This window comes from Dasypus novemcinctus, chromosome 24 (assembly GCF_030445035.2).
Source record: "Dasypus novemcinctus isolate mDasNov1 chromosome 24, mDasNov1.1.hap2, whole genome shotgun sequence".
Classification (NCBI taxonomy): domain Eukaryota; kingdom Metazoa; phylum Chordata; class Mammalia; order Cingulata; family Dasypodidae; genus Dasypus; species Dasypus novemcinctus.
The window spans coordinates 35420867-35563229 of record NC_080696.1 but is presented as its reverse complement, the minus strand read 5'-3'; the positions used below and the strand labels follow the sequence as shown (position 1 = coordinate 35563229).

General features: G+C 47.5%; 3 protein-coding genes across 4 annotated transcripts; all 3 read right to left on the bottom strand.

Annotated features, from left to right (window-relative positions):
• Positions 1-8846: 8846 nt before the first annotated feature.
• LOC101415418 (vomeromodulin-like) lies at positions 8847-25808 on the bottom strand. Its single transcript, XM_071211818.1, has 15 exons — positions 25772-25808; positions 23581-23872; positions 20214-21459; positions 19822-19923; positions 18025-18180; positions 17056-17137; positions 16651-16708; positions 15869-15939; positions 13971-14117; positions 13001-13120; positions 12600-12667; positions 12286-12316; positions 10598-10658; positions 10402-10478; positions 8847-9105 (listed from the first exon to the last, which is right to left on the bottom strand). Exons 2-15 carry the CDS (start codon positions 23855-23857, stop codon positions 9082-9084), a joined length of 2520 nt encoding a protein of 839 aa, XP_071067919.1. The 5' UTR covers positions 23858-23872; positions 25772-25808; the 3' UTR covers positions 8847-9081.
• Positions 25809-47170: 21362 nt separating this feature from the next.
• On the bottom strand, positions 47171-66570 carry LOC101441372 (BPI fold-containing family B member 4-like). The gene is made up of 15 exons (XM_058287346.1): positions 66462-66570; positions 65244-65460; positions 63753-63857; positions 62613-62744; positions 61339-61423; positions 61185-61248; positions 60726-60811; positions 59774-59956; positions 57761-57814; positions 56607-56759; positions 55490-55557; positions 53176-53221; positions 51229-51292; positions 48627-48706; positions 47171-47203 (listed from the first exon to the last, which is right to left on the bottom strand). Exons 1-15 carry the CDS (start codon positions 66568-66570, stop codon positions 47171-47173), a joined length of 1479 nt encoding a protein of 492 aa, XP_058143329.1.
• Positions 66571-71870: 5300 nt separating this feature from the next.
• BPIFB1 (BPI fold containing family B member 1) lies at positions 71871-96304 on the bottom strand. Of its 2 annotated transcripts, none has more exons than XM_071211835.1 (16): positions 96198-96304; positions 93604-93759; positions 91337-91478; positions 90416-90523; positions 89396-89545; positions 88715-88796; positions 85019-85082; positions 83167-83252; positions 81898-82077; positions 80929-80982; positions 80295-80453; positions 78000-78067; positions 77352-77397; positions 76496-76559; positions 75574-75650; positions 71871-72023 (listed from the first exon to the last, which is right to left on the bottom strand). In XM_071211835.1, the coding sequence occupies exons 2-16, from the start codon at positions 93716-93718 to the stop codon at positions 71991-71993; spliced, it is 1428 nt and encodes a 475-aa protein (XP_071067936.1). In that variant the 5' UTR covers positions 93719-93759; positions 96198-96304; the 3' UTR covers positions 71871-71990. The 2 variants fall into 2 exon arrangements, with proteins under 2 accessions (XP_071067936.1, XP_071067937.1); XM_071211836.1 differs by having other exon boundaries at positions 96093-96203.
• Between the last annotated feature and the right edge of the window lie 46059 nt (positions 96305-142363).

Here is a 142363-nt window from a genome sequence, read left to right as displayed (position 1 = left end):
TTTTACTTATTTGTAAAGGTAAAATAATATACATGAATAGCAATTCAAATGTACAATAGGTGTAAGAGAAAAATGGCTCTCACTGGGACGTGGAGACTGACATGATTGCAGGCAGGAAGTTTATTGGGAAGCTCTCCCCATGGAAGGGTTCTGAAGAATAGATTTTAGCCCCCCTGCCAGCATGGCGGGGGTCTGAAGAGAGAGACTTCAGTCCCCCTCTGACAGAGGCAGTCATGAATTTATACAGTACATCTTTAGGCGGGAACATGCTTAGTCAGTAGGAGTAGGTTGGTGCTTGGGTAAGACCCAACAGCCAATAGGGATGGCAAGGGGGTGGTGGGCTAGGGGTAGTGAATTCTAGGTATGCGGGAGGGGTTGGTGGTGTCATGTGGCTTCTTTGTCTATTCTTGTGAGGAACTTTATCTGGACACGTAGGCTCTAGATGGGGGCTGTTTTATGTCAAGGGATGTGGCTCCTTTGTCTATTCTTGTGAAGAAATGAATGGTGTCTAAACATGTAGGTTCTGAACGGGGAGCTCTTCTATGGCACAGGAATGCAAGTCACTGTTTGTTAATCATTGTAAACCTAGTGATCAGTTAATCATTATAAACCTTGCAAGGGAGAAACCTCTAACAATAGGTATCTGTGATCAGTCATTTTCCCTCTACCAGTTCCCCCTAATCTCTCAGTTCGTGTCTACTATTAGCAATTAGCAATTTCTGGTGTAGTTTTCCAGAGATATTCTTTTATATACAGGAGGGAGAGGAATAGAAATGATTGTACACAAAACATCAACACCTTAATTTTTCACTTAACCCATACATTATGGAGATTTTCCCACATCAACAGACATTGATTTATTATAATATTCTATTGTTTGGATCAAGCTGATTTATTTAACCAGTCCCCTACTGATGGACATTGAGGTTGTTTCAACTCCTGTGCTATATCATAAATAAATTTGACCATAAATGAGTAAATAAACATATGACGTATTTCTAGAAGTGAAATGGTCAAAAATCTTGAATATTATTAGACATTTTGATAAGCCTTCCTCATTAAAAGAACTGTACTCTTTTACCCTCCTGCCAACGGTGTTCTCTCTTGACCTCATCAGCACTGGTAGCATTCCTGGTTTTAAATCTTACGTGCAATGAAGCACCCTTTTGTTTGATGAAAATGCCTTCTAAGGAATGGAAGGTTATACTCTTAGTCTGTGTTTAAAAATTAGTGCAGTCAAATCTAAGGTGAGGGCAGGAGTAGGAGCCTCTGGATATACTGAGGATTTCCTTAGCCTTCATGTTACTGGTGTGGGTGGTGTCAATTCCTGTTGGCTGTCTAGGGGCCTTCCGGTAGTCAGGCTTGAGATTTTGCACTTCCAGAGGACCAATTAACTTGTCAGGTAGGATCTCTAATCAAATTTGATAACTTGTCCTACTGTTTTGGATGTGCACTAATAGAGATGGGTTTTTCATAACAAAATCTAGAGAGGGTTATCTCGGGACGGGGAAAGAAAATTTTTGCTTCATTTCAAGGCTTTTTCACTAGGGTCCAACAGAAACTTCTTGCTTTTCGGATTATACACAGGTCTTTTTCAGGCAACCTGAAAATTTGCGCACATGCTGGGAGAGGTGTTTAAACATACTAGTAGGCATCTTTTCCTTTAATTAAAACAGCTTTAATGAGGTTTAATTAGCATTCGTTAAAGTGCACATAATATGCAATTTGATGAATTTGATATACATATATGCTTGTAAAATTATCAACACAATCAAGACAAATAATAATCCTCCAAAATTTCTTTCTGCCTCTTTGTATCCCATGCTTCTTCCTCCCCTGTGCCCAGGCAACCATTGTTCTCCTTTCTGTCCCCATTGATTTGTTTGCATTCTCTAAAATGTTATTTTAACGGAGTTTTATTCTTTCGTTTGGCATCTTTCACTCTGTACGATTATTTTGAAATCATTTATGTTGTTTTGTGTATTCCGTTTAACTGCTGAGTATTATTTTATTATTTGGGTAGATCACAATTTATCCATTCACCTGTTGATAGACATTTGGCTTAATTTCTAGTTTTTGGCTATTTCAAATGAAGCTACTATGAATATTTGTGTACAGTCTTCATAAGGACATGTTGTCACATGTCCTTGTTTTGGATTAATACCTAGGTGTAGAATGACTGGTTTATATATGGTAGATATCTGTTTAACTTTTTAAAGAAAGTGCCAAACTGTTTTCTTAAGTGTTGTACCATTTACATTCTCAAAAACCTGGTATGAAAATTCCAATCACTCCACATCCTTCCCAACACTTGGTGATTGGGTCAGTCTTAATTTTAGCTATGCTAATTTATATGTAGTTTGTGGTTTTAATTTGCTAATGGCTAACGATGTTGAACATCTTTTCATGTGCCTATTTACCATCTGCACATCCATTTCTTGATGAAGTATCTGTTCATATATTTTTCCCGGCTTTACAAAAGTTAACTTATTAAAAATACTGTGGTTATATATATGAAATATGAAATTTTCCATTTTAACCATTTTTGTGTTTAAAATTCAGAAATATCAATTATATTCACAATGTTGTGCTACCATTACCATCATCCATTACCAAAACTTTTCCATCACCCCCAAGAGAAACTTTATCCATTAAATTATTAACTGCCCACTCTCCCCCTCCCCCACTCCTGGTAACCTGTAATCCTTCCTGTCTCTATGAATTTGCATATTCTAGGTATTTCATGTAAGGGGAATCATACAATATTTGCCCTTGTAGTGTCTGGCTTATTCATGCGAGATGATGCTTTCCAGGCTCATCCATGATGTGACATGTATTCAGAACTTCATTCCTTTTTTTAGCTGAATAATATTCCATTGATTATATATGGCACATTTTGTTTATTCATTTATCTGTTGATGGACACTTAGGTTGCCTCTACCTTTTGGCTGTTGTGAATAATGCTGCTATGAATATTGGTGTACAAATATCTGTTCGAGTTCCTACTTCCAGTTCTTTTGAGTATATAGTTAGAAATTGTTAGGTCATATGGTAATTCTATATTTAACTTTCTGAAGAACTTCCAAACTGCTTTCTACAGCAGCTGCACCATTTTTCATTCCCACCAACAATGTGCAAAGGGTTCTTATTCCTCTGCAACCTCATTAACACTTGTTTTCCTTTTTTTTTTTTTAAATTAATAACCATCCTAGTGGGTGTGAAGTGGTGTCTCATTGTGGTTTTGATTTGCATTCCTCTAGTGACTAATGATGGTGAACATCTTTTCGTGTCTATATTGACCATTTGTGTATCTTCTTTGGAGACTGTCTTTTCCAGTTTTTTAATAGCCTGTTGCCCTTTTGTTGTTCTCCCTCATTTTTTGAAGTTTTTTTTTGCCAGAAATACAACTGTTGGTTCTTCAGAATTATTGCAGATAGTAGAGAGAATTTCTGAATACTCCACATCCAGTTTTCTCTTATTAGCATCTTACATTAGTATGATACATTTGATCATAATTAATGAATCAAAATTGATACATTATTAGACTGAAACCCATACTTGATCCAGATCCTCAGTTTTCCCTTATTGCCTTTCTGTATAAGTTCTACACACGAGCCAACTGTACCACTGGAGCTCCCTCTATTACTTTTTCTGTTACAGAATCCCATGAGGACACCAGAGTACACTGAGTAGTCACATGCCCTAGACTCCTTTTGGTTGTGACTTTTCTCAATCTTTCCTTATTTTTGTTGATCTTGATCATTTTGAAGGGTACTGATCAGGTATTTGAATGAATGTCCTGTCTTGGGATTTGTCTGATTTGTCATGATTAGACAGGGATTATGTGTTTATGGGAGAAAGACCACAGAGGCTAAATGCCATTCTCATTAGATGATATGAGGAGTATCAATGTGACTTATCCGTGTTTGTAGAATTTTTTTTAACTTTCAACTTTCAACTTTGAATTACCATCGAACTCGAACAGAAACAAAAATAATATCAACCCCATTGTTTCTCTAGTTGCTCTTTTTTTTTTTTTAATTGTGGGAAAATATATACAACATATATATTCTCATCTCAGCCACTCCTAAGCATAACATTCAGTGGGATTAATCATGTTTACACTGTTATGGAACCCTCACCACCTTCCATTACTAAAACTTTCCCATCTCCCCAAACAGAAACCCTATACCCATTATATATTAACCCCCTGCTTGCCTTATCCTTTACCCCTGGCAGTCCATACTCTAATTGCTGTCTCTGTGAGCTTGCATATTTTCTGATATTTTCTTTGTAAGTTACCATGGAGCTTAAATTCATCATTGCAAACATTCTACAACACCACTGTTTGCTTAGATACCAACTTAACTTCAATAGTATACACAAACTATGTTCCTATACCCCTCTATCTCCTCACATTATGTAGTTCTTGTCACAAAATTGCAAGTTCATACATGCAAAACCACTAGTTTATCATTACATTTATGTATTTTCCTTTCAGATCCTGTAAAAGTTAAAAAGTGGATTTACAAAGCAAAAATACAGTATTACTGTCAGTTTATATTTACCCATGTCATTAATCTTACTGGAGATCTGTATTTCTTCATGTGGCTTCAATTTATTATCTAGTGTCCTTTCCTTTCAACCTGCAAAACTCTTTAGCATCTCTTGTAGGGCTGGTCTAGTGGTGAAAACTCCCTCAGGGTTTGTCTTTCTGTCTTAATCTCTCCCTCATTTTTGAAAGACAGTTTTGCCAGATACAGAATTCTTGGGAATTTTTGCTTTCAGCACTTTAAATATGTCACCTTACTGCCTTCTTGCCTCCATGATTTCTGATGAGAAATCAGCAATTAATCTTATTGAAGCCCCTTTGTATGAGACATATTGCTCCTCTCTTGCAGCTCTTAGAATCCTCTCTTTACCTTTGGCATCTGACAGTCTGATTATAATATGCTGTGGTTTGGGTCTCTTTGGTTTTGTCCTGTTTGGAGTTTGTTGAGAATCTTGGATGTGTATATTCATGTCTGTCCTTAAATTTGGGAAACTTTCAGCCATTATTTCTTTGAGTGTCTGTCTGCTCCTTTCTCTCTTTCTTTCCCTTCTGGTACTCCCATAATGAATATATTGGAATGCTTGATGGTGTTCCACAGGGTCCTCAGGCTCTGTTCACTTTTCTTCATTCTTTCTTCTTTCTGCTCTTCAGCCTGGTTGATTTCAATGGTCTTATCTTCATTTCACTTATCCTTCCACCAGCTCTAATCTGCTGTTGGACCCTGGTAGGGAATTTTTCATTTCTGTCACCATGGAATCTGCTCTCCTGGTTCCTTTTCATAATTTCTATCTCTCTCTTGATATTCTGTTTGTGTTCATCTGCCATTTTCCTGGTTTCCTTTAGTTCTTCTCTTTTTTGAGTTTTAAGCTTTATTTACATCTTCATGCAACATTGTGTTGTAATTTACTCTAATTGTGTATATATCCAGCCCTAAGGCAGGCCTATTTATAAATCTCAGATTGAAGTGTTCAAAGTGTATATTTTTTACCCTCATTTAACAGTTTAAGGAACCAAAGTTTAGATAGATAAATAGATTCAACTAAGGCCACAAAACTAGTTTGTATTTTAATAGTAACCTGCTTGATTTAAACATTCATTTAGTCCCATTCTATTCTATCCAAGGTGTACACTTTTAATTACCTGGGGAGCTTTTAAAAATGAAATTTATTAAATTAATGTTACTCAAAGAAATAAAATAATACCATTTGCCTGATAGTGAAATATAGCATTCCTCTGTTTTTTCCTACAAGCTCCAGATTTTCTTTCTCCAGACACATTTATCGTAACTATTTCATATTGTAGTTACCTCCATTTTTCTCAATATCATGTTTATAGTCCTTTTCTAATTATTAGATTTCAATTGACTCCCCTCAATTACACACACACCTCTCTGCTCTCGCATTGCCCAATGTTATATAGTAATTTCTTGTTAAATCAGTGTTCAATGTTTACAAAATAATGACTGACTTTAAATGACGAGTATTCACAGTTGCGGTCTGCAGTGTAGTTCCTTGACAACTTTTAACTTTTCCTGGGGTTCACAATCACCTCAGTTTTGTTTTCTTCATTTTTAAAAACCTATACCTCATTAACTCCAAACTCTTCAAAAAACTAAGAATCTCTTATTTGTAACTTCAAATACATCAAGTACTCTTAATTTTTCTTTTTGAGACATCACACCTGAACACTCTATTTTCAGGCATTTCCTGTTTACTTCATGCTATTCTCCCCTACTCTCCTCCTTTTAGTATAGTTATATATTACTTTAGACTTTGTGGCTACCCTTTAAATAATAAGCACATCTTTTTTTCTTCCAACAACACACAGTACCTCCTTTTTAAAAATATTTATTTTATTTACTTCTCCCCACCCCTTTGTTGTTTGCCTTTGCTGTGTCTGCTTGTTGTGTGCTGATCTTTTCAGGAGGCACGGGGAACTGAACCTGGGACCTCCAATGTGGGAGGGAGGCACCTAATCGCCTGAGCCACCTCTGCTTCCTGCTTTGTTGTGTCTCTCATTGCGTTTTCCTCTTGTTGTATCATCTTGTTGAATCATCTTGTTGCATCATCTTGCTGTCTTTCTCTTCTTTAGGAGGTATGGGACACCGAAACTGGGACCTCCAATGTGGTAGGCAGGAGCTCAATTGCTTGAGCCACATCTGCTTCCCCTGCACAGTACCTCTTCATTTCACACTTTATAAGGACACCACTTTCATTCCATTTACTTTTTTTTGCTTCCCCTTCCACTTGTCAATCCTACTTTTTAAAATTATCAAAGCTGATTAACATTTGCATTCTACTTTATAACCATAATTAAGTATTCCCTTAAAAGATGAAAAACAAACAATACTTAGATTTTTATGATTATTTAAATATGATTCATTGAGCAGCCAAGTTTTGTGCTATGACAGAATTTTCTTCTCCCTGGTTCCAAGGCCTTTAAACAAATATCCATAGGAAAGTGAAATAAAGTTCACTTTCTTACACTCCCACCTTTGTTGGAAATCCTGTATCATTTAACATTGTTTGGTATTTGGAGAATGCCTTTCCTGTACAGTTTTAATTATTTTTTCACCTGAAGTTTCAGATTGTTGATGTTTACTTTTGTGGGATGAAGAAATAATATGCCTACCACAACCTATCCTTAATATTTGTTTAATATACCCCAATTATTGTGTGTTTTAAAATTTTATTTTTTTAATTTTTAACACTTCCCTACTTATTGGTGCTATAAGCTACTCCAGGCTCATCTTTTATGTTTCTTGCCCCAATACTAGAACTAGCCAGTTCTCTGAGGAGCTCGGCTCTTTACTGAAGTATGCTATTAGAAACCAAGATCTGGTATCTAGGTGTCCTCCTTGATATAGGGGGCTGGGATGTTTTTAAGCAGAAAGGATATGTGTTTAAAAAGAGCAATCTGGGTGCCAGGTAGAGAATGGATCATAGATGGCAAGGGAGAAGCAGGGAAACCAGTTGCCCTATGAATGATGATGGTGATTTGAATGTGGGTAGTGATGGAGAGTAAGAGTCAGATGGGAGAGATGTTCTTATGGCCAAATCGGCAGGACTAGGTTTGCTGGTGAGAGGTGGGTAATTAATCAAGATTTCTGACTGTGAAACTGAGTGATCGAGCTTTTACTTACCATGGTGGTACAGAAATAGGAGAAACTGGCTCTAGGGAGAAATTAAGACTTTTGAGTATTAGAAAAAGGGCTCAAAGGAAATAGTGTGATGGCCTTCATTTTGTGCGGCACCTTCCTCTGGCCCTACCTCTCTGTGTGGTCTGTGCCTGTCCAGGGCAGGCACATTATGTAGACATGAGGTGAGAGCGAGAGTCTCTGCCTGGTCGTGTTTCCCATCATCCGTCTTGTAAACTTTTTTTTTTTTTGGTTCTTCTCTGCATTTACTGGTTTCCTGACCTCTCAGTCTGGATTTCCATTCATAGGCATTTGGCCCTACTCTTTAGTCTGTGACCTGGTTTTTGATCCTTTGGTTGTCCTGCTGATGGTTATTTCCAGGTTCTTAACCTGCTCTGTTCCACCCAGCTCTCAGCACTTGGTGCCTCTTAGTGCTTAACATCTGATGGTGTGGGGAAGTGGGTGTGGCTCAACTGACAGAGTGTCCACCTACCATATAAGAGGTCCAGGGTTTGGTACCCAGGGCCTCCTGCTCCATGTGATAAGCTGGCTGGCCCATGTGCAGTGCTGCTGCATGCAAGGAGTGCTGTGCCACACAGGGGGGCCCCTGCATAGGGATGCCCCCCACACAAGGAGCGCACCCTGCAAAGAGAGCCACCCCGTGAGAAAAATGCAGCCAGCCCAGGAGTGGCGCCGTACACATGGAGAGCTGACGCAGCAAGATGATGCAACAAGAGGCCCACTCCTGATGCTGCTTGACAAAATTCCAACTGGACACAGTAGGACACACAGCTAATGGACACAAAGAGCAGACAATGGGGGAAGAGGAGGGGAGAGAAAAAAAAATCTTTGAAAAAAAACAACAAAACATCTGATGATGTGGATGTAGGGGAAATTGGACACTAGCAACTATATGGCTTTGGTGTTTGGCCAATATGGAATATAAAAAATATGGACTTGTGGGGGAGGGACTGAGATATAGGAATAAAATTCCTAATTGTCATAATTGTCCCTATGCACGTTAGATAAGTAATAACTGGGTTTGGTTGCCTCAACATTCATATTAATTTTTTTTTTGTCTCAAAATGTGCTTTACCAGTTGTAAACATAGGAAGACATTCCTATATGTAGGAAATGAAGAAAGATGAGCCATTTTATTGCATGAAAATAGAGTATTTATTAAAGAGATTACAGAATGCAAAACTTTTTTTTTTTGCCTTTTTGCCCTTGTTAATTCAGTGAAATGTTGATTAAAATCTAAAGGATAGTTGACATGCAATTACTAACTTTACTTGGCTTTTAATCATAAGGATGTCCGTGGCTGAATGTGCCGAGAGTTTCACAAAGTGTTGCTTTCATTTTGGAATATTCCTTGGCTTCAGGTGTGCTGGCTTCAATTTGCTGCCTGGAGATCCTTCTGTAGGGAGATAAAAGAGAGCTATGTATGTATGTATTTATTTATTTTATTTTTTTTGTCTTTGTTTATTTAAGCTGGTTGCAGGCATGGGCTGAGACAGCCAGTGCATTCTCCCTGATCACATTGTTTTTCTTAAGGATGGGAATATGGTACAAGTCAGGCCAGTGGGTGCCACAAAGATTATTTTTGGGTGATTATTGTTTTGAGTTATCAGGAAAGGAAATATATGAGGGAGGGTAGGAAACTTCCATGCAGAGCCTGAAAATGGAGCCCACCCAGAAAAAGAAGAGGTAAGAGATGAAAATTCTGGTGTCACTGTTTGGGCCCTGAATCAAGCCACTGCTGAAGCTAGCACTATCCCTGATTTTTATAGCTGCTGTTTTTGTTTCACCCAGTTTTGGTTAGGCTTTTCTGTCACAAATTTAGCATCATCTGGTCCAATCCCTTGACTCAAGGCAGATTCAGGAGGTTATGTGATTTATCCAGAGTCACTCACAGAGAGTGTTAGAGCTGGAGGTAGAAGACTTAACACAGAGGTTTGTGCTGTCTTTTTTTTTTTTTTTTAAATACCACACTCTAGTAATTGATTTGGCCAGAGAGACAGGGTAATTTGGAGGTTGAACCCAAACCAGTAATAAATAATTTCTGGAGTTCTGAGTAAGTAAAAGAAGTTGAAATTTCCCGGGCCAGGTTTTTTCCTCACTAAGCAGGCTTGTCAGGATGAAACATGGAATGGTTATCAGGGTTCCTAAACTTATTTACTCTCTCACCTAACTTCCCCAGTTCCATCCTCATGATTAAATATTTCCCCAGTGACAAAGACTGAATATAAATGCCATTGTTTTGTTTAGCTTTTTTCAGGAAGCAGTTTTTCTTTCATATTTCCTCTGAGTTCGGCGTTAGATAGGAAGTAAATAAAATTGAGTCAGGGTGGCAGAGAATAAGAGACTAGCAGGGTCTCAGGTGACAAGGCAGGGTGAGGTCAGGGATATGTAGTGGGGATGCTTTTAAAGAAATAATTGACTAGTATTCAGGTAAGTGTGAGCGCCCTTATGGTGACAGTGGGACTGACTGATTATTTATGATCAAGATTGTCTCAGTGTTAGGATTTCCATGGTGACAGCAGGCAACAAATCTGATTAGGAAGAGAGAGGAGAGATTTGAAAGGAGTTAATTGAGCAGCCAGGAAAAGACTGCCTATTTGCCTTAGCAGAAAGAACCACTACCCCTAATTCATTCCTCTGAAGGCCCAACCCCAGTGCAAAAGGAAAATATTTGTGTTTCTCTCTCTCTTACCGAAACAGAATTAACCTTGGCATCAATGAGAGGATTTGAAGTTACTCCTGTTGGTACATTCATTTGTTTCATTGTCCCTGAAATAAAGAAGGTGTGTCTTTTGAGTTGAAAGAAAAAATAATCGGGATTCATACCATCATACCTTTCCTTATGCACACTGACTCTTCTAGATGTTCAGGATATTAATTCCACATACCACTAAAACAGGACCAGAATTTCTTCTGAACTTCATTTAGCACATTTTTCACATCACTTGCCTGCAAGAGATGGAAGGAGCATTTTCATAAATAGTTCTTGTAGCCCCCCGCTGAGTCTGTACAGTGAGGGAAGCTGTCTTGGGTCCACCTGTACATGTGTCAATTCCTTCTATTGGGAAGAAGTCTGTTACAGGACATGGCTATGTGGGGAGATGGATCTCAGGTGACACCTCAGACCCATAATTCCTGAAGTTTTCAAAGTCCCTTGAGCAGCTTTTGATGCCTTAGGCGGTTCTTTGAACAAAGGTTGTTTGGGTGCCTATTTTTTGCCGGGCCTGCTCTGCCACAGGGGTGCTGTGGTGAATGGGCAGGCAGCTCCCTGCCCTCAGGACAAACACCGAGTTCATTCATTAGCTGGAAGCTGGGTTGTTACTGAACACTGTGTCCTTTGCATCCTGTCTGAGGCCCTTCCTCACCTGGTCCTTCCCTGCCGGTGCTCTATCTCCTTTCAGCATGCCCCCGCCCCAACAGGCCTTAGAATTCATGCTGTCCACCCCGTGCACTCCTGTTCCCTCTCCCGGGTGGACCCTTTTGGTCTGTGTGGTAAATCCCTACTCCTTCAGGGCTGAGTTCAGGCTTCACCTTTTCAGTGAACCTGCCTGCCTGTGGAGGACACTCTCTTCACTCTGTTTTCTTCCTCCTCTAACATGAGTGCTCTGTTCACAGCTATCTGTGTAACTCCGTCTCCCCCGCCAGGTTCTGTGAGGTCAGGGATTGTGCCTTCTATTCCCTGCTCTGAGCCTGGAGCCTGGCACATCATGGCTGGTTGGTAAAGTTTAGATGGAGGGAACCTGGGCTCGTGTCGACTCTGAGTCTGCTGCTTCACCACCTCCACACTATCTCGGGGCAGACGTATGGGATCACGGCAGTAAACCCACACTCACCAGGTTGCTCACCTCTGGGTGCCTAACGTCTGGCTTCACCCAATGTGTTGCTATCTGACTTGGAATGATTTGGCTATTTATGTGTTTATCTGCCTCCCCTGTATACTAGAAAGTGAGCTCTTGGAGTCAGAGACCTTGTCATTACTTCATGCTCTCTTCACAGGACCTGGCACGTAGTAGCTGCTCATAAAACATTTGTTGAATGACAGAATGAACATGCTCATGATCCAGTGGCTTACACGTGGGGTTGGTTGGTGAACTCAATATTGGTTTCCCTCTGTGTGCCTGAAGCCTAACCCCTGGGCCCTGCCCTCACTCTCCTGACTCCCCTGCCTCCTACCACAAGCTTTTCTGGTGCCCCATATGCTTGTTCTGCAGGACACAGGTTGGGAACCACTGATGTGCAAACTGAGGCCAGGGGCAGCTGGGCTTGTTTCTGAAATGCTCCCAGGGGTGAGGCAGCGGATCCCAAGGCTAGCTGGTACATCAGTCACGCAGGACACTTGAAAAATACGATGCCAGGTCTTTAGGTCTTGGCTGAATGTGGATCTACAGGAGTGGGCTTGGCAGCTGTGTTTTAAGAGCTTCCCAAGACAGCCTTGGTTTGGAGTTGGCGGACCAGTCGTCATTTTGTCTGTAATCTAGTCTGCATGAACTTTTTCTTTCTCAGAGTGCCTGTGTCACTGTCAGGCATGAAAATAATTTCACATGTAGTAAATAAATAAACTGAAAAGTTAACTTACAGACGTAGGGGGTGTCACGTTGTGTTTAAGACTGTCAGGAAACAAAGTACAAGGAAAGATTAGTTTCATATAAAAAATACCACCCAATTCTAAGGTAAATTGTTAGCGAAGTAGCTTCTTAGAATCATTTATGCACTGGAAAATACTGTGCAGAAACACTAAATTTGAGTTTAAAACTCTCTCCTGACTTTCCTATCATTATCCAAGTGTTTTCCAAGGCCTTTTGATTTATCCTTCTCATGTGATTTGTATCAAGTTCCTGATATTGCTTCTCAAAATAAATGTTAGGATGATTATGCAGTGATAGACAGTACCTTGAAAGCGTCAAGCGTGGGTTCATTTTGCCTTCTGAAATCTTGGTGTCACATAAGATGACAAGAGTCTAAATTAATATAAAAGGAACATAATTAAAAAAAAAAAAGACCATGATCTGGCTGCTCAATAAACCTGTCACATCTTGAGATGACCCACAGGGTCCCGAGTCAGGACCAGGACACAGGCTGCCCAGCCTCATCCTTGTACTTTTTCAATCCTCACCTTGTACTAGGCGCCCCCGCTCAGCAGGTCTCCCAGACCTGGGGACACCAAGACATGTGGGCCTCCGGGCCTTGGCAGTAGTCCCACTGCCCCCCAAGAACACTCTTCTTTACTCCCAAACCTTGCTCCTTCTAGTACCTCCTCACAGCTCATCTTAATTTCTTTTCTCAGCACTTACCGTTTCTCCGTTGGCAACAACTGCACCATTCTTTTCCACAGTTACGGAATATGAGGCTTGGATGGCTTTTCCTGATTTGTATGAGTAGGTTACTGTAGTGATGGATCCAACCAGGTTTTTCTGTTATAAAGGAAGTAGCCATTTAGAGAGTGGAGGGGTAGGAGGACTTTAGAGTATTATGAGACATTTGTCCATCAGTCAATTCATTCTTTCAAATATTTCTGGATCCTCTCACATGAGTTAGGCTCCTAGCTGGGTGCTGATGAGTTGGATGGGACTACAACAGATAAGGTCTAATTCAAACATGGTCCTTTATCTTAATTCCTTTCTTGAAATGGGGTATAAAACTCATAAACTTTTTTTTTTTTCTATTCTGCCTCATACTTTCTGATGTTTCTTTCTTTCTATGCCTTTGTGGCAAGACAGTTTGGGCATTGATCATTTTGGGAGACTTGGCACCATAGAAAACAGTCAATTAACAGTAGTTTTATTAGTAGCGGATTTATTATTACTACTGCTACTATTCATTCTACCCACTTTTAGGGCCAAGAGCAAATAAATACCTCACATGTAGATAAACTCATTCATTTCTAGTGCTGTGACTGTGAGCAAGTTATCTCTCACTTTGCTCATCTATAAGGAAATATGTACATCCTAGTACTGTTATGAGGAAAAAATGAAATTAATTATGTAAAGACACCTGGCTGAGGACCTGGCCCAGAAACAGCCCTCAGTCAACACTACTTGCTCTGTGTCTCTGGCCTCTGCCCCCTGCTTTTCTCAGAGGGAACCAAGACCACTTACATGTTAATTGAGGAAAAATATGTATCCTGCAGCATCTCCCCATGTTTGTCTCTGGGACGACTTCCCAGATACCCATTGGCATGTTCAACTTCTCACTCTTAGAGGCTGACAGACTTGGTTTCAGCAAAAGGAAAGTGGCGTCAGGAGCCGGGTGGACAATGCTTACCGCCTCATATTTCGGCCGGGCACAGTGAGTGATGATTTCTCTGACCAGAGTGTGGCTCAGAGTTAGGGAAACGTTGGCATTTTTAGGATCTGGAGGCAGGCGACTTCCAGGCACAGGGCTTGATTTTCCTTTAAAGACCACATCGGCCTAGAGAGAGAACAGAAAGACCCCTCTCATCAGGTGTGACTAGCACCAATTTCAACATCCTCGGAGGCCCGGCCGTGATGCCAGAGTGGGGCGGGCGGGTGTACGCTGCGCCACAGAATGAGTGTGACCTCTGGCGGCTGACCTCCCCAGCCTGGGGTTGGGGAACTGGCGGGATCTGTGGTGACTGAGGAGCACGAGCCCTTTCCAATAGAGGACCACAGCTTGGCTCCAGTAGATTGTGGCCTCGAAGCAGTTGGCTCAGGGTACCCAGACCTTTGACTTTTCCAAGAGAAACCCAAGTCCTTATATTGCATGTGAATTCCGCCTTTTAAAAGCATTGCTGCCAGAAAGGTAGGTGTGTCTGCATGCCTGTACATACGTCCTGCTCCCCACCTTTCCTTCTGCTGCTCTCCCAGCCTGAAATGCCTTCCTTTCTTCCCTTTCTGCAAAATTACATTTCAAGCCATCTTTTTATGAAATCTTTTCCATGAGATTCCGGCCTCCATTCATTTATTTTCCTTTTATATGTATTTACTCTCTGCTTATAAAATGCAAACCCCATATAAAGGAAATTTGAAAAGTTCAGAGTAAACTCTGAACAGGGAGAAAAAAATTCCTGTGCAGTGAGGTTCATATTTCTGCAAGTCTTTATTGACACATCTCACTTAACTTTTATTTTGCTTTTTAAGGGAAGCAGATTTGGCTTAACTGATAGAGCATCTGCCTTCCACATGGGAGGTCCTGGGTTCAAACCTAGGGCCTCCTGACCCATGTGGTGAGCTGGCCCATGCTCAGTGCTGATGCGCGCAAGGAGTGCTGTGCCACACAGGGGTGTTTCCTGTGTAGAGGAGCCCCACATGCAAGGACTGTGCCCTATAAGGAGAGCTGCCCCGTGCGGAAAAAAAAAAAAAGCACAGCCTGACCAGTAGTGACGATGTACACATGGAGAGCTGACGCAGCAAGATGACGCAACAAAAAGAGACACAGATTCCTGGTTCCGCTGACAAGAGTACAAGCGGACACAGAAGAATGCACAGCGAGTAGACACAGAGCAGACAACTGGGAGGGCAGGGGGGAAGGGGAGAGAAATAAATAAAAAATCTTAAAAAAAAAAATTGGCATTACCTTCATAAGCATTTCTGCATACCTTAAGAACTTTGTAAACATTTCTAATGATCTCACACTTAGCTTAATTATTCTCTTTTTATTGGTTTCCAGTTCTCTTGTTTTGTTTTGTTCTCTTTTCCCACCTTTAATACCTGTGTGTCTTTGAGCTTAAATATATCTGTACTTAGAATGTTTGTTTTCAATTGATTCCCAGATGTTCTGCACACATGCTGGTAGATTCCAATTTAACTGTGTTAAAAAAATTGCCTTTGTTCAGTACTCCTCATTGTCTAGGTTCTGCCTCCCCTGCATGGTTGAGAATGGGTGGGTGGGGAGAGTCCACACTCTTTCTTTTCTTATGTCTTACTTTCTGAGTGCCTAAACCATTGCTGGGCATATCCTATGGGCTCAAGAAATAGTTGTTTTTGGATTGCTCTCAGAGCATTGCTACCTTGGACTGGGAATGGAAGAGAAAACATGGCTAACCCTGTGTTATGGGTGAAGCATGGGAGATTCAGCCTGTTAAAGGTCTGGGATCCCAGAAGTGATGAAGCCTGGTTTGTCATGTCATTTGAATATATGTCCTGACTTCTGGGATACCTGCAACCTTTGAAAGAACCGTCTTATGGAAAAATGTCACTTACACAATACGTGATTGAGAGACCATCTGTGGAAATCTTGGCGTCTTTAACTCGGTACTTGAACAGGCCAGTAGCTGCCGGCAAGAGGAAAGAGAGAGCATGTAGAGACCACTGACACCTGCAGACAGCTGCTGTGCCCTGGACTCGCTGCTGGACATGAAACAACGGGGATCCTCCTATTCCCCGTCCCAGGCCAGACAGCGGTACCCTTTCTGGCTTCTCCTCATATGTCTGGGTGCAGGCTGCATGGGGAGCCGACCCAGGACTTGACCATGTCCATGATCTGCCAAACCTCCAGGGGCTAGGGAAAGGCTTACTGGTCTGACCACATGTTTTATCTACTCTGGGGCTTGGGAAATGCACTGATTTCCTGCTTCGGTGTCTTTTCGGTGTCTTTCCCACCAGGTCTTGTCATCCCCATTTCTCTGGATAAACTTGAGGACACTGGAGGGATTTTCTGTTTCTCTCAGGGTTGAGGGGCTGGGACTGATCCTCACTATGCATCCATAAGCTTGAAGAGCATTCGGGGTTGGGGAGCTGCAGCAGAGACTCCAAGGGGCTCTTTGTTGAGTTCTGCTGCTGGAAACAAAGTGGTTCAGGAAAAGCAGGTAGGTTGTGACATGTTCTGCCCTACAGGCTGGAAGGAGTGTTGGGGAGCTTGGAGGTGCATCTCACAGCATCGTCCTTTCCTGTCTGTCACCCAGCATGACCCATAAGGAGCCTCAGCCATCTCCCTCTCCCCATTGTGCTAGGCAGCCTCAGCCTGATGGGGAGTTTGTACTCACAGTTCTTGCACTCGTTGAAATCACTGAAATCAATGTCATACGATTCTGATTCTTCGCTCTGTGAAAACACCACCTGTTAGCTTTGCAAACAGGCCTGGCTGCCTTCTTGCTTCCCTGCCTCTTCCTTCCCTCCCCTGCTTTTCTTCCCTTTTCCTGTCCTGTTTTCTTTGGCTTTTGGGAGGCAGCACTCATCCCCACCCTCCAGCCTGAGGCAGTCTTCGGAGTGAGAGGGTCTTTGGGCCAGAGGGGCACTGGTTCCTGAGTGTTGGGTCTTCTGGAGGCCTGGCGTCTTGTTTATGAGCCTCTCCCTGCATGAGGCCTTATCTGAGGGAAGGGCTTCTCCCTGTCCCTTCCTCCACAGGAGCTAGTCCTCCCAGCTGGTTTCTCCCTTATCCCAGGACTTACAGCTGCTTTCAGGTCTGCTGTCAGCAGTGTAGGAACCACGCTATCCAAGGGCACAGGCACAGGCAAAGGCAAAGAATCAAGGCTGAGAAAGAGACATGTAGAAAACCATGTGATGCTTGCATTTCTAGGTTTTGCCCAAACATTGAGTCAAACCCACCCCTTGATGACAAAGCTGCAATGATGTCCTACTGCTTAATATGTGCAGACTCCAGAGCCCTCTCACCTTCTGCTTCAGTCATTCAGACAGATGCAAGATTACTTAGCAAAAGTACCAAAGCACATGACATCTGTCCCTGCAATCCCAGTTCCAGGAATTCATCCTTCCAATTCCTGTGTACTTGTCCATGCCCTTATTCATTGGAGTTGGGGAAAAAAGCAACTATTTATTGATAAGGGACTGGTTAAATAAATTACAATGCATCTCCATCCTGAAGTACTAGGCAGCCATAGAAAATGAGGATGCTCTTTATATACTGATACAAGAGCATCTCCAAGCTATTTTTTAGGTAAAACAAAGTACAATAAGGTTTCTAGAGTATCTGTACCTGTGTTTGTATATATACACACACCAATATTTACTTGCATATGCAAATGGCTTCCTTGAGACAGAAGAAACTGGCTCTTTTAGTTGCCTTTAGGGAGAATAATTAGCTAGCTGGGACACAGGGGTAGAAGGGAGACTTTTCACTGTAAACCCTTTTGTAATTTTTGAATTTCCATCCAGGTGAATGTACTATTAGGCCAAAAATAGAATTAAAAACAAAAAGTAAACTTATTCAGTGGGAATGCCCAGAGAAGTGAGGGAAATCTATTCTCAAACACAGTGGGCTATCCCTCAGCAGAGACCCCTCACCAGTGGGTTGAATGAGCTCATATCTGAGGGTGTTACCAGTGGGGGACATTCAACACACATGCCAGTTGATTCGGAAAATGCCAAAACAGAAAACAAAACAAAACAGTCTTACGTACACGTTCAATATCTGAAGGCTCACTTTCTTGGCTACGATGTCTTTGCTCTGGACTTGAAGCTTGACACATTGGGTGTCGTTTGTGGCAATGCTAATTTCCAGAGCTATTTCCCCTTCCACTTGAAATCCCAGTATACCGATTACGGGTCCAAGTAGGCTGTGGAGAACAAGATGCAGGTGAAACCAGCCTAGCCCTAAGTGTGGCTTAGGCCAAGGGAAAGACATTTTAGACAACAGCCTCAAGCATCTTCCAGACTCTTCTAGGGAGGGAAAGTTCTTTCCAGTAAATATGCCTTAATGCTAGCTGTCTCCCTACACAAAGGAAAAAGGTTCAGAAACATGCTAATGAGACTTATCCCTTTCTCTCTTGGGAATGTTCTTTCTGGAACACTAGTGGCAATGTAGTGGTGGTGTTTATTTGACAGAAATTTGCTTCTGTCCTTCAAAATAAAGATTTTTACACAATATTTCCTTTCATTCCCCTTATCCCTGCCATGCAACCACAGTCTTTCTATTTACATCAACATCAGTGACAATCGGTGCCCAGCACAGTGCCAAGCTCACTGAAGGTGCTTCCTAAACAGGTGAGGAACAGTGAGGAAAGTGTCACGAGCCGGCTGATTTGAAGTCTCCTTGTGTCCTTTAGCATTTTGCACAGAGCCTGGCTCATCATAGACATCCAGTAAACATCTCAGGCTCATGTGAATACAAAAATCAGTTTGCTAACCAGCCGAAGGGAATTCTTCTTTTGTTGGGGGCCCAAGGCAGACTTGTAATGAGAAGGTTCACTATTAGGCCCGGCACCCCTGGCTGTCTGGTGTAGCGGATGGCAGCCTAAAAATAACCCACCCATTACCAGAGTCTGGTTTGATTCATGGTGGGACATTCTGGACAAAGCTCTTCCTGACACTGCATACTGTAATGGCCACATGTGGGGGCTTCAGAACCAGCAAGCCTGGGTTCAAATCCTGTTGCTGCCATTTTTTAGCTGTGTGACTTCGAACAAGTTACGTAACTGGTTTGGTCCAAGTTTCCTGGTCTAAGATAGGACTGCTTTCCTGATAATGTTGAGAGGCTAGATGAGTTCACAGGCATTGAGCTGGTGCTCACTGTGTGAGCTATTAGTGCGGTGTCCAAGCAGCCGTCTCCTTTCAGTGTGGTTGCCTTGCCCTGCTGATGTCTTTTGTGTGTCCCGAACTCTGTTGACATGACCCTCTTCCCTCTAGTTAAGGCTCATGAAGGATAGGGACAGTATCGAGTCCCCTCTTTTGGGCTCTGTGCAATGTCTGACCCAGAATGGTGGTGAGTGAATGAATGAATGCATGCATTCGTGCCTGTTTAATAGCTCCTTGACAACAATGAAGGCATTTTAGTCATCTTTGTTTCTCCCACAACTACCTCGGACTGTGCTTTGTGCAAAAGCAGACTAATTCTCCTTTGTGAGTCCAACTTATCTGGAAGGAACATTTTTTGCAATTCCAGCACAGACATCACAACAAGATATGTTCTCTGTGGTCTGTTTCTCTTGTCATGCTCTATACTTAAACTTGTGGAGACTTTGTGTGGACATCTGGATTTTGGCTTTGCTTACCCTGCTTGGAAGATGGGGCTCTGTGGTGTCATGTTTCTGCCTGGCACCTCTGGGCTGGGGGTCAGCGGAGGTGTCCCTGGGTGCCCAATTTGCCTAAACCTCATCCATCTTGATGTACTCAGTGTTGTTACCGCCTGGCCCTTGGACATTGGAACTTACTGCCCTTGACCAGTCAGACCCGGCTTAACGGGTAGGAAATCGGCTTACCCTTGTCCACCTAGGGAGACCGTAAAGCTGGCCCCGGCAGAGATCCCATTGTCATTTGTGCTCAACGTCAGGTTCTCCACAATCACTCCTTGAACTGTTAGTCTGAAAAGTGACAGAACTGAGAGTCAGTCCTGGCTCAAGAAATCAGACCCGACAGCAGGAGAAATGCCTTTGCAAGCCAGTTAACCACCCATCACCGCCATTCCCCCTGCCCCCGGCCAGTTCCTTAAACTAAAGAACTCTTGGTCATAATTCACGCGGAAAGGTAACAGTGTCAGCACAGAGCGATTATATCACTTTGTGAAAATATGATCTTCCCTTTAAAAAGGAATGTTGCATCCAAACAGCTGCTTTCTTGTGCCACAAATCTTTTGGATCAAGGAAGCACTTACGTGTTCAGGAGATCCTCCACCAGGCCTTTTGACAGCAGGCCGTCGAGTGCACCGTTGACGCCCGGCGGCACGACTCCGTTCAGCACGCCCTCGGCGGCCCCGCCCAGCACGCCCCCTGCGGCCCCGCTCAGCACGCCCCCTGCGGCCCCGCTCAGCACGCCCCCTGCCGCCCCGTTCAGCAGCCCGCCGGCGGCACGGTTCAGCAAGGCCCCGGGGGCCCCGCTCAGCACGCCCCTGGAAGCTCCGCTCAGCAAGCCCCCGGCGGCACCGCCCAGCAAGCCACTGGAACCACCGCCCAGCACGCCTCCGACCGCACCGCCCAGCGCGCCCCTGGAAGCACCGCCCAGCAAGCCACTGGAACCACCGCCCAGTACACCTCCGACCGCACCGCCCAGCGCGCCCCTGGAAGCACCGCCCAGCAAGCCACTGGAAGCACCGCCCAGCAAGCCACTGGAACCACCGCCCAACACGCCTCCGACCGCACCGCCCAGCGCGCCCCTGGAAGCACCGCCCAGCAAGCCACTGGAAGCACCGCCCAGCACGCCTCCGACAGCACCGTCAAGCGCGCCCCTGGAAGCACCGCCCAGCAAGCCACTGGAACCACCGCCCAGCACGCCTCCGACGGCACCGCCCAGCGCGCCCCTGGAAGCACCGCCCAGCAAGCCCCCGGCGGCACCGCCCAGCACGCCCCCGGCGGCTCCGCCCAGCACGCCCTCGGCGGCTCCGCCTAGCAAGCCACTGGAACCACCGCCCAGCACGCCCCCGGCGGCTCCGCCCAGGAAGCCCCTGGAAGCCCCGCCCAGCGCGCCCCCTGCGGCCCCTCTCAGCACAGCCCCGGGAGCATCGCTCAGCACGCTGTCGGCTGCAGCGCCGAGCACGCCTTCGGCCGTGTCTTTGAGCTGGTCAACTCTGTTCTCTACGCCGCCGGTTGGTTTGTTGCCCTGTGCTTCTTGGCCATTGGGAGGGTTAGCGGCTTTTGAGCCCCGTGGTTGATTTGGAGGATTGTCGCTGCTGCCCTGGCCCAAGATACCTCCAAGGCCGATACCTCCAAGGCCAATACCTCCAAGGCCGCCACCTCCAAGGCCAATACCTCCAAGGATATCGAGAGATGAAGTGACATCTAATAGAGACAGCAGGCCCTGGGGATCCGACACTGAACTCAACACGGTGCCGAGCATGCCACCCAGGTTAAACTTCTCAGAGAACATCAAGTTCTCAATATGCACGGGCAGGGAGGCGTTCAGATCTGAAAAGGGACAGGAGAGACCATTCTTTGAATTGAGGGATCAAATGGAAATTTCTCTCATGCCTCCTGGGTTTAGCAATCCCTGCTATCTGCCCACCCCTAAAGCAGCTTGTTGACTCCTGATAATACCCGTGTCCTTGTATTAACACCTACTTTGTGGACAGCCTGGTGTTAATCCTTTCCCTTTAGAGCGAGTTGGATGTGGAGGGTAAAGACCTAGTTTGGCTTTGGAGTACAGCAATCCAGGCTACAGTCTGGGCTCTATCCCTTGGAGGCTCCTCGATGGAGGCAGAAGGAAGGCGAGTTGAGGTAGACCAGTCAACTGGGAGAGCTGGTAAAGTCAAGACGGTCCTATGCTAAGGTGCTGCCCTGGATGGCCTGAGTAATCAGGTGGGTAAGAAGAACAATTAAATCTGAATGGTGGTCAACGTTGCTTGCTTTGGAGAATGAACTTAACTGAACTGCAAGACACCATTTCTCACCAGCAGAGTAGCAGGGGGAGGTCGCTGGCTAACAACAACAACTGTTGAGTTTGGGGGTTGTGGCTTTTGGAGACCTACAGCTGCTCCCCTTGCTCTCCAAATGGAGAGCAATTTGCCGGTGTGGAGTAATGTAGAAGCACTTCCATCCAGGTTTATACCTGAGAAAATCTCATACTTGTACCCTAGGAGAGCCATCCTGGAGTGTCCAGAGCAGCAGTTGCTTCAAGCAGCAAGATTGGAAAAAACTAAATTGAATAGATGAGAAAATTGTAGACAACATAGGTGAAAATGAATGGACAAGAGATTCTCATTTCAACATTGGATGAATCACCTCACAAAATTAAAGTTAAGTGTGAAAACGAGCATGGCACCGTTTCTATAAGGTTGATAACTTGCAATGCAATTTTGAATGTTGATAAAGAATATCCACATGGCCTAAAATCTCAAGAAATTGCAGGAGAAAACTAAATGTTGCATTCCAGTTGGAGGCTGCCTGTGGAGGAGAGGGAGGGGGCTGCAGCCTCGGAGAGGCCTGCCAGAGCCTTGAGCTGTCCTGTCCTGCTGCTTTAGTCCTTAATCTAGGGGGAGGGTGCACGGGTGTTGGTTTTTTGTCTCCTTTAACTTTTTTGTATTTCTGAAAGTGGCGATAACAGCCTCAGAATCACTGGATGATGGCTACACAACTGTCCTTTTTAAAAATCACTTTCTGAACTTCTCCATATATTTGAAATATTTTCTAATAAGAAAGGATACCTGGAAAAGTAGAAGCAAATGTTTTTCAAGAGGCAAAACAGTAGATGGTGGAGTTTTGGGACTGGGTGGTGTGGCCCATCAGCAGGGGCGGAGACCCCATCTGTCACACCTCTCTGGATCCTGGAAGTTTGTCTGAGGCGGTGGCTGCAGACAGCCAGTCCAGTGGAGCCCTGAGGACTCTCCTGCTGGCCTTCGCTTGCCAATGAGTTCTACCCCATCCCATCCGCCTAACTGGAGTCACTTCTTCCCTGTGACTTGGCATTCTGGAGCTCCTCTGCTCTTAGCCCCTGAGAGGTTCCTGGGGGGACAGAAGCCCCATCCCCCAGTGCAGGAAGCTGAGACTCAGGGAGGGAGTCAGAAAGGAGCTTGGAGGGAGCCTGGTCGTGGAGTTTGGTGGTAGATATTGGATTTTCCATTTCCTGGCTCTCGATAAACCAGGTTGATCTTTTCCACACCTGTGGGAATCTTGGTTGAGCACCGGGGCCTGGCAGTGAGAAATTGTGGGACCGTATGGCACAGCCTTCAGTCCTGATACTGATGATAAAAGGCAGGCAATAAGACCTGCAATGCAGATTGCTGGGCCCCAGTGCTCCCTTCCCCAGGATTGCTTAGGCCATTCCTACCCGCAGTGTGGGCTGTGGGCAAGCAGCAGCTGCAGTGGCCTGGAGGTTCCTAGAATTCTGGTTCTCAGGCCCACTGCTGTATGGTTGCAGCAGAATGCCTGGGAGTGGAGGCCAGGAATTCCTTTAATTAGGAAGATTCCGAGGTGATTCAGATGCCCCTTCATGTTTGCAGGTGTAACTAGCCCTTTGGGCTTAGTAATGAGGAAGCGTGTGTAGGAGTAGAAGGGGGTCAGCGGTATGTAGGAGAAATAATTCTTACTTACATTCTAAGAGTCTGCTTTCAGATAGGTGGTACTTGGCCACTACTGGACACGCGCCTTCTGCAGTCCCCGCTGGTTGTTTACTGGGTGGGTGGGCTTTTGGGATTGACGGTCGTAGGGGGCGTTGGGGGATCTCCATGGGTAACAGAGGAGTTATTCTACTGATGTCGGGCACAGAAGGGACCCTGGCAAGAAGGTTTTCAGTTGTAGGTACGTTTGGGTCAAGAAATGCTTCTGCCTGGACGGTCAGCATGACAGCCAGGGCCCAGAGGGTCAGCATCTTGGCAGCCGGTATCTGCAAAGGAGGACATCATCAAACATCACATTCCCGATGGGCTGTTGGGCTGTCTGGTAAGTCGCAGGCTGTGCATATACAAGGGTCCAGCCTCATCTGGGAGGGCACCTCTCACATCATAGGTATTCTAGTCTATATATTGTATTCATGTGACAGTTCCAGCACATGACAATCAATATTTGAGCAAGGGCTCCCTTTTCTACTTGTTTTTCATCTTTGTGTAGTGGCACTTTATGGGCTAGTGGCAGCCTTAGACTAAGAACCAAGCCTGACCAAGCAGCCTGGCTTCTAGCTAACATATCCTCCTGTTAGTTTTTCTGACTTCATCCTCCTTGAGGGGACTGAAAAATTCAAGAGTGTTGATTTCAAGAGCCCTGCCTGTTTCCAATCATCTAGTAAGCAGCACCGCCTGTTGCTGGTGCATTCTTATTGTAGGCCAGGCCCTATGTGGGTATCAGCTACTCTAAATATTGAGCACAACCATAAGAGGGGAGGCCTGTGTCCCCATTTTACAGATGGTAGAACTGGAGGCCCAGAGGGGGCAATGTATTTACCATAGCCCAAGTTCCAGCCCTTAGCTGGTGGGTGGTCTTGCCTGGTCAAGATTAAGCCACCCGGTGACTCAGTCCCAGGCTTGATATGCTCCATCCCTTTGATCATTGGACTGTCCTGGCATTTAAGCTCAGTGTTCAGAGGCCAGAGCCATCTCCGTGTGCAGACATTTCAGTCTTTTCAAAACCCATCCCCATTGTTCCCAGGAGGGGATGGGGCAGGGCCAGATGATGGGCATTCCCAGGCCTCACTATTGCATTTGTGGCTGGCACAGGTGGACGCCTGTTTGTTGATGGAAAGATCAGGTCAACCCATTCAACCATCCTTTCTCTGGCCAATCCTGTGTACAGGGCCCTGCGTGGTCCTGCTGACCACGGGGCATCTGGCATCTTCCTCTTAGCTGGGTTTGAGCAACCACACCTATAGGTGAGTGTGTGAAGCTCTGCTCCAGCTCTGGTTGCTGGGCAATGTTCTACACATCTGCTTCTGAGCCCTTAGTGTGTACTGGTCAGTGTGCTTGGCACTTTACCTGCAAAATCTCATATAACCCTCCTAGCAAATCCAGATGCTAGATATTATTATTTCCCCCATTTCTGGATGAGTAGGCAGCAGAGCTGGAATCCAAACCCAGTCTGAAACCCGCATTGGAGTCCAGATCTGTTTGCTGTGTGACTGTGGAAGACCTCCTTCCACCCTGACCCTCAGAGTCCTCTGATTCCAGAATTCGATCCATCTCTTCCTCTCTGATTAAGGTTCAGGGGTAGAGACATGGGTTGTAACCAGCCAAAATTTTATAATGAAATTGGGGTTGCTGACTTTTGCCCTTGCCTTCATCAGTATTAACAAAAGCAACCCAAGTACCATCTGCCGCAACCACAAAAGGAGCTGTTTTTGCAGAACTGTAGAGGACATAATCTGAAACCTTTACATTGACTAAATAAGGATTTATGAAAAAAAAACTTCACATTTTCATTATTTTTCACATTTTACCCATATGTGTGAGAAGTTAGAATGTTATGTCTTAGACAATATATAAATAACCTTTCAGGAAAAAATAAACAAACTTGTGCCTGTGTCGATGGCAATATTGTTAGACACTAACTTGTGCGGAACTTTGAGAATCCTACTAATAAATTCCCCACTCTCTTAAAAGCAGTTGCATCATAGGCAATTATTAAGCCCCTGCTGTGTGCCAGGCAGAGGGCTGTGCATTTCAGCAGGGAAGTTTATAAAAAGAATGGAAACGCATAACCCTAATTTTTGGTCCTTCCACAAGCTCTCCTATGCTTGCTCCTGACTCAGAATTCCAACCTTCTCTTTCAAGCATATGACGCAGCGAGTTCTTACCTTGCCCAGTGCTTGGAAGCTGCCTCTCCTCCTGCTCCTGCTTCTGACCTGTCAGTGGGAAAGATGCATCCCCCTTTTATAGCCCAAAGTCTCTTGGAGAAGTCATCAGGTGTGAAGGCATATATGCCAAGTGTGCTGATAAGGGGTGGCGTGATACAGGCTGTCTTCCAACGTCAACATCTACTAATTGTCGTGACATTTGTCAGTGACTTCCTGAAAGATGTCCACAGTGCTTGGAGCTATTTGGGAGTGGGCAACCAGGCCAGGAATCTGCCATCTTCCTTCTTGTAAACCTCGGTGGGCCAGCCATGAGGGTGCTGGGTAAATGACAGAGCAAAGGGGTCAGCAAGGCTGGCATGTGCTTACCAGGTCAGAGCCCTAGATGGGGCCAGGATGGTGCCCTGGGCATAGCCAGTGCTCAGCATGGGAGTGACTTGCCCCCATTTTCTGCCCGTGAATGGCTGAGCAGGGCAGATTTGGCTCTGAAATCAGATGTTCTGGGTTCAAATCCTGACTGGGCCACTTACCAGCCATGTGAGCTTGGGCTGCTACTTAACTTCTTTGAGCTTCCATTGTTCTCATTCATTTATTTCTTTTGACAAATGTGCCAGGCCCTGTGCCTGGTACTGTGCACACAGCAACTGGCAGTACCCAGTTCAGGCTCTGTTCCTGTGGAGCTCCAGTTTAATGAGGGTGACAGAAATTCAATGTGCATCATCTATTGATTGAGGGCCTCATAATGAAAGGATGGGCTCTGGAGGAAAGGAGCCCAGTTCTGCGAGAGAACAAGGGGGCTTTGGGATGTGTGAGCTGAGATCCAATACCTCTGAGGTGACAGGTGAACAGGCAGTGGAAGATCATGCCGGGTTGAGTGTTCACAGGTCCTGTGGTGGGGGCCGTGGTGAGTGTGAGGCACTCTCCTCACCTAGGAAGGCGGGCAAGGTGTTGGGAAGAGGTGAAGCACTGCTTAGTACAGAAGCTGGGCAAAGTAAATACCTAATCAAGGAGTCTGCGTAATGAAGCCAGTTCAGAGCTGCCTGAAGTAACTGGATATGATTCTGTTGCTCTAGAGAACACTGACTAATACAGCTCCTAGCAAGACCTGCACTGGGCTGGGCCCCTGTTCCCCACACCATTCTCGCCCTGTCCAATGCTTCATGGCAAAGGACTCTGGTCCCAGCTGAGCTCGGCAGAGGCAGCACAGAGAGCATTCCCCTGGAGATTCTGAGCACTCTTGAGAAGTCCTGGAGCAAAGGACCTGTTTAACCGTGTTCATTCCTTTCTTCCTGCAGATACAGATGGTGCCAGGCACTGTTCTTGGATGGGGGTACTGTGGTTCTCACCCTAGACGTGGTCCCAGCCCTTATGAAATGTCCATCCAATGGAAAAGACTCCCACTCTCCCACCTCTTCCCCCAGATGATCACTGCCATTGGGCGCTGAGGGAAGGGAAGCTGGTTCGGGGAGCTGCCCTAGTCAGGCTTGGTGGGGAGCATCCGGATGTCTTCCCTATGGGAGTTCTCATGGCAGTTGTAGGCTTGGCCCAGCCCTATACCCAGTATTTCCTAGTTCAGATGTCCCCGCAGAGACCTGGCCTCATCAGAATCACCTTGGTGGGGTTGGTAAGCATTTAATTTCCAGATACCTACCCCTCCCCCCACTTCACTTACGCCCTAAATGCTATTTTAGCAATAAGAGTTGATGTGCAGCAATTTGTGTTTTAGGGAACCTTTTCAGGGGGTCCTGACAATCAGCCCAAGTGGGAACCACTTGTGTAGTCCATTCCATACCCTCACTTTAAGATGAGAAGACTAAGTTCTAGATAGGAAGTAACTTGCCCAAAGCAACTGATTTAGGATTTGGGCTCAGGTCTTCTTATATGAAATAAAATTATCTCTCTAGAAGCCGCTTTTTGTTTTTGGAAAGAGCCTGGAGGGTAGGATCAACAATGAATTTTTTCCTGCAAGTGCAACGGCAAGGACCAATAAGGAAGGATGGTCCAATAATGAGCCCTTGATACTGATGACTATGCTTATGAGCCTGTGTGCCTGAAGTATGAACTAGGCCTAGAGCTGCAGGGTGCCTAAGAGTTACCTCCTGAGAGTCTCCAGGATCAAATGATCAAATGTGGCCACTCTCGAAGCCAAACTCAGCATGTAAATGTGTTACCTTCCCCCCAGCATGGGAAATGACTCCTGGGGATGAGCCTCCTAGCACCGAGGGATTACTACCAATGATTAACTGGTGATGCAACTAGAAAGAGACCATGAATAAAAGGGTCAACTCAGACCAGGAGAATATCTCAGCCTACATATTGGATCAAGTGTTAAAAACTGCTTTTTGGGGAAGCGAATTTGGCCCAACAGATAGGGTGTCCGCCTACTACATGGGAGGTCCAAGGCTCAAACCCAGGGCCTCTTGACCCATGTGATGAGCTGGCCTACATGCAGTGCTGATGTGCGCAAGGAGCGCCGTGCCAGGCAGGGGTGTCCCCTGCTTAGGGGAGCCCCACACGCAAGGAGTGTGCCCCGTAAGGAGAGCCACTAGTGCGAAAAAAGTGCAGCCTGCCAGGAATGGCACTGCACACATATGGATAGCTGACAACAAGATGATGCAACAAAAAGAGACAGATTCCCACAGAAGAACACACAGCGAATGGACACAGAGCAGATAACTGGGTTGGGGGCGGGGAGGAGAGAAATAAATAAATAAATAAAATGAATCTTTAAAAACAAAACAAAAACTGCTTTTTGACCTCGAATAAAAGGGGGAAATGGCAAAGACAAATGAGTTTATATGGCTAAGAGTCTTCCAAAAAGAGTTGGGAGGTCATCAAAGGGGTCATGCTTGCGCACACCTCAGCAGGACCCCAGAGAGAGCCAAAGTACAACCCTAGCTGCTGTTTCTCCTGAAGGCTATGGAGATCCACAGGGTATATGGTCATGGCAGATGGATTTAGAGTGCCACGTCAGAGGGCCCTACTTTGGAATTTGTGCTCCTGAGTGTGATGGAGCTGGACTCAGATGTGACCTTCCTACACATGCCTCTTCTGTCACTTCTGCGGAACCTGTGGTTGGTGCTAGGGGTAGTGCATACTCAGGGGACTTGAATCTCTGTACTGCCCCTGTGCCAGCTGGGCTCTGAGCCTCAGCAGAGTTGTGACTCCTACTCTCTGGTTCATTGGACTTATCCAGGTCAGCTAACAGGGAGGTGAAGATGGTCAAACACCACACCAGGGAATCAAGAGTGCCAACAACTGCAAGCAGAGGAATTGTATCCACCATCCATGTGGAATCTAAGCCCCCTCTTGATCTAGAGGTGGAGTGGACATCACCATCCCAGAGTCCACAGAATGGAGGAATAAAATATGGATTAGAGTGAACTTACTGATGTTCTCCTATAAAACTATTGTGACTAGTAATAGAAGAAATTGTAGTATTGAGGATGAGAAAGTGACCACAGTAGTTGCTGAGGGCAGGGAGAGGGAAGAAGTGATGTGGGGGCATTTTGGGGACTTTGAGTTGTCCTAAATGACATTGCAGGATCAGATGCTGGGCTTTATATATCCTGCCTTAATCTACTGAATGTACTGGGGTAGAGTGTGAACTACAGGGTAAACTCTTATCTATGTTGTGCAGCAGTGCTCCAAATGTGTTCACTGAGTGCGACGAGTGTGCCACAATGATGCAGGAGGTTGTTGGTGTGGGAGTGGGGTGGGGGGTGGGGGGTATATGGGAACCTCTTATATTTTTTAATGTAACTTTTTTTGTGTAATGCATATATCTTAAAAAATACGATTTAAAAAAATGATGGGGTGGGGGGGTGGGGAGTGGGGTATATGGGAACCTCATGTTTTTTATGTTTTTTTAACTTAACGTTCTTTGTGATCTATTAACTTTAATAAAAAAAAAGTGTAAAAAAAACAAACCAAAAAACACAAACAATGAATTCTTTCCTATGCATGAAAAGAAGTGTGAAGTTGTCAGGCCCTAGGCATGTTCGCACTCATTCAGCAAATATGTCTTGAGAACTGTCCCTGTGCCAGATGCTGTGGCGAGCTGCAGGGACTCAGCAATGGACAAGACAGACAAGGTCCTCATCATGGAGTTCACATCCTTAGTGGGAGATTTTACAAAAATCCATTTATTTATTTATTTATTTTTATTTTTTGAATTTATTTATTTTATTTATTTCTCTCCCTTCCTCTCCCCCCCACCCCGGTTGTCTGTTCTCTGTGTCCATTTTGCTGCGTGTTCTTTGTCCGCTTCTGTTGTTGTCAGCGGCATGGGAATCTGTGTCTCTTTTTGTTGCGTGATTTTGTTGTGTCAGCTCTCCGTGTGTGCGGCGCCATTCCTGGGCAGGCTGCACTTTCTTTTGTGCCGGGCGGCTCTCCTTACGGGGCGCACTCCTTGCGTGTGGGGCTCCCCTATGCTGGGACACCCCTGCGTGGCACGGCACTCCTTGCGTGCATCAGCACTACGCGTGGGCTAGCTGCACATGGGTCAAGGAGGCCCGGGGTTTGAACCGCGGACCTCCCATGTGGTAGACAGATGCCCTAACCACTGGGCCAAGTCTGTGTCCCACCATTTATTTTTAATTGTGGTAAAATATACATTACATAAAAATAATTTTAACCATTTTAAGTGAATAATTCTTTGACATGACATTAAGTACGCTGATAATACTGTGTAAATTTTACTGCTATTTGCAGACTTTTTTTTTTTTAAAGATTTATTTATCCCCTACCCCCCCTGTTGTCTGCTTTCTGTCCATTTGCTGTGTGTTCTTCTGTGTCTGCTTGTATTCTCATTAGGCGGCTTTGGGAATTGATGCTGGGACCCTCTGGAGTGGGAGGGAGGCAATCACTCTCTTGTGCCACCTCAGATCCCTAGTTCATTGCATCTCTTAATGTCTCTTCTCTACGTTTCTTTTTTTGGTTGTGGTGTCATCTTGCTGTGTCAGCTCTCCGTGTGGGTGGCTCCACTCTTGGGCAGGCTCTACTCCTGGGCAGCACTCCTTGCGTGTGGCAGCACTCTACGTGGGCCAGCTCACCACATGGGCCAGGAAGCCCTGGGTACTGAATCCTGGACCTCCCATATGGTAGGCAGAAGCCCAATTACTTGAGCCACATCCGTTTCCCTTACCAGACTATTTTTATCCTCCCAAACCAAAACTCACTCTCACTTAGTAATTACTCCCCATTTCCCCCTCCCTTCCCCTGATAACCACTATTCTGCTTTCTGTTTCTGTGAATTTGCTTATTTTAAGTATTTCATAGAGGGGAAATCATACAATATTTGTCCTTTTGTATCTGGCTTATTTCACTCAACATAATGTCATTCAGGCTCATCCATGTTAGAGCACGGACCAGCACTTCTCTTTTTATGGCTGAATAGTATTCTATCGAATGGCTGTACCACACTTTGTTTATTCATTCATTGTTGATAGGTACTTGGGTTGCTTTCACCTTCTGGCTTTGTGAATAATGCTGTGATGAACAGTGGTGTACAAACATCTGTCCAAGCCCCTGCTTTTAGTTCTCTTGGGTATATACCTGGAAGTGGAATTGCCAGGGTAATTCTATTTTTAACTCTCTGAGGCCTCACTAACTGTTTTCCATCACAGCTGTACCATTTTACATTCCCACCAACAATGAACAAAGTTCCTATTTCTCCATATCCTTGCCAATACTTGTTATTTTCATTAAAAAGAAAAAAGCCATCCTAGTGAGTGTGAAGTGGTAAATAGGACCGTTTTTTGATAGTGAAACGTAAAGAAAGAAAAAAGATGATGGAGAGAGAGGGTGGGATTAGTGGATGGCAGGAAGCTTGAAGGACCTAGCCAGGCAAAGGTCTGTGGGACAGTGATCAATGCTGATGGATTGTAAAAATTAAAAAAAAAGAAATTAATTCCACCCCCGAGAGGGCTCCCTCATCTGTTTGCTCATTATTTCCTCCCCTAGCCCAAGATGGCTCCCTGGTCTGTTTGCTCATTGTTTCCCCCACCCCACCCCACCCCACCCCATCCCAAGATGACCCTCTTGTCTGTTTTCTCACTGTTTTTGCTCATTGTCTGCTCATTTCTTCTTTTTAGGAGGCACTGGGTACTGAACTTGGGACCTCCCAATTGGGAAGCAGGTACCCAACTGCTTGAGCCACATCTGCTCCCTGCTCATTTTGTTTTTGCTCGCTGTCTGCTTGTTGTTTTTGCCCATTGTTTGCATGTTGTTTGTTCGTCTTCTTTAGGAGGCACCAGAACTGAATCTGGGGAGGCAGGCACCCAACAGTTTGAACCACATCTGCTCCCTGATCTGTTACCTGAGGCCAGATTCATCCTCAGTGATGCACTGTGGTGGCCAGTTTGGATTTTGTCTTCAGGATGAATGGAAGACTGGAGGGTTTTAACCAGAAAGTTATAGAATTTATTGAGCCTTTTTTTCTCTCCCTTCTAATTGTCAAGGAAAGAGTCTGAAAGGTGTTAGTAGTCTGCTGTCATTCTCATTGCAGTCAGGAGATTTCCAGTTCTAGTCCAGCCTCCTTCACCTATTATCTCATTTAATGGCTTCCAAAATTCTAGACTCTCTTCTCTGGGCCTCAGTTTTTACCTCTGTCTAATGAGATAACTCCCCCTATCATCTCTCAGGTCCTACCACTTGAGTGCTCTGTGATTCTGTCAGTACAGTCGTGCTGTTTGAGGTTGCACAGCTCTAAGGCAAGAGTCTGGGGGAGTGACGATTTCGACGAAGCCCCAGAATTGGGTCTGCCTTCTCCTTCAAGCAGGCCCAGCACAGTTGCTGCCTGGCCCCCAGCTGCAGGGGCCTTTCCACTCCCACTGGGTTCTCAGACTGACCACAAGGACAGACTCTCACGCAAAGGGACCCGTTCTAGGAATTGCTGAAATGTCAGATGCATAGAACAAATGACAGTTGACCTTTTCTCAGAGGGAAGACCTTAGAGTTTTACACACAATGATAAGTAGAAGACAAAACCCAACTGTCTTGGGTGTTATTTTCCTTGGACATTTGAGGGTAATTGAGCCATCTTTTTGGCGAAATTTGGTGGCGTGTCCCCTCAAATTTGGACTCAAAGTGTGGGCTGAACTCAACTCCAGAGGGTGGGCAGGGCACATCCGGGTGCCGCCTCTGATGGGCCTCGGGACCTCCTGGTTCTTTGTCTCTATCTGTCCTTCAGCCTCAGGAGGTGGGGCAGCCATTGAATTCTGCTAATCCAGGATCCACCTGGACTATGTCACACGGAGTGGGTTATCAGGCCCGGCACAAGGACCTGCTTGTTTCCAAGCCCTAAGTGATTTGACCTGCTGACTCTTTGAAGGGAAGACTCTTTCAAGGCTGGCCAAGTCTTGGCTGGAATTAAAACTGCCAGTGATAAGGCAGGAACCAGCCTTTCTTTCACAGCCGCTCTGTGAAGGTGTCAGGATAGGCCCGACTGAGCAGAGGATGTCCTGTTGACAAGTCATTGGGATTTTGACCTTTTCATGGATTTATCTTTAGTGACATGCACACCCTGTGTACACATCTATACTCTTATCTGTGTAAATGCTTGAGGATATCTATCTAGACATGACCTCAGAGGTCATATCTGACACTTCTGCCTCAGTTTCCTTCTCTGGCCCACACCTGTAATCAGTCTGAGATCTTTGGCAGTAGCAGAGTTTAAACTTTCTTCACTTGATTCTCCTGTGGTGTCCTTTGAAATTGTGTGTAAAATTTGTGTTAATTTTCACTTCTCGGGATATTCTTTCATAAGATTCTCAGTGGACTTTGTGATTTATAAAAGGTAAAGAAGCAGTGTTTTAGGAGAAGGCAGAGTTTCTGTGTATAGGCTTTGAGGCCAGGTACATCTGGGTATGAATCCTGGTTCAGCTGCCTGCTGTGTGACCTTGGGAAATTATCCAACCTTTTTGTGCCTTAGTCTCCTCATCCATAAAATGGGGAATAATGTTGTACTTGTCATAGGATTTCACGTGGATTAAATGAGATGAAATATATCATGCAAGGTTAATATCATGCCAGACATGTGGTTTCTATAATTTACTATCATCATCATCGTCATCATCATCATCATTCTCCATCCCTTGCCCTTTCCCTTTTGATATAGGACACCTAGATGTTGGCCAAGTTACAACTTGTTTGCAATAATTATAGGTTTTTTTTTTTTTTTTTTTTTTTTTAATGGATCCATTACTTTTTACTAAAATGAAGGCAGGTAGGAAGACATTTTAACCTTACCACGAATTTTTTATTTTCAGTGGGACAATAGGGCTTTATAGATACATCCTACTGCAACTACACATGTGAACACATTGCCACAAATGCATAAAAGGTTTCCAAAGACTAAAAATTTACTTCAAGACATGTTGACAGATGTTTTGGCTTTGATCCTTTTTCACCCAATTATTACAGAGATGCCAGCATCCAGTGTTAGGCCTGTAAGTCTCTGCTATGCAAGTCAAAGTTGAGTATGTGCCAAGAGGAACTTTTCATTCTCCGAGGGGCAAATGGCTGATGGGCACTTTGCTTTTGTTACTTCCCTGCTAAGCACCCTTTGCAACTTTGCTGATATCATCCTGTACCCATGTCTCTTCTGGAAGTGCGAAGAATTAGCTCTATACTGCTGCAAGTGTCCCTGGGGCAGCACTTGCCTGAAGACTCAGCTTGGATTTCACATGGGGGAGAACTAGCTGTGGGCCAGTGGAACGGAGGGGGTAGGTCATGGAATTGCACTGAAACTTGAGGCAGAAGGCTGCTGCTGCACCCAGTGCCCACCACCGAGCCCTGGGAAAATGCTTTACACCCTCCAACAAGCCATCCTTTTCATCAGTAGCAGCAGCAGCACCATCCTCGCCATCATCCTCACTTAGAGATGAAGGTTCTGCCGTACAGAAGTGGCAGAGGCAAGGTTCAAACCCAGATGTGCCTGAAACCAAAGCCTTAACCACAGATGTGCTCTTTGTCTTCTTGTTCCACTAGTCTGTACGAGTGTTGTCTTAGTCATCTTGTACACCTCTCCTTTCCCTACCCAGTGTGCAGTAAGTGCTGAATGAACAACTAAGCAAATGAGTGAACGAAGGGGCAAACGTTTCCGAGCCTCAGTGTTTCTGTCTGTCAAATAGGCCTACTTTTCTTAGATGGTCATTTGGGAATCAGACAGACAGAATGTGTCAAATGACAGCCAGACAAGAGGGAGGGAGCTGGTTCAGGGTGCAGCCCTCCTGCCTCTTGCCTCCCCCTCTCCTCACAAAGGCAGTGGGCAGAGTTCTGGGCTCTCTCAGGATGGTTGGTTTGGGCTGCCCTTTTCCCCCAAAACTCTGGGAGTCTGTGGCTTTGTAATTCTGGCTCAAGCCTTTTTCTCTTAAAAACATATGACATAGCTCAGACACATCACTCTCCTTAAGGTGGCTTACCACTGACACAGTAACACCCATGGTTTTTATGCTCTCTTGTGATGCCACTTATGGTTTGACCTCTGCCTGCCCTTTTAGCCTCATTCCCCCCTCTTGGTAATCATCCTCTAGCTCCACTGGCTTTCTTTGAGGTTCTCCACCACACTTAGCATGTTCCCACCTCAGGGCCTGGGCACATTTTGTTTCCATAGCCTTGAAACCCTTTCCTCCGTGTTTCCTGACTCACTCATCCTCCAGACCTCAGCTCAAATAGCGACTCTGAGCGGCCTTCCCTGACTCCCCTAACTCGGGCTGCCCCCTGACATTATTCTCTCTGCTCGCCTGGAGTTTTCTTTCTTGGCCCTCACTGGAATTTGTAGTCATGTGTCTCTTTGTTGAACGAGTTGTTTAATGCCATCTTTCTCAAGGGAAGAAGGGCAGAAACCATTTTTGCTTTATTTTGTTCACTAGGTTGATATGTAGTTAAGGCAGGAGCGAGAACATTGTTTTTCCCCTAATGATTAAAGTCAACTCTGTTTACCATAAATTTTTTTGGAAAAGATATTCAGAAGAAAATGAAAGTCACCTGCAGCCTTACCACTCAAGTCATCTGACAATCACAGGCAAATTTTGAGGCAATTTATATTTTATATATATTCAAAACTGGATCATATTCTAAATAGTTTTATATCTTGTTCTCTCACAAAACATTATATTGTGAGCATTTCTTATGATACCAAATACTCTTTAAAGGCATGATTTTAATGGCTGTACAATATTTCTTACTGAAAATTGATCATAAAATATAATTTTCAAACATCTCATTGTTTGCCATTTAGGTTGTTCCCTTTTTTTTTTTTTCGGCCATCAAAAAATTTTTGCATAAAACGTGGCAGCCAGTCTTGTCCTTAAATCTTTGTCTGCATTTCTGTTTCCTTAGGAAATTCCCAGAGGTGGGACTGTTTCATATTCATTTAATAGAACATGGATATTTTCAAGAATCTTGATCCATATGAGATCTGACTTGCCCTGGCTGCCTCAAGCGCTTGGATTTCTTGTGGGGGAAGGTGAGTGTCAATTAGTGGATAGTTCGAATTATAAATTTACTTTAGACTTGAAAGCAGTTTGACTCCAGGTAACATCACAGAGTAGGTTTTGTTTAAGGCATCATCTGGAAGAGCTCTTTAGGGCTTTGCTTTGAGATAAGAATTATTTCTCCTTGAATGTACTTGTATGCAAATGGAGCCGCTGAAGAACTTGGCCTTGCCTCACCCCTTGGTGCCAGCGGTGTTTATTCCTCAGGTATTTATTATGCATCGACTGTGTGCCAGGCCCCGGGAACACAGCAATGAGCCATGGTCTCTTCCCTCATGACTTGTAGCCAGGGAGACAGAGCGAGAACACAGATGGTTCAGTGAAATGACAAGCTCTGCTAAGGCAGTGGCGGGCCATTCAGAGGAGAGGATTTCTAAATTGTCTTAAAAGATGAGAAGGAACGTCCCACTCCAAGGGGTGAGGGGGAGAGCCAGCGGCTGGTTTGCGCATCCTCGTGGTGGGGGACGCTCTGGGTGTGTTTGAGCAACTGGGAGAAAGCCAGTGTGGCTGAGCGGAGTGGGTGAGCAAGAAGGGGAGGCGGCCGGAGGGGGGCGGGCCAGCCCCGGTCCCATAGCGCCTGAGGTGAAGACTGGATTTTCTCCAGAATTAGACGGAAAGCCATTGGGGGAAAGGGGCTTAGGCAGGAAGTGGCATGATGAAAACTCACTCTGCGGTGGTGTGGAGCGAGAGGGGAGGGCAGAGCCGGTGGGAGACTCCAGGTGAGGGATGGTGATGGCCTTGTTCAGCAGGTGTCGCTGGTGGATCTGAGAGCAGCTGAGACAGCAGGGCACGGGATCTTTCCTGGGCTAGGCGTGGGGACTCGAAGAGGCCTCCCGAGCCCCAGGGCTGAGCACCTGGGGCGAGATGAGGGTGATGGTGCCTGGTCCTGGGTGGCGAAGGCGGGCAGCCTTTCATGTTCTCACTTTAGCTGCCTCTCTTCCAAGGGACTTTTCTCCATTCTTTAAATTATTATCCCAGCCATCAAAACACATCCAACCTGTGGTCCCTTCCCTCAGGGAGAATCTGCTCATGGGTGTTTTGTTTTTAAATTTTTATTGTGGGTATATATATGTAACATAAAATTTCCCATTTTCATCATTTTTAAATTGGGTGGTATTAAATACGTTCACAATGTCATGCTAACATCATTACCACCATCCATTACCAAAGCTTTTCATCCCCACAAACAGAAACTTGGTGGTCATTAAGCAACAACTCTTCTTCCCTCCTTCCCCCACCCCTAGTAACCTCTTCCTACTTTCTGTCTCTGTAAATTTGCATATTCCAGATATTTCGTGTAAGTGGAATCATACATTATTTGTCTTTTTGTGTCTGGTTTATTTCACTCAAGTCTTCAAGTCTTCAAGGTTCTGCCACTTTTGTAGAATGTATCAGTTCATTTTTTTTAACAGCAGCCCCTCCCCCAGATGGTTCTCTGGTCTGTCTGCTCATTGTTTGCTTGCCTTCTCCAGGAGGCACAGGAACCAAACCCGGGACCTCCCACATGGGAGGCGAGTGCCCAACTGTCTAAGCCACATCCGTTCCCTGTGGGCTGCGGTGTTTGCTGGCTTGTGGTGTCTGCTCATTGCGATGGTATGTGCAGCATCTGCTTATCTTCTTTAGGAGGCACTGGACCTGAACCCAGGACCTCCCATGTGGTAGGCAGGTGCCCACCTGGTTGAGCCACATCCACTTCTTGCTCTGGTTTTTGATGGCTCACATATTGGGGCCTCTGGGTAACTCAATGCCTTAACTCCATGGGCACAGAGTTTCCTCAGAGGTGCCCACTTTGGAGGTTAAGGTAGGACCTGAGGGGCAGAGCTCCAGCCCCCAGCCTCATTCAAAGCAGAGCAGCTCTAGTCATCTGTTTTGTGTGTCAGGCTCCTTTGTCAAATTTTATTTGAAGGGATGGGTCATTAGCTTTGAAAACTTTGAAAACGTGAGAAACCCCTGCAGGAGAGGGGGAATCTGTTGACCATTAGAGCAGGTGAGTGGCAGGGGTGTTTGGGGTAGGGGTAGAGTGGCTGATGGGTCCCCAGCCTTGAGTTGCGTGTGGGGTAGAGGGGGGGGGTGGTCTTGAGATCAGCTGACCTGCATCCTGACTTCTGGCTGCAGGAGTGTGGGCTTCCCCACCTGGCACCTGGGCGTCATCACATTCCCTCTGGCCTGCCGCCCACTGCCAGGGAGAAGCTCCAATGGGATAACAGGCTTTACCTGTTAAAGTCCTGGGAGGGGAACTGGGGGCTCCCATGACTGGTGGGAGAGGCTCCCCATGCCTGGAGACGTGCTGAGAAGGGGACAGAGACCTGTCCAGCTTCCCTCGAGGTCCTGAAGCTGTCTCCTTTCAACCATTTTGTATTCAATATCAACCATGCCAGGCCCTGTGCTCACACATGGGTGGGAAAATTCTGGGCTTGGGTTTCCCCCAGAAAGCTGAGAGCTTCTCCTGCCTCCTGTCTATCTTAAATGTGTCTTATATGCACACCAAGGGCTGGAGGCTCCCTTATTGGCAAGGCCAAAGCACAGCACCATCCTGCACTCTAGCCCAGGGGTTCTTCAGCTTTTTTGTTCCACCGACCCCTTTACCAGGCAGGTGAAATGAATACCACTGTAATTTACTTATTGCGTACATTCATAAGTGAAGGAAATGCTAGATTTCAGTTAAAGGTCAGAGAAAAGAATAAATTGATTTTTTTCAATTCAAGCTCACGGACCCCTGAAATCCTTTCATAGACCCCTTGAGGGTCGTTGGACCCCTGGGTAAGAACCCCTACTCGAGCCCAAAGACCTTTCTGGGACTTTTTTTTCCCTTCAAGGTTGGGCTCCTGGTTTCTACTTGTAAAAACAGGTTGGGGAGGCAGGTAAGGAAGCCACAGTGCAGTCTGCTCTGGGCCCCAGGGCCCCTGCACCAGACCTGCGTCCTGGTGACCCATGAGGGTTCCTCCATGGTTTGGGCTGCAGAGTGGTGAATTGGCCTCCTGGCCCCACATCTCCCCATTTTCAGAGGCCAGCTGGGGTTCCTGGGGGACCCAAGTGCTTGTTTGCTCTTATGAAAGAGGCTGGTGTGAGCCTCCATCCTGCGCTGTGGGGACTTGATCCCAATCAGTCCCAAGTGTCTCCTCCCCTGCCTTTTTTCTGGACCAGGCTGGCTTCCTGCAGGGTTCTACGGGCACTTTGCTGTCTCCGCTCCACCCGAGCTGTCTGGATTGCTGGCTGCAGGGTCCTCTGGTGTGGATCCTTCTCTGCTCCCTGGCTTGCTTGCCCCTGCCGGGCACACGGGACTGCAGGAAGCTTGGGGCAGCTACCCCAGGCCCTTCCCCTGAGCTCCCAAAGTCCCTCTGTACCCACCACGCCTCAGGGCCGTCTCACACTCATCCTCCTGAATCTGGCTCCTGGTTTGGGGGATCCTCTGCCTCCCACAGCCCCTTCCCTCTGCACTCAGGACCTTCCAAATATTTCTGGGGCTCCTTTGGTTCTTCCTTTCTTAGGGACCATGGGAAACAAAGGCATGTTGTTTCCATAATAGCAAGTTACTTTCTGACCACTGGGTCATGCTGTCCCTAGAGATATAAGTGCAGGGAGATATACATCTCTCAGGGAGATGTAACATTCCGGGTGGAACCAGACATAACATTCTGGCAGTACCAGGACTTAAAAGAATGGAATAACCTGGGCAACAAGATTTATGAGTATATTTGTTTCAATAACATAATAGAACATCTTGAGCTTTGGTTACTATCTTATCCACTGTGCACTGTGTTTTCAAGAATGATGTAATGGGAATAGTTAGCTAGAATAGTTGCTGGTTCTCATGATTGCTTGGGGTGTATAAAGAAGCCCTTGAGATTAATAAACTTGTCTGATGAGATTGGGATCAGGGATCCCAATCTCTCTTTGTCTTTCATTCCCGATACCCTTCGGGTCTGTGACTCCAACATCTGGCGCCCAACATGGGGCCTGAAGCAGTGACTGCAGCAGAGATTCTTCCATGGCAGTATTGGGAACACGGAAACTGAAAACCTTCCTGAAAGGTTGAGGTGTCCGTCAAGAGGTGACCCAGGTCTGACATTGCGGTTGTAAGTATTTTCATTAATTTTGTTTCCGCTAGCATCAGGGTATGGGTAATCAACCAGGAGATCTGGAAGAATATTCACAGGTACTAAAAACTCTTTTAAATACTGTCAGAGTCTCAGTAAAAACTGCTGATTTACTTGAACTTTTTGCTCTAGTACAAAAACACTTTTATTGGTTTCAGCCACAAGGGAAAAATCATGTGAATCTGAAACAGTGGAAAAAGCTAACGAAAGCACTACGAAGAGTATATCAAAGAGGGGAATCCATTCCTTTATCTGTGTGGGCTTTGTGCCAGCAAATTGCTGCTGCCTTAGATCCTTTACAATCAGATGCTTTACTCTATATTAATAAGATAATTGTTCCCAACTCCATTCCTCAAACACCTTTAATGCCCTGTTTATTGCACAGATCTCAATGAGGGGATCCGGAGGCCATGCAATTATTATCAGCTTTTCTGGTTATATTACGACCAACTCCATCAGATGCCAATAATCCTCAGGGAGGTGTTGAGTTCCATCTTGAACCAATACCTTTTAAACTATTGAAAGATTTAAAACAGGCAAAAATACTAAATAAAGTCCTTGTTAATGAAATCAGGCTTGTAAGAAAACTCTATGTTAAAGTGTTAACTAAGATAAGGAAACTATTCTGGCAGCAACTCTGCAAACCACCTGCTCTCTACATGATAATGTAGCTGAGGGCTAGTAGGAGTTAATAAAATTAAGCCAAGGGAAAAGGAGAAAAACATTACAACATTGGTGTTCTGTTTTGTTTCCATGCTAATTCTGATTGGGCTTATTTTACCAAAATAATAAAATTAGTACAAAAATTTTTATCAAGGTGTTAAAGGGACTTTTGGTTTTAAATCAATAGTTTACTCCTGAATTTCAAGTCTCAGTATAGTCTTACAGAGTAATAATCCAAAAATGTGTGTTAACATTCTGTCTAAACTGCTAAATAAGATCTTAACTACATTTAGGCTGCTTAAGTAATCTTAACTGATTGCTGATAACTAATAAAAATGTTTCCAAGTACAAGCTTGCATGTTACAGGCAACACGGATTCCAGAAGAAATCTTAAAAAGTGATATCTAAGATGTGATATAATGGAGAACTTAAAAACAGCTATACCAAGAAAGTAAGAATTATGAGTTAATTGTAAACTTTATGTTTCTGTTCATGTGTTGTAATTGTTTTGTGTCTGCCTGTTTGTTCAATGTCAGTGTGTATTTTGATACCTCCAGATGGTAATATAAATTAATAAAAATTTTAAAAAAGAGCTCTATTCAAATGGCCAAAAATTAAATAAACACTTATATTAATACTTAAGTTTAAATATTAATGAAATCTCTACAATGATAAAAATTGTAAGCCTTAATTAACAAAATTACTATAAGTCTTTTTATAAAAACTTGTTCTTGCCTAGATTGAAATGAATAGTTTATTTTTCTTCACAGGATAAAATGAAGGATGTAAAACTTAAATGAATATTAAAGAAGGGTAAAAGTTTGTGAGAATGCTGACTGAAATTTAATAAGTTTTTTCTAAAAAGTGTGTTTTGTCCTAAAGTAGGATGGCTAATTTTCATAAACTTTTGGAACTTAAATGCATGTAGCAAGTTGTAGAAGGTATTGTGGTAACTTTAAGTAAGGAAATGTGTTTTGTAAAAGTAAAATTTGTCTTAAAATAATATAATTATAGTCTATATGGTTATAAATAATTATAAGAAATTTAATGAAGCATTGTTTAAATTAAAGTGTTTAAATGGCTAATTCCAAAAAGTCATTATTAAACACACCTGAATTAATAATAATAATAATAAAAGGTAATTTTATAACAGGAAAACTTGACAGTGGCCAGCCTCCCCTGACAACTTGCTTCTAGGAGACTGTTTCAGATATTGCATGCTACTAAGTATTTGAAGTAAATAAAAGTTCATTATTTTAACAAGCTTGTTTAGTGTTGATGGTAATTGTATGTTGTAAGAAGTTTGCTTGGAAACAGTTTCCAAAATTGTTTTGATAACTTATGTATGTAGAATGTATAAAATATTTTTTTATTATTAAGGAAACAGAAAATAATTTTGTCCTAAAATAAAATGATTGGTTATTAAAAAAGAGTAAAATGTGGGACAAACCTTAATAAATATAAAAAGTGCCAAAGGTTCATGGAAAAGGAATTTTTATGATTAAAGTTAAATAAGATTTGATGGGCCTATCTATAAAGTTTTAAAAAATTTAGTATCAAGTAGTATACTGATGCAAAGTTAAAATTTTGTTCTTAAAGTTTCTCAAGTCATTAGTCTATTTTAGTAAAAGTTTATAAAAAGTTTTTATCCTGAATAATCAATATACAAAGAAAGTCTGTTTTATCAAAATAGTTTCTTGTGCTTTAACTTTATCATATCCTCAGTGCTCAAAAAAGAAAAGGTCTTATCTCTTTTAAAGGAACATAATGTTCAAAACTGCTTTCTCAAAACCAAATCCTGAAAAATAACCTTTTATTCCAAACTAATTATAAGAGATTTGTTCTTTAACCTTGAAAGAAAAATTAAAGTAATAGTTAAGTTCATTTAATATGTTATAAATAGAATGGAAGGTGTTTAAGTGTTATAAAATTAACAGGTTTTTTTCTTTAACCCTCTGTTAATTAAAGCTGTATGAGTACAAGATTCCTATGAATGATTAAGAGTGTATAAAGTTACCAATATTTCAGCATAATATTAAAGAGAAGTATAATGTGTTTAATTATGGTTTTAGTTATTATAAAAGAGTATGTGTCACAAAAACAACCTCTTATCATAGATTAAAATAACAACACTGTAGTATGCAGCAATCCCAAACACTGCTAGTTTGTTGCAAGAAGTTAATGTCCAGCTGTGTTGCTATCACTTTGTTTTAAAACTTGCTAAGACTTTCTTTAGTGTCTTAAACAAGTCAAGCCAGCTGCATTCCTCTATCTGTGGAAAACCCAACAATGGACTTTTGCAGTGCCTTTCAGGGCTATGTGAATAGCCCAACCATCAATGCACAGAGCTTTCAGCCATCATTAAAGTTTTACAAACGTTTCAAGAGCCCTTGAATATTGTCTCTGATTCTGAATATGTGTGTTTAACTGTAGCTCATATTGAAACAGCTCATATTTTTTAACTGATGAATTATCTCAACTTTTTGCCGAACTTCAAGCTCTCATTTGGCAAAGAAGTCAGTCCATATATATTACTCATATCCGGTCTCATTTTTCCCTTCCTGGTCCTCTAGCTACCCAAAATGCAAGAGCCAATTTATTAGTAGGATGTTTGCAAGCTGCCAGTAAATACCATGCATTGACTCATATTAATATTAAGGGACTTAGACATAAATTTCCTCATTTAACAAAACATCGAGCTCAAGAAATTATTCATACCTGTCCCACCTGTGGACCCTTTTCAGGCTGGGACTAATCCCAAAGGCCTGGCTCCTAATCATCTATGGCAGATAAATATTACTCACATACCATCATTTGGTAAATTACCATATGTCCATTTCTATATTGATACTTACTCTCATTTTTTGTGGGCTACTGCACAAAGTGGTGAACGTTTTCATCATGTTCATTCCCATTTGTGGTCTGCCTTTGTGGTAATGGGATGCCCCTTGAAAATTAAAACTGATAATGGCCCTTCTTATACTAGTAAGTCTTTTACTTCCTTTTGTTCTATGTATGCTATTGCACATGTTACGAGCATTCCTTACAATCCTACAGGTCAAGCCATAGTTGAACGCAGCCATCATACCCTAAAAACTATGCTTTTAAAACAAAAAGGGGGAGATGATGGTATTATAACACCAAAAGATCAGTTGGTAAAAGCTTTATTTACTTTACATTTTCTTAATGTTTATAATTCATTGACACCTGCAGAATGTCACTTTGGAAAATGTCAAACATCTACAGTGGATGCAGGAAATGAAGATCAACCAATATTCTGGAAAGATATTTTAAGCAATGAATGGAAAAAAGGCAGGCTCAGAGTATGGGGGTGAGGCTATGCTCTTGTCATTTCAGAAAATGGAGAACAAATTTGGTTACCTGCAAAGAGGATTAAACCTCGGAATGAAGAGATGGGGTCTCCTACAACTTCTGATGATGGTGATGATAAGAAATGAGGAAGCTGCCGGTAATTACACTTTTTGGGCTTATATACCTAACCCCCATTACTTAGAGTGTTAACCTGGAAAGATCCATTCTTTCCTATATATCTGAATAAGACCCGTATATTCCCTGTACCAGTTGATGATTGGTTACCAATTAAACCCCATGAGGAAGGCCAAAGAATCTCTAATCTCATATTACCATTTGATTATCGACCCTTATGCATTGGTAACCATTCTTCCTGTATGTATGTTAAAAATCAGACCATGATTATCTTCAAAAATAATAATACTCAGTCTATTGTGATGTTATTTCCCTCTTACAATTTTAAATGACCGAAAATCCTACTTATGATTGTCCACAAAAAGACAGTAGGGATAAAGAAGGATGGCAAGAGTGCCATATAGGAAGAGGATCTGTCGTTTTTAATGATTCCTGTGGAATAGTGTGGGAAAGTGCCCCTATGGGGAGTCCCACTAAATATGGCAGATTTATTTGGTATGGTCTAAATAGTGAAGGAAAACAAATTAGTAATATGCAATATTGCTTTCATGAATCCCTTGATTTGGATGAAAAAATAATTTTTTACTAAAAATAATAGTGTTTGGAAATATAAAGGGAAATGGATCCCTTCTCCATGGTGTAACATTACATCTATACATAATCAGAAGAATTTATGGAAAGTTTTTCTAGGAATAGCTCCTACTATAGAATGGATTGGGAATAATAGTAAGAATGGTCAATATCTGCATTTAGATCAAACTCATCATTTTCAGTCGTGTGTAAGAGATCCTTATGTGTTTGTGGTCAGAAAATTAACTATAACCGAGAATGCTTTATTTTATAAAAGTGGGGCCTTGCATACCTGTTTGTCTGAGAATATTTTACAGAATGGAGATTTCATTACAATGGCTTGAAGGCAGCGGGGAGTGTGGATCCCAGTGCGACTGTACCGAATTTGGGAATCATCTCCTGAGAGTCAACTGCTGTTCCATATGGCTCAAGAAATCCTGAAACGCTCGAAATGATTTGTGGGACTGTTAATAGCTGGCATACTAGGACTGATTGGTGTCATTGCAGCTGCTGCCACAGCTACCATGGCCTTGCATGAGACTGTGCAAACTCAACAATACGTGCATGATTGGCATAAAAATGCTAGTGACTTATGGCATAGTCAAGAACATATTGATGAAAAATTAAACAGTAGAGTTAATGATTTAGAATCAGCAGTTTTGCATCTTAGAGATCAAAAGTATATAATTTAAATCTACTTAGAGGATTGAAATGTGATTGGAATGAAAGTAATTTTTGTATTACTCCACTTGCTTATAATAATTCTATGTTTGACTGGGAAAAGATTAAAAATCATTTGATAGGTCATAAAGGTAATATGTCATTAGAAATAGAAGAATTACAGAGAAAGATATTGGAAATGTCTCATAATCAGATTTATGTAGCTTAAGATAAAGATAATCTTTAATGATTTGATTTCTCATTTCAATAAGTTTAATCCAGTAAGTTGGTGGAAGTCTCAACATTTTTTATCAGCATTAGGAATAGGACTTTGTGTGTTAATCTTGTTGCTCATTGTTTGTTGCTTGCCTGGGACGAGAAGTATGCCGAAGACTGCACCATGTTGATGCGATGGGACAAGCTAATAATTTGGTACTTGCAAAAAACCTGATATAGTTCCCCATGGTCAGAGTGCTTGGCTGGTAGTCAATGATGGGTAAGACACTCAGAGGAGGGCAACCTAAGACAGGCACAGCCACCCTGACTAAAACCAAAAGGGGGAAGTGTGGGAAACAAAGGCATGTTGTTTCCATAATAGCAAGTTACTTTCTGACCACTGGGTCATGCTGTCCCTAGAGATATAAGTGCAGGGAGATATACATCTCTCAGGGAGATGTAACATTCCAGCGGAACCAGACATAACATTCTGGCAGTACCAGGACTTGAAAGAATGGAATAAACTGGGCAACAAGATTTATGAGTATATTTGTTTCAATAACATAATAGAACATCTTGAGCTTTGGTTACTATCTTATCCACTGTGCACTGTGTTTTCAAGAATGAGGTAATGGGAATAGTTAGCAAGAATAGTTGCTGGTTCTCATGATTGCTTGGGGTGTATAAAGAAGCCCTTGAGATTAATAAACTTGTCTGATGAGCTTGAGGCTTCAGTGCTCTCAGATCCCCTGATCCCAATCTCTCTTTGTCTTTCATTCCCGATACCCTTCAGGTCTGCGACTCCGACAAGAGACCCCAAAATTTCTCCTTTTTCCTGCTTCCCTCTTCTTCCTCCCTCTAGCACAGAGAACCTTTCCTGTACATGCAGATGCCGCCTGTGTCCCTTCTATGCATCCTCTGGGGGCCTGGGATTTTCACTTCAAAAGTCTTTCCTCCATTTTCTGCAGGCACCTCCCTTCCCTCAGGCAATGAATACACAGTTCAGAATAGTCTCTGAGGGGCCAAGGGCAAACAGAAATATCAGGGAGAAAAATCTTTCATTTAAATATCTCTAAAGAGAACCCCCACCTCACGGAACCCCTTGGCAAACTCAGAAACAAACTCCTCCTCAAGCAAGAATCATCTTTATTGTAGCTGTGATTTTCCATCATGGCTGTAGCCATTCTTGACTCCTAAGGGTCTGGAGCCCGTGGGGTGGAGAGTTGGGAATGGCCCTTGGTAAGAGCCAGCTACTGCTCCGGAATGGTCAGCAGCATGTAATCCTGTGGACAGAAGCAGAGAGAGGAGCCCCTTCTGTCCAGCCTCGTTGACCATAAAACCTGCTCTGCTGAGGCTGCTCCTTCCACCCTGAGGAAGGTCCTCTGTCTTACGGCCATGCCCCGCGCAGCCCAGGGCCAAGAAGGCAGTGTCTGGGCTACCGGACAGCGGGTGGGAGCGGTGAGGAGTGGGCACGGCAGAATACCAGTCTTTGGGGGCTCTTCCTGAAAGCCCCTGCCTTGAGGGCCTCTGCGTTCTGACACTCTGGGATTCGTCCTCCATGGTCGCCCTGAGGGCGCCCCTCACCCAGCTGCTACCTTCCACGTGCTCCCATCCTCAACGCACAAACCTCCGCTGGATCTGGCCGCTGGCCCCCGTCAGAGACCCTGAGGGGTGCAGGGACTGAGTCTGACTCTTCTCTCTGTCCCTGCATCACCCAGCACAGGGCCAGCTTGACATATACAGACTGAATGAGTGATAGCAAAGGAATGATGAATGAGCCATCAGGGCAGCCCTATGTGGCTAGGCAGGTTGCACTGCCCAACTCTGGGTGGCACCATTTATGTAAACTACAAAATGAGTGGTGCACCCCGGAGTTGTGCAATATAGAACCTGCACAGTAGTATGCAGCAGCCCTGCCAGTGAGTACGGGAGTGAGCGAGCGAGGCCACTCTCGCAGGCCCGATTGAGTGACAGCTGCCAGGGCTGGTTCAAGGCTCCCCTTCTGCCATCCTGGGCAGCACCCCACGCTGGGGGGCACACCTCGCCAGGATCCATGGTATCATTTCTGGAGCAGCCCCAGCACCTGGTTTACCTGTGGGGGCTCCTCCAGTCCCCACCTGAGTGTGTCTGAGCCTCCCCGCCCCACTAGGGCCCCCTTGGGCTGAATTTAGGGAAGGGGTCTACAAGAGTGGGGGTGGGGGAAATAGCACAGGCCAGAAGCTGGGGCTCTGGTGCACCAAACCACTGCTGCACCCTCCCACTGCCTCCTGCACAGCAACCCCTGGTTCTTGACAGCAGGTTTCTTGAATGTCCGAGAGCTGGGAGAGACCTGAGTTCAGATTTGCTCAGAAGCCGAGGGTGCTAAGCTCAAACATTTAAGTCTAGGAGCAGTGTCACTTTTTGTCATTTGGTGGTCATGATAGTTTCTTGCGTTCAAGGCATTAGCACACTCGGCCAGCACTGAGGCCCAGCCCTGCCCCTGAGGGAATCGTGCAGCCCCTGGAAGCCTCGGTGCCCTCACCTGTAAATGGAGACCTGTCCAGATGGCTGCAGGGAGGTGACCAGGAGGAGATGGCCTGGCGCACAGGGAGCCCCTCGGGCAGGCACCCCCGAGGGCAGGATGATGACAGGCGCCTCTGGGGCTTTGCATGCTGCTGGCCCTGCCCTCCCCCAGGGGCCTCAGGAAGTCCTTTCCCCAGCACTTACCTCGGAGTGGTCCATTCGGGCCTGGTCGAAGGAGATGCCTCTTATGTTGGGCAGCGGGAGAGTTTGTTCTCTGAGACGTTCTGGGAGGGGAGGGCAGGGAGCTCAGCGCCTGGCGGGCAGGGGTCCCTGGGTGCAGGCGGCTGAAGAGGGAAGCGCCTGGGCCCGACGCCCTCCCCTTCCTCAGCCAGGACCCTCCCCACCCCCACCACGCGGCCCCACGACAAGCAGCAGCCCCGGCCCAAAGCCAAGTCCAGACGGTGGTTTACTCGTGAACTAGGAACCTATTTTAAGGGAAATTCTTCCTGAATGTATTCAGTGACTCTGAATACGTTATTATAAATACATTCTTCCTATCGATATTTTGGGAATGTTCAATTTGTTGAAGCCTTCTTAGGACTATATTAGTGAATTTTATTCTTCTTCTTTAATTGAGGGAAACTGCTGAAAGGCCCCTAAAAATGCTAAAATGTTGGTAGAAACAGAAAATGTCTCAAAAAAGGATTAGAAAGAGGTCGACATAAACTGAAAAATTATCCTTCAAACATTGGAAATTTGGTTATATTAATAAGATAACATCCATTGACTATATATAAAGAAGAAAATATTCATGAATATACTCATGTTTATAAAATATATATGAAAAATATTAAAATGAGTTTTTGGTAAATTGATACATTTGATAAACTTGGAGAATTGGTCATTTGGCAAATTGAGTTTCAGTGAATGAGCCATTCAGCAGATTGTTTTTTGGTGAACTGAGTTTTGGAGATTTGACCTCAAAGACCTGGCCTGGGCCTCTCCTGTCCCTCCTCTGTGGTGACAGCCACCCCACCCCTCCGTCACCACTGGGCCAGGGGAGGATCTGACACCCGCTGGTTGGCCTGATGTGCGATTCTGGCCTGGGCAGTTAGGGGGTGGGATGGAGGAAGAGGGGCAGGTGCCTCAGGACCCCCCTTTCCTGGTCTGCAGAGGCCTCCTCTCCAGCCCTGTGCTGCCAGCGGACAGACGCTCTTCATTTCAGTCTCTCTGCTGAGCACACAGGCTTAAGCAAGCCTCTCCCCTGCCAGTGCTCCCACACCTGGCTGCCTCTTACAAGCCTTGCCCTTTCTCACCTTGGGATAGGTCCCAAGGCCTGCACAGTGGACTCCAGCGCCCCCTGCCACTGGGAGACCCTCTGCCCTGGGTTTTCAGACTGCAGGACTGTAGGAGCTGCCCAGCCCAGCCTCGCCTCTAGGTCATCTCTTGACCCTTGCTGTGTTACTCTACGGCCCGGGAACCAAGACACATTTGTTTAGTGAGCTGCCTGTGGTGGGCATTGGTGAGGGCAGAGCCCCTCCTTCCCGGCCCTTGGCCCTGTTCCAGGACTCTCTGGCCACCTCCCTGGACCTTCCATCGTCACCCTCCTCTGCCCCTCCGTCAGTCTCCCTTCTTGAACACAAATTTGCTCACTTCTTAAGCCTGTTCAGAACCTACCCTGGCTGCCATGCGCCTCCGGCAAGGCCAAACCCTTTGACCCAGCTGGCAGTTGTGCACCACCTGCTCCGCTAGCCTCACCCTGCAGACCCAACATGAGTCCTCAAGGTGGAGCCCAGGGAAAAGCCCCTGTGAGGGAAGCAAGAAGCCAGCGTGCTGGTCTCAGCTCTGCCAAAGACTTACTGGGTAGCCTTGGGCGAGGCACTTAACCTCTCTGGGCCTGGGATGGAGGGAGACCCATCTGAACCACTGGGAGGTTGGCCAGTGATTTCTAAGGTCTACGTTCTGAGCTATTTATCCTGAACGTATTTCCCAAGCACCTTCTGGATGCCAAGCACGGACAAGGTGCGGGGGCCACAGTGGGTGCAAAGACAGACTGTGTCCCTGTGCTGGGGCTGCTCACTGTCTGGTGGGGGACACAGGTACTGATCACACAACTACAGGGATGAGTGGGTGATTGTCATACAAACTGGTGAGTTCTTCAGGAGTTCAGAGTAGAGGAGCCTGGGGGAGTTTCCACACTCCCCTAAGATTCACTCCCCACTCCCCTCTTGCTTCCTGGGATCCCCTCCCAAAAGGCTGCGGGCACTCTGCTATCTCAGAGTCTGCTTCTGAGGGCACCCGGACTGAGGCAATGGTATTTTGGAGAAGTTTTGAATTTGCTGCTGACATCTAAAGATGAGGGCAATGACTCCAAAAGTTCATATTTCCAGCATCACTCAAAGGATTAAAAGTGTCTGTCCTGCTGGCAACATCTGACCGAGCTCTCAGATGCGTTAGTCACCCTGGTTTGCGGGCGCCGCACCTGGGCTGCTCCCCTTGGGTAGGTGACCTGCCAGGCGCTGCAGGCGTTGGAGTTGGGGGCCCCGGGCTCCCTCGCCCCACTTCTGAGCCTCCATCACGATTGGCACACACAGCCTGGGGCGAGAACAGGAGGGCACACAGCCCCTGCCCCAGCAGCCCCTGGGTCCCACCCTGCGTCCCTCTGTCTTTTCTGTGGCTGGTCTTAACCGACCCCGGGGACAAGGCAGAAGTGAGCTGTCAGCTGGCTGTGCAGGCCTCCAGCTCGGCCTGTGGCTGCCCGGCGATGGGATGCGGGGCACCAGGGAGAAACACGGATGGGGCTCACCGTTATGCAGGGGCACAAAAACCCTTTTCAGAAGCACCGAGACAGAGGCCTTCAGACGTTGTCCCTGCAACTGGCAGAGAGGGACAGGGAGGTCACTTCAGCTGGGTCAGCAGATTCTGACCGCAGGAATGCATAGGGATGCCCACGGCGGATCAGGAGATCCCGGGAACTGCCCTTCTTCTAGGACATCGGAGCCGGATGACCAGATTAGTGCGGGGACTAGGGAAGCTTGTGGGGCTCACAGAGACACCCTCACCCCGGGTGGCAATGACTGTTCCCACATCTCTGCGGCGCAGCCCTGGGGAAGGGGAACCCGGCTGCTGCGTGGGACCCCGTGACCAGAGCGTCATAGAGACTGACTTTGAGTCTGTCCAAGGAGGAGCTCGCCGATGCTGAGAGCTGCCTGGCCCTGGGATGGAATTGTCTCACTGAGCTAGTGAGCCTCCTGTCACCAGGGGTGTTCAAGGAGTCTTGGTCAGGGCTGCCCCAACCCATTTGGACAGATGAGCAAAAGAGTCCCTTTCTTCAAGATGCTCTTTCCCCATCAGTTGAGAAACTGTCATAAACACCTGCCTATTTCTATTGTATATGATGTGGGTGGTTGTCTAGTGCACGACCTGTCCAACCATACACAGCAGCCCTCGCCTGGATGACCGCCCTCAAAATAGTGTCACAAAAGAGACCCCTGACCCGGGCAGATGATCTTTAGGACCTCTCAACCCTGGGACACTAGGAACATGAGGGTGGAGCAAGGCCTGATGTCACAGGGGTGATATTTCTGAAGCGTCTCCCTGATGCTCTCCTTAGCCCTTTTCCCTCTTGCAACCTTTCCCAATGAGGCTAGAGCCTGAGGCTTACAGTCCTGTGGAAGTGGAGGGTGGTAGGAGGCCCCCAGTTTGGGGAAAAGGGGGAGTTACTGTACAGGACCTTCCCTCAGACTGGCAGGAGTCCTGGAACGCTCTTCCAGTGCAGAGCAGGAACCACCCCTGGCGGAAGAAGCACGTGGGCCCCCCATGGTGGACTCTCCAACGGTGGGGCTGGCAGCATCCCCGGGTAGGGAGGGCCCAGATCTGTCGCACTTTAGCAGAAGCCCACAGTGGGCACATTGTGGCTTAGGACACCGTGCTGGGTAGAGCCTGGTGGGGAAATTTGGAGGGGGGCACACAGCCCACCAGAGGCTGTTTTCAACCCATAGAGAAGCAGGTGCTCTTACAAATCCTGCTGTTAAAAACGTTAAAAGTTGGTGGAGCTGAGTGTCTGGGGGGAAGGTACGTTGGAGGTCTCTGTATGGGTTTTGTATTATTTTTACAACTGCCCTTAAATTTGAAATGATTTCAAAATAAAAAGTTACCAAAAAAAAAAAAAAATTCAAACAAACCATGAGTGTTAAAAAAAAATCCTGCTGCCATCCTGGACGCTGCTTCACTCCTTCCCCACATCCACCCCACTAGGAAATCCTGTCAGCTTTACCTTCCAAACCAGCCTGGACTTGACCGCTTCCTCCTCCTGCACCTGGCGCGAGCCCCATCATCCCGCACCTGGATTATTCTAGCAGCCTGGGGCTTCTGGTCCCCCTCCTCCCTAACCCCCCAGACCCCCCTCCCTGGTCTCTTTGGGGTCATTGCTGAAAGCTCCCCTTCTCAAAGAGGCCTGCCTTGACCACCCTACAGAATTTCACCCCCACCTCCCACTTTCCATGCCCAGACCCTCCTCTGTGCGTTCCTTTTTTGCATAGCATTACCGCCTTCCTTCATACTAAATCATTTACTTCATTATGTTTATTGTTTATTATCTGACCTTGCCCTGCTGGAACGTGAGCTCCTCAGGGCAGGGACCTTGGTTTTGTTCACTGGCTAGGCACACAGTAGGTGCTCAATCAATAATTTTTTCAAGCTTCTTGCAGCCTTCAGGACCCCAGGGGGGTGAAGGCTAAGGGAGGAGACTCACCAGCTTCTCGAGGTCAGCAGGGTAAGGGCCCAGGGTCACCACGGTGCTACCAGAGAAAAGAGATCCCCTTTCAGGCGACAGCAGCGGCTCCGGGTGCAGTGCTCCCTGGGCTGAGAGTTGCAACACTTGGCCTCTGATTCCTGTTCTGCCCCCCTGCCAGTGTGACCTCAGGCAAGTCTTGTCACCTTCGTTCTCTCATCTGAAGAATGGGCATAATTTTCTCCTGGATCTATTTGCTGGGCTTTGCGGTGAGGATCAAATGTGAGGGATGAAGCTCGAAAATGGTAACAGCAGCTAACGTGATTGTCACCACAGCCCTGTGCGTGTCATCCTATTTTCACTGCCCTGTGTCTGCTGTGTCCCCACCAGGTTTCTTCTTTGGAATCTTTTTAGAATCAGCCTCGTCCCAACATCACACCAGATTGTTTTGCTCTGAGAGAAGAAAACAATAGCCACCACCACTATGATAATAATAACTACTGGATATTGAGTGCTAAGCACTTTATATGTGGATGTTATTTTATCTTATTGAAACCCTCAGATTTCTTTCAGGTAGCTCTCTTCCACTGATGGAGAAATTGAGGCTCAGAGAAGCCTAAGTTACTTGCCAAAGGTCACACAGCTCTTATCCACTATACAAATTAAAGGCCCCCAGCTGGAAGAGGTCCCACAGTGAAGCTGGAACATGGAGCCTACCGCATGATGTTTTCCAGTTGAAAAACAGCCAATCAAACTTGCTTCTAGGATCTCAAGGGATAAAAGCTTGTCCCCAGGCATTTTCAAAATATTGTTGCATGGATAACCCCAAGCTGGCTGATCAGCCACCTGCCTGGCTTATGATTTGTATCCTGGAAGCACTGGACCCTCCTCTCCAACTTTAATCTGTCCTTGCACATAGCTCCCAGCCCAGGCCAACATTCTGCCAGCCTGGCTCTGGGTGAAGCAAGGGGACTCTGTTGCTGCTGAGTCATTCAGAGGAGGGAATTTAATCTTGGTTTTCTTCCCCTTCACTGCCCTTTTGGGGCAGAGATTAAAAAATACATTTCATTGAGTGCCTTGGATATGTTTGGTAGAGGCTGTGTTGGTAAGGATTCTGAGGCTGGACCCAGTGAGCCAGGGCGCTGGGATTCATCAGTGCTCTCTGTCTTGGGCACCTCTAGTGGGAAGAGCTGCCTTTGAGTTTCCTGTTTGCTAACCAGGGTTTAGGCCATGCAGCCTCCCTTCCTCCTTCCCCCTTCACACAGCCAGGTCCTCCTCTGGGTTACCCAGATTCCTCTTTGTAACAAAGACTTTTCCAACTCCAGTACTTGATAATCTTTCCCTGAGGCAGTATAAGAAGCTTTTGAATTAGACAGACATGAGTTTGAATCCAGCCTCTGCCACTTAACACCTGTAGCAAGACAAATTCCTGTTCTCTGAGCCTCAGTTTCCTCCTCTATCACATGGGACTAGTAATATCCACCCTCAGAAGTTCTGCGAGGATCAGATGAGGCCATGTATGTAAAATGATGGGCAAACAGTAGGTGTTTCATTGAGAGCGTGCTAGACCCCAAATGCTGTTGACTGTACCCTACACTCTGGTGGAAATAATAGTCTGATTTGGGTGCTATGGTTTTTTCCTCCTGTTAAACCAAGCACCTCATGAGGCAGAGCCTGCATCTGAGCTTGTGAGCTGAGCACCTAATGGGTGCTCAAGGAAGAACTGGCATCGACTGTTCAGAAAGAGCTGGCTCATGCTACACTTTAACACAGCCTTAGTGAGAACCTCCTGTCACCATGCCCTCAGGCTCAGGCCCACACTTTCCACTGGCATTTGGGGGTCAGTTGGGGGAACGTCATACAGTCTTTCTTTTGAACAGTGAGCTTCTGCCCTCGCCCTCCTCCCCTAGCTGCCGTTTGCTGAGTGCTGGGTACACCAGGTACCTGGTGGGCACACCAGGTATGTGAGTCCACGTACCTGAACTCACGGAGTCCTCGCAACAACGCTGAGGAGGCCGTCATCTAACTGTGCAGGTGAAGAGGCAGCGGCTCAGGAGAGCGGGGGACGGGCCGGGGGACGGGCCGGAGGCCCCCCCAGCGGGGAAGCGTTGGCTCCAAAGGCTTTGACCTTAACCGTGATGCTCCTCTCCCTTCCTCCTTCCATTAACCACACTCTTGCTCTTCCAAGCTGACAGCAGGCAGGAAAACTACACCCTTTAATCACATTTCCCCTTGCCCGATCTCTTTCTGTGTCAGCCGTCTTATTTTTCTGAACACTCAAAGCCAAAAAAAAAAAAAAAGAAAACAAAAAACAACAAAAAACAAAAAAAATCACCTGTCTGGATTGAACTGGATGTGTAATTTCTGATTTCTTGAGGAAAACACAGCTTCGGAATGGAGTATCTACAAGGAATTTGATGAGGTCAGAAGAGGAGGGGGACTGACCTTCTATCCAGAAGGATTCCCTTCACCCCCAGCCCCAATGGGCGCTTCTCCAGGGCTGCCCCCCTCCCCTCTTCCCCTTTCCCCCTGATGATTCCTTCTCTGGCTGTTGTTCCTGTGTGTCTGGTGTGGACACAGGAGAGGACGTTGGTAGGGGCTGGGTGCTCCGGGGAGCCGGGGCTGGGTGCGAGGGCGGGGGCTCAGCTCAGCGGCGGGAAACGCTTTTGCAGTGAGAGTCACTTGGCAGAAGAATCACAGTTGCCGGATGGCAGAGAACTTCTTGGTTTTGAGAGGGTCCTCTGTGGGCCCCATAATTTACAAGGTCACCTTGTAAGCCAGAAATAGGACTTTTCATCCCCTGCCAGAGATGCCTGGTTTCTTGGCCACACAATCATGCCAAGGTTCCCGGAGCTGGCTGTGCACGCAGGGTGCCTCTGGCCTTACCTATGGGGGGTGAGCCTGGGCCCTTATCTGAAGCACCTTCTCAATTTCAATGTCTGTGGAGTGGGCAGTGGGAACTCGAGGGGGCTCCAAAAACGGAATTTGAAACATTTTGGGGGGCTCTATTTCCCTGGAACTCCTAGGACGAGACCCCTTTGTCCCAGGGCCCAGCCTTCTGGGCTCTGCCTGCTTCTCCCCAGCCTGGGTGAGCATCTCCTGGGGAGCAGGGAAAGGTGGGCGCGCGCACCGCCTCCGTGAACCCCGTTCCTCTGAGCTCCCTCCCTGTTCTGGCCTTGACGGCTTTCAAAGCAGGCACGTCCAGGGGACTTAACAGCCCCCCGGTAAGAACGCTGGCCTCTTGCTGAGGAGGTCCTTGGGAGCACTGCAGCTCAGCTAGGGGGCGCAGGCAGCTTAACGTCTAAGCAACGTCCACAGCTGCCCCTATGTGGCCCGGCGGGTTATTAGCGGATCTCATGGGGGTGGGGTTGGCTGCGACCCCCCGCTTCCCTGCCCCAGGCTCTCAGCAGACCCGGCCCCTCTGGGAACACAGAACTCGAAGCACCACTCACCCAGGAGACCGAGATGGAGGAGGCGTTGCTGCTCCTCAGCAGCACCAGCGAGCCCAGCTGGGTGACCGTGGCCTTGTGGGCGTCCAGGCGGACGGTGGGAGGGTCAGGGGTGCTGATGGCCAGCCCCGTGCTCGCTCCGGACCAATATGAAGCCTGAATGAGGATAAGAAGAGGTGCAGGGAGGGACAGAAGATGGCTTTCCTCGGCCCCCAGCTTGGAGGAGTGAGAACAAGATCATCTTGGGGTCAGGGTGTCTGGTCTTCACTCTAGCCCTGCGGCAGCTTGCTGTGTGACCTTGGGGCGGTCACTTACTCAGCCCCAGCTTCTTTGAGGTGGACTTGTATCCTCTTTCTCTGGACCTGCATGGCAGGTAAGATTTTGGAGAGAGCTTCCCAGTGCCATTACAATCAAGCTGTGTGGCCTGAGGCAAGTTTCTTCATCTCTCTTTGTGCCTCAGTTTTCACATTTGTAAAATGGGGATAATAACCACGCCTATCCTATAAGGGTGTTGTGGGCATTCAATGAGTCAATTTACGCAAAGTGCTTAGAACAGAACCTGGCACATGGTAATGCTACAGGCGTGCCAGTGATTGCGGTTGTTTTTATCGTTTGTCCATCAGCGGCCCTGTTCTAGAAGAGTTTGGAGAGGGGGTATTGTCATACATGGAGCATGGATTTTGGAGTCAGAGGACTGGGTTCTAATTCTGGTTCTGCCACTTACTGAGCAATGTGAGCCTGGGCATGGGAACTCCCCTTGTCGCGCCGCGCCACGCCTCGGTTTCTCACCCATCAGAGGGAGATGAGCAAGCAGGGCTGCTGCAGGGGGCTGGCACGCAGTAGCCACTCACTCGGCCCGGCTGTGCATGTCCGGCTGCCTCCCCAGGTGGGCGGGGCAGGCCCAGGTCTGGTGCAGTGTGAACAGTGCTGCGCGGCCCTGAGCTAAGGGCTTTACTTGCATCGTCTCTTTTGATTGATCCTCACAACTCTCATGAAGCAGGTGATTACAGTGAATCCAGAGAAGGGAACATATCTGTGTGGCCTGACCCCACCCAGCCCCCTGCCCCAGTGTATTTCCCGAGACCCTGGCCTGGGTGCCGGGGGAGAAGCTGGGGGACATACCCACCATGGGGGAGAAGCTGGGGGGGCACACCCACCATGGGCTCCGGTTTCAGCTCTCCTGGTGACAGCAGCTGAATGAGGTCGGCAGCCTGGAAAGGGGCCAAGCATGGGTGGGACTTAGAACCCTGCAGTCTGCTCAGAGGCGTTCAGCAGGATGCCACCATGAGCAGGCCTGGCCCCTCCCCGACACCGCCGCAGCCTGCGAGGAGCCATGTCTGGGGTTGCTCAGTGATTTCTATGAAATGGTTGACTTGTTGTTGCTTTTGTGATTTTTTTTTTGATCATGAAAATTTCCATTATACAGCAAAGTTGAAAGAATTTTATAGAGAGCATTGTAGAATCGTCACCCGGATCCTTCTATCAGCACTTTCTATTCTTCCTCAATCACATTTCTATTCAGCTATCTACCCTTCCTCTGATTTTTGACAATCAGAAATCATTATAGAAAAAATGACAGAAATATATAAAGTGAGGTAAAAGGACCTCTTCCCCGTTCCCCTTGCATCCTCTTCTCAGGGTTAACCTCTCCATATTTTGGAGTATATTCTGACAGAATTTTCTATACACACGCAAGCATGCCTGATGGAAACATTCTAACCACATGGCCTTGTGCCTTGTTTGTTCTTCTCAATACCAGCACATAAAGAACATTTCCCTTCTTTTTAACTACTGTATAGTATTCCACACTGCCTGAACAAAAGCTAACTTATTTTACAGTTCCTTATAGGTGGACACTTAGGGTACCTTCATTTACCCCTGGTAGCAAGTGAAGCTGCAAATAACACCCTTGCACATATATCCTTGCCCACTGGTGGACATGGACTTCCAGGTTGGCTTCTGACTGTCTCAGAGCTGCCACACCTGCGTGGGATGGTCGGCCTAGCGTGGGGGGTGGGAGTCCTGCTCTTACCCGCTCATGACCTTGGCCAAATCACTTTCCCCACCTGGGCCTCAGTGTCCTCATTTGAGAAAAAGAGTAAGAACATTAGCTGTCTTCCATATAAGGATCTTAGGATGTCATTTATTCATCAAATCTTTGCTGAGCACCCGCTGGGTGCCCTTCACACATTACACAGTCCATAGTCCCTGCCCTCATAATGGGGGAGAAGATGAATGAGCAAAGTTACCTATGGGATTAGAATGTGATCAGTGCTGCGGTGAGTCAAAGGAAAAGAGCCAAGTGTGAGAGAGTGAGAGAGAGAGAGAGAGAGATGGAAGACTCGGGGCTCTCTGAGGAGACGACGTTTGCAGTGAGACTAACAGCAGACAGAAGAGTTCCAACCAGAGGGACTGGCATGTGCAAAGGCCCTGAGGTGGGAACATGCTTGCCTGGGTGGCTGCTGGGCAGTGGGCGAGGTGAGAGCAGGAGACGGGGCTGGAGGCATGGGCAGGGCTAGACCACACAGGGCGCCGGCAGCTGCAGAGAGGAGGTGGGCTTTTACTCAGAGTGTAATGAGGAGCCCCGGGGGCTTTGGGGCAGTGACGTATCTGGATGTCTCCCTCATTTGAGCCCCTAATTGACTCTGGGAACTTGCTCTTTCCATAGACCAGTGTGAGTGTGGCTCCTTGTCACCATGCAGGCACCTCCTCAGAGAGGTCTTCCCTGACGACAGTGGCCAGGGCAGCCCTCTCATCTCCACTGGGCACTTGCTACCCCATTGCCCTGCTCACTTCCAGTAAGAGCAGCTATTTCGCTTATCTGTTTCCTTGTTTGGTTTCTGTTCCCCCCTAGACCCAAGCTCCACAAGGTCAGGGACACTGTACACAGAGCTTGGCCCATGGTAGACCCTTCATAGAAATACGTGGATAAGTATTAGGAAGAGAAGGACAACAAAGGGGCCTGGGTATTGAGGGAAGTCTTCCCAGAGAAGGGGATGTCTATGCTGGGTTCTGAAGGCTGAGTAGGAGTTCTTCAAGTGAGATCCAGATAGGGGATTACTGAAGCCCACCAACAAGACGCTTTCACCATGTGGACCTCGGTTTCTTCGCATGAAAAATAGAGTAGTAGAGGGATGACCGCCGCCTGTGCCCCTCCCTCCAGCACGCACCGTGGAGTCCTGGGGGTCCACGCCGATCACGTCGCTGCTGTAGAGGCAGGCCAGGATGTCGTTGTAGACGTTCTGCCGAAAGGCCAGGTCTGCCACGCTGCCCGGGGCTAACTGTGGGAGGGGCTGGGGGACCAGGGGGTCAGGCCTTGGGGCTCTCCAGTCTGGGCCACAGGGTGTGATGAGCTTTAGAGAAACAAGGGAGGAAGGGGAAATTCAGTGGGAACAGCCTCCCCGTGCGTGGAGCACCCCGTGTGCGTGGCACCATGCTGACCACATATGTGCCCAGTCTCCATGAAGCTCCCCACAGCCCCACGAGATGGGAACTAGTATTGTCCCCATAGGACAGAAGAGGAAACTGATGCCCAGAGTGGTGACGTGGCTCACCCGAGAGCCCTTGCCTGGTCAGAGCTGGTGCTGGCGTTGAACCCCAGAGGCTTGTTTCCTTGCTGGTCCCTCATGGGACCCCATTCCTTTTTCTGCATCTCCCTGCCCACTCCACTCGCTCCCACTCCCCACCCTGTCATTCTGTAGGGATGGGGAAGGGGTGGTGGGCAGGGAGGTAGGCAGACACAGCCAGCCCCGCCCTTTCCTGGGCCTCGGTTTCCCCCACTGAGAGGTGGGCCACTGCGTGATCCGGCAGCTCCTGACCTGATGCAGCGACCTCTTGGTGGGCTCTGACCCTCGCTTCCTGGACAGCCAGCCCCACGGCCTCCCCTGCTCTCCCTGGGGTCAGCACAAGCTCCCCGAGGGCAGGGGCCCTGCGGGGTCTCCCCCTTTCCTTCCTGCTCCCTCCCTTCTCCCTCCTCCTTTGCCTGCCACCTCTTTTTCTTGCTCTGTCTCTTTCTTCTTTCTCCCCCTTTCTGCCTCCTTTCCAGAGAACCCCCACCTCACTTTCCTCTGTGCCCACCTCTGGGTGGCCCCCGGGGTCTGCCCCAGCCGGAGGCCGGCTCACCTGGACGTTCATCAGGATGGCCTCCTGCGTGAACTCCGTGGAGGTGACGTAGTACTGGAAGCCCTCCGTGCCCGCCATGTCCGGGGCTGTGACGTGGAAAAGAAACTGGGGCCAGCCTCCCCGGGGGAGGGAGGCAGCGACGTGGGGAGGTGGCCAAGCAGAGGGAAAATTATTCTCCCTCTCTGCTGAGCGTTAAGCTCCTGTGCCAGGTTATATGTATTATCATCGTCCTACTCCGTGGGCCTGTAAGGAATCCCATTTGACTGATGGGGAAACCGAGGCTCAGAGGGGCGAAATGGCTTACCACGGCCCCACGCTGCACTACCCACCCCCCATAGAAAGTAGGCTCCCTGTGGGCAGGGGTTGTCAGCCTCGTTCCTCATAGCCCCAGAGCAGGAGCGCTGCCCGGCATGCAGTGGGGGAAGCAGACAAGCCCCCGCCCTGGCAGGAGCAACATACGCAGAGCTGTGTTTAGCAGGCCTTCCAGCAGTGAGTTGAGCAGGGTCGTGGCCAGCGGGCATACCTGGAGGGAAGGCACGAGGGATCCTCCGCATTGGGGCCAGGCCACCGGGGCTGTCCCTTGGGCAGAGGCGGGGAAAGATGGGCCACTCACTATCTTCTGCAGGAGGAAGGGCAACGCCTCATCCAGGGCGCCGGTCACCAGCTCCAGGGCTGCTTTCACCAGGAGGGGGTTTATCCTAGGGGCAGGGGCAGCAGGTGGGGTTTGAGACACCATGGAGGGGACGACTGAGACCCTCTCCCTTCCCTCAACCGTGCCTGTGTAGCTTGGAGCTTCAGGGTGTCTCTCTCCCCTCCTCTCTCATCTCTTGCCTTCTTTTTTTTTAAAAAAAATTTATTTATTTATTTATTTATCTCCCCTTCTCCCCCCCACCCCAGTTGTCTGTTCTCTGTGTCTATTTGCTGCATGTTCTTCTTTGTCCACTTCTGTTGTTGTCAGCGGCACGGGAATCTGTGTTTCTTTTTGTTGCGTCATCTTGCTGCGTCAATTCTCTGTGTGTGCGGCACCATTCCTAGGCAGGCTGAACTTTCTTTCGCGCTGGGCGGCTCTCCTTACGGGGCACACTCCTTGCGTGTGGGGCTCCCCTACACGGGGACACCCCTGCGTGGCACGGTACTCCTTGCGCGCATCAGCACTGTGCGTGGGCCAGCTCCACAAGGGTCAAGGGTTTGAACTGCGGACCTCCCATGTGATAGATGGACGCCCTAACCACTGGGCCAAGTCTACTTCCCATCTCTTGCCTTCTTGCTGTCTCTCTTCCAACTCTCTCCTCCTCATTCTTTCTTCCTGATTGTCTCTCTCTGCCTCTGTCTCTTTATTTCTCTCTCTGATAAAGGTCTCTGGGCTCTTCAAGCAGGGAGGAAATCACACCTGGCAGTGGAGGTCCTGGGAGGCTTCCTGGAGGAGGTTGCTTTTGTGTGAGTAAATATGAGAATGATAGATAGTGGCCACCTAGCACGACAGGTTCTGCGCCAAGAGGGTCATCTGGGTTAGCTCATCTCCTCCCCACCACCATCCCATGCTGGCTGGGCAATGCGAAGGATCCCATTTCACTGATGAGGAAACTGAGGTTCCTAGAAGTCAAAGCTTTTGCCCAGGCCCCATAGCTAGGAAGAGGCCAAGCTGAGATTTGAACCTGGATGTGTCCCTACTCTTAGCCGTGACCTTTGGCATGGAGGCAGGAGAGGCTGACAGGTGGCATTTGCAGCCCGCGGCCACGGAGGTCAGCCTGTCCCTGGTCACTGCCACAACTAGGCTGGGGCGAGGCGGCCCCGCCCTGAGTATCGGTGAGGCCCGAGCAGCAGGGTCAGTGCAGGGAGGCTGGGGTCGCCCCGCCCGGGGGAGCGTGGGGCTGGGCAGGCACTCACTGCTTCAGGACCTCGATGCTCAGGTATCCTGGTGGGGTGTGGCACTCCTCAAAGGCCACCTGCGTCTTGTTTCCTGTCTGCTCCAGTCGTACCCCGATGCGGATGTTCTTGATGACTTTGAGCTTCAGGACCCTGTGGGAACAGCGAGGTCCAGGCCAGAGGTCACAAGGGGTGGCCTGCAGGTTGCTGGGAGGGTGCAAATTGAAAGGAAGAAATTTCATTAAAATATGGATTTTGCATGTCTTTGGAAAACTTGAAAGGTCTGACAACACTGGGCCTGTGCCCTCACGTGGCGATGTTCACCTGGGGCTGAGGGTGACCTTGAAATGGGGCACATGGTCTCCAGTTTGCCCCAGTCCCCACCTGACTGGGTGTCAAACTTGCATCGTTATTGCATTATCATTATAAGGGCAATGACATATTTATCTTATAACAGAGAACTACTTCTCTGTGCCCATGCCTCTAGCAAAGAAACATTCCTTTGTAATCCTGTCCCTTTTACAAAGGGAAGCTAGGCCAAGACAGCCTTATTTTACAAGAAAAACAGAAGTGGACAGAGCAGCGCGTAAGACTACTCCTGTTAAAGGTGCAACGCCACGCCCTCTGTTGGCTGTTGGCATTTGCAACCCCAGGTCTGCACAGTTGTCCACATTTTAGAATCTTGCACAAGCAAACACAACAGCCCAGTGCAGTAAAATGATTATACTCATTTTAGAGATGAAGAAGCTGAGGTCCAGGAAAGAGAAGCCCCTTGCTCGAGTTGCTGGATGCAAAGTGCAACCAGAGCCCAAGCGTGCCCGACTCCACAGTGAGCTTATACCAGACCCTCCTCAGCTCATCTTGGTTAAGCTACCCACCTGCCCATTTACCCTGATGGGGTGTGTGCCCCCTAACATGAGAGTGCAAACATTTTACCTCAGCCTCTGCCACTGATGCACTGTGTAATCTGGGACAGGTACCTCTCCTACTCTGCCTCAGCTTCCGCATCAGTAAAAATGGATTTGAAATGGGCCAAAGTGGAAAGGATTATTGCGACTCTCACGGTGACTTGAGGCAAGCGGCTTTTGTTAGCTCTGCACAGCTGCCCTTCGAGCCATGGTCCCCAAATGGGTGGGGACGAGGCCTCCACTCTGCACTCACCCCTGCAGCGAGACGTATAGTTTGCAGCGCAATGTGACCTGCAGCAGGCTGTCACTCAGGATTTGCAGGCTGACCTCAGGTCCTTTGGCCTCTTCTATGACCAACCTGTGAGACGTGTGGAGTCACTGGGGTGGGAGGTCATGCTGGGTTCCGGGCTGGGCTTTGCAGCTGGGCCTGGAGTCGCCCTGAGGAAGCCCCTGGCCAGCTACTAGGGTGCAATCCCTGTCTTTGGACCCATGGGTAAACTGAGGTCTTGAAGGGGCCCAGTGGAGGAGCTGCCTATGCACATGTGACTTATTGCAATCCAAGTGTGAGCATTGTGCAGAATAAAACTGAGCAGGCGAGAGCTGGGGAGCACAAGACGGCTGGGGGGTCTGCTGCTTGGGGACCCTCCGGGGGGAGGATGTGAGCCTTCTGCTCCATTCAACAGCCTCAGGTCCCAGCATTTCCCAGTGTTTTATGTACTTTTTGAACATTAATACAGGTGGTGCCCACTGGCTCGAGAAGCAGGAATTTTCAGTGCTGGAGGAGACGTGGCCAGGCCAGGCCTCCTGGAGGCTGGGGGTCTGCCTCCAGTCGAGAATCTTCCTGCAGAGTTTGCAGGAAGGACTCAGACCACACAGGCTTTCCCTTTGACACATGGCCCTCGGACTACGGTCCTCCCAAGCAGGTGCCACATGCCAGGGTGGGGGAGCAGAGGCAGTGAGATGCGCCGGCAGGGGTGAGTGGCGGCCAGTCCTGGTGGCATGGGCCGGGGCAGGGCTGGGCCCCGCAGCCTCCTCCCCAAGCTCTCTTGGCAGTGCCTCCCCACGCCCCAGCACCCTACCTTCTCCTTTCATTTCATCCCCATCAGACCATTTCTCTGGACTTCAATATCTCAGGACATGCCAGGCCCTCCCTGCTCTTGCTGGGGGTTGGATTCCCAGGCAAGCCTGCGGCTGCATAGACGGACTTAGCAGGAAGGGCCTCCCTCCCTCTAAATAAATAGCATTCATTTATCGGTATTTACAGGAGTCTCCAACTCTGGATTCTTCCAGGCCAGGCAGGTAATATAAGTGGAAGTGAGGGGAGGAGGTGGCTGGGAGAAACTTCAGCTACAGACCTTGCACGGACTACTGCCACGTGGGAGGTTGGGCCAGGTCTTTGATTTTCAGGAAGAACCAGGAAACCCAGATTTTGATTAAAACCCTCTTGATTGTTAGATGTTGACGATGAATTAAAGTATTAAAACCCGGATGGAGGATGAATGTGGCTCAGGGGTTACCAGGTTGAGATCCCTGATTTGTTCCTAGAAATATCTAAAGTGGCTTAGAGAGATTTAGATGTAATTAAAATATTCTTGCTTAGCGCCTCCCGTGCTGGAGAAAACCTCCCCGGGCCCTCGGGCGTCCTGCCTGCTTGCTGGTGACGTGGGCAGGTGAGAGTGGGCGGCCCAGGGGAGCAGCGCGGCCCCAGGGGGCGAGAACGCTGGGGGCAGCCTGGCCGACTCACCCGCCAGCCCCGATCAGCTCCCCCAGCTGCGGGAGGATCCTCCCGGAGAGCAGGTCGCCGACAAGAGACAGGTCAAGTCCACTGCTCTTCTTGGAGAGGCGTTTTCCCACGAAGGGCAGGTGGTCCAGGACCGTGACGCCGTCGCTGGTGGCCCCGGGCACCGGCAGCCTGGCCACGCGCTCCAGGACGTGGTGCTGGAAGAACAGGTCTGTAATGTCTGCAGACACAAGCCCTCCTTAGGGTGGACTCACCCTTCAGCCCCTGCCCAGGGCCCTGGAGGGCAGGAGTTCAGAAATCCAGCCCCGGGGGGCCTGTGAGGCACTTCCTCTCTTGGGCTCAGGGAACAGGGGTGGCTCCTGCCCCCGGGGAGTTTACCCTCTAGTGGGGGAGCAAGCAGATAAAGGAGCAAGTGATTTTCTAAAGTGCTAAGCGCTATGAAGACAGGAAAATGGGGAGCGAAGATGGAGCAAGAGCAGGGGCAGGTGGTCTTTAGATTGGGTGGTCAGGGAGGGCTTCTCTGAGGAGGAGGCGTCTGAGCTGAGACCTGAGTGAAGTGTGGGAATCCACGTTGAAGGGTCTGGGGGCAGAAAAAGGCGGGCGGCAGGGCCAGCAAGTGCAGAGGCCTTGAGGCGGGATGGAGCCTGGTGAGGCTTACGGGACAGCGGTCAGAGGCAGGAGTGTGGTGAACGGGGCAGGGGTGGATGGACACCGAGGAGCTCACAGTCAAATGAAGGCAGGCAGACAGACAGACTGACAGAGCAACAAGTACAAAGGCCAGAGAAGAGGCTGTGGGAGCCCGGAGGAAATCGGGAGGACTGCCCAGCAGAGAGGCCCTTAGAACTTTGCCTTAAAGGATGAGTCAGAATTCACTGGGCTAAGAAGGAGGGAAAGAACACTCCAGGTGGAAGGACGAGCACAAGCGAAGGCAGGGAGGCCGGGAAGTCTATGGGGTGCTGAGGGAAGGGGGGGAAGAGGCTGGAGGTGGCAGCAGGGCCTTGAATAACACGATGAGGAGCTTGGCATTTCTTGTGCGGGCACTGGGGAGCCACAGCCAGTGTTAGAGCAGGGGGTGGACAGGGTCATTCTTGGCTGAAGGAAGGTGGGTTCTGGGGCTGGTGAGGGAGAGTCCAGAGGAGGAGAGGCCGGGGGCAGGGAGGGGGTACCCTCTCCCCTCTGCCCTGCCCACCTGCCGCCAGCGACTCACACCCTAACATTTACTTGTTTCCAGTTGACGCTTGCTGATGCGTAGGGAGAGCAGGTGCTCGGCCTCCCCTCGGGCCTGGGGCAGCAGCCCCCAGCACAGCAGCGACCCCCAGAGCAGCAGCATGCTCTTGGCCAGGACCTGTGGACACAGAGCTGGGAATCCCGGGGGTACCTCAAGGTCCTTCCAGGAGCCTGGCGCCTCGCCTCTCCCCGCTCTCCCAGAACCACCGCTCCTGCTCCCCTGCACCCCAGCTCCAGATCCTCAAGTCCCTCAACACAGCGGCCCTTCCCCCTACCACACACCGCCTGGAGGGCCTTTGCCCACCATGGGGGCTGCCTCTAAATCCGGGCTCTGCCACCTGACCTCTCCATGCCTTGGTTTTCTAATCTGTAAAATGGGAACAATCGTAGGTTGTTGGGAGGAATATATTTAACAATACGTGCAAAGCACTTAGTGAGCAAATGGCTCCACGCGACTGGATGACGCTGTGCAATGTTAAACCTTAGAGGTTTCTGGACCTTGAGGAGGACTGGGGTGGGGGCCCCGGGGAGGTATTGCCGTGGCTGGAGCAGAGGGGGTGGGCACCCGGAGGGCTCCAGGTCACAGCGCTATGCCAACTAGTAGGGGAGTATTTCATTATTTCAACCAGCACCTTTATACCAGTTCCTACCAGCCTAACAGCCCAAGGGCCAAAAGGGCATGTCTGGGACCCCATGGCCTGCAGGCGGGGGCTCTCCGGGCAGACAAGGACACACCACCAGGAGGTGCAGCCTCCGGGATGGCGGGGGCGGGGGGCAGCCAGGGGTGCAGACACCTTCGTGACAGAAGCTGGGGTAAGCAGGGCCCTCTGCAGACCACCCCCATGCCACAGCCATGAAGAAGACCCCCGGAGTGCAAGCGCTGGCCCCGGGCGGGGAGGGGAGACCCCGCACTGCCTGAACCCAGCCTGCAGGATCTGAGAAAACCCTGGTGTGGCCTCAACCCGGCAACATCCAGTTTTGTGCCACTTGGTGGGTAGCAGCAAAGGAACCTTTTTTGTTGTTTGCCTGTGTAACTTTTAGGCTGTGGAATTTGTACTCGTGACATTAGCTGCTGTTGTTTTGCTGCCAGGCTGATCTTAAATTCATCCACCGTTTGTCCGAGTGGTGTTTATCAGTCCCTAAGGCCAAGCACGTTTCTCAGTCACTTACCCGACTCCGGTCTCGCCGCCCTCCCTGCCCTTGGCCCTTCACCCCTGTTTTCTAGCCCTTTCTACCTCTTGCCTCCAACCATTGATGTCAGCTCGACTTCTTGAGTCCTTACCGTACTGCCAGGCGCCACACTGAGAGCTTTACAAGCTTCGTATCGTCCCAGAGGCCTCATGGCAAGGGTCTGGGGTCACTGACAGCAGGCCCATTTCACAGACGATGAAACTGAGGCTCAGGGACCTGCCCAGATACTTCCGGTGCTAACAATCCAAGCACCACTCACCGTATTATTGTAGGTGCTCAAGAAGTGCCTGAGAAATGCCCCTGTTAGCATCCTTGCCCTTACCTCTTCAAGAACCGGTCTGTCTGGAACCTCTCCTGCTCCTGTCTCTAGCTTCCCAGAAAGCTGCGCTTTTATAAGCTGAGCCCTGGAGCCTGGGGTGGATGGGAGGCTTGGGCAGGGAGCCATGCACAGGAGCTTCCTGCGGAGAAGGATTCTCTTGGCATTGGGTGGCAAGGGGCTTCTGGCCCAAACTGAGGCCCCACGGCCAGGCTCTGGGCCCACAGACTCCAGGCAGGAAATGGGCGGGGCCCTGTGGTTTGGGGGTGGGCCCTTTGGAACAGCCTCAGAGCCCTGGGGGCCTGGGGATGAGCCTCCAGTTCTTGGGAGGGCGGGGGAGGTCCCTAATGCAGGACTGTCCATCACAGAGCCCAAAGGAGAGAGGGTGCAGGGGGGTAGGGTGGGGGTGAGGGCAGAGGCTGGGCTGGGGTGGGAGGGGCCAGGTGACCACCCTGTGGCCATTCCCACATATATCGCCTTACTTAATTTACTCCAGGCCGTTATTTCTGCTATGGTGTGGTTGTCAAGGGCATAGTCTCTGCAGCCTGACAGGTTCAAATCGCTGCCGTTACTCAGTAGCTGTGTGACTGTGGGCAAGTTACTTTCCCTGTCTGAGCCTCACTCCTCACATCTGTAAAGTGGGAATAATAACTCTACCTGTTTCTTTCAGGTTTTGTGAAGGTTCATTTGTGCAACTTGTGTAGATGTCTGCACAGGGCCTGGCACATAGAAAGGATTCCAAAAAAGCTACTGATTTTAATTGACATTTTATAGATGAGGAACCTGAGACAGAGAGTAAGTCACTTGCTCACGGTTACACAGCAGGTCCGTGATAAAGCTGGCATATAAAACCAGGGCCCAGCGAGGGGAATGACCACCCAGTGAGAGTCCCCGCTCCCCATCAAAATGCTGTGCAAGGGCCTCTTCCCCGGGAGGCCTTCTCTGCTGGGCGCACCACTGCTAAGACAGCTTAGGTCTCCTCGGTAACTGCTGTCCGGGGCAAGTGTCCCCACAGTGTGCGTCACTTGGGTCTGGATAGCTTCCTGATTTCCCACAGTGCTGCCCCACGGGTTAATTCCTTTCTTTTCACAGCTCAGGGCTGAGGCCAGGACAGAGCAGGGCGGCAGGATTGAAGGTGGAATGGCGGGTTCTGGAAGGCAGCGCTGCACGGGAGATACATGGTTCAAGCTAGCGAGTTCTGAAATTCTCCCTTCGGCTAGGGTTAATATGATTTGGTAGCACATGTTAGGTGCGATCGACTTATCCCAGAATCTCAGAGTCACCAACTCATGGATTTTCTGGGTTGCACGATGCTTTAGAAGTGGGCAGGTCCCCCTCATTTCTGTCTCCTTCTGCCTGGGCCGGAGAAAGGCCCTGGGATGGATTTCCTCATCCGAGCCCCTGGTGCGGGATGTTGGTGGAAGCACTGAGGTCTCCCTTCTCTTTGAAAACTGGCCTCTCTAATGGCATAGGAGGGAACAATTGGACTTGGAGGCCCGAGGGCTCCAGCTGTTTAGCTCGGTGACTAATTTCTGCTCAGAGATGGGAGGTTTGCTGGGGTCTCTTCCGGGGAAGGGAAGCCCTGGGAAGGACACAGAGAGGTGCGAGGCACCGTGGCTCCCTCTCTCTGCGCCTGGGTTTGTTGATGTGTGACATGGGGGTGTTAACCCCGCAGGTGGGGCTGGAGCACGTTGCCGGGCACTGAGCAAACGCTTGGGGAAAAGAGGCCCAGAACGGCTGCTGTTACTTTGAGGACTAAGCAGAGGTGGTCAATGTGCTGTGGTGGGTTCAGGTGGGAGGCACCTGAGCAAAGTGGGTGAGGCCTGGATTCACAGCAAGCCCCCGGTGTCCCGGGCTCCTTGCCCTCTCTCCTGTAAGATGAAGACAGTAATAACTCCAGGGAGGCAGGATCGTTCTGGAGATACTGCTTTGGTTTCTTCTTTGCTGCTGCGGCGGCTAAGATGCAGAGGGGAGCAGGGGAGTTTTCCCTCCCCCAGCCCAGGAAGATGGGGGAGCCTGGAGCTCCAGGTCTGGGGGCTCTTGTCTCAGGGGTTCACAGGTGGCAATTTATTTGAGGGCTCAATCAGGAGGCCAGAGACAGAGACAACCCTTCTCTTTCGGTTTGGGAGGTGGAGACCCAAGGAAGGGGGTGATGAAAGAGGAGAGAGCAGAGGGGAGGAGTGAGGGATAACGACTAAGGGCTGCTTGGTAGTTGTGCTGAGTTGCCGGAACCTCGGTTTCTTCATTTGTCCAGTGGCGTGAGAGCAGCAGCTGTGTCAGGGGTTGAGGGGAGGGCTGGGTGAGTGAACTTCCAGAAGACCCTTCGGACAGAACAGACGCTGAGCTGGGCTGGGGCTCCCCAGTGGCAGACACTGGGACAAGGATTAGAGGAAGCTGTTTTGGAAGGTGACCCCAGGAAACTGGTCGAGGAGTGGGGACAGGAGACAGGGAGGAGAGGGAGCCGTATGGATGGGTTATTAGCCAGTGAGCCCCCTGGGAAACTGGGGCTCAGTCCTGCTGGGGAGCTCTGGGAGCCAGTGGAGAACAAGGTCTCAGAATTGGGTTGAGGAACTGGGGTATTTATCCAGCAGCCCCCCCAAGAAGTTCCAGAGGATGAGGGGGGTTAGAAGTCTGGGAGCCACAGCCATGGCTGTTTTGGGCACTGGAGCTGCTCCCCTGTGACTCAGAGCCCTTCATCCAGACCGGTCGAAATGAGGACCAGACGCCCCATCCCATCCTTCTGGCCCCTTGGAAGCCCCTCTGAGAGATGCTGGTATGATCCTAGGGAGCTAGAAGGGACCATCCCCAACCAAAATGGAAATTGAGTTTCTCACCTCCCTAGTGAGTGGGGGCTCAAACCCAGATTTAATATGATTTAGAAAAATAAAGAAACATGATGTGTGTGGAACAAATTCATACCCACTTTGTAGACCAGAAAGTGTGACAGGAGTCTGGGGACGTGTGGGAAGGTTCAGGGAGGCCCTGGCCTTTAATAACTGCTTGGTAAGTTTTAGCTGATGCGGGGTAGGCACCTGCAAGCAGGCTCTGCGTCCTGGAGGTTTGGAATGGCCCATGTCTTGTACGTTGTCCAAGAAGCTCCTCCTTGGACCCCCTCTCCAGGCTGTGAGCCCTTATTATGCTTGGGCCAACGGGCCTTCAGTTTATGCCCTGAAGTTGAGAAATGCCTCTTCCTGCAACGCCCGCCCCATCCCCTTCCTGCAAGGCCCCTTGGGGCGGCTGAAGGGCTCTGTGTGCTCAGGTAGGGAGAACAGAGGCACCATTGTCTGTCTGGAACCTCCTGGCATCAGGGACACCAGCGAGACAATAGCACCATGTGCTGTCAGAAGAGGGCGGCCGTCATGATAAGGGCAGGAGGCAAGAGTAACAGTGAGCTCACCCACAGGCGACATGTTTGAGCACCTACCATGTGCCTAGAAATGGTCCTCTCTTGTTGACTCTGTTGATGAAGGGGAGTGCGATTCTCCCCAAGTTATGGAGAAGGAAATTGAGGCCCAGAGAGGGGCAGCCACATCCCAGGTCCTACAACCAGTGCAGGCCCAGGCCAGATCTCAAAGCCTCGTTCATCTGCTTCCAGAGCCACAGTGTTCAGACAGCCTTGATCTGCCACACTGCCAAGGTCAATGAAACCATCAGAGCGGCCGTCCCGCCATAGCTGGTCTTGAGGCTGACACGGAAGGCAGGAGAGGAGAACTGGCTTTCTTATCCTGAAGCCCAGGAAGGTGGCATTGTCCACACGTGGCCCAGACATAGCTTGGATATTGCCCAGACTGGCTCAGATATGCCCAAACATGACCCAGATGTGGCCCAGACCTCCAGCTCCTAAGCCTGCCAATGGCAAACTGTCTCCTCTGCTGGACAGAGACTCCACACTGCAGTAACCACAGGCAAGCATTTATTTTTGGCAGGGAGGGGCAGTCTACAGAGCTCAAGCATGGTCTGCCCCAGATGCCCACCATGCAAGTCTTCCCTGGGAGAGAGGAGAGCGGTCCAGGCTTCTAAGAGGAGGCCGGGGTGATCACGACAGCATCCTGGAATTGCAGAAGAAAAGTCAAACTGGGTTTTTACCTCCCGCTTGGTGTTTTATGCTGGTTTTGTCCTTGACAAGAGGACCACTGACATTGGTGGGGCCATGACCCTGAACTAACCCCCATAGAATTCTTGGAGGGGTCAGAGGAGAGGTCTGGCTTGTGAACAGTAATGCACAGGGGTCCAGAGAGCAGGGTAAGTCCCTGCACGTGGAGTGTGGGAGCACGCAGGACAGCTATTCTCAAACCCAGCTGGTCATCAAAACTACCAGAGATGTTTGTAAAATGCAGATTCCCAGGCTGTACCCATCAGATGGGTCTGGGGTAGGACAGGAGGTTGCATTTTTAATAAGGCTCTACCTTTATTTTTGGAAACTAAATGTTTTGGGAGGAACTTGCTTTAAGAGATTTCCCCTAATATTTTATTATGCTTCAAACATAAAGTAAAATTGAAAGAATTTTCCAATGAACACCTGCATACCCATCACCTAGATTCTACCATTCACTTTCTTCACCAGGCTTGCCTTATGTCATTCTTCTACTAGCTTTTTTTTTTTGTATTTTTTTCTCTTTATTTTTTTTCAAATGTTACATTAAAAAAATATGAGGTCCCCATATACCCCCCACCCCACTCCTCCAACATCAACACCTCTTTCATCATCATGGCACATTCATTGCATTTAGTGAATACTACCAGCTTTTAAAATAGAGTGTCTAACAAAAAATAAAACATATATTATAAAACTATTAAAAGGAAATCATTGTGCTATTAGCCCAAAACAAAGAAATAGAGCAAAACAGGAAATTTGGAAATAGAAATAGATCCAATGAAAGAAATGGTAGCTTTCCAAATCAAACTGTAAATATAGAGTACACAAGGCAAACTGATTTAAAAAAATTGGCAAGATGTGAAATGCCCCCAAATAAGAGTTATGTGAAATAAACTAAGTCATCCAATTTAGAGAACACCAGTTGTACATTAAACATGAGCCAAGTGCAGTGTTTTCCCTAGATAAATTGCCTACAGCACTACTGGCTCATCGCAGTACAGTCTCTAGAGCGTGAGTTGTGCATTCAGACACTGCCGGGCTTTACAGACAAGGAAGCCAGGGCTCAGAGAGGTCACAGAGCCTTGGCTTGGGGGAGGCAGAGCCAGGATTGGCCTGGCCATCTGGTCTCTGAGTCTGGGCTCTCAGCCTCTTTGCACGCCTATAGTATTATTCCCATCAGTCCCCAGCAAACCCGGCTGAAGGGAGGACACGGTTTTTGAGAGTGAGCAGCTGATAATAAAGCCATCATCACCTTGCCTTGGAAGACAGTTAACAAAGTTCCCAGCCCTCCCCACAGATGGGACCCCATTGGGGGACATTTTTTTAAAATAACAAATCAATTTTATTAATACATATTGATAAACATAGTTATCCAGAGTGCACAATCAGTGATATTTGCCATAATCACATTGTTGTGCATTCATCACTTCAATCATTATTAGAGCATTTTCATTTTCATTATTTCAAGAGTAATAATAAGCACAAAGCAGACAAACAAACAAGAAAATTCCTCACCTCTAAGCAACCTCTCTAGTCTTCCGCCAATGTACATAGCTGCTGTTTCTGGCTATTCTATCCAATGTGTACAATCAATGGCTTTTAGTGTACTCACAGTGTACATTCATAATCTCAAAAATTTTAGAACAATTTCATTACTCCAAAAAGAAAAGCTCCACCCCAGGGGGTATTTTTGAGACCTCCTCCTCTGTGGATTCCTCCGGAATTAAAAGGCTCAGGAGCCCAGGGGTACCAGTAATGGTTCGGAGCAAGGCAGGACTGATAAGACCTGAAGGTTTTGTCCCCAGCTTTCTGTCCCCAAGTTTCTGGTTATAGGTTGGGTGCCCCGGCCGTGGACAGGTGGGCAAGTTACCTGTGGATTTTCTCAACTGTTAAAAATTCTGCTCTTTGGGAAACGGACTTTGGCCCAGTGGTTAGGGCGTCCGTCTACCATATGGGAGGTCCTCGGTTCAAACCCCGGGCCTCCTTCACCCGTGTGGAGATGGCCATGCGCAGTGCTGATGCGCGCAAGGAGTGCCGCACCACGCAAGGGTGTCCCCCGCGTGGGGGAGCCCCACGCGCAAGGAGTGCGCCCGTGAGGAAAGCCGCCCAGCGTGAAAAGAAAGTGCAGCCTGCCCAGGAATGGCGCCGCCCACACTTCCCGTGCCGCTGACGACAACAGAAGCGGACAAAGAAACAAGACGCAGCAAATAGACACCAAGAACAGACAACCAGGGGAGGGGGGGAAATTAAATAAAAAAAAAAAAAAAAAAAAAAAATTCTGCTCTCAAGGTCTCCCCTACTCCTAGATTGGGGGTGGGGTCTCTGTTTTGTTTATTGTCATGATCAGTGCCTGGCACACAGTAGGTGCTCAGTCATGCCCCTGGCTGGCTGACTGGCTGACTGAGATGGATTCCCCTTTACAGTCTTTGGCTTGTGCAGAGGTTGGGGGTTGTCAGAGCAGGTGAGGAGGGCAAATCCCGAGTCTGCCACCTGCTGGGTGTGTGACTTGGGAAAGGAACTTGCCATCGTTGAGGCTCAGTTTGCCCATCTGCGAAATGGGGATGCTAGCAGGACCCACTGGAGAGGGTGGGTGTGGAGAATGAGCGAGATGCTGCCTCTTTCTTCCTCAGTGCCAGGCACAACACATGATATTTGTGCGCTGTTATTATTTTAATGATACTATTTGGTGATAGGGTGATGCAACTATGACTTCTTTCCCCAGCAGCTGCCAGGGAGAGTCGTTCATTCACTAAGGATTTGTTGCTGGGCCCTGGGGACAGAGGGATGGACAAGACAGATTTGGCCCTGACCCTTGTGGACCTCAGGCCCTCTGGCCACATGGTGAGGGGTGGGGCCTCTGGTCCACACGCTCTGGGTGCCTCCTCACCTCCTGCCCCCCACCTCCCACGTACATACGCTGACCGTGCTGCTCCTGAAACAGTGCTCCCTGCCTCAGGGCCTTAGCACTTGTCTCTTCTGACAGGAACACTCCTCCCGGCTACCCACACAGCTCACCCCTTCACTTCCCTCAGGTGTTGGCTCAAATGTCACCGCCTCAGAAGGGCCTTCCCTGACCACCCCATCTAAAATAGGTGCCCCACGTCCGCACTGTCACTCTGTCCCTCCTGACCCGCTTTTATTTTCCTTCTCGGCTCTGATCGAATTGATCTTACGCTAGGTAGTTATGGACTGCTACGTCTGTATTCCCCTCAGGACGACGGCTTTGTGAAGGTGAGATGTTCCCGTGTGTTCATTTCTGTGGCCTCAAGTGTTCAGAGGCAGACCTGACACATAGCAGGCCCTCGAAAAACTCAGAGAATCAACAAATGAGTGGAAGGATACGAGGCAGGGCGGGAAAAGCTGGAGGCGAGCTGGCCCCAGGCCCACCTGCCAGAATCCCCGCCCTCCTCACTTGAGGGGTGAGAGGTGAAGACGCTGAGGAGGGCTGGGGTCGGCAGCCCGGGGCTCTCCCGCCGCCTGGGCTTAGGCCCCGCTCCACTCACCTTGGTCAGAGATGTCGCGGCTGCCTCGAATCCCAAACCCTTTACCAACGACAGCGGGACCCCAGATCTTAATTTGCCTGAAATAACAAATGAGGTCAGAGCCTGGGGGGCCCGGAGTGGAGCCTGGCAGCCCGAACCCGAGTGTGTGTCTCCTCTGCCTCTGCTTGCCTGCCCTGGACCCTTGACCCCTAGGCTAGTCTTCCCACGCCTTGCCTCCAATGCTGGCTTCCGGCTGCTTACGAAACACACACTTTCGCCCTTGCACAGTCTGGCTCAAGAACCATCAGGGGCTCCCACCGACCACAGCAGAGGTTTTGATACCTGGAGACTCCCCACTCTAATAAAATAAAGAAATGAACAAGATGGGCCTGGCATAGGTTGCCAGCTCCCCCCACCCTGATGCCGGGAACTGAATTAGAGTAATTCCACCTTCTCTCGGCATCCTCCACTAATGACACGAATCACAGTGCTACCACAGACAAAGCTAGGAAATGTTGAGCACTGGCTGTGCCAGGCACTGCTCTTGGCCCCTTACTTCCAACGAAGGTGCTTTTACTTCCTCATCTTGGGATGGGGAAACTGAAGCTCAGGGGAATTAAACAGCTCTTGCAAGATCAGCCAGCAAGAGTGGGAGCCAGGATTCGAACCTAGGACCTCGAGTGTCTTTGCCTTCCTCTTGCTGTGACTCTGGGAGGCACTGCCTCGTTCACCTTTGTGTGCCCAGGCTCTGCCATTCATGAAAGACCTGGCCTGGGAGGTGAGAGATAGGACAGGGACTTTCCTGGAGGAGGTAGGATTTGAACTAGGCCCCAAAGGATGGATGGAAAAGGAATGAAAGGGGCCCCTCCTGGGCAGGAGAAGCACAGTGTCCCTTTCACGGCCGCACGCGTGAGGGGTGGGGGTGCATGGCCAAGGGACGCACCGTTCTCGTTGGGCAGCAGGACGGAGAGGAGGATTTCAGAGACGATGTCCTTCAGAAGGTCAGGCTGTGAACGAGAGGGCGCATCGTCACCCCGGCCCTGGGAGAACCCAAAGTGTCCCAGCCACTCCGAGGACAGACATGGCCAGCCCCACGGCCGGGGCAATTACAGGAGGTGGTGGTATTCCCAGTCCCCTGCAGGTCAGAGCTGCAAGGGCTCCTGGGGACCAGATAGGCTGGGAGAGGGGCACGAGCTCAGCCGCCCCTGGGGCCCAGCAGGGGGTGGGATTGGGGTGCAGCGGAGGGACAGCCAGTCCTCTGGAGGCTCTCTGGCTCTGTTCCAGCCAATTTGCCCTGATTTCTCAAGGAAAGCCAGAAGTCCTGATTTTCATGTGGAAAACTCCCTGTTTTAAAATATTAGCCAAACATTTAAACAAGACAAAACCTGAGGCTCAATGAACACATGGCAGAGGGCAGGACTCAGCCAGTTTGGGAGACTAATTCAGCCTGACTCGGATGGGGAAACTGAGGACCAGAGAGGGAAGGGGCTGTCCAGGGTCACTGAGGCGAGTCTTCACGAGCAAAATGAGATTGCTGATCAGGGGGATTTGTTTTCCAACTTAAAAACGTCACTGAAGGAGAGTGAGCGTGCGTGTGTGTTGGTGTGTAAGTGAGTGTGCGAGTTCTCAGCTGGGCCCGGTACTCAGCACACACCCGGGCCCGGAGCCTCGACTTGGTGGCTGGCAAGGTGGAGGCTAGCCAGCCCACGATGGGGACCTTGTTCGAGGCAAATCCTGTCTCTTTTCGGCACGGACTTTCCGGGCCATCCCGGGGCCTCCAGGTCAGTCTGAATACTCACGTTGAACAGGCCAATACCCGAGTTCATCAGGTGGATCCGATCAAAACTGCAACAGAAGATGCCCGTGAGAGTGATCCCTGGGCGCCCCATTCATTCAGTCAGCACGTGTTTATTGGGCACCTTCTGCGGACCAGGCACAGAGCAGGCTCTGCAGATAGAGCAGTGAACCGAACAAAATCCTTGCCCCTTAGAGCCTGTAGCCCAAAGGCCAGTGGCTTTGGTTTGTCCCAAGAGTCTCCAGTTTGCAAAGTGAACTATTCTCCGGGACGGTGCTCGGGAGCAGGGGTGGGATGGGGGAGAACAGGGTGGGGTGCAGGAGGTGGCTGGAGCCCAGCACCAAGGGGGGCATGGCATCTGGGCAAGACCTCACTGCCCAGTGAAGAAGTTTACGGTGCTGCCTTCAGTCTTGGCGGTGTCCAGAATGGGCCGCCCGAGGCCGAGGGTGCGGGTGAGAGTGGGGAGGGCCTGGGCAGGCCACTTCACTTTCCTTCCCTGCTTTCACTCAGTCCTCCACGGCTGCGGAGTCCAGGCTTGCACCTATGCTCACCCCTGGGAGGCTCAAAACACACGGTGGGGAAAGAAACCCACGGGTCCCGGAGTGTGACGTGGTCTCATCACTAGCATTTCCGCAGTCGTTTTAATGTTTACCTGATTTCATTCAGGTTGAGCATAAGTTGGTCCCCTTCGGTGTAAAACTGAGCATCCGAACTGGCCTCCTGCAACAACGAGAAGCCCACGCCCCACTTCCTTTAAGGGAACGCGTGCTGCATGGGGTGCGGGGTTTGAGCGAGGCTCAGGGATCAAGCTGACATGGTCTGAATCTCAGCCCCTGGCCCAGTGACCTTGAGAAAGGGTTTGACCTCTCTGTGCTCATCTCTTAAATGGTATAGCAGCTGTATCCCCTCTCCGCTTAACAGATTACAACAAAGGATTGCTGTGGGGAAGGAGGAGGGCGGCGATCAGCTAGGAGTCCTCACTGTATGCTGGCAAGATTTTAGGAGTTCTGTGTCATTATCCCCTTCACTCCTTATGGCCCTAGGAGGTGGGTCCTATTCTTACCCACTTGGAGAGGTGAGGAAACCAAGGGACAAAGAGGCTAAGCCAGCACCTGGTAAATGTTTGCCATGGTTAGGATTATTGTAAGGACAGAAGCTAAGCCAGGTCTCAAAGACTGGGAACAAAGATATGCATCAACTTGACCTCAAGGCTGGGGGGACCTTGAGGACAGTGGGGCAGCCTTCAGTTCCAGGTCAGTTGTACCCAGAGAACAAACTTCTTCTGTAGGCCTGGTCTTGGGTAGCCTTTGGAAAAGTGCCTGCCATTGACCATGGAGGGGCCAGGGTACCAGGGAGTGTCCTACTGCTGGTCAGGGTGGTGGGATCAATAGAGAAAGCCAGGGCTCTGTGATGAACAGCTGCAGGGGGCACCAGTCCTCCTGTAGTCTTTGTGAATGGCACCTCCTGGAATTGTGTGGTGGACAACCTGCACAACTGTATGCAGCCACCCTGTTTTAAGAATAACAACAACATCAGCTTCCTACAAACATCAGCTGCTGTCCAGACTCCTTGGCTAAGCATGGAAGGCCTCAATTATCCAATTCCCAACCTCCTGCTTCATCTCTCTCTTCTCCTTTGTCCCCTGTAGTGACTGCTTTTGGGGTGCCTCTCAGATCCCCTTTACAGGGTGCGGCATTCATCAGTCAGCTACTGTGAGTGTTGCCACTAACAGGTCACAGCTGTCCCCTTCTCTGGAGGATTGCTCTTGCTGGACTTGAGCTGCCTTGTGGGAGATTTTGTCCCTTCCTGCCCTGAGGGCCATTGGTGGCCAATGACTGACTGACAAGGAGGGTACAAAAGGCCAGCCCTCTTGGTTCAGCATGGGCTCCACTCCATGGTGCACTCCATGCTCCAGGGCTCCCGTGGGATTGGGCTGAAGCCACATTCCACTCAGCTCCTCCCCCTGCCCTGTCCTGCTCCTTTACAGGAGCTTTTCTGCTGAGAGCTCTCTCTCGCAACCAGTGGTTTTACAAGACTCCCTGTCTCAGGCTCTGCTTCTCGAAGTCTTATCTAAGATATACTCCTAGGAGAACTCCAAGGTAGGCCTGTCTTTGTGATGATCCCCACCCCTACACCTTCACCCACAGGTCGCCCCACATGGAAGCCCTGAGATATGACCTACTGGGGCTACTGAGAAAATCAGAGAGGAACTTCCTTGGAGATGATTTAGTTCTGCTCATAATTCAGAAAAGGAAAGAGAGGTCTAGGGTAGTGAACAGTAGGTGCCCACTCCCCTTCTTTTGTTCCCAGAGAAATCGTCTCCTCTGTCTGTGTGGTTTGGATGGAGTCAACCCCCAGCCGCCACCCCAGGGGTATGTGTGCCCTAGCTCAGAATTCACACATTCCATTTCCCTGGTCACTCGGCTTGGTTCAGGGAGGGGACGTGACTCAAACTCATCCATTGAGAATTAGCCCTGAGAATTTTGCAGGAACAAGTGGGAAAGAGAAGCTCTTCCTGCTGGGTTGCCAAGCTGGGATGTAAGCTCGTGCAGCCTGGGGTGCTCTCAGAAGGGGATTAACCTGCTGAGGATGAAGGTGGCACAGAGGAAAAGAAGGCTGGCAGGTGGAGAGAGAGGAGAAAAAAGGCAACACTGTCTGAGCGCCTGAGGCCAGCTACTCTTGACAAGATCCTCTGGACTTTTCATTTCTATGAGAAAATACAACTCCTTTTTGGGCATGTGAATTAAATCTCTGCCCAAAGTTCCCTGACTAGTGCAGCTGCAGGTTGGAGTTGGGCCCCTAGAGCTTCTGGCTCTTGGCTCAGAGCTCTTTCCCTTCCCTAGTCCTGGCTGGGTGACAAGAGCGGTGGATATGTTTAGCAAAAAAGGAGGGGTGAACAGGAACAATGAACACGTGGCCCACAAGTGTCACGGAAGCCAGAACTCACGATGCCCAGGGTGAAGAAGGGGCGGCGGGCCTCATTGGTGGCGAACACCTCCAGCACAATCAGCTGGGCCACTGTGGCACTGCCCTGGTCCAGAAGGAGCTCGGGGGTCTCCTGAGTTAGGATCTTCACGATCTGTGTGGGCCCCAGCTGCTCTGCAGCCTGGAAGGACATCAGACCCTCAGGGGCCTCCCAAGGGCCTTGCCGTGTCCCACAGCCCCCCTGTGGCCCCGTGTGGCTGGCTTCTGCCCATCGCCCCAGTCTCCCTCCTGTTTCCCTGTGCTCCAGTCACACTGTCCTTCTCTCAGATCCTTGAATGGACTGTTGTTCTTCCCAGCTCACAGCCTTTGATTTTGCTGTTCCCTTCTCCCTATCTTCCAGACAATATCAGGGACCCCAATAATGTTGTCAGGACCCCTAGAACCTGCCCGTTGTCAGTACTCATGCAACTTAAATTTTATCAGCATGATTGTTTGATTCAGGTCAGACCATCCCATTAGACAGTATTCTCAACAAGGCTGCTAAATTCACCACTGCTGGAAGGAAAGAGAGCCGCCCACATATGTTCCACTGCCCAGAGGCCCATGTACAGACCACAGCAAACCTCCATCGAGCTGCAGGTGGCAAACGGACCAACCTGTTCACTGATCACCTTGATACTTGATTTCAGCTGATGGGCCAGGTCAGGAAGCTGAGGGTGAGAGGAAGGCAGAGCAGATCAGCTGGAGGGGCAGGGAAGACAGCCCTCCTGTATCCCCACTGCTGGGATGGAAGTTTCCCAGAACCCAGAAGAGCTGGGCAGGCCATGTCCATCATTGTTGGGCAAAGAGCCCTCATGCCAGCTGTGGCATGGCACGGGGCCTCTGCTGGCCTGGACTCGTCCTGTGGGTTTGTAGTGGTTGTGGATATGTAGGCAGCTCTGTGCTCCCAGAGGACATAGGGAGGTGACCCCAATTTTTATCACAGTACAAATGGGGTCGCTGGTGACCACTCTCCATTTTCTTGCCATCTCAGCCCCTTACCCTGAGTTCTAATGCTCAAGAGCTTGGTTATCTCCTGTTAGCTGACTTGAATCCTTGCCATGTTCCCATGACTTTGGGCCAACCCTTTCCCCATGCTGGGCCTCAGTTTCCCTAGCAGCACCCCAGAGGAGGTGGCACACTCCGGATGACTGCTGGTGGTTGTCTACTGTGCTGTATTCATAAGGGTTCCAAGGCTGAATTGGCATCCAGGCTAATAGAAAGGAAGGCCCTGATTGATTAGTGATGTCTGCCAAGGGCCCCGTAGTGGATAGCAGTGGCAAAATTCCCATCCCTGGACCACTTAGTATTTAGGACTTTGGCTCAACAGGACATTTATTTGGTAGAGGAAGCAGATGTATCAGGTTTTTGGGGGTAGGACTAGGACCTGGACTGACCTTACAGGGAGGATTTTCACTTTAGAGCTATATGTCAGAGGTAGGGTAGTTAGGAGGGAGAGGGCTTTTGTTACTGGAGGGATTTAAACTGAGCCGAGGTGCCTAGGGGCCCCTGGGTCTCCTTTGATTCGGGAAATTCCCATGATGAAGCAGAGGCAGCCCCATGGTCTGCCCCATGCTGAGGCTTACCACGTAGTCCAACAGGACGGCGAGTTCTTCTGGAGGGAGCAAGGCAGCTACTGCAGCATTCACCACGTCCTGCTTCACAACGAGGCTGAAAGGGGTGTTGCCCAGGGCAGGCACAGTCAGGGACGCTGCAGAGTCATTGAACCAATTGATCACCTTTCCCTGCGAGTCCGACAACTTGGCCTGAGGAGACACAAAGTGTGGGGAGGGATTGGCTGAGAATTTCAACTCCACATTTTCCCCAATAACCACCTAGAAGGAAATGACAACATTCAGCCTGTTTCCCTTTTGGCAATTGCTGCCAGGAAGCTTAGTCTGGAATTCAGTGCTTTGGTGTAGGCAATAAGTTATCTCAGGTGCCTGGCAGCCTCTTCTCCACCTGCATCCCTCAGATAGTCTCTGATTTTTAATTTTTGTTTTTTATTTTTTTGAGGTACTGGGGCTGGGAACCAAACCCAGGACCTCCCATGTGGGAAGCAGGTGCCCAACTGCTTGAGCCACATCTGCTCCCCAGATTTTAATTTTTTTAACCTTGATGTGTTACTTTGCACTCTTTCAAAGTCTCTGATATTTCAAACCCTTTGGATGAAGGGGAAATTCAAAACTGCAACAAAAGAGATTGAAAAGTTTGATGTGATTTTCCAAGGGGTCTGTGAAGACTGCAGTCTGGGATCCATGCTGCTTGGGCTGGCCTGGGTCTTCAGAGCCCAGTCCCAGCATGGGTGTGTGGCTCCATGTTTTACAGACAGGATATTTCCTGTCTGTGGGACCCTGTGCAGCCTCATTGCACCCTCTCCTCAGTGACTATTATTACCTACTTTTTACAAATGAGGAAACTGAGGCTCAACGAGGTGAAGAAATTTGCTCAGAGTCACACAGCCAGAGTGTAGTGGAACTGGGAGAGAAACTTAGGTCTGTGAGAACTCTGATGATGTGTCTTGATCCTAGGGTCACTCACAGGCTCTTGTTTCAAGGTTGCCAGAGAGCTGGGGAAGGGTCGAGAGACCCAGTACACACAGCCCAGCCCCCGACCAGGGAAAGATCCCCAGGGGTCGAGGATCTGTGTGTGGTGGCCGCTAGGTTCCACCTGCAGGTTTTCCCCCCTCAAAATGGTTTGCAGGGGCTGTGCTGGCCTGTTGTGATTGTGCAAAATCAGCCTGTGTCGTGTTGTCAGCGTTTTCTTCCTTGAAACAGACCCTGGTGCCTGACCCTTGGTGGTCAGGGAAGGGTAGTGATGTCCCCACCTTACCCTCCAGGCCCTGTGACACTCACCCCTAAGCTGAGCTCGATGACATTGTCCTTGATGGCAGGAGACAGAAGGTCAAACTCCAGGCTGTGCGAGCCCAGGGAAACAGGCGCTGCTCAGGAACAAGAAGAAAGTTCTGTGAGGGGGGAGGGCGGTGTCGGATGGGCTGGTCTGGGGTCCTGCTTTTGGCTGGGGCCCAATCCTTGCACGGAGGTCAGGCTGGGTGGGAAGGAGCTGGAGTGAACAACATGATGTTGACAATGACAATGATGAACATGGTGGTGATGATGATGACTGATGTTTATTGACATATGCTAAGTGCCAGGACTGTGCTATACCTTGCATGTGTGCGCTCATTTAATCCTCACAATAACCTCAGGAGGCAGGTCCTATTATCACTCCCATTTTACAGATGGGGAGACCAAAGCTCAGAAAAGTGAAGAGACGTGCTCAAGGTCAGGAGAGAGGATTTGAACCCCAGTCTGCCCTATACCAAAGTCCCGCTTTGGAACGAAGCCGAGGTATTGCTGGAAACTCTCCGTCTTCCCCGCAGACTGTGACCCACACGCCCTCCACAGGCAGGGGCTGGGGCTGGCCCTCCGGCCACTGCAGGGTCCCTGCGGCGGCACCCATCGGTCGGATGGCGTTTGTTCGCCGCGGGATTCCCCAGTTAGCCACCAGGTGGCGGTGGCGTCTCATCTGCCTGGGGCTACTGGGCGGAAGCTTGGGGAGGATGACGCGGGCCGAGGGGCGGGCGAGAGTGGGTTTCTTTGCCGTTTCACCGGCGGGCGGTCCCTTGGCTCGCCCACGGGGACCCAGGGAAGTAGACAGACCTGGGTTGGGCCCTTGGCTCGGGACTTCGCGCCTCAGAGCTCAGGTTCCTCATCTTACAATGGGGTATGACAGTAATGCCGGCTTCCTAGGGCTACTGCCCTGGCCTCTCGTCAGGGCTTACTGCAGGCGGCTCAGATGTGAATCACTCCAGGCTGGGAGCTGGAAGGGTTGGGTTCAAGCCCTCCCCTAATTTCCTCTGTGAGCTTGGGCAAATGACAATGTCTCTGAGCCTCAGTTTCCTCATCTGCGAAGTGGGGTAATGATTGCTGCTTCAAGGGGTTGGCTGAGGAGTCAGAGAGACTGGGTACTATGCGGGTCCCAGGGCTTGGCATGCTAGGTGCTCTGTGGTGCTCAGTGCCCGTGAATTCTGTCCTCTTCCCACTTCTCTCTGCTCATCCTTTGAATGGGCCTCTTCAGACCCCAGGGTTTTCTTCCTTCTCGCGAATCCTCACTCTGCGTGGCTGGAGCATGGCAGGATTCTGAGGTGTCCTCTGCTACTCTTGGGGAAGGGTTAAAGACCTCCTTCCTGGTCCCACATCTCGTCTCTTCCCTGTTCATTCGTCCTCTGTAGCTATATCACTCATTCGTTTGTTCATTCACCCACTCAGCCCACATCTCTGTGCCAGGCAGAGCTTCTACTATGTGGCTGGAATTTTCCTGTAAACTTGTAATCCTCCCTAACAAACCTGTGAGGTAGGGATGTGTAACCCCCATTTTACCGGTGAGGAAGCTGAGGCCAAGGGAGGTGGAGAGATGTGCCCACAGCCCTGGAGCATGCCAACGGCAGGGCTAGGATTTGAATGTGACTTTATCTTGGGCTCCGGAGCTCAAGCCTTTCTTTCTGTACCTGCTGGCCTCACATAGAACCTTGCACATAGTAGGTGCTCATGAAGTCAGAGTGGTGGTGAAATCCTCTCTGCTCATCCTGAGCAGGGACTACCTGGCGCTTATCACATCTGCCACTCGGGCCTTCCCTGGGCAGAGCTGGGGCCTGGAGGCTGGCTCTCCTGTAAAGGAGAGGTGGAGAGGAAGCAGCGCACCTACCCTTCACCAGGCGCAGGAAGTCTGCATGCATGTCCTCGAAGACTGTCTTGATCATGGGACACAACTGCAACAGACAAACGTAGGGGCTCCATCAGCGAGGGGCCGGGAGCCCAGCCCCACAGTGATGTGTGCCCGGTGCCCCGCCCACCTGGCCTGGGCCAGCTGCTGTGCCCATGGCCTGCCAAGCTTTTTCTATGTCTCCCTCAGCCATCCGTGGCCCAGAGCCCCCCTGGGCCTCAGTGTCTCCTGTGGTCTTTTGCAGTGGGTTGTCCTTGCTCCGTGCCCAGGGTGCCAGCCACCCTCCTTCCCCTAGCAGACATCTTGGTCACAAGTCCTGTTTTCCATAACAGGGCAATGGGGAATTCTTTCCTCCATTCATGTATTTGTTCAGTGTGCCAGACTGGAACAGAGGTGAGCAGGGCAGACCCAGCCAGACTCCTAACAATCTAGTTGTGCCCTTGTGGGTTTCCAGACCCAACACATCCCTTGCCCACTGAGCCTCTCTACCCCCTGCGCCGCCACTGGTTCTCAACGGGGCAATTTCTGGAAATGTTTTAGTCGTCACAACTTTGGTGGGGAGGGACTGTGAGGTGCTACTGGCATCTAGTAAGTTGACAGAGGTCAGGGATGCTACGAAACATCCCACAATGCACAGGGCGGTTCTCCAAACAAGGGGTTATCTGGCCCAAGATGTCAATAGTGCCAATGCTGAGAAACCCTGGCCTAACCCAATCCTGGCCTCACCTGTTCTGCTTAATGAGGACATTAGACAGTTGACTCACCTGTCCCAAGGGAACCAAAGGCCTTGTTCTCTGCTCTGAGGCAGCCTGTTTTCCAGGACAGTGCTCTGAGATTGTTGAGGTCATTTTGCCTTAGGTTTAATTGCCCTAGTGGTAGAACCTTCTAATTGACTACTCCTTGCTATTCTTTTTTTTTTTTTAAGATTTATTTTTTATTTATTTCTCTCCCCTTCCCCCCCTACCCCCAGTTGTCTGCTCTCTGTGTCTACTCGCTGTGTGTTCTTCTGTGCCACTTCTATCCTTATCAGCAGCACCAGGAATCTGTGTTTCTTTTTGTTGTGTCATCTTGTTGTGTCAGCTCTCTGTGTGTGTGGCGCCATTCTTGGGCAGGCTGCACTTTCTTTTGCGCTGGGCAGCTCTCCTTACAGGGCACACTCCTTGTTCGTGGGGCTCCCCTACGCGGGGGACACCCCTGCGTGGCCCTATCCATTGGGCCAAGTCTGCTTCCCCTTCTTGCTATTCTTGAGGAATGACATTGCACTTTGAGAATTGCTAATTTTTTCTATGACCATCCAGTCCTTACTCCCAGCTGCTTTGCCAACTCAGAATCTGGAGAGGACAGAAGGAGTGAGCTCAGAGACTCCCAGCATGTGCTGCCAAGGGACTGACTGCTCCTTGTGGGACAGGTGTCCCTGGCAGCCTCTGCATCTTCTCCCGCGATTCACTTTCTTTCATTTCCTTCAGAGGGTTTTGACCCTGGCTGTATATGTTAGAATCCTTGGGGGAGCTTGAATCCTCTGGGATACTAGCCCTACTGCAGGCCATTTACATCAGAACCACCGGTGCAGGGTCCCAACATCAGTGCTTTTAAAGCCTTCCCATGGGAAGTGGATTTGGCTCAATGGATAGAAAGTCCGTCTACCACATGGGAGGTCCAGGGTTTAAGTCCAGGGCCTCCTGACCTGTGTGGTGAGCTGGCCCACACGCAGTGCTGATGCACACAAGGATGTCCCCCATATAGGGGAGCCCCATGTGCAAGGAGTACGCCCCATAAGGAGAGCCGGTGCACGTGAAAAAAGTGCAGCTTGCCCAGGAGTGGCGCCGCACACATGAAGAGCTGGCGGTGCAAGATGACGCAACAAAAAGATACACAGATTCCTGGTGCCGCTGACAAGAATATAAGCAGACGCAGAAGAACACACAGCGAGTGGACACAGAGAGCAGACAACTGGGGGTGGGAGGGAGAGAAATTTAAGAAAAAAAAAAAGCCTTCCCAGGAGGTTCTGAGGTGCAGCCAGGGTTGAGGCTCATGGATTTACACTGAAAAGGGCTTCAGTGTTTTAAAAATGCACTCCCGTCATATGCCCACACCTTAGACGTGCTGTGCCTTTTCCCTTCATGTCACATAAAATATGCATATGACATATCAAATCCAGTCGATCACAGTAGGCAATCATGATGACTGACAGAATGCTAGGTTTTCTTACACCTTTTGCGATATTTGTCTTTTCACCTTTAAAAACAGATACTATGCACAGAGCATTTTGTAATCCCAAATTCTTGCCATCTTTTCTAGTGGAAAATACCTTTTTAACTATGATGTCAGATAAAATATGATTTTTCTGGAGGCTGGGAAAAAATTACAGCTGAGTCCTACTTTAAGAAATTCCTACCTTTAAGTAGAAAAAAAGTTTTCTTAAAAGAAAAAACATCCTGTACAAGAAAAGCCACATTTTACAAAATTACTCTTTCAGATTCCTTTAAAGAGCCAACCTGGAATGGTTTAGTAAATTACTAAATATTATGCAATCTATTACAATAATTATGGATTTTATACAATGACATAGAAACATAAATATGATTTAAAGAATATTAAATAGTATTTTAAGGTAGTGCCGCCATGTCAAAAGGTGAGTGCATGCGGCTGGAGATTGGAAGGCAGTGCACCAAAGAGAAACTACCTACTGAGTTAAGATTGAGGAGTTATGGGTATTTTTTCCCAACATTGCTTTACACCAGCTTTTCAGTTTAAAAAGTTTTATTATAAAAACTTAGCTGTTCAACAAGGTGTTTTGTGCACCCCCTCCCTGAGGGAGATGACCCACTGCTGTGATCTTATCTTGGGATTTACAGTGGAAATCAATGGCTAAAGTGGATGAATCCACCTTAAAACGTTTTAATTTACCTGTGACATGTAAGGAGCACATAAAAGGAGATCGACTGTGTTGACTGACTCAGAAAAATAAATCCAACAGGTCTGGTGGGTGGTGGACCCCTGGAGACCACAGCCAGATTAGTGTGAGACAGTGACACGCTACGGCCAGTTGGGACAGCCTTGCGGGACCAGTAGCTAAATTTTCAGGAACTTTTGAGGCGGATGCTAGATCCAGCCATTATTAAAAATTAAATAAATTTCGTTAAAAACAAAGATACTAAAACCTCAGAACACATTACTTCCTAATTATTTGATTGACTACATTTTACTATTATTTATTGCTCTAGAGGTTATTTACGTCTATTGTATCTGTATGGCAGAAACTCTATGCAACTGGGTGCATAGAGCATCTTTTCCCAATCCTGGGTTCAGTGACATCAATTGGTAGCTTGAAATTGACCGTGGAAGGAGTATTTACATCACAGAAATCAGTAAATGCCACCAACCAGGGCTCCCTCTGCCCCCTCTGCCAGGAGGAACTGTTAAACATTTATCAGCACATCACTGCTCAGGCCTCCCAGCAGATACTTGGTAGTTCCATTACCTTGAGCTCAACAATCTGCCTGGATCAATGGCCCAATCCATTGCTCTTTGCTCAGTCACCACGCCTGACAGAATTATCCAGCCCCAGACGTTTTCCACCCAAGGAGACACCGGTCCCTCAGCGCGAGCTTGCGGTTCTGTCCCGGCCCCGCAGGGGGAGCAGTGCTCACAGGCTGGAGAGGCCCAGATTCCACTCACCTGGCTTTTCACCAATTTGGGCAGGGCTGGCACCAGGAGGCTCATGATCTTGTCTGCTAAGGAGTTGACCAGGAAGGAGAGCCTTCCCGAGAGGAGAGGGGGAGAGAGATTAGGAAGGGTCAGAGATGCTCACCCCACCCCTATTTTACGGAGAAGGAGACAGAGTCAAGGGAAACACCATGTTTTAGAGCACCTACTATGTGTCACCTACGGTTCTGAGTGTTATACGGCTGTTGGATCTAATTCTCTTACCGCTGCCTGGTAGGTATCAACACCTCCACTATATAGGTGAGGAAAGTGGGGTGCAGAGAGGTGAAGTGACATGCTTGTTGTCACACAGGCAGTAAATGGGGGAGATGTGATTGCCTGACTCCAGGGCCTTTGTTTTTAGCCTTGGCTCCATCCAAGTCCCCCTAGGAAAGAGACTCCTCTCTACCTTCAAATGTTTGCCCACCTCCTGGCATGATGCCTAAAATCCCACTTTGTTGCCTTGGCCCTTGGTGTCTTGAACTTTCCTTGGCATTACAGGTTCCCTGAAAGGAGCCCCAGGTTGAGTCAGGAGGGGTAAGCCCCTTCTTTCTCTGGGCCTCAGAGCTCTTCAGCTGTCACCTGGGCACAGGCCACCACCTGGCTTCCCTCCCAGGTGTGGCAGGAGCCCAGCGGCAAGGTGTTGGCACTCACCTATGCAGCAGGCTGATGCGCAGGCTCCCCTGGCTGTTGGAGCAGTCGCTGAGGACCAGGCGGGCCCGGCCCTGCTTGTCGGCCTCCACTTGGATGATGGCTTGGGCCTCGGTCTCCATTTGCATCTCCACAATGGTCTTGACCAGGGGCCTGGGTGGGCGCCCGATGCCGTGAGCCTACGGGCCTCTCCTTCTCAAGCTCCTTTGCTATTTTTTCCTCATCTCCCCAAGTTCTTTACCCCAGCATGTCCCGGATGCAGTTTTTGGATTCCTTTCTGGCTGAAGTCCCATCCGTACGCTGACTGCTTCCAAACTCATACCTCGCGCCCTACTCAGATGTCTTCCAGGTGTTTCAAATTTGTCAGGTACAACCGTGAACTCTGGATCGTCCCCCAAACTTGCTCTTCTCCCGGCTTTCCCCATCCTGATCGCTAGTCTCCCCACCGTCCCGGCTGCCTAGGCAAAGACCTTGGGGTCCGCCTTGACTCCACTTTCTCACCCCACGTTCAATCCATCAGGATATCTGTTGCCCCCACCTACCTTCAAAACATTCCCAGAATCGACCCACTTCTCACCACCTCCGCACTCCCAAACCCTGCTCCAAGACATCATCGTCTCCTGAGTGATTGTAGGAGCTTTTTGTTGGCTTCCCTGTGCCCAGTCTTGTCTCCACGGCGGCTGGAGGGATTCTTTAAAAATGTTAAGTCCCGTCAAGCCTCTCCCCTGCTCAGAACCCTCTGCGGCTCCAGCCTCAGTCAAAGTGAAGTAGGCACCTTGGCACACAGGACCCTACGTGACCTGGCCCTGGCTGCCTGCTGACCTGACCTATCACCACTCTCCCCCTTCTCTGCCCTCTCCTTGCCATTCTTTGAACAACTCTAGTGCACTCCTGCCTCAGGGCTTTTGCACTCGTTCTTCTCTCTGCTCAGAACTCTCTTTTTCAGATCTTGGCATGGAGGAAAAGGGGAAACAAGTGGATGAAGCTGTCAGGCCTGCTGTGCCTGACTGAGGGGACACTCACGTGTTGAATCCGGCCACCATATTCACGGGGATCTTGACCACCAGCTCCTGGCCGTTGGCTGAAGGTTGCACTTGCACCTGGAGGATGTTGGCTGAGGTGACCTTCAGCCTGGAAGGGACATAGGAAAGATGAGAATCATGCCTCTTGTTCAACTGAGCATGGCACCAAACCTGATCCCCCTTTATTTTTTCTGGGTGCCCAGCTCAAGCCCTGTCCGCTGACTTCCTCCTGCCTGACCTCATCTCTCTCTTTCCCTAAAGCTCTGCTCACAACACCATGATGGCTCCCCCTCACTTAGGAGATGAACCCAGTTCCTTGGGATGGCTTTTTAGGAGGTATGGGGGATTGAACCAGGACCTTGCACATGGAAAGCAGGCACTCAACCACCGAACTACATCTGCTCCCCAATGAGAATTTGTTTTTTTTTGTTTCATTTGTTTTGTTTTTAGGAGGTTCCGGGGATTGAACCCAGGACCTTGTACATGGGAAGCAGGTGCTCAGCCAATGAGCTGCATCTGCTCCCCTGGGCTGGCTTTTAAGACCCTCTGTGACCTGGCCTCACTCAGTTCCCACTCCTCACCTTGGGTTTGAGCTTTAGCCCTTCTAGCTGACTCCCACACCTCTAGGCTGGTCCGTCTGTCTGGGGTGCCATTTTCTTCTTATCTCTGGTGACCTCTGAGTCGTTGGCTCGAGTGTCACCTCATTCTCTCCCTCCCCAGGCGAACTCTGGGGGGCCCTGGTAGAGTTCCTGTGTCACTGTCTTATGGTTACTCTTAACTCCCTAGGGAGCTTCCTGAGGGATCGCTCTTCACGGATGGGCACAGAATCGATGCAAATCGATGTTCGTCAACTGAGCACGTACCGTGTGCCGCGGGCAGGGCTGTGGGGCAAGCGCTTGCCCCCCACTTCGGCTCCACTTACCAGACGATGTATTTCAGGATGGTGTTCACCAGACTGCCCAGCACGGGGGTGCCCCCGGCCGGCTCCTCCTGCATGGCCCTGAGCAGCGGCAGCTGCTGGAGGATGCGGATGGCGTCGTGCTCCTTTAGCTCCTGGGTCAGCCCTGGAGGCAGATCCGGGGGTTAGGGGCCAGGAGAGGCAAGACGGATGTCTTGGCGGGGGCTCCCGCCGCCGAGGGGCACCACCCAGGGCTCCTGGGCCCTGCCCTGGGGAGAGTGCGGACGGCTCCGGCCTGACCATTTCCACATGTGGATGTCGAGTCATCTTCAAGTGAAGGGTGAGGCTGGGCACAGGTGGGGCCGGTCCCACCCCTGAGCATTGCCGGGCCTTACTGGGAGCACCGGCAAGTCCAGCGGCCCACGGCCTGCATCCCTCCCACCAGCTGGCAGCAAACACTCCAGAGCCAAGAGGCAGGGAGCCCCCGGGGCCCTTCTGGGGATGTTCCACTGCGAAACTCCATTGCCAACAATTCTCTGCATCGACATCTTAAAGATCCAAAAAGTCTCAGGTGCTGAGGAGGAACCAGGGTCAGGGGCCAGGGAGCCAAGGCCCGGGGTTCTGGTTCTTGCCAGGCTTGCTGAGACCTGGGTCTCAGGGTGTCTGGCTGACGATGGGGGCTGACATGCTGGGCCACACCCGCACTGCTCTGCTCACAATGCCTTGACCTTCACAACACGCTGGAGGCTGCTCCCCTGAGCTCCCAAGTCTCTCTGCGTGAAGACTTTTTTCTGGCAGCCAGAGCCCATTTGTTCTGCTCAGAGTGGGCCGGAATTGCTGGAGCACCAATGCCCCGGAAACTCCCTCAGCCTCTGGGTGGGAGGACTCCTGTGTGTCCTCCACTGCCACCCAGAGCACCCCACGTCCATTATCAAGATATTGCCTCTCATGTGTTCGCTGAGTGCGATGAGTGTGCCACAATGATGGGGGAGGATGTAGGTGTGGGAGGGTGGGGTGGGGTGGGTGTGTGGTATACAGGGACCTCTTATGTTTATTTAATGTAACATTTTTTGTGATGTGTGTGTCTTCAAAAAAATACAATTTATAAAAATGATGGGGGTGGGGAGTGGGTAGTGGGTATATGGGAACCTCATGTTTTTTTAAGGCAACATTCTGTGTGATATATTGACTTTAATTAAAAAAAGTGTTAAAAAAAAAGATATTGTCTCTCAGCTCCAAAGCCACACTTGATTGCCCGCTCTGTGACAGTGGAGCTGGGCTCAGCACATGTCTCCCTTGTCAGCAGGTGCAGTGTTAAGTTCTTTAGTGGGGGCTCTGGAGGGACACTGGAGGAGGAAGGGGCTTGGCGTGGCCCCTTGCCAGGCTCCTGTGTGTCACTGCCAGTGGCTACCAGCTGCGAGGGCAGCTAGTGAGTGCTGAGCACACCCAGCTTATTTCCTGGTGGTTTCCCAGTGAGTCACCAGCAATGCCCCTTCCTGCAGGGGTGGGTCCCTGAGAACTGTGTAGATGTCCCTACATAGTTAGCCTCAGCCTGTTGATTGTGGATCAGCCCTGGCGGGGCGACCGGGCGAGCCTCTCTGCCATCCCGGGGGCTTCAGGCTGACCCCTTCCAATGAAGCCTGAGCCCCAGCCTTCCTCCAAATTTGTTCTGTCCTTAGCTTCCCTCCCCAATTTCTAGGGTATGCTCTCAGCTAATTTCCCATTATCCCAACCCCCTCATCTGCCTAAAGCTCAGTAGTTGCAGGTCTTGAAATCCAGCCCAGAGCTTATGCTCTGGTCAATTCCTGCCTTACTAGATGGTCCTACTACCCAGTGAGATAGGCCGGAGGAGGAAACCGAGGCTCAGGCACCTGGCTGGGGACACAGAGCTGGAGGCTGATAGAGGCTGCCAGGCTCCCAGGCAAGGGTCTTTGCTCTGGGGATGAGGAGGACAGTCAGTCTCACTTGAAGGAGGTTCCCTGGTGATGGGATTTCAGGCAAGGGCACTAGGAGAGGAGGCTGCAGCATCACATGCGTTGGCCACTCACCAGCGCTGCAGGCCATGGAACCTTAGAATAGTGGATCCTTGGCACCATGAGGTCATGGAATTGAATCATGGGATTTAAGAAGAAGGGGATCTTGGAATCATAGATCAAACCTTATAGTTCATCCACTCAAGTCTCACCCCAGAGCTGAGATCCCAGCCATGCCTTGCACACCCCCAGTGATGGGGAACTCCCTCCCTCTTCTGCTTGCCTTATGGTGGTGAGGTCTGGGCAGCCCAGACTTACTCTCTTTGATGACTTCTGGGCCGAGACTGAGAACTGCAGAGGGGTTGAGAGTGGCTCCTACCAAGGCGGCTGCCAGCAAACCACAGAGGAGGGTGAAGGTCCATGGACCAGCCATCTTCCTGGGGGTCGGTAGTAGCAGGTAGCAGGCGTCAGAACCTGGGGTTAGCACAGAGCTCCCTGTTAGCTGGGCGGGGAGGCTACAGGTGGGCCCACCATGCCTGGTGGCTGGGGCATGGGATCTGGGGAGGCCATTTCGAGCAGTGGTTAAGGGTGAGGACTCTGAAGCCCGGCTCCCTGGGGCTGTGCCCTGGCTCTGCTGCCAGATGCTAGTTGGGTGTTCTCAGACAAGGAATTTAACCTCTCCATGCCTCAGTTTTCTCATCTGGCAAATGGGAATAATAACACCTACTTTGTATAGCTGATGAGATTATATTAGTTAACATCCAGAAAGCATTTAGCACAGTGATGTTCACATGGTAAGTACTTGGAAAATAGTAGCTATTTTCTCACAGAAAACCCACCAAAGATGCCCAGGAGAAAACAATTCTGCTTCCAGTTCCCCTAACCCCATCAGTCTGGCACTTAAAACCCTCTAGGATCTCAACTCAGCTGATCCCCCCTTTTCTCCTCTCACTTTATCCATTTCCAGTCACTCCAAGCTGCTCGAAGTTTCCAGAACTCTGGCTTTGGTCTTGCTCTTTCTGCTTCCTGGAATGTTTTCCTCCTTTCTTAATTGACCCAGTGAACTACTATTAATCCCTTAAAACACTGCTGAGATGTCACCGCCACTGTAAAGCTTTCCCTCTTGTAGCCAGGGAGCCCTGGACCACACCTGGAGAAATTTTGCCTTGGGGGCTGATGTTTGTCCAGGACAGGAGTTTAGAGGCAGCAGGAAAATGAAAATTCAGGCAGGGCTCAAAGTGGTGGAAGCTGTTTGCTTAATCCACAGTACAAAGGGGGTGGGTGGCTGCTTGGAGCCAGGGAGAGAAAGGCAGAGCGAGAGCGAGAGCAAGAGAAAGAGAGAAAGAGAGTGAGAGAGACCTGTGGGCACCTCCTGGGAGGGCGAGCTTGGGGTATTCTGGCCATTTGGCTGCTCTGTCCCAACCCTGCAACCCGACCCTGTGCTCCCAGTTTGTACCTGCCTCTGCCTCTAAGCCCCGCACAGAAGTGTCTACACTCTGGTGGACTGTCCTGCTTGGAGGGAGAAAAGATGCTGACCAGAGACCCCAGCCTTTGCTGGGATCAGCACATGGCTTTCCTGTTGCCAAAGACGAATGTGACATCTGGCACATGTCTGCTGGGAGCTGGCGCAGTGGGAGCCCTTGCAATACACTCACGAGTGAATGTCTGCCTCTCCGACCAGGTCACCTGCTCCCCCTGTGTCTCCAGCACCCAGCACGGTCTGTGGCATCCAATGGGAGCTTAACATATGGTTGCTGAGCAAATGAATTGCCTCCGGGAGCCCTGGAAGAACTGGGAATCCGAGCCTGCTAATCTGAGTCCGGGCCATGAAGACCTCTGTTGGGTCACAGAGCCCTGTTCTTCAGTGGCAGGGGAAAAGCAGGCCTGGGCGTCGGGCACACGCCAGCTGGGGGGCCTGCCTTTACCACTTGCTTGGTTTTGGGCAAGTGACTTCCCTTCCTAGGCCTCAGTTTTTCTCATCTGTGAAATGGGGATAATTACAGAACTCACATCACAGTGTTGTTGGGAGGAAGAAATGGTACAACCAATTGGGGACTGGTGTGGCACCATGCTCAACAAATGCTAGCTCTCGTTGTCATTATGACAGTTGTTAACACTAATTCTGAGGACAAAAGGAACCACCTTGCACGAAAGCCCGAAGACAGAGTTCTCGCTCTGCATCCTGCCCTTTCACCCAGGCAACTACCCACTCCCACCCTTTTTCTTTTTCTTCTAAACATCACAGCCCTGTCTGCCTCCCAGTCTCCACCCGGCCGTTTGAGTTCTTCTCTGCCCAGAGGTACGTAGGGAACCAAGAGGCTTGTAGCATCAACCCCTGTGAAAGGCGTCTTCTCCCCCTAATCCAAGCACCATACGTACCGCCCGCCGCATTGCATCCCACCCCCTGCCTCTGCTCATGCTGTCCCCTAAGCATGGATGCCTTTTTCTTTTTCTTCCCCAGCCAAGATCTACTCAGCCTCTCAACTGACATGCCACCTCCTCCAGGAAGCCTTCTCTGACTGCCCTCCGCCACCACGTCCTTGGGCTTCCTGAGAACAGCGTGTACCATAGTGACCCACACTGGGAGTTCCTTGAGGGCAGGGATTGTGTCTGATGCTTCTCCTTGTCCCCCACACTTGCCCATTGTGTGCAGAATGGGTTTATGTCATTGAGACAGGGTTAGGTAAAGACTCAACCAGCCCCATCCCTTCTTCATTGCTCTTTGGTTTTCTGGGTGAGGGAACTGGGCATCTCTCTGTCCTCTGACTCTGATCCTCAGAGGGTCCTAGCCAACCAAGTCACCTTACCTGGGGGCCATGCCTCCCTCCTGCTCCCGACCTGACTCTGACATGAATTTCGAACTCAGGACCTTCCTGGTGAGCCACGCCTTCAGCTCCTTCTTATGCCTTTACCTGGACACACTGGAGTCCTCGCCTGCTCCTCTCCTCTCCTGGGCGTTGCCCTGGAGGTCCAGCCTTATATCCTGTATGCCCCAGTCCAGGTGGCTGCCCTTTGTGTTTGGACCGAGGCCTTGGACTGGGCAGAGGTCTCCAAAGTAAATATTTGTGACTTTTGGTGAACCACAGCCCCACCCAGAGGGAGCCTCGGGATCCAGCTTCCTGAGGTTTGGAGAAAGGAAGGTCGGGCTGGCGTGAGGGGCGGGCAGGGCCCTGAGCCTGTGGCAGGGAAGCTGGTCCAGGCATTACCTGGGTCGTGCAAGGGGCTCCCTCCCTCCTGGGCAGTTGCTCCCATGGGCAATGATGAGAACAGTGGCAGCTACGAAACGTTAAGCACCTACGATGTGGTTGGTGCCACCCCAGGCTTTATATTGGTCACGTCCTGTGTGGGGGGCCTCGTGGCTGCCCGGGGTTAGCACCCCTAGTTCAACTTTACCAAGGAGGAACTAGCCTCACATGTTAGCAAATGGCAGAGCCAGGATTTGAACCAGAATTCTGACTTCAAAACCCATCTGGGGAGGGTTCCACAGCTGGGTGGACACAGGGATGTCCTGGGAACAGGCTGGGTTTTGCTACTTCCACGCTGTATGACTTGAGGCACTTTCCCTAACCTCTCTGAGCCTCAGGCGTTCCACCTGTGAGATGGAAATGATGTCTTTACCTCCTAGGAGTTGGGAGGCCAGTGGGGATGGCTTAGGGCTTAGGTCCCCACACAGGGAAAGTGCTTAATAAATGTGAGTGGGTGCTGCCATCGTTGTTATTGTTTACAATAGGATGTGTCTTTGTAGACAGGTTGGGATCATGGTTTAGTCCAGATGATTAAGTTGGGGGAAGGAAGGAATTACGTTGCTCCTAAATGCAGCCAAGAATTCATATCTCCATTAATTAATTCATTCAAGAGCATAGGTTTGAGTCCCATTTTTGCCCCGTCTTCACTGTGTGACTCTAAGTAAGGGACTTTGGCTCTCTGGGTCTCAATTTCCTCATCTGTTAAATGGGGATATTGGTAGCACTTTCTTCACAGGCTGCTGAGAGCCTGCCCTCGTCCATTCATGCCCAGCAATTAGTGCCCACTTTGCCTCGTCTGTGCCTTCAGGTTCTCAGTGAATATTTGGGGAAAGAATGAATAATGAGGTGTGGCCAAGAGGGGGACAGAGAAAAGGTGGGGAGACAGATGGAGACAGAGACATGGATAGACAGACACATGGAGAGACCAGCAACTGAGGGAGACAGAGACACAGAACCTGCTGCAGCAAGCCGGAGGGGTCCCAGGGGAGCTGGGGCCAGAGGCCAGGTCAGCAAGCTCCTGAACTGGTTTTTGGGGTCAAGCTTGGGGTCAGGCCAGACTCCCTCTCAGCCCGCAGCATTCTGGGAAGTCCCAGACCCCTTGCACTCAGTTCCCAGCCCCCAGCCCCACCTCACCTCAAGCCTGGGCTCCTGCAGAGATGGTCACAGCCCACCTTCCCTGACGCCCTCCACCCCTTCCACCTCCATGAGCCTCAGCCCAACTCCCAGATTCACTCTCTCCAGAGCCCACTTCTGAGTGGATGCCCCCCACTCCCCATACCGGCCTCTGGCTGCCTCCCCATCCTTCAAGCCCAGCTCCAACGCCTCCTCTTCTGTGAAGCCTTTTGTAACTGTGGCCCCCGCCCGGGCACGGAGCTCCCTCAGCCTCGGAGCTGACCACGCTCCCCGGGTTTACCTGTCATTTGACGCCTTTGCATGTGCTGACCTTGAGGCAAGCACGTCCCAGACAGCCATCGCACGGCTCTCATGGGCTCGATAACGTCCCCATCGACCTCCAGCGTGGCACCTGGCGCACTTGACCTGGGCTGACCTTCACAGGAGCATCTGCCTGTCCTTTCTGACGTCCGTCGGATCACGTGCTGCCTGCACTGGCTCCCCCCACCCCCAGCCTCAACCCTGGGCCTGGGCACCTGTGCTGCCCCTTCAAGCCCGGCTCGTGGCCCGTCCTTTCTGTCCCCGGATGGCTGTGAGCCCCACAGGGCGGGGTCTTGGTCTTGTCTCCCCCACAGAACGAGGACAGAGTCTGGCTAAGCCAAGATTTGTTTGCGTTAAATTTAATCTATTCTTGTCCCACAAAAGAGGGATTATGACCATGAGGTTGCAGGACTGATTTCTTCATTTCTTTCCAGCAGGTTCCGGGGCCGCATGACTGGGCTTTTGTTGCTCCTATCAGCAACGTCACTGCAGTTTCTGTGGAACCCTGAGTAGGTGGGGGCTGTGGGTTGGGTGCTGGGAAAGGAACAAGGCTTCCTCCACTGCCCGCCCCTGGCCCAAACTTTATTTACTCTTTAAAGTCACTTGGTGGAGTTGTTTGCCGATCAAAAAATGTTTTCATAGTAAAAGTGGTTTCCATTCTAAAATATACAAAGAAGACTGTAAAAGTCATCAGAGCCAGGCTGGTTCACGTGGCATCTGTCCAACCCTGCCTTGTCCTCAGGGACGCTCTCTGGTGTTCAAATTCACCTCCAAGAAGTCTGCTTCGTTGCCACTTGGGGGTGGTGGCGGGGCGTTTCTGTCCAGATTTTTTTCTAGATGAAAAAAGAAATTAATAAAAGATATAATCAAACTCTATAATAAAAGGTTTCCTTTTTGACTTGCTAGGAGCCTTCAGCTGGTTTCTCTACGTTGCTTTTGGCTAACTGCCAGGTGCCCACAACTTATTTAATAAATTCCCTGTTGCTGGACATTGAAGCTGACCCTGCTTTAGTGCTAGTGCCAGGCGGCCCCATGGCTCTCCTTAACCGCACACGGACAGAACCTAGGCATACGCTGGGTCAGTGGGGCTAGCCTTTCTGAGAACAAGTTTGTCCTGAGGAAGGGCCAACCCAGGCTGTGATTTACTGAGCCCTCTCTGCTGTAAGTCAAAGTTGTCAGAGCCAGGCTGGTTCACATGGCATCTGTCCAACCCTGCCCTGTCCTCAGAGACACTCTCTGGTTTTCAGTGTGACCACAGAGTCCCCAAAAAGGACCCCCTTCATCCCAGCTGGAGATGGCAGTGTGGGCTGGGACAGAGGGTCGAGCACGGGCCCAAGTGTCATACAGAGCCGGGACGAGATCCTGCTGCGCCCCAGCCCCCTTACTGGCTGCGGGACCTTGGGCAAGTCACTTCCCTCCTCCAAGACCTAATTTCCTCATCTGGAAAATAAAGGTGATGCTACCCCTAGTTTCACCTATCATCGGTTTGGTGATCTGTGTAACAGGATGCTCCTTTCCACTCTGCCACCTTGCTGTGTCTGAGTGCCTGACTTTGATTTAACATCAGATTGTGTCCCATCTCACCAAGGTTCTATGGACTGGCTACTGGGCCGAGGAGGGGAGGGGGCTCTCAACTTTCTCTCTTTCAATCTCTCTCTTTCTCTCTCCCTACATCCCTCCCTCTCTCTTTCTCACTCACCTCCTTCCCCTCTCTCAGGCTCCATCCAGGGTTGGAGCCCAGGAAGGAGACAGTAGGGGACAGGAGGGGGTCCTTTGACTGGTGCTCTTGCAAGGTGGCTCATCACTCTGGGCATCTGTCTCACACGTGCCCTCACAGGGCTATTTTTGAACATCCCTGCTGGGCCTCTCAAGCTGCGACCCCTGTGCGAGGCCAGCGCATTTCCTACGACCACCGCCCTGCACATCCCCCACCCCCAGCCGCTCTCCTGCCCCTGGTTCTCCCGCATCTTCTCCTCCAGGCAATGATCTTGCAAGGCCTTAAACGAGCCTCCTGCAGGGGCCAGACCAGGCCTTTGGGAAAACACACACACAAGCTTTGACCCCATCCAGACGGCGGAGAGCGCAGTAATTTAATACTCACCTTGACGTTAGTGCAACAGCCTGTTTCTCCCAGGCAGGGGACAGAGCCCAGTCCACTCATGTCCCAGCTCCAGGGGACACACTCCTCAAGCCCCCTAGTGGTCTCTGAAAAGCCCTCTCCCTCTGGCCTGCACGGAGGGACAGATACCCCCTCCCCTCCTCCCTGGGAAAGTGAGAGGAGGAGCCACAGCTTCCTCCTAAGAAATATCTTCACACCGTCTTCTTCCTTTTCTCTCTTGACTCTTTTGTCACCCTGATCTGGTCAGGGGCCCCGGCATGAGGAACCCCAGAGCTGTGCAACTGGCTCTTGCCTGCCTGCTTTGAAAATTGGCGCTGTGACCTAGCCCCACTCCTTGGTAGACAGCTGCTGTGAAACCTGGTGCCTCGGATAGCCCTTAGGTTCTCAGATCTGGTTCCAGTAAGGGCTAATGAGGAAACTCCATCCGTGGGCAGGGAGAGAAGCGCTAGAAGAGCCTTACCTTAGACAGGCTGGTCAGGAATGGCCTCTCCAGGGAGGTGACACAGAGCTGAGACTTGGTGAAAGAGAAGGAGCCAGCCTGGGAAAAGCTGAGAGCAGAGCAGTCCTGGGAGAAAGCTCAAGCATGTGCAAAGGCCCCGACGGGGGAGTGAGAAGAGATAGGACCAAAGTGGTGGGTGAGAGCCCAAGGCTGAGAAGCAGGCAGCAGCTGACCACATGGGGCCTTGCAGAGCTTGGAAACCACTGAAGGGTTTTAATAAGCAGGGAATGACAAGGGATGAGTACTGTTTTACAAAGCTAACTCTGGCTGCTGAGTGGAAATTGTGTGGGGTTGAGGGCACTAATGGGGGAAAAGTGGAGACCAGGGAAGAGCTAGAATGCTGTGAATGAGCAAACAAGTGAATGGATGGATGGAATGGATGGATGGAATGGCTAGCCTTCAAGGTGGAGTGGTACCCAAACCCTAAGGAAGTAAATAGACAGTGCTTTGGGGGCTCAAAGGAGGGCGATAGGGCATTGGGGTGGGTAGGGCAGTGGTCAAGCAGTTTTGTGCAGATATTGTCTTCTGAATTGGATCTTGAAGGTCGGTGAATTCTCTGATGTCCCAAGCAGCTTACCTTGACCATATGTGACTCTCAAAACAATCCCATTTTACAATTGAGAAAACAGGATCAGAGAGAGGAAGCAATTTTCTCAAGGTCACACAGATGACAAGCACAGAGCAGGGACTTGGACCACCCCAGTAGCTTCCCACTGCCCTCCTGGGGAGGGGTTTTCAAGGGAGAGGACAGGGGCATTCCAGGCAGAGGACGCAGCACAAGCAAAGGCCTGGGAGCTGGATGGCGGGAGGCTGGGACAAGGTGGCCCTCAGGGGCCTGAGGAGGGGCTGAGCAGCCTTGAGGGCAGGGCTGAGGCCGGGGGTGCCAGGTGCATAGAGACGCAGCCATGCTTGCTGACCCCGGCGAGTGGGGCAGGCTCTGGAGGCAGGAAGCAGGAGCTGACACGGGCCCAGGCCCTGGCACTGGGCTCCAGCCTCCCACAGAGGGGCACTGTCCATGGGCAGTGGGCATGACCAACTGGGGCGCCAAGGAGGGGCATTTGCCTCTCTGGAAATGAGCCCAAGGGATGGGCAGGGTGCTTCCTGGGAAGTTCCTTGGCTCTTGCGGCATCTTGCCTTTAGGTGTTTGGGGCGTTTGGCATGTTTGGTAAACACAGCAGGATGACAAGGGCTCTTCACCTAATTCCTCTTGGCAACACCAGCGGAAATGAGCCAGGGCCCTGCCCCATGCTGTGTGACCTCAGGACACTCACTGCCCCTCTGTTGTCACCTTCCAGGTGGAGAAGGGATTTGGCAGTCCCAAAGGACACAATCCCATGCTTCGAGACTGAGATTGGGCAGCAGGGGCGATTCCCCAGATTAGGCTGGAAGGCCATGTCTGGGACACTACCCCCCAACACCTACTTGGCGTTACCGGGAAAGGACAGCATGGTGGTTTTGAACACGTGGGCAAGGCTTGGGCGTCCTTGGTGAAATCGGTGCAGCTGACCCTGCCTCTGGGTGACTGTGCAGGTTAGGTGAGCTGAGGTCTATGCCCAGATGTGGGTGATGAGTCCTGCTGAGCTGTTTCCATGTGTCCCCTTGCTTCAGAGGTTTAGGAGGGTGCTGTGGGGCTGTGAAGAACGCAGGTGTTGGCATCTGGACACCTCTGGGCGCTGAGCCCACCAGCTGGGTCGCCTTGGGCCCATGGCCTGGGCTTGCCGGAAGGGGCTCTAGGCCCTTGCCCTTGTCACTGTGCTGTCCCCAACCTTGACTCAGCTGTGGACGTTAGAAGGGAGATCCCCATCCTGATGAGCACTTACTCCCTTCCCAGGCCCTGCTCTAAGCTCCCTAGGAACCCATCTAACCCCTGAGGCAGTGGTGCTCCTGGGAAGATGAGCTGTGACAATGCTCACAAAGCGCTGCTTACGGGTGTCCCCCGTGTAGGGGAGCCGCACGTGCAAGGAGTGCGCCCCGTAAGGAGAGCCGCCCAGCGCGAAAGAAAGTGCAGCCTGCCCAGGAACGGTGCCACACACATGGAGAGCTGATGCAGCAAGATGACGCAACAAAAAGAAGCACAGATTCCTGTGCCCCTGACAACAACAGAAGCGGACAAAGATGAAGACTCAGCAAACAGACACAGAGAACAGACAACCGGGGTGGGGGGAAAGGGGAGAGAAATAAATAAGTAAATAAATAAATAAATCTTAAAAAAAACAAAACAAAAAACAAAACAAAGCAAAACAAAACACAAAGCACTGCTTAAAGCAGAGCCTGGTGGGAGCGAGGGCGCTCTTAATGTTAGGAACTCCACGATCACGACTGAAGCTGCTCTTTTTGATATTTATAGTTATAGCTGCACAAAGGAACAACTAAATGGTTTAAAAAGTTGGAGGATATTTTGAGAACACTTCTTCGAAGTTTCTGCCTGCCCTTAGGAAAAAGTCTGGCTGTGTGTGTTGGGGGAGGGGTTTGAGGTGGGGGTCCCTGGACCTGGCCTCTGGGGGCATCTGAGTTCCCCAAATGGGGAGCCTCCAGTTGGGTGCACAGAGCTTCTGCCTCATCCACCCTAAATGGCCCCCCTTGGAGACAGCATCTCAGGGGCAGTGTCCCTGCACCGTCCCCCCTCCCCGTTCTCTCCAGTCAGGACTGGGACAACCCCACAAGCAGCCAGGCCAGGGCCAGGGAGGTGCCTACACCTGCAGCCTGAGACTTCCCTGTGTGTTAAAGGGCTTCTGCAGTTTTAGGATTCTGTCCTCCAATATACCTCCCTCCCCTCCTTCATTTTCTTTAGTAACTCTGGACTGGTGGGGCAGACAGAAGAAAGTCAGCCAGCAGGTCAGTTAGTCAGTCAACAAACGTGTATTATACACCTTCTATGTGCTAGACATCATTCTGGGTGTGCTGGACATAGCAGGAGCCCACAGACCAGCCCCTGCCCTCCTGGGGCTCCTGGGGAGACAGAAAGAGAGCCAGAAACAGATAGATACAAAATCACAGCCTTCACCTGTCTCATTCCTGGACAGAGAACAAAGAGAAAGAGCAGGTATGGAACGCTGGACTAAACCATCAGAGCATCATGAGGGGTCAAGAGGTTTTCTGTGGCCTGCTGAGAACAGGAATTCTTTTCCTTCTCCTCCCCGCAACATGCACATGTGTTGCGTGCACACACACACGAGCTTACACAATGAAAATCTCTCCTCGTTCCACTTTCATGCATTTGACTTTGTTACAAGGGCTAATTATGTACACTGGAGGAATGGAACAGGCAGCTCATTATTATTATTATTTTTTAGGTATAGGAGCCAGGGATCGAACCCGGGACCTCATATGTGGGAAGCAGATGCTCAACTCCTGAGCCACATTGGCTCCCCTGAGTTGGTTTTTAAGTTTTTTTTTTAAGATTTATTTATTTATTTATTTCTCTCCCCTCTGTGTCCATTCACTGTGTGTTCTCCTGTGACCGCTTCCATCCTCATCAGCAGCACTGGGAATCTGTGTTTCTTTTTGTTGCATCATCTTGTTGTGTCAGCTCTCCCTGTGTGCGGCACCATTCATGGGGAGGCTGCACTTTCTTTCCCGCTGGGTGGCTCTCCTTAGGGGGTGCACTCCTTGCACGTGGGGCTTTCCTACGTAGCAGGGCACTCCTTGTGCGTGGGCCAGCTCCACACGGGTCAAGGAGGCCCGTGGTTTGAACTGCGGACCTCGTATGTGGTAGGTGGATGTCCTATCCATTGGGCCAAGTCTGCTTCCCAAGTTTTTTTTTTTTAATAAAAGAACGGATAAAATAGTTATTTCACTGTGGTCTAGTCTATTGTTAAGGTCATAGTTCCTGCTGTCCACTGATTAGAGTATGAGGACTCAAAGAGAAGACAGGCAAACTCCAAACTGTCTCAGCTAGAAACAATCTCCATTTAAACCTACACTTCTAGCCCACCCTCATTTCCCACTCAAGGCACAAATGGCCTCTTTGAGCCTTTATGACTTGCTTTCTTCTTTTTCTTCTGGTATGGCTTCCCAGATTGGCTCCTTGATGTGTTTTGGTAACCATCCCAACTTCGTCTTTGTGTAACTTCCATGGCAACTCCTTCAGGTAAGTTTCGCTGAATATATTCTGGGTAGACATGTGCTGAACTTCCAGTTAGATGTTCTAACTCTAAACATCTGTAAAGTGTTCTCATTTCATACTGAACTCTGGGCTTCTTGTAAATCAGCACTGATTTGAGAAGAATAAATTGCTGTTTTCCTTGGAGTTCCGTGTACTTTAATAGAGATAGCAAGTTCTTTAGCAGCAAGTATGGCAAAATACTCATAACTGTCCAGTACAGCTTTATCATGACCTCGTACTAAAACTGACAGGTGCTTATATAATGTTCTGGTTTATCAAAAATGTTTATCATAGGCAAATCCTTGCAAACATCAATGTATAGGTTTGGTTGTTCAATAGGAGAAAATCCTTTGTGGTTTCTCATACTCCTAACTATTATTACATTCTTGCTTAAAAAAGGGCGCCTATCTCTACCAGTTGCATCTGGGTGCCGTTGTAGATTCTCAGGCAACATCCTGATACCTCAGGATATCTCAGGAGGTCCTGCTCTCCCTCAACTCGCACCAGCCTCTGTCATTGCCAATAGTTGGCTAAGCCTTTTTTCCCTAAGGTCAGCAGTATAAGATTTCGTATGCCCTCGGATGTGTTTAGCAAGATCAGTCCTACCACTGAAACCCTTGCCACAGTCTCCATAGGAAATACCCTCTCGAACTTATATATGTGCAGATGGGTAAGCAAGCATCTCTTTTCATGGAAGTTTCTTCCACACTTGGGGCAGTGGAAGGGTTTCTCCCCTGTGTGCAATCTTAAGTGTGTGGTGAGTTGACTGGGTGACAAAGCCCTTTCCACACTCTGCACAAGCTGACAGCTAATTTTGGCTGTGGGTGAGCTGGTGAGCCTTTGCCGTGCCCTTCGTGTAGAAGCTCTGTTCACACACTCAGGTATCCACACTCTAAGGTGGTCACGGAGCTTACAAGGGTAGTAACTGAACTGGGTCACCCACAGTTTTTTGCAGTGTTGCCCGGCACCAACCCAAAATGGCCAACCGTCCTGGCTCTGCAAGCAGGAAATTCCCCTCAATGGCTTTTGATATAATCACAGACTTGGTCATTCACCATTGCAATCAATATTAGAGCATTCCCATTACTCCCAAAAGAAAGCCCCCTGCCCCTTAGCTGTCACCTCTCAATCCCTCTATCCCTCCCCTGCCACACACAACCATACATAATCACCTGCGCCCTCTTTCCTTCGGGGAGACAAGCAAGTGGTTGGAGGGGTTTTGAAGATAAATGAGCATTACTCAGGTTTTCTCTGAGATGTCTTTGGAAGGATAGAGAGAGTAGGAAGGCAAATTGCTTTCTCATTACCACCCATTGTGTGGCAGACAGTCCCTGCTTCTGGAAGGCACAGTGCCAAGCTATATTACTGGATGGAGAGACATACAATGAGTGGGAAAGTGTACCCACATTCTGGGGAGGCCTGATGTTCTTCAAAAGAGAGAATTGTGTCTCTTGAGAGAATTGGTGGCTCCCAAAGGGGGAGGCCAGTCCAGTATGTCAAGCCCTCAGCAATGATGCAAGTATCTGTGAATCTGGACCTTCAAGCAGTGAAGCTTGATTGTCACTATGCCCTGAGGAGAGGGGGAGAGAGGAATAGAAGAGATAGAAGCAGGGTAACTGGGGGACAATGGAAGTGTTCCACAAGATAGTGCAATGATGGATATAGGACATGTTAAATTTCACCAAAAATGTATAAAAGTCTGTAGGCTAAAATGTAAACCATAATGTAACTAAAAATTTAGAAAATTGTACAGTCTGAAATATAGACCGTGATGTAAACCAAAATGGAACCATGTTTGGTAGCTATGTTTCAATATCTGTACATCAGCTACAGCAAATATAACATGAACATGTAAAAAGATCATTGCTGGGGAATGTGGAAAAGAGTTTGATGTTGGATATGTAGGAGTCCCCTATATTGTATATGTGACTTTACTATGATCTAAAACTTTTTTGAAGACAAAATTGAAAATTAAAAAAAAAGGATATAGATAATGAGGAAGAAATGAAAGAAACCGACTTGCCACTGTACATATAGGGCAATACCTATTATAGTGATAAAAGGCAAAATGCCAAAAACAAAGTTTTATGATATTTTTCATTTTTTAATACCCCAATTTATTTTTACTTTATTTTAGATTTTCTAAATTAGTATGTATTCTATTTATAAACCTTAAACCTATCATTACTATTTCATTTTCCTATTAATTGAATTTGGCAATACAATAGGCTTCATTGTTGAAGAAGTTTTGGACCACAGAGGGGTTCAACTATGGCAGGGGAGGAACACTGGTGTGGGGTGTTATTGATGGGGGACACATGGTTGGAAGGGAGTTACCCAGGGCATGTAAGTAGGATATATAAAAATGTTCTGGGGAAGCAGATTTGGCTCAACTGATAGAGCATTCACCTACCATATGGGAGGTCCGTGTGGTGAGCTGGCCCATGTGCAGTGCTGATTTGTGCAAGGAATGCCCTGCCATGCCGGGGTGACCCCCTTGTAAGGGAGTCCCCTGCATAGGGGAGCTGCACACCCAAGGAGTGCACCCCTGGAAGGAGAGTTGCCCCACACAAAAAGAGTGCAGCCTGCCTAGGAGTGGCGCTACACATATGGAGAGCTGACACAGCAAGATGATTCAACAAAAAGAGACATAGATTTCTGGTACTGCTGACAAGAATGCAAGTGGACACAGAAGAACACACAGCAAAAGGACACAGAGAACAGATAATGGGGGGGGAGACGGGGAGTGTGGAAGGGGAGAGAAACAAAAAATAAATCTTAAAAAGAAGTTCGGATATTCATTGGGTATTTTCACAAAAGTTACAGTTATAAAAGACAACTGAGAGAATGCTGAGTTCCTCCAGGGGGAGCTCTGTCACAGTCCCCAATGGAACAGCAGCAATCCCCCAAGTGCAAGGGTAAAGACCAGTGAAGAAGGATGGTCCAGTGATGAGCCATTGATACAGATAACTATGCGTATGAGCCTGTGTGCCTGAAATTTGAACTAGGCCTAGAGCTGTAGGATGCCTAAGAGTTACCTCCTGAGAGCTTCCATGTTGATCAAATGTGGCCACTCTCTAAGCCAAATGCAGCATGTAAATGCATTATCTTCCCCCCAGCGTGGGACATGACTCCCAGAGATGAACCTCTCTGGCGCTGAGGGGTTACTACCGATCAATAACTGGTGATTCAACTAGAAAAAGACCTTGAATAAAAGGGGAAATGATAAAGATGAATGAGTTTATATGGCTAAGAGTCTTCAAAAAAGAGTTCGGAGGTCATCAGAGGGGTCGCACTTATGCACGCCTCAGCAGGATCCCAGAGACAGCCAAAGTAGATGCAACCCCAGGTACTGGTGCTCCTGAGGGCGTGTATATATAGGATATATAAAAATGTTTGGGGGAAGTGGATTTGGCTGAACTGATAGAGCGGCTATGGAGACACACAGGTTCTATGGTCATGGCAGATGGCTCTGGTGTTCAGTGCCTTCTCAGTGGGTTGTACTTTGTAATTTGTGTTCCTGAGTGTTGGGCTCAGATGTGACCTTTCTACACATGCCTCTTCTGTCACTTTTACTGAACCTGTGGTTGGTGCTGGGTTTGGTGTAAACTTAGGAGACTTGAATCTCTGGACTGGCCTTGTGCCAGCTGGGCTCTGAACCTCAGCAGAGTTGCAGCTCCTACTCTCCAGTTCATTGGACTTACCCAGGTCAGCTAACAGGGAGGTGAAGATGGTCAACCACCACACCAGGGAACCGAGAGTGCCTACAACTCCAAGCAGGAGAATTGCATCCATCAACCATGTGGGATCTAAGCCCCCTCTTAATATAGAGGTGGAGCAGACATCACCATCCCAGGGCCCACAGGATGGAGGAATAAAATATGGATTAGAGTTGACTTGCTGATATTCTACTGTAGAACTATTGTCACTAGTCAGGGAAGAAAGTGTAGCATTGATGTGGAAAAACTGGCCAAGGTAGTTGCTGAGGGCAGTGAGAGGGAAGAAGAGATGTGATGTGGGGGCTTTTTTGGGACTTGGAGTTGTCCTAAATGATATTGCAGGGACAGATGCAGGACATTATATATCTTGCCATAACCCACTGAAAGTACTGGGGGAGAGTGAAAACTACAATGTAAACTATAATCCATGCAGTGCAGCACTGCTCCAAGGTGTATTCACGAAATGCAATGAATGTGCCACGATGATGAAAAAGTTGTTGATGTGGGAGGAGTGGGTGGGGTGGGGTGTGGGGTATATGGGAATCTCTTATATTTTTTAATGTAACATATTTTGTGACCTCTGTATCTTAAAAAAAAAAACAATAAAAAAAAAAAGAGAAAGAAATGCTTTTGAGCTCTCTCTGAGGAAGTGTGTGAACCAGGTCACAGCTTTCTTACTATGTGGGCAACTGTGTCCACTGGCACCAGCAGAGGCTCCAAATGAAGTCAGTTTGCCAACCTCTTTTTACCTTTCCTAGACTCTGTAACCCTCTTGGACTTGAATGTCTTACTCTTTGATTGTCTTGACTTCATGAAGGTCATGATGGGGACCGGGGGGCCCACAAGGTGCCTCCCTTGAAGTCACCCACATGGGGTGTGTTCCTGTGCAACCACTTACTACTTAATCACCTAAGTGACTCCAGGAGAGGAGGAGGAGGTAAGAGTTAGGAGTCCAGGCCTTGGAGTGGGTGAACGGGGAGACCCACCTGACCGGGGTGCATTGTGTGAGGGTGTTGAATGTCAGGGACATTCAGGAAGCACCCCCCTCCTTTGAGCTGAACTCTGCACTTTTAGCTTCTGCTGCTCCTGGGCATGCTCTGAGAGAGCCCATTCCAGGGTTTCCTCACAGAGTGGGGCTGTCTTCTGACCTGCTTCCACTTGTTCCCCACCTTGTGAGTCTCCCCACAGATGGTATCTCTGGCCATCCCTCCTCTTCACGCCCACTGCCCATTCTTCATCTCTGGCCTCATCACCTCTTCTGGGGCAATTGCAGTAGTCTCCTCACTGGCCTCCTTGCCTCTGGCTTGACCCCCTCAAACTTATCCTTTGCAATGCAAGAGCCACCTTTCTTCTCCCCAATATTTCATTGTGGAAAATTTGAAACATGGAGTGAAGCTAAAGGAATTTTACAATGAACACCAAATATCTATCACCTAAATTCCACCATTAACTTTTTACTGAACTTGTTTTATTACATATCCATCTTATTATTATTTTTTGGTTAAGTTTTTTTTCACAATCATAAACTTTGCAATCCAGCTACACTTGGAAGGGGAAGAAAAGGTGGAACCTAAAGAACCGTAGTGAGAGCGCAGCGATTATGGATACTGAGGGCAGACGGGGGTGGTGGGTGCTCTCCTGGTCTACTGGAGGAATGGTCTGATGTTGAGAAAAAGCACAAAGGAAATTTCTTGGACTTGTCCACAGGTGGCGAAGGTGTCCACAGTCTTGCTATTCCTGGAACCTAAGTGCCCCTTCGCTTCCACAGCACTCAAGCCCTCTGTCACCTTGCCAAAGACCACGTGCTTGCCATCGACCACTCAGATGATAAAACAGAAACCGTTTGTGTTGGGTCCAGCACTGGCCGTGGGCAGGATGCGAGGACCAGTGTGCTTCTGGATGAAGTTCTGACCATCACACTTCTCCCCATAGATGGACTTTCCACCATTGCCATTATGGTGTGTGAAGTCACCACCCTGGCACACCAACCCAGGAATAAATCTGTGAAAGCAAGGACCTTTATAATGAAATCCATTCTCCCCAGAGGTCAGAGCATGGAAATTTTCTGCTCTCTTAAGAACTTCGTCTGTACACAGCTTGAAGGAGACGCAGCCCAAGAGGGCTTGCTGTCAACAGCAGTGTTGCGAACGTGGCGGGCTTGACATGGACTATGGCGGTAGGTGGTGGCATCTTATTATTTATTTTTTAATTTTAATTTTTTAGGAGGTGCTGGAGATTGAACCCAGGACCTTGTACATGGGAAGCAGGTGCTCAACCACTGAGCTACACCCATTCCCCCCAACTTTTTTTTTTTAAGACTTATTTATTTCTCTCCCCTTCCCCCACCACGCCTGTTGTCTGTTCTCTGTGTCTATTTGCTGCATCTTCTTTGTCTGCTTCTGTTGTTGTCAGGGGCACGGGAATCTGTGTTTCTTTTTGTTGTGTCATCTTGTTGTGTCAGCTCTCCATGTGTGCAGCACCATTCCTGGGCAGGCTGCTCTTTCTTTTGCGCTGGACAGCTCTCCTTAGGGGGTGCACTCCTTGCGTGTGGGGCTCCCTTACGCAGGGGACACCCCTGCATGGCAGGGCACTCCTTGCACGCATCAGCACTGCGCATGGGCCAGCTCCACACAGGTCAAGGAGATCCTGGGTTTGAACTGTGGACCTCCCATGTGGCAGACAGACGCTCTAACCACTGGGCCAAGTCCGCCATCCCCAACTTATTTTTTGATGTGCTTCAAAATAAATTGCAGGGAGGCAGATGTGGCTAAAGCAATTGGGCTCCTGTCTACTACATAGGAGTTCCAGGGTTTGAAACCCAGGGCCTCCTGGTGAAGGCAAGTTGGCCTGTGTGGCAAGCTGACCCATGTGGAGTGCCAGCCTACGTGGAGTGCTGTCCAGTGCAGGAGTGCTGGCCTACATGGAAAGCTGATGGAGCAAGGTGACACAATAAAAACAGATACAGAGGAGAGACAACAAGAGATGCAGCAGACCAGGGAGCTGAGGTGGTGCAAGAAAATGATCACATCTCTCCCACTCCGGAAAGTCCCAGGATCGGTTCCTGGAGCTGCCTAATGAAAATACAAGCAGACACAGAAGAACACACAGCGAATGGACACAGTGAGCAGACAGTGGAGGGAGGGGGGAAAAATAAACAAATAAATATTTTAAAAACAACAAAAACAACAAAGTAAAATGCAGACATGAGTACGCTTTTCCCTAAGCACTGTAGCATGCATTCATTACCTAGAGAGCAATAGTTTTTCTTCCAGCATCCCTGCCCCCCCAACCCCCCAACTCTTCCAATGACAAATCCCCACTTTATGGTATTTGTAGCCCTTATTGCAGCCTGTAATGTTTATTTGGGTGCTTATGGGCAGACACATTTTAGTGTTAGATGCTGACAAATTACCATCTTAAGTAACTTTAAGATTTATTTTATTTTATTTTATTTCATTTCATTTATTCCCCTCACCCCTCGTCATTTATGCTTGCTGTCTGCTCTCAATGTCCTTTGTCATGTGCTCTCTGTGTCTGCTCCTCTTCTCCTCAGGAGGCACTGGAACTGAACCTGGGACTTCCTATGTGGGAGAGAGGCGCTTAATCACTCGAGCCACCTCAGCTCCCTGCTTTGTTGTGTTTCTTCTTTGTGTCTCCTTATTGCATCATCTTGTTGGGTTGGCTCGCCACACCAGCCCATTGCGCCAGCTTGCTGTCTTGCTTGTCTTCTCTAGGAGGCACTGGAAATGGAACCTGGGACCTCTCATGTGATAGGTGGGAGCTCAATCGCTTAAGCCACATCCACTTCCATGGTAACTATTGTTACTGACAAACCACAAGCATGCCTGTACCCCTGGCAAATGAGTGAAATTTCAGTCATATTCATTGACTCGCTTTTTATTTCTTGGATTACATGTATGTCTGGGCACTTTTGTCCATGTTGGATGGGCGTTTGGGATTTCCTGTCAATTGCCTGCTCATATCTGCCTTAAATCAGGTTCCCTAGAAGTGGAGCCTGAAGTGGGGACTCTTGGGCATGTGATTTATTGAAGGGGTGCTCTTTGGAAAAAAGTTACAAAGGAGAGAGAAAAGCAGAATAGGGCAGCAGAAAAAAACAACATGTAATCGCGGTAAAGTCTACTCTTGGGGGCTCTGGAGTATAAAACACAACAGAGTTGTCCTGCCTTGAGGCCAGGGGCCCAGCTTTTTTTACCCTCATATCACCTCAAGGGGTTTGGGGCATAATATCTCAGGTGAAATCGCTCCTGTAAGTTGAGGATAATTCCCCAGAGAAGGGAGAGCTGTGAGCTGTCAGCAGCCTACACTCGCAGCTGCTGGGGGATGGTGCCAGGAGGAGGGATCTGGGCAGAGCAACCCACGTGTCTATAGTCCACCCCTTGAACTGCTCAGATCAACTTGTTTTTCACATTAAGTTCTGGGCACAGCTTCTCCAGGATTCTGATTGTTCATAATACTTTGGAAATTTACAAGATTGACTATAGTACCTGATGCTGCAGTTGATCAAGAAGCCACAATCTCCTTATTCTACTACCTCTACTACCTTATTTGAAATTGCCCTAATCCTCAGCATGAATGCTAGTGCAGGTATCTCTTCTTGGTCAGGTGACCAAGACTTCAAGCCTGAAGAATATGAGCCTCTGGTTACCATGGCCTCAGCAAGCCATGGTAATTGTACTTGCCCCTTTAGAGTTAAAACTCGGCATGGGGGAGTTGGTGTAGCTCAGTGGTTGAGTGCCTGCTTCCCATGCATGAGGTTGGGTTCAATTCCTGGTGCCTCCTAAAAACCAAAACCAACCAAACAAACAAACAGAAAACACAAAAAAATTGGGCATGGGATTACAAGAGTTGCCCCAGTAGATCACCCGAGTTTTAAACAAATTCTTTCCGTTTCCCAGCTGCCTACTTCCTCATGATGATCAGGTTAATTATCCTGCCATCATGAGGATTCTTTTCTCTATCTGCTGGCCCATTGACACAAAGATCCCAAAGCAACTCAGTGACAATTGTAGCGTTAAGTTTAGTGAGATACAGACTATGTTCCCTAAAGAAAGCATTTCCACTGTGGGAACCAAGACCCCTAGACCTACAGAGCTTACAGGGGATGGAAAGTACAAATTCCCCAAGTATGTCACTGGGAGTGATGGTGAATGGGGCCACTCCTACCTTAGAATAAGGTAGTAGAGGGAATCGAATAAGGAGATTGTGACCTTTTGGTCAAATCCCTTGATTTCTGAGTCAATGATTTTACCTCTTAGGTGTCTAGCACCACAAATAGTTTAAGATGTATGCCACATTCTGAAGGATAAAGCCAATACTAGCCAACTGCCAAGTTAGCCCTAGTGATCCCTACCTCCTGCTAGTCATACCCTAATGTAGATTCCTTCCCCAGTGTACCTGACTTGGTCTATGTGACCAATAAAATGCAGAGGAGGTGATGGTGTGCTGTTTCTGATGTTAGTTTATAGAAACCTGTGACTTCCGTTGTGGGCTCTCTTTCTCTTGGATCACTGTCTCTGGGATAAACCAGCTGTCATAACGTGAGGACAACTCAGCGTTCTGCAGAGATGCCACATGGTGAGGAACTGAGGCTTTTGGCCAAAGGGCAGTGAGGAACTGAGACTACCAACAACCAAGTGCATGAGCTTGGGAGTGGATCCTCCAGGCTGAGGCTTCAAATGCCTGCAGCTTCAGACAACACCTTTTTTTTTTTTTTTTTAAATTTTTTTATTTTTTATTGACTTTGTAATAATATTACATTAAAAATATATATGTGAGGTCCCATTCAACCCCACCCCCCCACCCCCCCCTCTCCCCCCCCCCCCCCAACAACACTCGTTCCCATCATCATGACACATCCATTGGATTTGGTAAGTACATCTTTGGGCACCTCTGCACCTCATATACATTGGTTCACATCATGGCCCATACTCTCCTCCATTCCATCAAGTGGGCCCTGTGAGGATTTACAATGTCCGGTGATTACCTCTGAAGCACCATCCAGGGCAGCTCCATGTCCCGAAGACGCCTCCACCTCTCATCTCTTCCTGCCTTTCCCCATACCCTTTGTCCATTATGTCCACTTTTCCCAATCCAATGCCACCTCTTCTATGTGGACATTGGATTGGTTGTGTCCATTGCACCTCTATGTCAAGAGGAGGCTCAGATTCCACCTGGATGCTGGATGCAATCCTCCCATTTTCAGTTGTAATCACTCTAGGCTCCATGGTGTGGTGGTTGTCCTTCTTCAACTCCATCTTAGCTGAGTGTGGTAAGTCCAATAAATCAGATTGTAGGTGCTGGAGTCTGTTGAGGCTCAGGATCTGGCTATCACATTGTCAGTCCAGAGATTCAAATCCCCTAAATATATCTTAAACCCCAACATTAACTGCACCTCCAGCACATTAGCATGAAAGTCTTATGAAGGGAGATCCCATCTGAGTCCAGATTCATCACACATAAACACCATTTCCAAAGAGGGGCCATCTGCCCTGGTAGTTAACCCCATCGGCCATGACCATAACTCCCATGGGTCTCTTTAGCCCTCAAAGGAACCAATATCTGGGGGTTGTATCTGCTTTATCTGTCTCTCTGACTCTGCTCAGTTGTGCATGAGGGCAAACCTTCTGCCAGCCTCCAGACTCTTTTTTAGAAACTCGTAGCCATATAAACTCATTTCTCCTTTCCATTTCCCCCTTACTTTAGGTCAAACAGCATTTTAAAGTCATGGTATTTTATGTAGACATGGATATTCTGCTGATCCGCATTGAACCTTCCGTATAAGGTCATTTTCCAGTTGCATCATCAGTTGGTAGTTGATAGTGGTCCCTCGTTGCCAGGGAGGCTCATCCCCGGGCAGACAACACCTTAATGCCAACCTCACAAGGGACTCTGAGCCAGAAACATCGAGCCCAGCCAATCCTGAATTCGTGACCCAAGGAAAGCCTAAGGGAGGAAACACTTGTAATTTTAAAGTGTTAAGTCTAGGGTTTTGTGTTACGTAGACAGTGCCCTATTCTTGCAGGGTATCTATCATCTCCAAGATGGGGCCTCTGCCACTTTATCAGGCTGGCAGCTTCTGAATGATGTGGTTGCTGAAAAGTGGGTTCCTTGGTCTGGGGTGATGATATATGGGTGGGCATGGCTGTGGATTAGGCCCTTTCTGGGCTCCCTTACTGTGGTGTTTGTTGAGGCTTCGTAGACAGAAAGGTAAATCCATCCCCATGGCACATGTCAATCCTGGTTGGATGGATTTCTGCCTTTTCTAGTACAGAAGGGGTCTGATGTAGTCAACTTGCCATCACGTGGCTTGTTGATCTCCTGAAGGGTGGCACCATCTCAGGGGCTTTGTGCTGGCTCTGTTGTTGACAGGTTGACATTCGGTAGTAGTTACCAGATCAGTCTTGATAATAAATCTTGTTTCTTCCAAGTCCCTTATAAACAACTAAGCTATTGCATCTGCTCAGGAGTCTATAAGTAATTTTACCTCTGACCTTTTCACTTTCTCAAACTGGAATGACCAGTGCACAGCCTGAAACCTTTCCCACTGGGCTTTCTGCTCCTTGCTGCCTTTCATGGTCCCTCCTGAGTGGAGCCAGAATAAAATAACATACATTTTTTGGTTTATTCCAACAGACTGAACTGACTTATTCCAAGAACCAAACTCAGGTTGTTTTCCCTCCTTCATCATGCCTCATGTGTCCACAGGTGGAAGCTGAGAGAGAGGTCTCACTGCAACACTAGTAGGTGACATGGGGACGAGATCCACTATCTGTGCAGCTCATCGATATTCCCTGGACCTTCTTGGAACCAAACCAGATGTACCACTTCTCTGAGGCGATGATGGATTGCTGCTGGTCCTGCCGGACCTTAGGACTTGGTGGGTATGACAGTTCTTAGTTCATGATGGGCCATTCTGGCCGCTTGGTCACTTGTTGCCCATTGGTTAGGTGTTCCTTCTCTGTGAGGCCCCAGTAGCAAGCCAGGAGCTGTGGTTTTTTTTTTTTTTTTTCCTCTAAAGGTGTATAGTTCTCTGCTGCAGAGAGCATGGCCTTGCTCCAGAACTGCAGCAGTCTTCTCTGTGACTCTCTTCCTGGCTTGCCAGAGACTCCACATGGCATCTTTGTCTGCTACAGATAACTCTGTGCTAGGGGTTTGTCTGATTATGTGGGCCAAGCAACAGCACTGCTTGAATTGCAGACTGGAGCTGCTTGGAGCCTTTTATTGCTCTGATTTCCATCCAAACTAGCTGTCTTCTGTATCACTTAATGAATGGTTTGTAGCACTGTTTCCCAGCATGGAATATACTGTCTCCAAAACCTGAAAGTGTTGTGTTTATTTCTGAATGGTGGGAGGTGCGTGGTACAAAATCTTGTTTCTTATGTTGGAGGGGCTATCCCGGAATGCCTTACATCATTGGACCTCTAAAAGCCTCACAAATGTGTCAGGCTTATGAATTCTTTTAAGGTTTATTTCTTGATATCTGGAGTACTAGCAAGGCATGCAAAGCACTTGCTACTTTCTGCTTAACAAGTTAGATTAATAATGCCATGTTTTGTGTAATATCCAGGTAGTACAGGTCCCTTGGCACTATAGGTACTATACAGAGAGCAGGAGGATAATCTAGCTTGGGGGTAAGAATGTGAGTGTATACTGTTCTCTCTCATGTGGACTTAGATCCTTCTTTCTACTGGGTATGAAAAAGAATTTGCAAGATCAGTGACTGCATATCATTATTCAAGAGAGTTAAACTGCTTTAGTAAAGTTACCACATCTGGCACTGCAGCTTATATAGGGGCTACTACTTGGTTGAGTTTGTGGTAGACCATTGTTATCTACCATGACTCATTCACTTTTTCCCTGGGGCAAGACAGGTGACTAATTGGGGATTTAATGGAGACCATCATCCCTGCACTTTTAGGCCCTTCAGATTAGCACTAAGGGAAGTGGATGTGGCTCAAGCAATTGGGCTCCCATCTACCATAGAGGAGCTCCAGGGTTCGATACCCAGGGCCTCCTGGTGAAGGCAAGCTGGCCTGCACGATGAGCGGGCCCTTGCGGAGTGCTGGCCCATGTGGAGTGCCGGCCCGTACAGAGTGCTGTCCATGCAGGAGTGCTGCTGTGCACAGGAATGCCGGCCAATGCGGAGAGCTGCAATATGATGCTGCAACAACAACAACAACAATGACAACAACAAGAACAAAAGATTAGCATTAATACCTACTTTCCACCTTACCCCCTGGGATGTTATGTTATATTATTTTTGAGATTTTACCTTGGCTGAGGAGTTTGTCATTTCAGGAACATCCACTTGGTCCTTTCTACTACAGTATCTTTTATTTCATAGGTCAAGGAACCAATTGCTAAGTATGTCCAGTCTGACAAGGTATTCAGGAGTCAGGGAATAAGCAACAGAAGGTCCAGGGTGACGTGGTTCTGCTATGAGATAAATCTATGCCAAGAGTGCATTTATTATTCTTTAATTTTGAGTTTTGAAACAACCTCAAAATTATGGAAAAGTTGTGGTACAGTACTGTGCCTGACATATGCCTGAATAACTCCTGAATACTTCAGTGTGTGACTTCTACAAACAAGGACATTCTCCTACATGACCCAAACACAGTAATCAAAATCAGAGTTTTATTTTGATGCATTGCTACCATTTTATCTTCAAAACCTATTCAAGTTATCCTAACTGTTTAAATAATGTGCTTTGTGTAAAAAGAGCTGAAGTTTCTTTCATCTGGAACAGTTCCTCAGTTTTTCTTTGACTTTTATGAGCTTAACCATCTTGAAGATTACAGGTCAATTGTTCTGTATAATGTCCCTCTATTCGACTTTGTCTTTTGTTTCCTCATAATTAGATTCAGATAATGCATCTTCTATAGGAATATCACAGATGTAATGCTTTGACAGGGCATCTTATCAGGTGGCACTTGATTTTTATTTATCCCGTTATTGGTGATATTAACTATGATAACTCAATTAAGGTGCTGCCTGTCAGGATTCTCCATTATAAAGTTAGTCTTTTCCTAATTGTAATGAATAAATATTTTGTAGTGAAGTACTTTGAGACAACATACATATCACATCCTCACCACTTTCAATTTATGTATGTATGTATGTATTTATTTATATTAATTAATTCATAGTTCCCTAGGTAATGGGTTATAAACCACTACTACCAGTATTTATTTGCTTATTTACTTTTATTTTTTTTTATTTTGTTGCTTAAATTGTCCCCAATTTGGCTGATGGGAACTCTTTCAAGCTGACTTTTGAGTTCCTGTACATCCCCATCTTCATGTGAGCACTTCCTTACTTTCTGGCATAAAATGTTCCAGGTTCATCTTTCTTCTTTTTCTTTTATTTTGGTTAACACATATATAATATAAATCTTTCCATTTTAGCGATTTTTCAGTGCACAATTCAGTGGCATTAATTACCTTCACAGTATTGTGCACCACCACCATCATCCATTACCAACACTTTTTCATCATCCTGTGGGAAAATAGCTTGAATTTGAGTGTGGAAACCTCACTTGAAGTTGAAATGTTTCCATAATGCAGATAAGAAGTGTGGCTTAGGAACACCGGCCTTGACTAGACTGAGCTCTGTCTGGTCAGCATGAAAATTGTTGGCATGTGGAGACGTTTGAACTTTGTTATGGCCTCCTCCCTAGCATTGCCGGTGCTACAGCTTTAATAACAAGCAGCCTTGAAAATAAACATAGAAAACTACTGCTTTGTAATTTCTAATAAGTACGATGTGGAAACTAGGGTCGAGGCTCTCAGGTCCAGAAGTTGAGTCCCCTGGTCCCATCTTTAATTTCTCTCTTGTGTCTTTCTTTCTGTCCTTTTATTTCTTGAGTTCTGCGTTGCCTTCCCTTCGTGCAAACCTATTGATGAGCTGGTGTGAGTTTCGCTTTGAGCGAAACTAAAGGTGTTGTCATGGTGCAGAGCCCCGATTGGATTAGAAGGCCTTCCAAGTCCTCGGTGAGTAAGGACACTCTTGGGTATTCTAGCAGGGTTATGATGGGAAATGGAGACAGTTCACCCATATGTCTGTCTCCTGAAGCAACTCCTCAAGGCAAGAGGAGCCAAGGCCAGTGAGTCTCATATTTTAGATCTCTTACAGATCATAGAAAAATATTGCTCATTGTTTCCAGCAATAGGAAGTTTAGAATTAGGAGATTAGGAAAGAGTAAAAAAAGGAGTTAAGAAATTACATGTACAAGGTGTTTTGCTCCCTTTTATTATTTGGCCTACTTGGACTATTATTAAATCTGTTTTGATACTAAATCTATAGTTTTGCCTTCAGTTCCTTCATTAACTGACTTTAGAAAGTCACTTTCCCCTCTGCCGATACCTCCTCCCCCTCCTATACCCAGAGATTCTCAGCCAAAGTTGTCAGCTTTAAAACAGGGCATCTTGAAAGCTAGAAGGGAGGGAAATCATGTTGAGCTGCTTGTGCCAGGAGAGTTAAGTCACAAATACAATGTCCCGTATAGGCAAAAGTGCTAAATAAGGCCCTTGTTAGTGAAATCATGCTTGTAAGAAAATTCTCTGTTAAATATAATTAGTAAAAATTTTTTATCAAGGTGTTAAAAGGAATTTTCAGTTTTGAATCAATAGCTTACTAGTAAACTTCAAGTCTTAGTGTAGTCTTAAAAAGTAGTAATCCAAAAAAGGTGTGTTAACTGTCTGTCTAAACTGATCATTAAAAGCTTAACTGCATTTATGCTGCTCAAGCTATCCTAACTGGTTGCTGATTACTAATAAAAGTGTTTGCAAGAACAAGCTTGTATGTTACAGGCAACATGGATTCCAAAAGAAATCTTAAAAACAGTATAATCTAAGATATGAAATGATGAACTTAAAAAACAGCTATATCAGAAAAGTAAGAATTATGAGTCAAATGGCAAACTTTTTGTTTCTGATGGTGTGTTGTAACTGTTTTTGTGTTTGTCTGTTTGTACAATGTTAGTGTATATTTTGATACCTCTGGATGATAATATAATAAAAATTAATAAATAAAAATTTCTAAAAGAGCTCTATTCAAATGGCCAAAAATTAATTAAGTGCTTATATTAATACATAAATTTAAGTGTTAATAAGATCTCTACAATGGTAAAAATTGTAAGCCTTGATTAACAAAATTTCTATAAGTCTCTTCATAAGAATAGTTCTTGCCTAAATTGAAATGAATAGTTTATTTGTTTTCACAGGATAAAATGAAGGATGTAAATCTTAAATGAATATTAAAGAAGGTAAAAAGTTTGTGGGAGTGCTGACTGAAATTTAATAAGTTTGTTCAAAAAAGTGTGTTTTGTCCTAAAATAAGATGGCTAGTTTTCATAAAATCAGAATGAACATATGCAGGACAGGACTTGAATGCAGATGGCGAGTTGTAGAAGGTATTATGGTAACATTAAGTAAGGGAATACATTCTATGAAGTGAAATTTGTCTTAAAATAATATAAATATCGTCTATACGGTTCTAAATAATTATAAGAAGTTTGCGGAAACATTGTTTGAATTAAGGTGTTTAAATGGCTAATTCCAAGAAGTCATTATTGAATATAAACCGAACTGATAATAACAAAAAGTAATTTTATAACAGGAAAACTTGTTGGCAGCCAGCCTCCCCTGCCAACTTGTTTCTAAAGACTGTTTCTAGTATTGCATGGTACTAGGTATTTGAAATAGAGAAAAGTTATATTTGCATATAACCAAACTGAATTATTATTTTACCAAGTTTTTTTAGTGTTGATGGTAATTATATATTGTAAGAGGTTTGATTGGAAACAGTTTCCAAAATCATTTTGGTAACTTATGTATGTAGGATGTATAGAATGTGTTTTTATTATTAAACAGAAAATAATTTTGTCCTAAGATAAAATGATTGGTTATTAAGAAAGAATAGAGAGGGGGCAAGATGGCGGCTGAGTGAACATCCCTGTTAGGGTCTTCTGCAGGGAATCGGCTGGGCGGCGTTGGAGACTCTTTGGGACCGGATTGTTTCAGGATTTTTGCTGGTCCGGAGGTGTCTGGACATCGATTTGGAGGGAAGGTAACAGAGAGGATTCGTCTGTGAAATATACACGGAGATCCCAGCTACCTGTAGAGGATTCCCTCCTTGGGTAGGCGGAGACGAGGCATCTAGCCCCGCTCGGTGGGGCTGCGCCGGCGGCGAGCGGGGCCGGGCGGGGCCGAGCCAGGCCGAGCTGGGCCGCGGTAGCGTTTGGAGCCGGGCGGGGCCGGTTCAGGCCCCGGCTGCGGGCCGCGGTAGCGTTTGGAGCCGGGCGGGGTCGGTTCAGGCCGCGGCTGTGGGCCGCGGTAGCGTTTGGAGCCGGGCGGGGCCGGTTCAGGCCCCGGCTGCGGGCCGCGGTAGCGTTTGGAGCCGGGCGGGGCCGGGTCAGGCCGCGGCGGGTACGGAGCTGGGCAGGGCCGGTCCAGGCCGCGGTGGCGGGAGGTGGACGCCGGAGCCGGCTGGGCCGCTGTAGCAAGCGGAGCTGGGCAGAGCCAGGCCAGGCCAAGGCGGCGTGAGGAGCCGGGCAGAGCCGGTCCAAGCCTCCGCGGCGGGCGGAGCCGGGCCTGCGGAGGGGTTTCTGTTTTTTTGTTTTTGTTTTTGTTTTTGTTTTTGTTTTTTGTTTTTTTTAAATTTATTTTACTTAATTTTTTTTTTTTTTTTTTTGAGCATCTGCAGTACTGGGGAGTTCGTGGGCCCTGGCCGGCCTATTGGGGGTTTGTGGGAAGGGAGGTGCTTGCAGACCCATTTGGGCAGACAGACGGGGTTTTTAGGGCAAAGCGGGGGGAAGTTGTTGTTTTAGATAGTGTTGCAATTGTGACACGTGTGTACCTGTATCTCTCTTCTCCCTATCCGTTCCCCACCGTTTGCCCATCCTCTTTTTCTTTCTTCCTTTCTTCTTGCCTTTCTTTTTTCTTTATTATAATTAGTTTTTTTTTTTTTCGGTTTTCTCTTTCCCTCTTGTCCCTCATCTTCCACTTATTTTTACTTTAATTCAAGTATACAATAGGTGCTACAGGGAACACCTCACATTTGCTGGGTTTTCCCATCCTCCACTGCCTCATTTCTGTGTGAACTGATTTAGGCTACCTACACTATCCCCCTTCCCCTGCATCTTGATATCCACTATCATCTACTGTCTCTCCTATATTCCACCCCCCACCTCCCGTTCTTTGACCCACAAAGTGTCTAACTCTTAATTTCTAATACCTTTGTTCTGTTTTCTGTCTATTATCCACTCTTGAAACTATTACCTTTCTTTTCTTTTTCCCTCTCTCATGAAAACAATAGCTGTGTAGTTCATACCATATTCCTCCCAAATTCAGTCATCTACTTCATAAAAGGTACTCTACCTACAGCTATAACTCTATACAATCTACATGAATCTAACCTCCATCCTTCCAGATCTCATATTCTTGCTTTATTAACATACATCACCAATACAACTTTACACTTTTCCCTTGCTTACACAATTGCCTTTCCCCAACACTAATACTTTCCTCTAAAGTGAACTTAACCAACAACAAGTAACTAGAATAAGAAGAAAAAAGTGACAAAGAGAAGATATAACACCTGTGCAAAAATAACAACTAATTAACCTCCAAGAGCAGACAAAGAAGCTAAGGAACTGATTAAATTCGTCAAAATAAAGAGATGACCAGAAAGCAACAAAAATCTATGAACCAAACCAATAATCAGGAAAACATGGCTGAATCCAATCAACAAACCAATAATCACGAAGGGGAGCAAAACTTGGCACAAGCAATGAAAGATCTCAGAACATTTATCACCGACAAATTTGATGCAGTAATGAAAGAGGTTAACAACATGAAGACATCACTTGGAGGGGAAATTGCAGACATACGCAAAAACATAACAGATATGATGGGAATGAACACCACAGTTCAAGAAATCAAAAATACACTTGCAGCAAATATCAGCAGACTAGAAGAGACAGAGCAGAGAATTAGTGATGTGGAAGACAGTACATCAGAAATCAAACAGATAGTAGAAGGGGTCAATAAGAAGATAGAAAAAATCCAATTAGGATTTAGGGACCTGAATGACAATGCAAAACGCTCAAACATACGTATTATAGGCATTCCAGAAGGTGAAGAGAAGGGAAAGGGGTCAGAAAGAGTGTTGCAGGAAATAATGGCTGAAAACTTCCCAAATCTACTGAAAGAGACAGATGTACATATCCAAGAAGCACAGCGCACTCCACAAGTCATAAACCCCAACAGGCCCACCCCAAGACATATACTTGTCAAATTATCCAATGCTCAAGACAAAGAGAAAATCCTAAAAGCAGCAAGAGAAAAGAAAACCATCACATACAAGGGAAGCTCAATTAGATTAAGTGCTGATTTCTCTTCTGAAACCATGGAGGCAAGAAAACAGTGGTATGATATAGTCAAGGTACTAAGGGAAAGAAATTTCCAACCAAGAATACTTTATCCAGCTAAACTAGCATTCAAATATGATGGAGAGTTCAAAATATTTACAGACAAACAGAAACTGAAAGAGTATACCAACAAGAAACCTCCCCTTCAAGAAATTCTAAAGGGAGTGCTGCAGGAAGAAAGGAAAAAACAGGAAAGGCAAAGTTGGAGGAGAGTATAAGACCAACAACAACAAAAAAGACAAAAAAAAAATATACAAACAAAATATGACAAACACAAATCCAATCAAAGTATGGCTAACACAAATAATTCCTTGATAGTAATAACACTGAATGTCAATGGATTAAACTCACCTATCAAAAGATTCAGACTGGGACATTGGATAAGGAAATATGACCCATCCATATGCTGTCTACAAGAGACACATCTTAGACCCAGAGACGCATGGAGATTGAAAGTGAAAGGCTGGAAAACAATCATACAAGCTAACAATAACCAAAAAAAGGCAGGAGTAGCTATATTAATATCAGACAAAATAGACTTTAAATGTGAAACAATTGTGAGAGACAAAGAAGGATACTACATTTTAGTCCAAGGGAAAATCTGTCAAGAAGATCGAACAATCATAAATATCTATGCCCCTAACAAGGGTGCCTCTAAATACGTCAGGCAAATGCTGGAAAAACTAAGTGAAAGAATAGATACATCTACAATTATAGTGGGGGATTTTAATACACCACTATCAACTCTGGACAGAACATCTCAAAAGAGAATCACCAAAGAAACAAAACATCTGAATAGTATATTAGAGGAGCTCGATCTAATAGACATATATAGATCGCTACACCCAAACACAGCAGGATATACATTTTTCTCAAGCGCACATGGATCATTCTCCAAGATAGATCATATGCTAGGCCACAAAGAAAGGCTGAACGAATTCAGAAAGATTGAAATCATACAAAACATTATCTCTGACCACAGTGGAGTCAAGCTGGAGATTTGCAAGGGAAAGAAGCCCAGATTTCACACCACGATTTGGAAATTAAACAACACACTCTTAGAAAAACAGTGGGTCAAAGAGGAAATCTCAAAAGAAATCAATGACTACCTTGAAACAAATGATAATGATAACACAACATACCAAAATTTATGGGATGCAGCAAAAGCAGTACTGAGAGGGAAGTTTATAGCCATAAATTCATATATCAAAAAAGAAGAAAGAGCAAAAATTGAAGAACTAAATGCACATTTGAAGGAATTAGAAAAACAACAACAAAGTAACCCAACAGGAAGAAGAAGGAAGGAAATAACAAAGATAAGAGCAGAACTAAACGAAATAGAAAATAAGAAAGCACTTGAACAGATAAACAAGACCAAGAGCTGGTTTTTTGAGAAGATTAACAAAATTGACAAACCTTTAGCAACACTAACAAAGAAAAAAAGAGAGAAGATGCAAATACACAAAATAAGAAATGAGAAAGGCGATATCACCACTGACCCCACAGAAATAAAGACTATCATAAGAGGATATTTTGAAAAACTATATTCCAACAAAAATGAAAATCTAGAGGAAATGGACAAATTCCTAGAAACACATAAACAGCCCATATTGACAAAAGAAGAAATTGATGATCTTAACAAACCAATCACAAGCAGAGAGATAGAATCAGTTATTAAAAATCTCCCAACTAAGAAGAGCCCAGGGCCAGATGGCTTCACAGGTGAATTCTACAAAACATTCCGGAAAGAACTGACACCAATCCTGCTGAAACTATTCCAAACCATCGAAACAGAAAGAACATTACCCAACTCCTTCTATGATGCCAACATTACCCTAGTACCAAAGCCAAACAAAGACATCACAAGAAAGGAAAATTACAGACCAATTTCTCTAATGAACCTAGACGCAAAAATACTTAACAAAATACTTGCTAATCGTATTCAACAACACATTAAACGAATTATACACCACGACCAAGTGGGATTCATCCCAGGTATGCAAGGATGGTTCAACATAAGAAAATCAATCAACGTAATACACCATATAAACAGATTGAAGGAAAAAATCACATGATTATATCTATTGATGCAGAAAAAGCATTTGACAAAATACAGCACCCTTTCTTGATAAAAACACTCCAAATGATTGGAATACAAGGAAATTTTTTGAACATGATAAAGAGTATATATGAAAAACCTAAAGCCAATATTGTTTACAATGGAGAAATCCTAGACTCCTTCCCTCTAAACTCAGGAACAAGACAAGGATGCCCACTGTCGCCGCTCCTATTTAACATTGTCTTAGAAGTACTTGCTCGAGCACTGAGGCAAGAACCAGAAATAAAAGGCATTCAAATTGGAAAGGAAGAAGTCAAAATTTCATTATTTGCAGATGACATGATCCTATACATAGAAAACCCTGAGAGATCTACAACGAAGATTCTAGAACTCATAAATGAGTTTAGTAAAGTCGCAGGTTATAAGATCAATGCGCAAAAATCAGTAGCATTTCTGTACACCAATAATGAGCAAGATCAGGAGGAAATCAAGAAACAAATACCATTCACAATAGTAAATAAAAAAATCAAATACTTAGGAATAAATTTAACTAAAGAGGTAAAGAACTTATACACTGAGAACTATACAAGATTGTTCAAGGAAATCAAAGAAGACCTAAATAAATGGAAGACTATTCCTTGTTCATGGATAGGAAGACTGAACATTATTAAGATGTCTATCCTACCAAAATTGATCTACACATTCAATGCAATCCCAATAAAAATCAATGCAGCCTTCTTTAAGGAACTAGAAAAACTAACTATGAAATTTATTTGGAAAGGAAAGAGACCCCGAATAGCCAAAGACATACTGAAAAAGAAAAACGAAATTGGAGGAATCACACTACCTGACTTCAAAACATACTATAAAGCTACGGTGGTGAAAACAGCATGGTATTGGCATAAGGAGAGACATATAGACCAATGGAATCGAATTGAAAGCTCTGATATAGAACCTCACATATACAGCCACATAATATTCGATAAAGCCACCAAACCCTCTCAACTGGGAGAGAGTGGCCTATTCAACAAATGGTGTCTGGAGAACTGGATAGCCATATGTAGAAGAATGAAAGAGGATTACCATCTCACACCTTATACAAAGATCAACTCAAGATGGATCAAAGACCTAAATATAAGAGCCAAGACCATAAAAACCTTAGAAAGCAGTGTAGGGAAACATCTACAGGACCTTGTAATAGGTAATGGATTTATGAATATCTCACCAAAAGCACGAGCAGCAAAAGAACTAATAGATAAATGGGACTTCCTCAAAATTAAAGCCTTCTGCACCTCAAAGGAGTTTGTCAAGAAAGTAAAAAGGGAGCCCACACAGTGGGAGAAAATATTTGGCAATCATATATCCGATAAGAAACTTATAACTTGCATATATAAAGAACTCCTATATCTTGAAAATAAAAAGATAAACAACCCATTTAAAAAATGGGAAAAAGACTTAAACAGACACTTCTCCGAAGAAGAAATACAAATGGCAAGAAAGCACATGAAAAAATGTTCCAAATCTCTAGCTATCAGGGAAATGCAAATCAAAACCACAATGAGATACCATCTTACACCCATAAGATTGGCAGCTATGAAAAAAACAGAAGAATACAAGTGCTGGAGAGGATGTGAAGGAAGGGGAACACTCATCCACTGCTGGTGGGAATGCAGAAGGATCCAACCATTCTGGAGAACAGTATGGCGGTTTCTCAAAAAACTAGCCATAGATTTGCCATATGACCCAGCAATTCCACTGCTGGGAATATACCCAGCAGAACTGAAAACAAGAACACAAACCAATATATGTACACCAATGTTCATAGCAGCATTGTTCACTATTGCCAAAAGTTGGAATCAACCCAAATGCCCATCAACAGACGAGTGGATCAATAAAATGTGGTATATACACACAATGGAATACTACTCGGCTGTAAGAACAAACACACTACAAACACATGTGATAACATGGATGAATCTTGAGAACCTTATGTTGAGTGAAGCAACCCAGACATGGAAGGACAAATACTACATGACCTCAATGATATGAAATAAACAAGCTGCCCTAGATAGCAAGAGAGTGAACGATAGGCTTGCAGGAAATCGGAGGGTGGAGGAAAGATATGAGCCGATGTCTGCAGGGGTGGAATTTAAGACGAGATGGTGGTAAGTATGAACACAAAGAAGAGATAAAAGGGGGACAAGGGGTTGCCTTTGCTTGGGGCTTTGCGGGTTTGAGGGTGGCTGGGGAGGGACGGATGGGTAACGTTGCCCAAAAGTGGGGGGAGGGAGGGGTAGCATACGAACCAGGAGAGGGTCAGGTGTTGGTGGAGAGTAAAATGCCGAGAAAATCATATCAAAATATAATAAAGAGGGTTACCTGTTTAGAATGCTCGGAGGGGAGGGTCTGATGCAGGACGGGCTCCTGGGGAATGTCTAAATGCTCATTCTGCCAGAGTGGGTGACACCATGGGGTAGAAACCCAAGTAGTGAGAGTGGGGGTGGACCCACATCCTGGGGAGGACTAATGCCATCCAATAGAGGGAACTGTATCCCTCGAGAGAAAGGGTGGCTCCCAGGGCATTGGGGCAGTTGAGCAAGTTAGGCCCTGAACATTATTCCATCTATCTCTGGAAGTGGCTCCTCAGGAAACGGAGGTTGGCTATCACTGAGGGCACCAAGGTGGAAGGGAAAATGGACGTTAAATGTGTGGAACCAAAGTAAATGGGGGGTAAGAGAGGAGTTTCTTGAGAGTACACAAAGATGGATATAAAACATGTAATATTACACCATAACATATAGGTGATGACAGACTGATAATGTAAACCATAATGTAAAACATAGGATAACTAAAAATGTAAAGAACTGTGTATCCTAAAGTATTCACCATAATGTAAGCACAGATGTCACCTTGTTAGAAAGCTAATGTCTCAGACTCTGTACATCACTTTAAGTAAATATGATATGAATAGGGCGTAAGAGTATTACTGTGGAAGGGAAAAGGTTTTCTGGTGGATGTGTGGGAGTGCTGTATATTATATATATACATTGCTGTGGTCTAGGACTCCTGTGAAGAAAAGCTGAATAATTAGGGGGGGGGGGAAAAAAAAAAAAAAAAAAAAAGAAAAAATAGGATGTGGAATTTTTTCAAGTCAACATTCTTTATCTAAGTTCTTTATCTAACTTTATCCAAGTTCTTTATCTATCCTTTAAACTCATCGCTATATGCCATTCCCTAGTAAGGGACCATGACATTATATTGGGCTTCAAATTTCGGGGAGTTCTGGATCACAGAGTGTTTCAACAATGGCAATGGAGGGATACTGGTATGGGATACCAATGACAGGTGATATATGACTGACAGGGAGCTGTACAGAACATATGTCCAGGGTGCATGGTAATGTTTGGATATACTCATAGTGGCAACAATTAAAAACCACAGTAGGGGGGGTACTGGGTTCCTGGCCAGTGGTGCTCTGTCGTGGTCCCTAGGGGAGCAGCGACAGTCTCCCAGGTACAGTGGTGGGGACCGGGAGGGAGTGAGGGTTCAACAGTGAGCCCCAGATGCTAATGACTATGCTTGTGAGCTGATAAACCCAAAATAAGAACAAGGCCTAGAGCAACTTTGTGCCTGGGAATTTCCTTCTGTCAGCCTTCATGTTACTCAAATGTGGCCAGTCTCGAAGCCAAACTCAGCATGTAAATGCAATGCCTTCCCCCCAGCGCGGGACATGACACCCGGGGATGAGCCTCCCTGGCAACGAGGGACCACTATCAACTACCAACTGATGATGCAACTGGAAAATGACCTTATACGGAAGGTTCAATGCGGATCAGCAGAATATCCATGTCTACATAAAATACCATGACTTTAAAATGCTGTTTGACCTAAAGTAAGGGGGAAATGGAAAGGAGAAATGAGTTTATATGGCTACGAGTTTCTAAAAAAGAGTCTGGAGGCTGGCAGAAGGTTTGCCCTCATGCACAACTGAGCAGAGTCAGAGAGACAGATAAAGCAGATACAACCCCCAGATATTGGTTCCTTTGAGGGCTAAAGAGACCCATGGGAGTTATGGTCATGGCCGATGGGGTTAACTACCAGGGCAGATGGCCCCTCTTTGGAAATGGTGTTTATGTGTGATGAATCTGGACTCAGATGGGATCTCCCTTCATAAGACTTTCATGCTAATGTGCTGGAGGTGCAGTTAATGTTGGGGTTTAAGATATATTTAGGGGATTTGAATCTCTGGACTGACAATGTGATAGCCAGATCCTGAGCCTCAACAGACTCCAGCACCTACAATCTGATTTATTGGACTTACCACACTCAACTAAGATGTAGTTGAAGAAGGACAACCACCACACCATGGAGCCTAGAGTGATTACAACTGAAAATGGGAGGATTGCATCCAGCATCCAGGTGGAATCTGAGCCTCCTCTTGACATAGAGGTGCAATGGACACAACCAATCCAATGTCCACATAGAAGAGGTGGCATTGGATTGGGAAAAGTGGACATAATGGACAAAGGGTATGGGGAAAGGCAGGAAGAGATGAGAGGTGGAGGCGTCTTCGGGACATGGAGCTGCCCTGGATGGTGCTTCAGAGGTAATCACCGGACATTGTAAATCCTCACAGGGCCCACTTGATGGAATAGAGGAGAATATGGGCCATGATGTGAACCAATGTATATGAGGTGCAGAGGTGCCCAAAGATGTACTTACCAAATCCAATGGATGTGTCATGATGATGGGAACGAGTGTTGTTGGGGGGGGGGGGGGAGAGGGGGGGTGGGGGGGTGGGGTTGAATGGGACCTCACATATATATTTTTAATGTAATATTATTACAAAGTCAATAAAAAATAAAAAAATTAAAAAAAATAAAAAAAAAAAAGAAAGAATAAAATGTGGAACAAAACCTGAATGAATCCTGAAAGTGCAGAAGGATTGTGGAAAAGGTATTTTTATGGTTAAAGTTGGTAAGATTTGATGGTTCTATCTATAAAGTTTTAAAAACTTTAGTATCAAATAGTATATATATATATATATATTTTTTTAAAGATTTATTTTATTTATTTATCTCCCCTTCCTCACCCCCGCCCCAGTTGTCAGTTTTCTGTGTCCATTTTGCTGCATGTTCTTTTTGTCCGCTTCTGTTGTCAGCAGCACGGGAATCTATATTTCTTTTTGTTGCATCATCTTGCTGCCGTCAGCTCTCCATGTGTGCGGTGCCATTCCCAGGCAGGCTGCACTTTCTTTTGTGGTGGGTGGCTCTCCTTACGGGGCATACTCCTTGTGCGTGGGGCTCCCCTACGTGGGGGGCACCCCTGTGTGGCACAGCACTCCTTGTGTGCATCAGTACTGCGCGTGGGCCACCTCCACACGGGTCAAGGAGGCCGGGGGTTTGAGCAGCGGACCTCCCATGTGGTAGATGGATGCCCTATCCACTGGGCCAAGTCCACTTGCCTCAAATAGTATATTGATGCAAAGTTAAAATTTTGTTCTTTCTCAAAGTTTCTCAAGTTATCAGTCTGTTTTTGTAAAAATTTATAAAGAGTTTTTCTCTTGACTAATCAGTATACAAAGAAAGTCTTTTTTGATCAAAATAGTTTCTTGTACTTTAACCTATTGTTTCCTTGGTTTTTTAAGAAGAAGCAAGTCTCATTACTTTTAAAGAAACGTAATGTTCAAACTGCTTTCTCAAAGTCAGATCCTGAAAAGTATCTTTTTATTTCAAACTATCGCAAAAAATTTGTTCTTTTACCTTAAAAAAATTAATGTAATAAAATAGTTAATTTCCTTCGATATGTTATAAGTTGAATGGAAAGTGTTTAAAAGTATCATAAAATTAAAACAATTATTTAACCTTCATTAATTAAAGTTGTATGAGTAAAAAGTTCATATGAATATTTAAAGAGTGTGTAAAATTCCTGGAAATTTACCAATGTTTCGGCATAATATTAGATAAAAGTACAATGTGGTTAATCATGGTTTTAATTATTATTAAAAATAGTATGTGTCACAGAAACAACCTCTTATCGTAAATTAAAGTAACACCATTGCAGTATGCAGCAGTCCCAAATATTGTTAATTTATTGCAAGAAATTAATATCCAACTGTGTCACTATCATTTTGTTTTAAAACTTGCTAAGACTTTCTTTAGTATTTCCTTAGGCAAATCAAGCCAGCCTGCATTCTCCTACCTGTAGAAAAGTCAACAATGGACTTTTGCAGTGCTTCCCCAAGGCTGTGTACATGGCCCAACCATCTGCCCTGGCCTGGTGGCAAGGAATCTGTCTGTGTAGAAGAAATCTGTGGCTGAAAACCTGTTGATGACATTACAATAACCAGTAATCCTTTTTTCAGAATTAAAAGAAACACCAGAGACAATAGTATCTTATCTTAAGAGCCTAAAATAGGCCAACAACTGGGACAGGCTGCAAGGTCCCTGCTGCTCTATCAAATTCTTAAATGTTGTTTAGTTGGGTAAGAGAAAACTATAACCTCTGCTGTAATTGATAAAGTACAATGTTTTCTCATGTTAATTTAGTTTGTAATATTTTGGAATACTAAAAATCTTTCATCCCTCACTTAGCTCAAATATTAAAACCGTTGTACTTGTTAATCGGGAAAGGTCCTTCATGGGAGTAGGAGAACCTCCAGTAGCCTGTGAATTGGATATGGCCAGCACCAATATTGGCTTTGGGTAGGGTTTGTGGCAAAGGCAGCATTCTAAACAAGTACCCCTTGGGTTTTAGTCATAATTCTGGGAAGGAGCCAAAAGTACAATATAAAAAAGCAATTGTGAGCAGCATAGAAAGCCCTGCTGAAAGTGAAAGGCTTAACCCAATAGTGTCTGTTCACTCTGAATACTGCCATCCCTATCTAGGGGTGGATTGCAAATAATATAAACAAGACAGAAACAACGGACTATTGTGAATCACCCTCTATGGGGGAGAGATCTGTGGAAAAACACCTGGAACGCCTGCCAGCAGTGACAGGTAACTGTCTATCACGTCCCTGCCCACTCCTCTAACATCTCTCTTAGGATCGTTGAGGCAGATGCCTTCGTGAACATCCGGAGCCATACCATTGAGATCTGACAAGAAGCAGAGTGGCTCCATGCGAAAGGCGAACACCTTGAGTACCAGACCTTGTGGTGCCTAGCCCAGCGGTTCTGGCTGCCAGTTACTTGCCAACAGCTCATGGACTTCACCTGTGAGTGTCCACGTGCTCACTTCAATGACTGCAACATCAGACCTCGCCTGCTCTTGGGAGGGATGAGGTATGCTTTCACGGCTGGAGACATTGCATCAGGACTCATATCATGACAGCTACTATTTTCTGACTAGAAAATGAATCCTCACAACAATGGACTGTTTAAATTCAACACTGAGTTGTGGCCCCAGGCCCAATAAAGATGCTAACAGCAAGACCAATGAAGGCACTGAAATTATGAGTTAAAGTTCCGGGTGCCCCACAGCCCAAAATGGGGGAATAACAATAATTTGTCACTGCCTATTCCTCAAACTATACAAATTGGGGAAAAGGTGATCATTTTTGATCAAGTACTGGCCTATGTAGCCTTGCTGGTTGGGAATCTTAAGCCCATGAAAAATGAAAATCTATTCATTAAGTGTCTGCTAGTTGGAAGTCTTATTGTTGTATAATCTACTGCAGTTATAGATTATGTATAAAACGCAGTTTTGAGCTTGGGAGAAGAATTACTAACTGTAAATATGTGATTACGCCTACAATGTGATTGGAATATATCTAGTTTTTGTGTGACACCCTATGTATATAATAGCAGCGATATTCCTTAGGAATCAGTGCAACATCATTTGTGTGGCCATAGAGACAATTTAAGCTTAGATATTTCTCAATTACAAGCCCAAGTAACAAGCATTCAACATGCTCATTTGCAATTGCTTCCTGCCTCACAAACTATGACAGGAATTGAGTACGGATTAAGATCCCTGTACCCTATGATATGGATTAAGAGTTGGGGAAGGGGTCTTCTAAGAGGTGTATTAATTATCTGTTTCTGTCTGTTTTGTATGTATTTAGTCCTCAGATGCACACAACAACCCCTCCGGGGTATAAAGCAGCAAGAAATGGCCAAATCTGCCTTCACTGCTTTGCAAAAGCAAAGAAGGGGGAGATGTGGGAAAATAGCTTGAATTTGAATGTGGGAACCTGGCTTGAAGTTGGAACATTTTCATAATGCAGATAAGAAGTGTGGGTTTAGGAATACTGGCCTTGACTAGACGGAACGCTGTCTGGTTAGCACGAAAATTGTTTGCATGTGGAGACGTTTGAACTTTGTTATGGCCTGCTGCCTAGCATTGCCGGTGCTACAGCTTTAATAACAAGCAGCCTTGAAAAAAAAAACATAGATAACTACTGCTTTGTAATTTCTAATAAGTATGATGTGGAAACTAGGGTCGAGGCTCTCAGTTCCAGAAGTTGAGTCCCCTGGTCCCATCTTTAATTTCTTTCTCATGTCTTTCTTTCTGTCCTTTTATTTCTTGAGTTCTGCGTTGCCTTCCCTTCATGCAAACCTATTGCTGAGCTGGTCTCAGCATCATCCCAAACAGATCCAGGCTCATCTTGTAGCTTCCTGTCTATGCCCTGGAACTAGCCATTTATCCAAGGAGCTCTGGTTCCTTTTGGTGGAGAATGGTGAATATTTAGAAGCTAAGATCTGGCTGCTAGGTGTTTTCAAAGCTATTGGGATGTCTTTACTCTCAAACCCTCTCAGTGGACAGAGCTGGGGATATATGTCTGTACATGCATAACCATATCCATACCCATATTATTATCTATGTCATCTATCTGTATTTAACCATGCATCATACTTGGAACTAATTCCAACTCACCTTCATGGGGTTCATTATGATTTTTCTCTTTTTATACTTGTCAGTGTTTCCCTGATAGTGAAAAACCTGACTCCCATTATCCTTACTACATCTATTTATTTGATCAACCCCCCCCCCCCAAAGATAATCATATATCCCATTGCCACTGCTTCCCCACCATTGAGTGAATGTCCTCTTTACCTAATCAAGTTCCCACACCTTGCATTGGGTTGCTGCTGCCATTTCTCACATCTAGAACCTTCTCTCCCTCCTTGGACTTTAACACCAAGTTGGGCCACTGAGTGGGAACCCTCTTTACCCTGCTCAGGCTTGGCTCTGATACCGTATGTCACTGCCACCCCGAGTGTGGCCATGGGGATGCCTTCCTCACTTTGCCAACTGTCCCAATACCATTTCTTGAATGGCCCATCCTTTCTCTGTTGATTTGAGATGTCATCTTTATGATATATTATATTCCCACAAATGCATGGGTCTGTTTCTGGAAACACTAGTTAGCTCCATTGACCATTTTAAGTACTATACCTTTATAATATGTCTTATTTTCTGGCAGGGCAATTCCCCCTTTTTTGTTCTTCCATTTCAAAATTTCATTGGCTCTTTCCTCCCACCTTTACCCTTCTGTATGAATTTTAGGGCTGGCTTGTCATGAAATTTCTTATTAAGATTTTATAGAGTTTACACATTAATCTAGGAAGATTTGGTTTCTTGGTGTCTTCAACTTTGGGCCCAGAGTTGGTGCTAATCAGAGTTTGTTGAGTGATGATAGTAGAAGCTACTTGATGCAGCCCATGGCAGAGCAAGAGAGGAGGAAGCCAGTGATGCCTGCTCTGTCTCCCTTGGACCCCAGGCTCAGGCATGCCCAAGGCCCAGGCCCCCATCTCCAGCCTCTTCTCCCAGACTGAGACCAAGCAATGGAGCCCAGATGCCTCACCCTGAACCTCGTACTAATTGCCGCCCTGCTTCCAGGCCACGCTGCCACAATGTACAGATGGGGCGACTTAGAGCCAGCCTAGAAATGGATCCCACATAGGAGCGTTAGCAGCACTTCCGTGTTTGTGGTGTGTGTGGAATTTGGAAATCTGAGTTAAAACGTGAGATAGTGAGAGGAAATGAGAAGGAAAAAAGGGAAATAAGATATTCATGGTACCTAGAAGTAGATGCTCAATAGATATTTCCCTTTGTAGTGTGTCTCTCTTTTGGGGCAGTAGAACACACAGCAGAAGCTGCAAATACTTTTCAGTAGGGCTACCAGATAACACACAGGATGTCCAGTTAAATGTGCATTTCAGAAAAACAATGAGTAAACATGCAACATTTAGGACATACATTTACTCATAGTTTATCTTAAATGCAAATTTAACTGGCATTTTGTATTTTTATTGGTAAATCTGGCAACCCTACTTTAGGGGCCAAGCATTTAAAAGTGTGAGACAACTTGATGTGATGAGGATTACAGAGATTTGAAGACGGTAGCAGTATCTGACTGGGGAATAATCAGTACTCAGATTAAAAATAAAAAAATGTATGAAATTTGGTTTCAAGTTCATGAGTTTGCAAACCCTGCAAAGAGCAGACTGCTAGGATTTGGACACTGGGTCCATTGCTCACAAACTCTGTGCCCGTGGGCCATAGAGTCCTCTTCTCTGGGAGGATTAAATGAGCTCCTCCCTTTAAAGTGTTTAACGAGGTGCTGGGCTGGGTTAAGGCTGAATGAAGATTAGCTTTTATCAGGGCCCTCACAGCTGAGAAGCATGCACAGAACAGCTCCCTCTAGAGGTCCCAGGACATAATGCATAATGTGTTGGTTTGAAGGAATCCCTGTAGCCAGGCTGGTCAGGCTTTGAAGAGGGTCTCTGAGCTCTCCAGATTCCAGTCATTCACATACCAAGGCCACGATTTTTGCCACATCTCAGCTACCATAACTTTCATTTACTTCCTCTTCTTCTTTATGCTGTCTCCCTATTTTTAAAGAAATCTGTTGTTATAGAAACCTTTCCATTACTATTTTAAATTAAAAACCCCAGCATCAACTCCCCGAAACAGAAGATAACCATAAAGTGGATACAAGTGAAACAGAGTCACATTATTAGGTTATCCTGGCTAAAACAGTAAGAAGTCATCCAGCCCAGCCTAGCTTTCTTTTTTTAAAAGAGAGACATCACCGGAGTATTAAAGACAGGTTAGCTCCCACCTGAGACTTCCTTCTTGCTGCAATCAGAGGAGGGAAAAAGAGTTAAGAAGGGAATAACCACACTTCCTCTTTGTGATTCAAAGTGATTACATGCTAATAGCAGCTGTGTACAGCAAGAGAAGCATAGAGACATGGAAGCATGAAGAATTTTCTTGTTAGTTTATTATTATCATTATCGAAATAATGAAAATGCTCTAATGATGATTGAGGTGATGAACATACAACTCTGTGATTTGTGTATATATATGTGATTATTAGACCAAGTACCATTGATTGTATACTTTGGATATATTGTATGCTTTATCAGTATGTATCAATAAAATAGATTTGTTTTTAAAAAGTGACTTCATGCTATGTCTGGTGTCCACCTAGAGACCTGATGAGGTCAGAGATATTGAGACTGATCCTAGAGACCGCTCAGGTGTTCTGGGCCCTCCTCTCCACTTCAACTAGAGTATATCTGCTTTTATCTGGTTTGAATGTAATGTGAAGAAAAGTTGCTATTAAATAAATGAACAGTCAAAACACCAATACAGGGAAGTGGATGTGGCTCAAGAAGTTGGATGCCCATTTACCATATGGGAGGTCCTGGGTTTGGCTCCTGATGCGTCCTAAAGAAGATCAGCAAGACAGTGAGCTGATGTAACAAGATAATGCAATGAGATGACTCAATAAGGAGACACAATGATGAAATACAAAGAGAGACACAACAAGCAGAGAGCGAAGGTGTCTCAAGTGATTAGGCACTACATCAGTCAGTGTTCTCTAGGGAAACAGAATCAACAAGAGATATCTGTCAATAGTATGCGATTCTATAAGAGTATCTCACAAGGCCGTGGGGATGCACAAGTCCAGGTTCCACAGACAGGTTGCAACCAGGGGCGGCAATGAAAGTCCAGTGAAGGTCTTTGACGACTTCTGGGAGATGCTGGCTGTCCAAAGATGAGCTGGGAAATTCTCTCTCAATGCTGGAATCACTTCCTCTTTGAAGGCATTCAACTGATTAGGTTAAACGTCACTCATTGCTGATGGCAATCTCCCTGATTAATGTAATTATAACCAGCTATCTATGATTTATCACTGCAGTAAAGTCAATGGTGCCTAAAGTCCATAAATGCCCTTGTATTACACTTAGCCCAGTGCTTGCTTGACCAAACAACTGGGCACAATTACCTGGTTGAGTTGACACAATAGCCTAACCATCAAGCAACATCATTCACAATTGCCAAAAGATGGAAACAACCTTGGTATCACATCAACTGACTAATGGATAAACAAACTGTGGTATATACACATGATGGAATATTATGCAGCTGTAAGAAGAATGAAATTGTGAAGTGTATAACAAGATGCATGAACTTAGAGGGCATGATGTTGAGTCAAGCAAGCCAAGCATAAAAGAACAAATATTGTATGATTTCACTACTATGAACTAAATAGAATGAGCAAATCATGGAGTAAATAGCTAGAATACAAGTCACTAGGGCATAGAATATGGCTAGACAATGGAAAGCTGAGGTTTAATCTGTACAGAATTGGTAAAAAGTTGTTTGGAAATGACTCAAAATGGTGAAAGCATATTATACGATTAAAAAAATTATTTATTTCTCTTTGCCCACTCCCCCCCCATCTGCTCTCTGTGTCCATTCACTGTGTGTTCTTCTGTGTCCTCTTGCATTCTCCTCGGCACTGGGAATCTCTGTCTCTTTTTGTTGTGTCATCTTGCTGCGTCAGCTTTCTGTGTGTGTGGCACCACTCCTGGGTGGGCAGCACTTTTTTTCATGCAGGACAGCTCAATGTGGGGTGCACTCCTTGCACGTGGGGCACCTTACGTGGGGGACACCCCTGCATGGCATGGCACACTTTGTGTGCAGCAGTGCTGCACATGGGACAGCTTACCACACAGGCCAGGAGGCCCTGGGTTTGAACCCTGGACCTCCCATGTGGTAGGTGGACGCTCTAGCAGTTTAGCCATGTCCGATTCCCATAGCATATGATTTGTAATGAGTAGTACCAACATATAGGTATGATAGTGGTTTTTGTTGTTGTTTCTTAATCATGAAAATGCTCTAATATTGAAAAAAAGGACAAAGTTGGCAAACTGGATTTAAAAAAGAGCACAATCCAACTATATATTGTTTACAAGAGATCACCTTAGACGCTATGATGGTTAGACTAATTTTTCAACTCAGCCAGGTGATGGTGCCCAGTTGTTTGGTCAAGCAAGCTCTGGCTTAATTGTAATACAAGGACACTTATGGACTTTAGTCACCAGTGAGTTTATTGCATAGATGGCTGATTATGTCTACAATCAACTAAGGAGCTTGCCTGCCAGCAAAGAGTGTGAGAGAATTGTATAAAATCTTACATTATTTACAGGTATCTCCTGTTGATTCTGTTTCCCTTGAGAGCCCTGACTAATAAAGACCCAAAGACACAAAAGGTTGAAAGAAAATGATGAGCAAAGATAATCCATACAAAGAGTATCTAAAAGAGAGCTGGGGTAGCTATACTTCTATGAGATAAAATAGACTTTTAAGTCAAGAACTGTTACAAGAGACAAAGAAGGACACTATATAGTAATAAAAGGACCCCTCCACCAAGAAGAAATAACAATCATAAATCTGCACCTGACTAAAGTGTCTCAAAATACATGAGGCAAATATTGGCGAAACTGAAGGGAGAAGTAGCAGACACCTGTACAATAACAGTTACAGACTTCAAAACTCCACTCTCATCATTAGATAGAACATCTAGACAAATGTCAATAAGTAAACAGAGAACATGAATAATATGATAAATGAACTAGACCTAACAGATATATAGAGAACACTGCATCCCAAACAGCAGCATAAACATTCTTCTCAAGTGCACACAGAGCATGCTCCAGGATAGACCACATGTTCCATCACAAAACAACTCAATAAATTCAGAAAGATTGAATTATACAAAGCACCTTCTCTGACCACAATGGAATGAAGTTGGAAATCAATAACAGGTGCAAAACTGAAAAATCCACAAATATATGGAAGGTAAATAATATGCTCTTAATCAGTGGGTCAAAGATGAAATCACAAGAGAAATCAATAAATATCTTGAGATGAATGGAAATGAGAACACAGAATAATAAAAATCTATGGGATACAGGGATGACAATGCTCTGAGAGAAATTTATTGCCCTAAAGATTATATTAAAAAAGAAGAAAGAGCTCAAATATAAAACCTAACCATACACCTTGAGGAACTAGAAAAAGAACAGTAACTGAACACAAAGCATGCAGAAGGAAAGAAATAATAAAGATTAGAGCAGAAATAAATGAAATAGAGACCAAAAAATAGGGAGAGGGGAACAGATGTAGCTCAGTGGTTGCACGTTTATTTCCCATGTATGAGGTCCTGGGTTCAAACTCCAGTTCCTCCTTAAAAAAAAAGAGAGAATTAAAAAAAACACATTTATTTATTACCTTTCCCTTCCCCTCTCCCTACCCCCACCCCACTGTTTTTGCTGTGTCCATTCGCTATGTGAGCTTTGTATCAATTTCTCTTTTTGTCTTTTCATTTTTTCTCCTCTAGGATTGACTGGGATTTGATCTGGGGACCTCTGATGTTGAGAGAGGTTCCCTGTCAGCTGCGCCACCTCAGTTCCTGGTCTCTGCTGTTCTTCACCTTGACTCTCCCTTTTGTCTCTCTTGTTGCGTCATCATTGCTGTGTGACTCACTTGCATGGACACTTGCACGGGCAATCGGCTTGCCACCCAGGCCCTGGCTCACCACGCAGGCATGCTTTCTCTTCTTCTTTTTCACCAGGAGGCCCCAGGAATCAAACCCGTGTCCTCAAAAATGGAGAATTAAGAAAGCCAAAGGTTGGTCCTTCGAAAAGATCAATAAAATTGGCAAACTTTTAGTTAGACTGACAAAGAAATAAAGAGAATGCAGATAATTAAAATCAGACATGAAAGGGAGAGCTTTATTACTGACCCCACATGAATAAAATGTTTTCATAAGAGGATACTATGACAACTGTAAACCAACAAATGAGACAACCTAGATGAAGTGGACAAGTTCCCAGAAACACACAAACTACCTACAATGACTCTAGAAAATAAGAGAAGACCTCAAAAGACCAATTGCAGTAGAGATCAGTACTAAAAACCTCCCCCCGAAAAAAGGCCAGTACCAGATGGCTTCACAGGTGAATTCCACCAAAAATTCCAAGAATTAATACCAATCTTGCTCAAACTCTCCAAATACTGAAGAGGAGGGAATACTCCCTAACTCATTCTATAAGACCAATATACAAAAGGCAGAGAAAGTTACTATAAGAAACGATTAGGGTTGCAGATGTGACTCAAGAGATAAGGCCTCCACCTACCATATGGGAGGACCTGGGTTCGATCCCTGAGGCCTCCTGGTGAAAAAGAAGAAGAGAAAGCGTGCCTGTGCAGTGAGCCAGTGCTCACATGGCAAGCCGAGTGCCCATGTGGGTGCCTGTGTGGCAAACGAAGTGCCTGTGTGGCGAACCATGTGCCTATGTGGTGAGCCAAGTGCCTGTGCCAAGTGCCCTTGTGAGTACCTGCATGGTGAGCCAGTGCCTGTGCAGTGAGCCTAGTGCCCATGTTGAGTGTCTGCATGGTGAACCTGTGCCTGCATGGCGAGCCAAGTGCCTGCGCAAGTGAGTCATGCAGCAAGACAATGATGCAACAAAAAAAGAGATAAAGGGGATACAAGGTGAAGTACAGCAGAGACCAGGAACTGAGGTGGTGCAACTGACAGGAAACCTCCTCCACATTCAGAAGTCCCCAGGATCGAATCCCGATGAGAAGAGAAGACAAAAAGAGGAACAGACACAGAAGACCACACAGTGAATGGACACAGACAGCAAACACAGCAGGGAGGGAGAAGGGGAGGGGAAGGAAAAACAAAAAACAAACGATTACTTACCAATATCTCTTATGAATATAGATGCAAAAATCTTTGACAAAATACTAGCAAATCGAATCCAAAAGCAGAATAAAAGATTACACAAAATGATCAAGTGGGACTTATATCAGTATGCAAGGGTGTTTCAACATAATAAAATTAATTAATGTAATGCATTAAAAGAATGAAAGAAAAAAACACATGACCAGGGAAGTGGCAGCAGCTCAATCAATTGGTGGGAGGGGATAAATAATTAATTAAAAAATACTGATACAGAAGAACGCACAGCAAATGGACACAGAAAGAAGACAGCAAGCAAAAAAACAAAACAAAACACATGATCATCTCAATTGATGCAGAAAAGACATGTGACAAAAATCCAGCACACTTTCTTGATAAAAGCACTTAGAAAACTTGGAATAGAAGGAAACTTCCTCAATATGATAAAAGGCAAATATG

What these genes read in the sequence shown, in the direction of transcription:
- LOC101415418 (XM_071211818.1), bottom strand. Translation starts at nt 23,857, where the DNA reads ATGCTGACCCTCTGGGCCCTGGCTGTCATGCTGACCGTCCAGGCAGAA. An exon ending in GTGGAGGATCTCCTGAACAC is followed by an intron (nt 19,924 to 20,213) that starts GTAAGTGCTTCC and finishes GTCACTTTTCAG; the next exon opens with ACTAACAGTTCAAGGAGTGA. An exon ending in CCACGCTTGACGCTTTCAAG is followed by an intron (nt 12,317 to 12,599) that starts GTACTGTCTATC and finishes GTTTCCTGACAG; the next exon opens with TCTTAAACACAACGTGACAC.
- LOC101441372 (XM_058287346.1), bottom strand. Translation starts at nt 66,570, where the DNA reads ATGCTGCTGCTCTGGGGGTCGCTGCTGTGCTGGGGGCTGCTGCCCCAG. An exon ending in CCTTCCTCCTGCAGAAGATA is followed by an intron (nt 61,249 to 61,338) that starts GTGAGTGGCCCA and finishes CCTTCCCTCCAG; the next exon opens with GTATGCCCGCTGGCCACGAC. An exon ending in TTTTGTGCCCCTGCATAACG is followed by an intron (nt 48,707 to 51,228) that starts GTGAGCCCCATC and finishes CTCCCCTCCCAG; the next exon opens with AACGTCTCAGAGAACAAACT.
- BPIFB1 (XM_071211835.1), bottom strand. Translation starts at nt 93,718, where the DNA reads ATGGCTGGTCCATGGACCTTCACCCTCCTCTGTGGTTTGCTGGCAGCC. An exon ending in CTTCCTGCGCCTGGTGAAGG is followed by an intron (nt 83,253 to 85,018) that starts GTAGGTGCGCTG and finishes GTTCCTGAGCAG; the next exon opens with CGCCTGTTTCCCTGGGCTCG. An exon ending in TCATCGAGCTCAGCTTAGGG is followed by an intron (nt 82,078 to 83,166) that starts GTGAGTGTCACA and finishes GTGTCTCCTCAG; the next exon opens with GCCAAGTTGTCGGACTCGCA.